This window comes from Podarcis bocagei, assembly GCF_964188305.1.
Source record: "Podarcis bocagei genome assembly, chromosome: 5".
Taxonomy (NCBI): Eukaryota; Metazoa; Chordata; class Lepidosauria; order Squamata; family Lacertidae; genus Podarcis; species Podarcis bocagei.
The window spans coordinates 95,730,587-95,834,891 of record NC_138129.1 but is presented as its reverse complement, the minus strand read 5'-3'; the positions used below and the strand labels follow the sequence as shown (position 1 = coordinate 95,834,891).

Here is a 104,305-nt window from a genome sequence, read left to right as displayed (position 1 = left end):
CAATGGTCAGAATTATTGCAAAAAGGCTTTAGCCAAAGGAAGTAATGAGCAACTGTTTTTAGTGCAGATATTTGGAGACCTTTGTAAAATAATTACAAAATATCCCTGCACATCTCTCCCCCCTCAATTATTGTTTAAGGCATGTTTCATTCTTATATCCCGAAAGGATTATATACCCGCAATGGATAATAAATCTGGGTGCATCACGTGAGCAGATGGAGACAAGCCTAGAGCAGAGATTCACAAAGAGGCACAATGACAGCCCCTTTTGAGGGTGAGTAATTCTGCTGCAACTCTGCATTGAGAGTGATTGAATGATCTGATCATTCCCAGTGGCTGATGCAGAGACTCAGCACAATTTCCCCGTTGTGCAGAATCTGATTGGAAAGAGTCAAGGCCAGACTAATAAATCTTACAGAGACACAGTGGGCAATCTCCTCTGTGGGTGGGGAATTGGGCTGACAGAAGCCTTTAATTATTTCATTCATGAACATCTTACAGCATGCAGTTCTTCTACAGCACACTAACCCTGCATCATGTGATAATTCCGGAAATGTATTGCATATTACATTTATATCTTGCCATTCCTCCAAGGAACTCCAAACAGTGTTCATACCTCTCTCCACCTTTCCATTTTAGCCTCGTAACAACCCTATATTGCTTCCATCGAGATACAGCAACTGGCCTAAAGTCAGCTTGTGAGCTTCATGGCTGAGTTCTCTTCAGTAGTGGCCCAGTATGCCACTGCGGCCCATAATCGCTTCGCTGCCCTCTTTCCTCTGAGGCTCTGCCCATTTTAACAGTGCTGCTTCATTCTTTCTGCTCAGTTATGCACTTTTTCACTTTGGAAAACATGCCGTTTTTCCTCACCCTTGAAGAGCCCAACGTCACACTGGTTCGTGCAAAAAAGAAAGAAAGAAATTGAAAACCAGCAGCTATGTTTTTCTAGAAATGGAATAGTAAAGTACAGTGGTACCTCGGGTTACAGATGCTTCAGGTTACATACGTTTCAGGTTACAGACGCCGCTAACCCAGAAATAGTGCTTCAGGTTAAGAACTTTGCTTCGGGATGAGAATAGAAATCGTGTGGCAGCAGTGAGAGGCCCCCATTAGCTAAAGTGGTGCTTCAGGTTAAGAACAGTTTCAGGTTAGGTACGGACCTCCAGAACAAATTAAGTACTTAACCCGAGGTACCACTGTACTCATTTGCATGATCACACACACACACACACACACACACACACACACACACACACCCTCTTCTGCTGCCTTCACAAATAACTTTCTGAGGCCACAGTCCATGCCTGTCCCTGAAAAGTCTTACTGCCCTTTCGATGGTGTTCTTAATTGTCTTTTATTTTTTCTCTCCTTGTCACATTCACAGCACAGGCAGGCCCATACACAATACGGTGCCCCATCACCCCTGTCTTGATCTCTTTACCCTAACATCCAGGTCCTCCTCAAAATCTGACTACCCCCCCTCTCTCTCACACACACACCCTTTTGTGGGCCAAATGCAACACATTCCCCCTGACTGAGTCCTGTGTTTTCCCCACAGCTGTCCTGCCATTTAACCCCCATCAATCTTTGTCCAGCTCTGCTACCCTACCCAAAAGACTGCTGCTCTTACTTTGGCCTGTCCCTCTTGGACCCTTTCACAATCGCCTGCCCTGCTCTATATTTGCATCCTGCCCCTTGCCCTGCCCTGCCCCACCCCCACACTGAACGGCTCTCACTTGCAGAAACCCAGAGAGGCATCTGCCCTTTTTGACCAAATATTAAAATGGATGTGCAAAGCAGAGAGGAAGGACCAGAAGGAACGCAGAAGGAAATGATGAGAGTGACTGAGTTGGCAATATGCAGATGTCTCCTGTACCTTTAGAAGAGAGCATTTTGGCAGGTACAGCTTGTCACGCAGGGATGAGAACAGCCATAGTTGCAGGAATGGCCTCTTTTGCCAAACTACTGAAAGTACAGGGTCCCTGCTCTCTTTTGCATCCTATTTCTGGTTTTTTAGGAAGGAGGGAAGGAAGGAAGGAAGGGGGGGAGAGAACACACAGCACAGAGAATCCTGGGATTCTCACATTTTGTCGATGGTGATCACCTTGTTGGATAAAACATGCAATGTATTTTCAGGTAGTAAGTAGAATTGTTGATTGGCAGGGTGTTGGCGGCTGACCTGACCTGCTCATGTGCCTTCAACAGCATATTGAAGGCAAAAAGCAGCAGATGACGATTGTCTTGGCAAGGAGATAAAAACCACGGTCTGTTAAATGAGAGAGTGACCTATTCAAATGTTGGCAACCCTGTTGACGGAAGTAGTAGATGAGGATCTTGTCCCTTTCATAGCTGGGTAGGAAATTTGGCAACTGCTGCTTGCCATGTCACACAGCTTAGGGAGGGAGAGGTTGGAAAAAACAAAACCTACATCTGCCAATTTTATCTCTTCTGTACAACCATGAATTATCAATAGGGGGGTGCTATTGGTCCAAGTCAGTAAGTGTTATGTACTGAGTTGAATAGAATCCAATATGCAGCAGTCTGATTGGTCCTAGAACAATAGGATTCAGAATGCAGAAGTCTGATTGGTCCTAGAACAATAGGATCCAGAATGCAGCAGTCTGATTGGTCCTAGAACAATAGGATCCAGAATGCAGCAGTCTGATTGGTCCTAGAACAATAGGATTCAGAATGCAGCAGTCTGATTGGTCCTAGAACAATAGGATTCAGAATGCAGCAGTCTGATTGGTCCTAGAACAATAGGATTCAGAATGCAGCAGACTGATTGCTCCACAGGAGCCACCCAATACAACTCCAGGTGGAAGTGAATCCGCAACCTGATTGGCCTACAGGAGAATCCCAGAATTAGCCAATCACGTGGGGCCCATTGTGTAAATAATGTATATAAAGCAGACATTTTGGGGGAACTTCCATTCCTCACTACTAAGAGCTGAATAAAGAGCATGAAATCCACACTTGACTCCAAGTATATTTCAGTAAGATAACCCAACTCCTCACCCCCTCTACCCCCAGGCTCTTAAGCCTTTGCCAAGAGCTCGCCACACAAACATTTCTTTAGGAGACGGTTAAAAGCATGGAAACATGTAACCTGCTAAATTCTTGTATGTTGGGTGGTTGGAAGCACATAGGGGAGCTGGTGAAAAAAAAAGTTTCATACCGGTGACATGATTGTCATGTCAAAGTATTGTTTCTAAAATTTTGTGCTGGTGTAGTGGGGGGGGGGAGGAGTGGGCAAGAGAGACATAATGAATGGGCAAGTACCCCTTTTTGCCCCACCCCCACCCGGCTACTTTTCTTAGGAGGTGCTGTGTGTGTGTGTGTGTGTGTGTGTGTGTGTGTGATGTGAAAAAAATGGGGTTGGGGATTGTGTATGTGTGTGGATATAATTAAGAGCTAAATGGCTACTTAGAGCCATTTGCTCCCTGGGGCACTCTCCACCAGTCTCTCCCCTAGGGATAGAGAGGCTTATGGTACACAATTAGCACAGTGTAACCTGACCGCGGGTGGCATTGTGGGTTAAACCACAGAGCCTAGGACCTGCCGATCTGAAGGTTGGCAGTTCGAATCCCCGCGATGGGGTGAGCTCCCATTGCTCGGTTCCTGCTCCTGCCAACCTAGCAGTTCGAAAGCACGTCAAAGTGCAAGTAGATAAATAGGTACTGCTCTGGTGGGAAGGTAAACGGCGTTTCCGTGCACTGCTCTGGTTCGCCAGAAGCGGCTTAGTCATGCTGGCTGCATGTCATGCTGGCCACATGACCCGGAAGCTGTACGCCGGCTCCCTCGGCCAATAAAGCAAGATGAGCGCCACAACCCCAGAGTCGGTCATGACTGGACCTAACATTCAGGGGTCCCTTTACCTTTTTAACCTGACCCAAGTCCTCAGGATGAGGCAGGCTATGTAAAAAAAAAAAAAAATGAATAAGTTAATTCTATTGTTGAAATGCTTCTCAGAATAAGTTTTGACTTGCATTTACTTCCAGGAAGTTTAAATGTGTACTTTCTGTTCTAACTTGCAGTGAGCAATTTCCCCTCCTCTTCCTTGCATTTAAAAAAAACTATTTTAATTATGTCAACATATTTTCCCCATAACCTTCCTTCCTCTCGCAAAGCATATTCCCCTCAGTTCTTTTCTTTGTGCTACATCTTTTTAAACCCCCTTCTTCTTGCAGCTCACATCTGAGCCTTTTTTTCCGGTGTGTCTGCATCCCCCTCGAAGTATGTGGTGCCCAGAACCAGACGTCGTGACTTCAGAATGAGGGTTTTCCAATTACTGTTCTCTTACAACTAGGCTGCGCTTCTAATCACATGTATCGGGGAGTAAGCCCCATTAAATTAAATTGCCTTACTTCTGAGTAGATCTGTCCTGCGTTAGAAATTATGATAGGAGACTGCTGCCTATTTGGGGGGTGGGGCACACCCTGAGAAGATCTGGACACTTGTCAACTAGGAAATGAGCAAATAACAAAAGGCAACCTTCTTTTTTATTATTTTCCCCATCTCCCTACCCCCAGACCATCAGACACCTGCCAAATGACAGTTTGCATTCAGTATTAACCCAGCTTGGCTCTCAGCCAGCAACCTAAAAGGTCCAGGAACTAGATCTCATTACCAAACCTCTCTGATCTATCCAGTCTATCCCCCATTAACTCGGCCCCCCCTCCAAATATTGAGCTGCTTCCCCCCCCCCTTTTCTTGTCACCAAAGGCGGAGGACTGCAGATCCACACATTCCAGTCAGTGCAGGAAACCACTGGTGTTTCCTGCAGTAATAATAATAATAATAATAATAATAATAATAATAATAATAATAATAATAATTCATCTGGCTGAGTTTCCCCAGCCACTCTGGGCAGCTCCCAATCAAGTGTTAGAAACAGTACAGCATTAAATATTAAAAACTTCCCTAAACAGGGCTGCCTTCAGATGTCTTTTAAAGATAGGATAGCTGCTTATTTCCTTCACATCTGAAGGGAGGGCGTTCCACAGGTAGGGTGCCACTACCGAGAAGGCCCTCTGCCTGGTTCCCTGTAACTTGGCTTCTTGCAGTGAGGGAACTGCCAGAAGGCCCTCGGTGCTGGATCTCAGTGTCTGGGCAGAACGATGGGGGTGGAGATGCTTCTTCAGGTATACAGGACAGAGGCAGAAAACTTGCAAAGTTTGTTCCCCACATGTGTGGATATTTATCTATATAAACAGTTGAATCTGCGCATCTTGGTGCTTCACTTGGTTCAGAATTGCCCCAGTTGATTTCCCAGAAAGTATATGCGCACATGTGTGGCATCTGCGTTGGTTATGTGCACAGCTGCCTTGAGTGCGTTGATGTTGCTCTCACTGTAATTTACAATTAGCATATTAACTTCTAACTAAACCACCATCTGAATAATTTTCACAATAATTTTAAATCAAGCAAAAATTATTGGATTTAGCCGAGATGGCAAAGTTGAGGTGTTCAATCAGAGAAAAATCATTGGTAATACAGTATTTACTAAAGATTGGAAACGCCTTATAGACTTTTTGCTTAAAAAAGAAAATGAACTTAGAATATCTGGGTTTGAGAATTGAAGAAAATACTGGTTTTATAGAAAGTGGAATTATTGGGTGTTATTTTGGAGTGGATGTTTTGAATAATTTTGTATATATAACTGACAAACGAAGAACCAGAAGTTTGGGGGGGCATTTTGCTTTCTTCTCTGCTCCCCCCCTTTCTTCCTTTCGGTTTGTGTTTTTATTTACCTTTATATTAGTTTCTTTTATCTTTTATAATATTTGATATTATCCTCTCCTTTCAAACTTTAATAAAATTTATTGGGGAAAAGTAAAGCGCAATCGCAAGACGATTTACATGCAGGATAACTAAGAACAATTAAAAACGCAAAACCAGTACATTTAAAACATGACTTAAAACCCTAAAAACTGGATGTTTGTGGGGGGAAAACCATTTATCCAGCTGGGAAAGCCTGTCAGAAAGCAAAAACGTCTTGAGCTGTTTCCGGAAAGTACAGATAGTGTTTTTCGACAGGAATTCTATTCCACCGAAAAGGGGCAGCCACACCAAAAGCCCTGCTCTGAGATCTTTGGAACTTGAAGAAGATACTGTCCTTTCAGTCCACAGTGAATTACTGGGTGTATTTGTGATGAGGTGTCTCTCAAGTAACCTAGTCCTGAACTGTATCAGGACTTACCTTCTTTGGCGATCCCTTGTAGCCAAGTAAGATTGTCTTCTGTTAAGTTGTGGGTGAACATATCAGACGACACAGCGATTCTTCAAACAGCTCTTGTTTATTCACAGGCCAGAACAGAACTGAACTGAAGAGCTCAGTCAGCCTGCTTATATAGAGCTCCAGAACATTGTAACTGTTGCAACTTTCTAAAACTATCCAATCACTGAACGTCACTTTCGATCCTTCATTTGCATACAAACTATCCAATCACTGAATGTCACTTTCGATCCTTCATTTGCATAACTATCTACAGTATCCCCTGCTGGCCCAGGGTGAGAACTTCAGTACATAACATCTTCCATGAACACGGTCTTAAAAGTGAGTCCGTAAGTGACTGTGGAGGCCAGTTCTGGATCCACACGTCCTTCAACAGTGGGGACATAGGTTTCCGGGCAGGAGTTGATCATGCCGATCTGAAGGTCAGCAGTTTGAATCCTCGCAACGGGGTGAGATCCTATTGTTTGGTCCCAGCTCCTGCCTACCTAGCAGTTCAAAAGCACATCAAGTGCAAGTAGATAAATAGGTACCACACCGGTGGGAAGGTAAACAGCGTTTCCGTGTGCTGCTCTGGTTTGCCAGAAGCGGCTTAGTCATGCTGGCCACATGACCCGGAAGCTATCTGTGGACAAATGCCGGCTCCCTTGGCCTATAGAGCAAGATGAGCATGCAACCCCAGAGTCGTCCGTGACTGGACCTAATGGTCAGGGGTCCCTTTATCTTTACCTTTATTCTCCAACTGGAGCACTCGCAGGCCAATGCTTTCCAATTATCTGTGCTTATACTGCATAGATTGGCTTTGAGGGTGTCTTTAAACTGGCATTTCGCTTTCCATTCTAAAGTTGGGAGTAGAGTAGTTTCTTAGTACTATGTCCAGTAGCAAACTGGCAGCCAGTGCCAATGCTGCAAGCAAGGTGTTAAATGCTGGTGGTAGTTCTCCCCCACCCCTCCACCCCAAGCAACCCACCATATTTTTTGCTCTATAAGACGCACCAGACCACAAGACGCACCTAGTTTTTGGAGGAGGAAAACAAGAAAAAAAATATTCTGAATCTCAGAAGCCAGAACAGCAAGAGGGATCGCTGGGCAGTGAAAGCAGCGATCCCTCTTGCTGTTCTGGCTTCTGGGATAGCTGCGCAGCCTGCATTCGCTCCATAAGACGCACACGCATTTCCCCTTACTTTTTAGGAAGGAAAAAGAGAGTCTTATAGAGCAAAAAATACGGTATCTGCCACGTTTTGTACCAGCTGCAGCCTCTGGATCAACCCTAAGGGCAGCCCCACATAAGATGCATTGCAGTGATCCAACCGTGCAGTTCCCACTGTGTGAACCATTGCGGCCAAGCTATCCCGGTCCAGATTAAGAGAGGGGTGGCCCTACTTAGTGAAAAGGGGGATGAGCCAAGCGGTGAGCAGCAGCAGGGCAAAGCAGCTAAGTTGACTCATCCGGCAAGGTGGCTTGGATTAGTATTTTACTATCAGGCAGAGTATAGAGATTTAACCGAGTGCGGGAGATGCAGCTGGCGGGAAAGGCAGGAGAAAGAGTGTCCCGTAAGTGGCCTTTCTGTAATCCTGTTTGGTACGTTCTTTCCCAATCCTCTGGAACACCTGGTCTGCGTGGTAGGGGCTGGTCCAAGAGCGCTTTCAGATCCAGCCACATGCATACCTCTTCTCTTCAGTGCAGATGGTGGCAGCAGGACTGCTGCCTGTGACCAGTTGCTGCCATAGCTTTATCGGTAAAGGCTGTTCCTCCCCTTCCTCCAGCTGCAGGCTTTTCCTATGCCAGGCAGTATTAACAGTGCCACGTTTCAAGCTCAAGAGCTGACCAGAATGTTGTTTTCCCATTTATTTTCATCTCAAACAACTGTTTTCTCTTTATTTCCTGCCCTCTAGGGTGGCGCTGTGGTCTAAACCACAGAGCCTAGGACTTGCCGATCAGAAGGTGAGCAGTTCAAATCCCCGTGACGGAGTGAGCTCCCGTTGCTCGGTCCCTGCTCCTGCCAACCTAGCAGTTCCAAAGCACATCAAAGTGCAAGTAGATAAATAGGTACTGCTCCGGCGGGAAGGTAAACAGCGTTTCCATGCGCTGCTCTGGTTCGCTAGAAGTGGCTTAGTCATGCTAGCCACATGACCCGGAAGCTGTACGCTGGCTCCCTCAGCCAGTAAAGCGAGATGAGCGCCGCAACCCCAGAGTCGGCCACGACTGGACCTAATGGTCAGGGGTCCCTTTACCTTTACCTTTGCCATGCTTTGTTAATGTGTACAGAAAAGTGAGAAGTGGCTCTGATGCTGAACAGGCATCAGTATGTGCAGAAAGATGCTGGAGCATGTGCTTGTAAACATTACTGGGAAATGATATATAATGAAATGAAAAGAATGTTTAAACTAATGTTTGTTTAAAAAAAAAAGCCACCAGAAGCTTTTTTGGCGGAAATTATAGGGACAGAGGGGGATGTGGGTGGCGCTGTGGGTTAAACCACAGAGCCTTGGACTTGCCAATCAGAAGGTCGGCGGTTCAAATCCCCGCGATGGGGTGAGCTCCCGTTGTTCGGTCCCAGCTCCTGCCAACCTAGCAGTTCGAAAGCATGTCAAAGCGCAAGTAGATAAATAGGTATTGCTCCAGTGGGAAGGTAAACGGCGTGTCCATGTGCAGCTCTGGTTCGACAGTCATGCTGGCCACATGACCTAGAAAAACTGTCTGCGGACAAACGCTGGCCACATGACCTAGAAAAACTGTCTGCGGACAAACGGCCTATAGAGCGAGATGAGTATGCAACCCCAGAGTTGTCCGTGACTGGACCTAACGGTCAAGGGTACCTTTACCTTTTTTGATGGGCTGCTCATCTATGTCATGACAATCACTGCAGCCCCAGCTGGAATGCAGGGTGTATCTCTTCGCCCCCCCACCCCAAAATCTGCAAAGATGCTTCTGTGCACTTCCTCAAATTGTCATCGACCTAGGATTTTGCAGTTCCAGGTGATGGTGCCCTTTTTCTACCTTTATATGGCTGGGTTGGCTGTTTAAAAAATATGCTTTAATGTGATGTTTTAATTTTTTTAAGAAAGTGTCAGATGTGTGCCCTGCCAGCTAACACCCACCCACCCACCATGAAGCGTATTTTCCCATGTAACGTTTTGAGGGATCCTAATAATGGTGAGAATAAAAAAATATCCAGTGCTGGGCAGGGGGAGCTCGTAAAAGCAGGAAGGATGCTTGCTGCTGCTTAGAACAGCAGGAAGGATCAATACTATATTTAAAATAAAACAGGATGGAGTTCAAAGAAGTGGCCCCTCCCACCCAACACTCTCAAAGCTGTCCTTCATTTTAATACTTCTTACATTAAAGAACAGCAAGCTCTCAGGCTCAGCATCACTGCCATGCCCATTTTGCAACTTGGGGGCATATTATTATCATTATTATTTCTGTCATGGTCTTTGCTCCCAGCATATTAGTGCACAAACACTGACAGCCCCTTCTTTATTTTGCATGTTAGTATTTCAATTATTATCCATGCTGCAGGCTTGCATTGAATCAGGCTCGGATGACCACAAACCACAGTTCAGCGGTTCTGACTTCATTCCACCCACTAGTGGTGCTCTTCAGCGTGTAAAGCAGTGGCTTTCTAACATTCTGCCTTCAGGGAATATTTTTCTTTGTTGAGCTGTCTGCCAAGGAACCCTGGGACCTTTTGGGATTCAATCTCTCCTCTTCTGGATTCGGTCTTCACCTGATCAGGAGGCTGTAGACAGCTTATCCAGAATTACTGATCTTCTCATTAAGACAACATCAATAAGGGTAGTCAAATTCAGCAAGGACAACAAAGTCTTATGGTGCCTTAAAAGGTCAAGGTACCCCTGACCATTAGGTCCAGTCGCAGACAACTCTGGGGTTGTGCGCTCATCTCGCTCTGTAGGCCGAGGGAGCCGGCGTTTGTCCGCAGACAGCTTCCGGGTCATGTGGCCAGCATGACTAAGCCGCTTCTGGTGAAACCAGAGCAGTGCATGGAAACGCCGTTTACCTTCCCGCTGGAGCGTTATCTATTTATCTACTTGCACTTTGACGTGCTTTCGAACTGCTAGGTTGGCAGGAGCTGGGACCGAGCAACGGGAGCTCACACCGTCGCAGGGATTCGAACCTCCGATCTTCCGATCGGCAAGCCCTAGGCTCTGTGCTTTAGACCACAGTGCCACCCCACGGCCCTTAAACACACACACTGGGAAATACACACACACACACACACACACCGTATTTTTCGCTCTATAAGATCCACTTTCCCCCTCCTAGAAAGTAAGGGGAAATGTCTGCGCGTCTTATGGAGCGAATGCAGGCTGCGCAGCTATCCCTGAAGCCAGAACAGCAAGAGGGATTGCTGCACAGCAATCTCTCTTGCTGTTCTGGCTTCAGGGATAGCTGCGCGAAGCCTCTTCAACAACATTTGATTCAGAATAATTTTTTTCTTGTTTTCCTCCTCTAAAAACTAGGTGTGTCTTATGGTCGGGTGCGTCTTATAGAGCGATATATATACACATGCACACACACACACCTGTAACTTAATATAATTTTTAAAGCATCTGTTGAAGGGGACTGTACAGTGGTGCCTCGCAAGACGAAAAGAATCCGTTCTGTGATTCTCTTCGTCTAGCGGTTTTTTCGTCTTGCGAAGCAAGCCCATTGAAGGATTAGCGCTATTAGCGCTATTAGCGCTATTAGCGCTATTAGCGGCTATTAGCGGCTTTTAGCGGCTTTTAGCGGCTTATCTGCTGATCGGATCAGCTGATAAACGGCTTAGCGGCTTAGAAAAAAGGGAGGGGGAAGGGAAAAAAACCAGCAGGAACTCGCAAGACATTGTCGTCTTGCAAAGCAAGCCCATAGGAAATTCGTTTTGCGAAGCACCTCCAAAACAGAAAACTCTTTCGTCTAGCGAGTTTTCCGTCTTGCGAGGCATTCGTCTTGCGGGGCACCACTGTATTCCATAAAGCCTCGTGCCATAATAAAAGTGTTCGTCTTCAAGGTACCACAATATTCCATTGTTTTTGTTTCATACTGAAGCGTTGCTGAGACTCTTCTGAGGAACCTCAGGCCCCCATGACACCTTGAAAGCCACTACTAGGTCAACATCGAGATGTGCAGAGAGAACAGTGGTCTGTTTATTATGCAGTAATAAGCAGTAGTTTATGCAATAACGAATTTGGCAATCTTCAAGGTGCTGCAAGACTCTTTGCTGTTTTCAAATACGAAATGGCAGATTCCCCAGCTTTCTCAGATTGTCAGGATGCAGCTCTCCAAAGATTTGTTTGCAGGATTCTTCTATTTGCAGTCAGTAGAGCCTTTGGGGGCAAATAGCAGCTGGCGGGGAGGATTTTTGGCCAGGAACTGGCATAGGGACAGATCACCCTCTATCTACGACAGGAAGTGGTACAGTCCAGACATGGCATCACTTTGGTATGAACAAGGTCCTGCACCTTGTGACACAGTAGAATAGTGACACAGCAGAGGAAATATCAACCAGGATAGCTCATGTGACAGCTATTAAAGGGCCAGGAGCCCCTTTCCCTTCTCAGTAGGAAAGAATGTTCATGGGGAGCTGCAGTTCAGCTGAGGGGAATAGGAAGGAAACTAAGAGAAAGGACACAGTGGTTGGCAAAGCCATGGAGTCGCCAGGGCAGGCTGCAGCCAAGCTTCATTTAGCACTGGAGCGCCTGCTGTTTTATTAACCTGTGAGGGTTCCTGAGTCCTTAAAAACTTTGTGAGTGGAAGGAATGTTACAGGTGCTGCTGCCCCCAGTATGTTTCTGAGCACAATTCAAAGTGTTGGTGCTGACCTTTAAAGGCCTAAACGGCCTGAAGGAGCGTCTCCACCCCCATCATTCAGCCTGGACACTGAGGTGCAGCGCCGAGGGCCTTCTGGCGGTTCCCTCGCTGCGAGATGTGAGGTTACAGGGAGCCAGGCAGAGGGCCTTCTCGGTAGTGGCGCCCGCCCTGTGGAACACCCTCCCATCAGATGTCAAGGCAATAAACAACAATTTTACTTTTTAAAGACAGCTGAAGGCAGCCCTGTTTAGGGAAGTTTTTAATGTCTGATGTTGTCTTGTTTTTAATATTTGGTTGGAAGCCGCCCAGAGTGGCTGGGGAAACCCAGCCAGATGGGCGGGGTATTAATAATAATAATAATTGTAGTGGTTTGGAGTTACTCGTGCGTAAACTGTCCCCGTTTGGGAGCTTAACGGCCTGGGTTAAACCGTCTTGACTGCACAGCCCATTTCCGTGTGGCTGCCTCAGTCACTAGCAGAATCTGTCTGTGGGCGTTTCTTAAACCTTTTCCAGCATAAAAGCTGTTTGACACCCAGTCGTCTCCGCCTCTCATTGCGCGGGAGTCTTCTGCGCAGGGAGGGCGTGGGTAGTGGAGGACCAGTGCTCTCTTCACTGACGTCCAGGGAAGAATCCCGGAGCCCTTTCCCCTCTTCCCCCATTTGCTCTCTGGGATCCTTGGTGTTACGCTGATTTCCTTCCCCCTCTATTGAGCTGCGTCTCCCCCTGGTGCTGGTACCTTCTCCTGCAGAATCGGAGAGCCTCTCCTTCTCCTGTTGCTCCGATGTCTGTTTCCTGACAATATTATTATTATTATTAATAATAATAATAATAATAATAATAATTTATTTATTTATTTATTCATTCATTCATTCATTCATTCCTGCCTCTCTGTACTGGTAGCAGAGAGAGCTGTTACTTACAATCATAGAATCACAGAGTTGGAGGGGACCCCAGGGGTCATCCAGTCCAACCCCCTGAAATTCAGGAATCTTGGCTAAAGCATCCATGACAGATGGCCATCCAACCTCTGCTTAAAAACCTCCAAGTAGGAGAGTCCACCACCTCTCATGGGAGCTTGTTCCACTGGCGAACAGCTCTTACTGTCAGAACGCTTTCCCTGACATTTAGTCCGAATCTCCTTCCTTGTAACTTGAAGCCATGGGTTCAAGTCCTGCCCTCCGGAACAGGAGAAAACCAGCTTGTTCCAACTTCCATAGGACAGCCTTGAAGATATTTGAAGATGCCTGTCTTTCTTACTTTCCTATCAGGAGTGTTCATTCCCCAATAGTCTCTGTGGTTCAGTAGGTCAGTGTATCTGGTTGTTAACTGGAAGGTTGGTGGTTCATGCCCACTCAGGGACATGAACGAGGTTGGACGAGATGATACTTGGGTTCCCTTCCAACTTGACAATTCTGTGCTTCTAAGCCTTTCCCATTTAATGCTGACATGGCCGCACCTAATTCCCCGAGTCAACTTTTACTTGTTGCCTCCAGATGTTTTGGACTTCAGCTCTCAGCAGCAGCACACAAGATCTGGAGGGCAGCCTGCGGGCAAAGACCACCTTAAACCAGAGCCAACTGGGCCCTCCCTGTGTGAGGAACCTCTGGGTGAAGCCTAGTTCTGCTGTCTGCAGCAGGGAAGGAGGTGGGTCAAAGCAGACCTGCAGGAAGTCCTGCTCCCGCGTGGCGATTCCTATCCTGCAGCTTAATTACCTAAATGGACGCAGGCTGTTGAGAGACAGTTGCTATTCCCTAATAGAATTTGCCCTCAAGTGCAATTTAATTTTCTCTGAGGTTGTTTCCCACCATCACCCCCTCCTCCCCTGACCCACAGACAGAGTCACTTTCTCGGCTCCACATTGTACCTTCTCTGCTCAGAGATCTGGCACCCTTAGCCTCTTCCCCTTTCACTCCTGCTTTTTTCAGTTCCTCTTTCCTTTTCCATTTGGGAATCTCCTTTATGCGTTTATTTTACTTTCCATTCTTTCTCCCGTCGGAAGCAGGCCCTGCCCAGGGGATGAAGGGGAATTAGATGCCAGACAGTGGGGGCAGCTGGTTACAAATGGCTTTCATTGTTTTCAGGTCAGGCTAACTTCCTCTCCATGTCTTGAAATGAGAGACCCACCTTGCTTTTGCCTCTGGTAAGTACAGCCATTCTTATTTATGTGTAGATATTTACGGACAAAATCTGCCAAGAGGTTCCTGCGAGCACAAGCCCCCTTTAAAATGAATTGAAGTTGCTATTGAGTTCAGCAGAATCACGCAATCGCACTCTTACACAGCTCCTGTGCATTTTGAGGGGACTTGTGCTGCTGAAGTTTCTGGTGGATTGTGTCCCGCATTTCCATCAGCTTATAACTGCACATCTGGTATATTCCTCTCTTACGAAGAAAGACGGAGGCTGCATTAAGTTAGCGATATATAATTCCTGAATGCATTACGAGTGTGCAACCACTGTATTGCTTCCTGTTTTGCGGGAAAAAAATCCCCTAATATATTCTCACAAGAGCAGAATGAAAAAGGGCAAGGCTGCAGATCGGGTTTCCTTGATTTTGTTGATAACTGGGCATGGAATGCACAGTCTTGGGCAGTTTTGATTTTTCCTAACAGCCGGGATTTATCATTTTCTGTTTCTCTGCACCAGAACTGCACAACTTGCATACTGTATACTCTACTTGGTTTATTTGTTTCCCCTGTTTAAGAGAAAGAAAAAGGTCATCTCTTCAACTGAAGTGCTGGAATGATCCCACTGGCTACAAGGCCTTTGTACCAAGTTCTTCTAAATTCCCTCTTGGTGTTGATAATTGGTGTTCTTTTGGCAGATGTCATAAAGTCAGAGGAGATTTCAAGGGGTGTAGCTTGCATGAGAAGCCACACCTGCAGGGATTCTCCCTGACTTCAGTTCAGCTGTCAAAGATTGCCCAGACCTTTCCTCCACTGGGCCATCCTTGTGCCCCCAGATATTAGCCATTAAGGCAGAAGGGGCTTTCTCATTAGGACTGAAAAGGCCCTTTCTATGTCCAGTGTGGATTTGGCAAGTGAGACACAGTGCTTTTGATAATGACACAAAGTGAAAAATATTGTCAGATGTTGCTGCTTCTCCTGCCACAGGACTGCAGGAGTGGAAAAAGCATTGCCTACCAACCTTTCCTCTTCTGTGCAGCTGTCCTATAGCCAGTTCAGGACTTGCTCGCTCTGTTAGGTGTGGGAGATTCTCCCGCAACCCCAGTAGAATGTAGGTATGTGTTGGTTTGATTTCTCAGTGTGTACACATTGTTAGTTCCCATGCTTTGATTACAAGTTTTTAATTGTAATCCCAGATCCTTAGCACCCCAAGTTCTAAAAAGGTGACAGCTTCACTTTTTAACTCATTTTTTAAATAAATAAAAAAATACTTTCTAGTTACAAGAGAGGGGAAAATCAAGATTGGCACCATTAAATAAACTATGGGATTTATAGTTGGCCCCAACAGGGTTTATATATGCTTTTTGAAATTTACTGATTATTTTGAACATGGGTGTATATAAATGATACAAGACTGTGGCCAGATATGGGGGTGGGGATGAGCAATGATGAATAAATTAGACATTTGAACTTTAATTCCTGCTGGATCTCTAGGTAAAATAGACAAGAGTCTATTATGTCCCTGGCTCAGAATTTAGATTCTTCAGGAAGTAGTGCATGCAAATTGTGGTTGGGGAGATTCCTTTTATATCATGTAACCAGGGCTTTTTTTCCAGCTGGAACTCACCAGAACTCAGTACTGGCCCCTCAGGTGGGCGCCATTGTCATTATAACAAGAGAGGCGTTCACAGTGAGTTCCAGCACCTCTTTTTCTATAAAAACAGCGCTGTATGTAACTGATGCTTGCAAAAGATTCCAGCAGTTTTTAGAGTTCATGTGTGCATTCCATTGTGGCCCTCGGTCATGTGCCCCTACTCAAACCTCTGCAATTCCCATTATTGTCAATTCTTTTTTCCCCCTTCCTGAACAGCTAATATTTGTTTTTAGAAAGAAGCACAAATAACACAAAACAACATTGCTTACAAATACATCATTGTCTGCATGGTTTCTCCTTAGCCAAGAGCTCTGATTCCTTTTAGGAACTAGAGAACAGCTTTGCTTAATCAGACCCAGGGCCTGTTTAAGCCAGCATGCAGTTTCCAGACAGTTGTGCAGAAGAGGAAATTCCAGCAGGTGTAACGTATTGTGTTTACTTTTTCACCTGGCCACCCTATCAGCCAAATACCTCAGCTCACAAAAACAGGGCAACTGTTTTATTATTTTATTTTATTTTAGGCATCTGGTAAACTGCCTCTGGTTATGGAGGTTTCCTTTTTCACTAACATGGCAAATGGGAGACATGTAAAGTATTGCACTTGGGCAAAAAAAATGAGAGGCACAAATATAAGATGGGTGACACCTGGCTTGAGAGCAGTACATGTGAAAAGGATCTAGGAGTCTTGGTTGACCACAAACTTGACATGAGCCAACAGTGTGACACGGCAGCTAAAAAAGCCAATGCAATTCTGGGCTGCATCAATAGGAGTATAGCATCTAGATCAAGGGAAGTAATAGTGCCACTGTATTCTGCTCTGGTCAGACCTCACCTGGAGTACTGTGTCCAGTTCTGGGCACCACAGTTCAAGAAGGACACTGACAAACTGGAACGTGTCCAGAGGAGGGCAACCAAAATGGTCAAAGTCCTGGAAACAATGCCTTATGAGGAACGGCTAAGGGAGCTGGGCATGTTTAGCCTGGAGAAGAGGAGGTTAAGGGGTGATATGATAGCCATGTTCAAATATATAAAAGGATGTCATATAGAAGAGGGAGAAAGGTTGTTTTCTGCTGCTCCAGAGAAGCGGACACGGAGCAATGGATCCAAAGTACAAGAAAGAAGATTCCACCTAAACATTAGGAAGAACTTCCTGACAGTAGGAGCTGTTCGACAGTGGAATTTGCTGCCAAGGAGTGTGGTGGAGTCTCCTATTTTGGAGGTCTTTAAGCAGAGGCTTGACAACCATATGTCAGGAGTGCTCTGATGGTGTTTCCTGCTTGGCAGGGGGTTGGACTCGATGGCCCTTGTGGTCTCTTCCAACTCTATCATTCTATGATTCTATGAAATAGCCAGTGAGCGACGTACCATCATGGATTCCTGTTGTCTTACGTAGCTTCCATTAACATACATTGTGGAAGTGAGTTCTCCCAGTGTAACAATGGCATAGAACCTGATTTGTTCCTGGGGCAGCATCTGAGTAATTCTGTCTTGTCGTGCACTCCTTATTATGTCTGTGGTTTCCCCTTTCATTGTGATTCCTGTAGCCAAATTAGGGTTTGCTTTGCCTTCGTTCATGGTGAAAGCGTTGGCAGAAAATGAGAGACATTGTTGAAAGACCAATGTATTCGTATCCTCCTCTTTACCTCTGTGGCGGCAAAAAACCCCTCCAGTACAAGTGAGAGAAGTTCTAGATTCTCCCCTCAAAGTACATTTCCTACTTCTCAGCCTAAGAGTGATAACAGAAACGCAACATCAAGACAGGATGTTGGGACGGCCTTAATAAATGCGCATTTATTGCACACACACATGCAAACTAGACAGGGAGTCCCTTATTCTCTGGGATCAGCCCAGAAACAAAGTGATCAATGTGTATAGAGAATGCCTTTATTTTCAGTCTTTTCCCTCCATAATATAAGGGGGGCGGGGGCAGAGTGTGTGCCATGGTACACCTTACCTGCTTATTTGGGGAATCGCTTCCTGTGGGTCTAATACGTGCTCAAAACAGGGTTTCTGGAATCTCCTGGTAAATATGTTTTGTTCTTCTGTGGCACACGGATAGGCTGTCCTCCCAATCTCTCCACTTTCCTGCACCCTTTGCCTTTCCAACCTGTCCCCCTAATTATTCCATTCTGACGGAGAGCTGGTTCATCACTCTTCTTCCTCCCCAGCATCCTTTGATTTATCTTTCTGTCTGGAGCACAGCTCTCCCTCCCTCCCTCCCCCCCTCCCAAGGGAATTCAATTTTCATTCATTTTTCTGCCTTGCTAGATTGATATAGACCCTCTGCCCTGGTCCATATTACTCAGTGCTGCGATGCAGCAGCAGGGAGAGCAGCGCAGAAGCCATCTCCGAAGGGAGCTTTTTCCCCTACAAAAGAAAACAGCAGGAACATTCCCTGCAGATAGAACAGGGAAACTGCTGTGAAACCCTCTTCCCTTCCCATTTCTGCTCTGCTTACCCAACCTGTCACCTCCTTCACAAGGTAATTTTTTGGGTCCTGTTCATAGGGTGGTTTTGTTTAAAAAATGTAAAGTTTTAAAAAAAGAGACTTTGGCCTGGTAAAATAAAAAAATAAAGAATTCCAAGAACTACATTTCCCCAATGTCACTTTTAGGCCTAGGACACCACACACACACACACACACACACACACACACACACACACACACACACGGTCCTAGCAGCAAGATCTCACCTCAAGTTATGTGGGGTAAATAGGCAGAGAAGCTCAAAATGTAAAATGCATTACCTCTACATGGATTCCTTGGATTACTGTAGTTTAAACAAAACACTGAGGCAGGTCAAGAGTGATTATATATATTTACAAACCACTGTGCTGCTGTGAGATTTCGTTTGTCACTCATAAAGGCTACTCTGTCAGGCTAAAAACAGCTAATTATTCAACAGTTGAAAGTACATTTTCCATGTTAAGAGATTGCACAGACACTAGCTAAAAAGTTTAAACAGAGGTTGCTGTGGCTGCCCTGATACTTGGTCGTTCATTTGCTTCTTTTGAAGACTATATTATTATTTCAAACTGGAAATGAAAATTCTACATAATTGGATCTTCTTATAGGAATTGTAAATATACCATATTGCTTTGTTCTCTTCTGACCTGGGGTACTTGTATGTAAAGTTAGATATGCCTCTCTGCCTGGAAGCTTGAAAGCGCAGTTGCCATCCTTCACAAAGTGTCCATGGTTGTGAGCTCAGCTTGGAGGAAAACTTAGGAGCCTCGGACATAAGGGGAATCCCTTTTTAAACACAAAACAAAACTCAGAAGCCCAGAAAAAGAGGTAGCTTTCCTCTTCAGTTCATTGCTCCTCCTTGCAGCTAGCAGAATAAAATAAGCTGCATAAGCACGTATATGCAAATGTTCTTAATTCATATGATTTGTTTTGGCCATGGCCTTGGGTGTAGAATTTTGGTTTAACTTTTTGTTTTATTTTTAAGCAATTGCATATAATGGCTTGGCATATCCTCATAAGCCAACAATGGCTCTCTGGTGGCTGCCTGGTTCTCACAGCTGTTGCTTGCATTGCTTTTAGGTGATTGATTTGCAGCTCTGCTGCCAACATGCAGCTGCATTAGAAAGACCTCGTTGCAGGTAGCATGTGAGCGAGCGAGAAAGAGATAAATTAAAATTATATAATATGTCTTAATGCACTTAAGGGAGGGCTGAACGCTGCTTCTTGCCAAACAGGAGAGACACTGTGGTTTTGCTTCCCCCTGGAGAGGCGACTTCTAGATCTCTCCACGCCTGGAAAGGCTGCAGGTCGATTCCCAGTGGATCAGTGTTTCAATCTCTGGGTGCTCTGCTGGCATGCTTTAACCCTCAGGCTGACTTGAGCAAAGAGTCGTGAGCTCTGACGCTCTTGAGCTGGCTGGCTGATTGTCCTACCCACTGTTGCCTCAGTGAGTACAGTGGTACCTCGGGTTACAGACACTTCAGGTTACAGACTCCGCTAACCCAGAAATAGTACCTCGGGTTAAGAACTTTGCTTCAGGATGAGAACAGAAATTGTGCAGCGGCAGCGTAGCAGCAGTGGGAGGCCCCATTACCTAAAGTGGTACCTCAGGTTAAGAACAGTTTCAGGTTAAGAACGGACCTCCAGAACAAATTAAGTTCTTAACCCGAGGTACCACTGTACAGTACTTTCTTTTTCATTAGGAAGCCCTTGAATGAAAGACTTGGAGAGTGGATCTTCCTAATGTTTGACTGCTGCGTTAAGTCTCCGTTCCAAGCAGAGCTGTTCCACGCAGTGAGCTGAGGAGGTCATCTTTTTGAAAATAATAGTGGTAATTATTATTATTATTATTATTATTATTATTATTATTATTATTATTATTAATTTGTACCCCGCCCATCTGGCTGGGTTTCCCTAGCCAGTCTGGGCGGCTTCCAACAAAGATTAAAAATACAGTGGTACCTCAGGTTACATACGCTTCAGGTTACATACGCTTCAGGTTACATACGCTTCAGGTTACAGACTCCGCTAACCCAGAAATAGTGCTTCAGGTTAAGAACTTTGCTTCAGGATGAGAACAGAAATTGTGCTCCAGCGGCGCGGCGGCAGCAGGAGGCCCCATTAGCTAAAGTGGTGCTTCAGGTTAAGAACAGTTTCAGGTTAAGAATGGACCTCCAGAACGAATTAAGTACTTAATCCGAGGTACCACTGTACATTAAAAGGTCACACATTAAAAACTTCCCTGAACAGGGCTGCCTTCAGATGTCTTCTAAATGTCAGGTAGTTGTTTATCTCTTTGACATCTGGTGGGAGGGCGTTCCACAGGGCGGGCGCCACTACCGAGAAGGCCCTTTGCCTGGTTCCCTGTAGCTTTGCTTCTTGCAATGAGGGAACTGCCAGAAGGCCCTTGGAGCTGGACCTTGGCATCTGGGCAGAACAATGGGGGTGGAGATGCTCCTTCAGGTATACTGGGCCGAGGCCATTTAGGGCTTTAAAGGTCAACACCAACACTTTGAATTGTGCTCGGAAAGAGCAAAGGTCCCCACCCTAGTAAGAAGGAGGCCCACAGCATAAAGGTGAATAAAGCACCTTCCCATGGTAGAGAAATCAAAATCAATTTCAGAATAATTTGAACAGAGAGAGATAATGGCAAAGGAGCTATACAAACCTGTGTGACTCCACACCTAAACAATTCTGCATGCAATTTGATATATGATAGGAAAGATTGATTCCTGCACATCTCAGTTTTTAATGGCAGTACTGCTGCATTGTGCAGATGTATTCAAAACAACGCCTGTCTTGTGGCCTTCAGTTACGTTTCCCTGCCCATAAGCCCAGCTGCAAAAGACAGGGAAAGAGAGCTTTTATTCTTAATCCAAACAATGCATTGCCATCTAGAAACATGCATGGATGTAAATGTACAGGATACAAATAAGCACACCGTTTATCATAATAGTTGGCAGATGCTAATGCCCATAATCATCCGGACCATTAACCTTTGTAGCCCTAACAGAGGGCAAATTACTAACCAGGAAATGCACTGAGATGGTCAGGGACATGTTGTAATCAGATTAGATAATTTCAGGGTCTGCAGCCACACTGGGATTTACTAGGAGCAGATCTGAAGCCTTGTTCTTTCCTTGAAAACCGTGGATCTCTGAATCTTCAGGAAACTCTACTGCACGGGGTCTAATACTACTGTGGTTTGACATTTATTTTCAACTATACTGAATGCAGCCATTTGGGTGGTTACCCGTGCCGGGCAAGTAAGGTTTGCTGTATGGATGTGCAGGCGTAGAAAACAACTTTAAAAGGCTTTTACAAGGATTAGACAAATTCAGGAAGGTTCAATCTATCAGGAACTGCTAGCCGTGATACCTAAGTGGAACACCAAACAAGGTGGACATCACAATTGTGCCTTCCTTTCAAGATTCATAGGGAATCTGGAATATTCTGTTGGAGATGGAATGCTGAATTAGATGGACTTTGGTCTGATGCTGAAAGACCAATTCTCATGTTCTGTGCAGAATATAAGAACTGTAGAATATAAAGAATATTCAGGTTGTTATATTAATAATAATACTGATGATGATGCCCCACTTCTTTCCCTGATGGGATTCAATACTCAATTGGAAGCCACCCAGAGTGGCTGGGGAAACTCAGCCAGATGGGTGGGGTATAAATAATAAATTATTTATTATATTATATTATATTATATTATATTATATTATATTATATTATATTATATTATATTATATTATATTATATTATATTATATTATATTATATTATATTATATTATATTATTATATTGGGGCTCAGTAACCCATCTGCAATGGGCCATAGCTTGCAGCTGCTTTTTAATGTTCTTGGGACCTTAAAGCTGCTCCTCTAACACCACTTACTGTAGTTATAAAAAGATAAAGGTAAAGGGACCCCTGACTGTAGATAGGTAGCCGTGTTGGTCTGTCATAGTCAAAGTAAAAAAAAAATTTTCTTCCAGTAGCACCTTAAAGACCAACTAAGTTAGTTCTTGGTATGAGCTTTCGTGTGCATGCACACTTCTTCAGATACACAGACCCCTGACTGTTAGGTCCAGTCACAGATGACTCTGGGGTTGCAGCGCTCATCTTGCTTTACTGGCTGAGGGAGACGGCGTTTGTCCACAGACAGCTTCCAGGTCATGTGGCCAGCATAACAAAGCCGCTTTCTGGTGAACCAGAGCAGCGCACGGAAACGCCGTTTACCTTCCCACCAGAGTGGTACCTATTTATCTACTTGCACTTTGACATGCTTATGAACTGCTAGGTGGGCAGGAGCTGGGACAGAGCAACGGGAGCTCACCCCGTCGTGGGGATTCGAACCACCTTCTGATTGGCAAGCCCTAGGCTCTGTGGTTTAACCCACAGCGCCACCCACGTTCCTTTACTGTAGCTATAATTAGGCTTAATTTCTCAAGTGCAAGGGTTCTGAATAGAAGTGAAGCTTTCTGCTCTGGAAGTTCTTAATACAGTGGTACCTCAGGTTACATACGCTTCAGGTTACATACACTTCAGGTTACAGACTCCACTAACCCAGAAATAGTACCTCAGGTTAAGAACTTTGCTTCAGGATGAGAACAGAAATCGTGTTCTGGTGGCCCAGCAGCAGCAGGAGGCCCCATTAGCTAAAGTGGTGCTTCAGGTTAAGAACAGTGTCAGGTTAAGAACGGACCTCCGGAACGAATTAAGTACTTAACCCGAGGTACCACTGTACTTATTATATGCTGCCTTTACTTTGCACAGACGTGTGTGTGTGTATCTGCATGCGTGCATACATAAGTGTGTGAATGAGTGGGAGAGAACACTGTGTGACTATGCCTGGCAAGTGTGTATGTGTGCTGTATTTGTGGTGTATGTGCACATGTGGTGAGTGTATGTAGGGCCTCTACGTGCAAGGTACATACGCATTAGCCATGCACGCTGCTGGCTTGGAGTCCTCAGATAGGTGGCTGAGCAGCAGTGCAGTCCTCAGGCTGAAAAGGGTTAGCCACTCATAATCTGTCCCTTCATTCTCCCGCATTGTTGATACAAATCTCCTACTGTGTCAAGCTTTACTGAAGGCAAGATTTATGAGCATTCCCCTTATCCACTAACTGCTTTCCCCTGACCTACCAAACCAGCTACTGTGTCAAGGAAAGAAATGGAATAAGTAAGCTTGATTGCTTTTGCTTGGAAGGGGGGGCGGGTACCTGTGTTTGGTACTAGTAATATTTCCCCATTCCCCCCTCCCATGTTTACAGATGAGTTGTTTTATTACAATGATCTATCTAGCAGCATTCCAGGAATAGAAATCAGACAAGCTGGCCTACAATTTTTAAGGTACCCCAAATGGCAGTAAGCCATTTACTTGCCCACAGGTCTCCAGTATCCTGAAGCAGCTGGATAATTAGAAAGTTGGGTGATTGTGTAAGAGTGTGTGCACATGGCATAAAGGTAAAGGGACCCCTGACCATTAGGTCCACTCATGGCCGACTCTGGGGTTGCAGCACTCATCTCGCATTATTGGCCAAGGGAACCGGCGTACAGCTTCCAGGTCATGTGGCCAGTATGACTAAGCCGCTTCTGGCGAACCAGAGCAGCGCACGGAAACGCCGTTTACCTTCCCGCCAGAGTGGTACCTATTTATCTACTTGCACTTTGACGTGCTTTCGAAATGCTAGGTTGGCAAGAGCAGGGACCGAGCAACGGGAGCTCACCCCGTCGCGGGGATTCGAACCGCCGACCTTCTGATCTGCAAGTCCTAGGCTCTGTGGTTTAACCCACAGCGCCACCCACGTCCCTTCTGCACATGGCATAGAGTTATATTAATAGAGGAGCTACATTCAAATAACTGACTTGGCTAATGATTTTCCAAAGGAATACATAATTATTAGGAAGCTGCCTTATCCTGAGTTGGGTCATTGGTCCACCCAGCTTAGGGCCAGCTACTAACAACTGGCATCCTTCTGTCTCAAGAGACAATGGAGTGTGCCTCTGGGAGTAAAGTCAAACTGCTGGAGAATCACAGCACCTGCTGTGGCTGCAAAGACCAGTAACTTGTAACTGCTGCCTCCAGCGTTGTTTTTGCTAAGTTGTTGTTGTTGTTGTTGTTTAGTCGTTTAGTCATGTCTGACTCTTTGTGACCCCATGGACCAGAGCACGCCAGGCACTCCTGTCTTCCACTGCCTCCCGCAGTTTGGACAAACTCATGTTCGTAGCTTCGAGAACACTGTCCAACCATCTCGTCCTCTGTCGTCCCCTTCTCCTTGTGCCCTCCATCTTTCCCAACATCAGGGTCTTTTCCAGGTAGTCTTCTCTTCTCATGAGGTGGCCAAAGTATTGGAGCCTCAGCTTCAGGATCTGTCCTTCCAGTGAGCACTCAGGGCTGATTTCCTTCAGAATGGAGAGGTTTGATCTTTTTGCAGTCCATGGGACTCTCAAGAGTCTCCTCCAGCACCATAATTCAAAAGCATCCATTCTCCGGCAATCAGCCTTCTTCATGGTCCAGCTCTCACTTCCATACATCACTACTGGGAAAGCCATAGCTTTTACTATACGGACTTTGTTGGCAAGGTGATGTCTCTGCTTTTTAAGATGCTATCTAGTTTTGTTAGGTTAGTAGCACCCAAGTGACCTCACCTGTGCTGCCCAGACAACAAGACCCCCCTCTCAGCTTCGCTTGTGTGGTCCAACAGAAAGCAGAGCAATGTATTTGGCTCCAACTTGGCCGGAGGAGTTGCAAAATGGAGCCATATAAGAGGACTCTCCAATATTTTAGATTTAGAAAGAGGTCTCTCCCAGCCCTACCTGGAAGTATTGAGAATTGATCCTGGAACCTTTTGCACGCAAAACAGATGCTCTACCACCAAACTATGGCCCTTAGCTGCTCACAGTGTAACAATTCAAGTCCCTCCAGAATCAGCCTGAATGTGTTGTGCCTTGAGCACCAAAGCAATAAGTAAATAATTCGGCATCTTTTTTATCAGTGCAACATTTATGTACCTCTAACACAACACCATATTGCCAAATAGCATATCATAGCCATTTTCTACACAATTCCCCCCCCCGCAGGCTCTCTTCCCCTTTTTATCTTCTCCGTCAGCAATTGTTGTGTTAACAGGAAGTCCTGCCTGTATTTTATTTCTAGGACATTTCCCCATAAATAGTATTCTAAGAGGGGAGTCGGTCCTTTTGTGCACAGCCCCTCCACCCAGCCTCTTGTTAGACTTAAGAACGAAATGATGCAAATTTCTGTCTCAAGGAAAAAACCTTATAAATGTAAATACAGTACTGTACTGGATTTTTAAAAAAAAATGTTTCAGGGAGGTGCAAAGCAGAGTGCTGTCCATGGTGAGATGGTGCTGAAAGCCTATGAAATTGTAGGGTTCTCGCACAGTTTCTAATGTGCATGTTAACTTATTGCCCAGCAATGAAATTTCCCCTTGTGTTCTTGTGAGCAATTTATCACCTTACTCTAAAATTACTGGGTCAATTCCAGCCACAGTAAAGTATTTTAGGACAATGGTTTAAATGGAGAGTTTTCATCATTTGCTTATCTCAGTATTTCTCAAACTTTGTGAATTAAAATAGGAGGTGTGCTTCACTTACGTTTTAAGGGTTACTTTTATGGTATGTGAGAGTTACCACTCCCTAAGGAGTTCACCCCCTCTGATTCTGCATTAGTCATTGATCTGATTGGAAGGTCAGCCCAGAGCACTGACTCACGCAGAGACACCACAGACATCCTCCTCTAAGAGCAGAATTCTGTTTTGCTCCATTAGGGATGTGTGAATAATTAGATCACACCTAATGCAACAATCCATTCTCTGTGATGCTGATTAGAAGAAGGCTAGAGTATTGAATCATGCAAAGCACACAGGCAGCCTGCTCTGTGACTGGTTACTTTGAGCTCACAAGATCCTTTAATAATTTAATTTCGTTCACACTGTCTAAATAGGGGTTTCCCTGCACATGGTTTAGAAATAACGGGGGTAGCTCTCTCACTGAAGTTACCACATTTGCTCAAAACTAATGCGCACCGTTTTTTGCTAAATTACTTTGTGAAAATTAAGGTGTGCACTAGATTTGATGGCACATTTACATTCACCAGCAAATACTTTTTTGGTTTCAAGGTTCTGAAAATTGAGATTCAAATTAGACTTGGGTAAATATGGTAATAAGATAAGACTTTGAATTTTTTCCAATATAGCAAAGCAGATCATTGATGACAACAGGCCCTAAGGGGTAAAATGGATGGGGAGTCCATCAAAATATTACAGGTTACATAGCAGATTGTTATCAAAGGGGAAATAAAATTCAGATAAATAAAAGCATTACAAATAATATCATTTTCATACATAAGGGGGAGCCATAAGGGCAGAACTAGGCTTCTGCCAGACTGATTATGTAGGTTAAATAGAACATTTTGAAGAAAATGTTGTATCATTGTCAAGAAATAAGATATAGCATAAATAAGACCACTTTATGTAATAAAAGAAGGTAGGAGTGGGGTTATGTAAAACAGTCTATGACATATCTGCATAAAGAGGGCATTCCAGTCATGCTCTTTGCCTGAAATATATCTAGTGAAAGCAAAAGAATTTTGTATACAATGAACTGTATTTCTCCTTTAAGGTAAGTGTCAATGAGAACATCATTGTTCACCTAAATTTCCATTAATCTGATTCATTAATCTGTGGGCAATTACAATGTGTGTCGCTATAAAGGAGAGGATTAATAAACCCTTGAAGAATATGGGTTTGTCTGCATCATCAAAAAATAGATAATAAAGCCATAGGAGGTTTAAGTGTCCGATTTTGCCCCTTAATTCTATTTCATAAAATGTTTTGTTCCAGAAGTACTGAATTATTAGGCAAACCCACCAAATGTGGGTGAATGTCCTTAGCAATCCACCCCCCTCCATCAAGTTGTATTGTTACTTTGAGTAAGTCTACTCAGCGTGTGACTCAGTTACGCACCATCTATCAGCAATCTTAAAGGAGTTATACCACTAGACTCCACTATTTCCTTTCTTGGGGTGTGGGGCAAACACGTAAGTTATTTTTGTTACTGTCCAGCTCTTGATCTCGTAGCAAACTCCAGCCATTGCAATAAGCTTGTTCCCTGGATAACTTAGAGTCATGCCCTGTTTACAAAGGGAATAAAAGGGACACATCTTTTTAAAAGATAATATTTTTCATTAAATCACAGCACAGCATTTTGAATGGCCTTCTTTCAATAAAACTTAGCAAGACATTTGGTAGGCTCTTTACAATTAAATAACGTATTCCCCGCCCCTCCTCCCCCCCTCCTCCACCTTCCCATTTCCTATGCTTATGTTACTGGAGCCTTTGATGGGGTGGGGCGGAATGTACCACTATCAGGGGAGGGGAGGAGAGAGATTGAGAATCTAAAATGCACATTAAAAATTGTTTGTTTGTTTGCTTGCTTGCTTGTTATTTGGGTGCCTCTGAAACTCTCATCTCTTATTTTTTTTTGCCTCTGGAAAACATTGCAGCAGAAAGTTTAACTTTCTCCTCTTTAGAGTTAAAAAAACTAAGTTTTTTTTCTTTTTAAGAAAATGTTTTTAAATCACAGCTGTAGATCTTTCACTCCCTGTGGTGGTTTGGCTTTTCACAATCACAAATAAGATTTGCTAGACTTTCAGTTCTGTTTGGTGAATTATTTTACATATTCCCTGCCTTCTCAAGGCTCTGCAAATGCCTCTTCACTATCATGGCAGATCTTAGCACTGTTCCACTTGTCTACAGCACCTAAACTTTGGAACTGCCTGCCTCCTGACATCAGACAAGTTCCCTCACTGTATTCTTTTCAGAAGCTGCTTAGAATACTTTTTCTTAGGCAAGCCTATCCAGGCAAGAAGAGGTTACTTGTCTGGAATCTCTGTTAAGCTACTGTTGATTTTAGTTATCTTTTGAGTGCTTTTATATACCTGTTTTTATCAATAATTTTAATGGGGGCATGTGATATATATATATATATATATATATATATATATATATATATATATATGAGAGATTATGATATATATATATATATATATATATATATATATATATATATGCTTTCGTAGATTTTCACGGGTACAGGAATGCAGGTTTTGGTGTCTTCGGGTGTCTTCCCGTGTAAGAGTTGGGGTGTCTAGGCGACGTTTCGACGAGGTCTCACTCGTCATCTTCGACCTCGTCGAAACGTCGCCTAGACACCCCAACTCTTACACGGGAAGACACCCGAAGACACCAAAATGAAGATGACGAGTGAGACCTCGTCGAAACGTCGCCTAGACACCCCAACTCTTACACGGGAAGACACCCGAAGACACCAAAACCTGCATATATATATATATATATATATATATATATATATCACGTGTGTGTGTGTGTGTGTGTGTGTCACATGCCCCCATTAAAATTCATATATATATCCCACTTAAGAGGTTGTCTTACAACCAAGCAGTACATAATTTTGTTTAATAAAGAAATCTAATGCCTGAAAAGAACAGAACAAACGCAGAAATTGTCATTTGAGACCATAAATGCAATCAACTCACACATGCACCGCCAAAAACCCCTCAGAAGAAACTATGTTTTCCAGTTCTGTGTTTGAGCTTCTGGTTTTTATTTTATTTTTAAAGAAAAGTTGAAGCACTGGGACTCTTGAAATTCACAGCATGCTGTTCTTTTCACCAGAACTCTTCTCTCAAATTGTTCACTGATCCTAATCTGAAAACTGAATGTGTTTGATCAGCTTCTGTTTTAATTACAGCTCTGTTTATAGTTATTGTTTATATTCTGCCTGGTGGCTGTCAAGGAGGTTTTCATAATGGGAAATTCAGGGTGCCATCTTCTGCCCATAGGAGTGAGTCTACTGGAAAACAGCAAGACATGCTTTTGAAAAACCCATGCATAGAAGTGGGCTGTAAATAAAGAATTAGAATGGTCATCAAAACCATTGCAAAGTAAGAAAATGATAATATCCTTAAAACAGTAGCAAAGCCTCAGACTTCTTTATTCCCTCAATTTGAAAGTAAGCCCCATCAAACTATTTGGAATTTACTTCTGAGAAAACGATCATTTAAGTTTGGAAGGGGCTGCCATTCTCCTGTAGGGAAAAATACAATTTTAGCTGCGCATCCATGCATCCCGTCATACAGGGAAGAAAAGCAGTTATGTGCTCACCTGAACTTATTCAAGTTCCCTGCTCGGTTCTTTTTCAACGCCTTCAATATATCCCTCTTTGTTCCGATATTGTGCAGTAAGCCCTTCTCAACAGATCTGGCATCTAGATTCCGGCTGCTACCGCTTGATCCGCGCTCCTCTTAACGTTCGCGCATTGCCGTGGATTCACACGTGACAGGAGCGCGCAGCGCCGGGTGACTTTTCACGTGTGAAAGGGAGGTCGCGGAACAAAACCGCGGGCGGGGCTTTCTCAATCCCCTGACTCATTCTTTACTCAGCGCGTGGAGCCAGGCCTTGGGCTGATTAACATCCTATATGCTTTTAAATATGTTGCGGGGCGGGATATGGTTTGTTTTGTTCCTCCTTGTAGTTTTTATTATGTATCTTGTGTATTTTACATTGTGTTTTTATGCTGGGAAGCCCCCGAGATCTTTGGATGAAGGTCAGTAAACAAATTTAATAAAGAAGAAGAAAGAATAGCAACAATAGTAATTTTGTGTTGTGAACCGCCTGGAGATCTTAGAGTGAAAGGCGGTATATCATTATTATTATTTTTATAATTTAAAAAATGATGATGATGCCGCAGCTGGGCTCTAAGGTGCAATAGCAGCAGCCTGCAAACCTAAGAAGCCGCTTGCCTTTGGATGAGGACTTGGAGCTCAGGGGCGGAGATGTCCCCCAGGCGCGCCTTGCCAAGGGCGATGATGGAGAGGTGCGCCCGGGACGCGTCCGCCCAGCCGCGCTCCGCTCCCTGAACTTGCTGCTCCGTCGCCTTCTTCCCCCGCCCCGGGTCTTTTTGAAAGGAGGCGCGCAGGGATTGGCTGGAGGGGGCGTGGCTTCCCTGCGGAAAGTGACGTCACGCCCTCTCCCTGCAGTGTGAATGAATCAAAGCTGCCTCTCCTGGACCAGCGCTCCTACGACGAGGAGCACCACTGCAGCAAGCACTTTTCACCCAGGATACAGTCAAGCTGGGATAGCAGGAGAAGCCAAGGGGATTTGAAGGGTCAGCCTCAGCCCTCCTACAGCGCCTAGAAGGATCGGCCCCGATCATACTCCGTGGGTTTTTTTTTTGTTTTTGTTATTGATCAAGATTTTTTAATTTTTATTTTATTAAATCTATAGACATATATTCTCCTGGGGGGTTTTTCCGTCCCCATTTTTCCCCCCTCTGCTCGACACGTTTGAAATAAAATGATGCAAAGCTCAGCACTCACTACAGAAGGTTCTGTCAAGGGGCTTCCAGAAATCCTCGGTGTGCCAATGCAACGTAAGGAATTTTCTCTCTCTCTCTCTCTCTCTCCCTCTCTCGCTCCCTCTCCCACATTGATTTAATAATAAAGAAAACTGGCAGTCTTAGGAGCTCGAATGGTGCAGGGAGGATTATTATAATAACTGCGCTGCCCAGATATGAAGAAGAAGACTAGGAGAGTGCGCGTGTGTGTTTATGTAGCGCTGCGCTAGCGATATTTCAAGGTTGTAAACAGGTGGGCTGGTTACTTTTCCTGTTTAAATAGCTGCATGGAGGTGCATAGGAGTCTCTTTGCTTCACGGATAATCTTAGCGTTCAAAGCACCTCGGAAGCTTAAAGAGGTTAGTGGTCAGTGGGAAGGCAGAAAGAAGAATGGCAGGTAGAGGAATCAGGGAAGACATAACAGCGGCTCGCAAGAAGTTTGCCTGAAGCCTGACGCCTCCAATCCCTCCTTTTCCTCTTCCAAGGGGCAAATAACGGGGGCCACCCCTCCCTCGTGGGGCCTCCATCCGAAGGGTATGCATGAGCGAGGGGGGGCATTTGTTGCTTTTAAATAAAGTGATTGTCGCCCAGTTCCCCATCCCGACGCGCTTCCTTCCCAAACAGTTTTGTTTTGACTAGGCTGCGTCGAAGGGCAATTGACCCCCCCCCCCGCTGCTTACTCCAACGTTGTGGCTTTCTTGAGAGTAAGAGTAGCGGATACACGAACCGCTGCGAACTCATTGCCCTGGTTATTTGTGCGTTGCTTTCCCAAATGACATCCTTTTTGTGTGCGCGCGTGTATATTTGTAGCCCCGGGAAGATGCGTGTACCGAGGGGAGTGTGGGGATTATCTGGTGTCTATTCTTAGACGTGCAGCATGTCTTTCGCGGTGTGCCTCTGCAGATAGATCAGGAGTGTCTGTTTACGGAAAGAGGTAGGTAGACCCAAGTATGTGCATATAAACGGGTACGAATAGGTGAGGGAGGTCTGGAGAAGTCAATCATGTATATATTTCCCCGTGCAAAACGTATTTTCCCCAACTTTATCTCTTAATACGTATGCTGGTGAACGGTATTGTGTATATAGCGCAGCACCTGTCTGGTCGTATCCTTCCTTGTGAACCTGCCTCGATCTGCCTGGCAGCCCAGTCTCAAACTATATTCAGAGGTGAGAGCCCCTGATTTAAAATGAGACCAGCGTCTAGGTAAGCAGCAGGCATGGATCCGCTTGCCAGTTCTTCCCCTGAGTTCAGCGGGTCCAGTATACCTGAAGGAGCGTCTCCACCCCCATCAGTCTGCCCGGACGCTGAGGTCCAGCGCCGAGGGCCTTCTGGCGGTTCCCTCACTGCGAGAAGCAAAGCTACAGGGAACCAGGCAGAGGGCCTTCTCGGTAGTGGCGCCCGCCCTGTGGAACGCCCTTCCAGCAGATGTCAAAGCGATAAACAACTACCTGACATTCAGGAGACATCTTAAGGCAGCCCTGTTCAGGGAAGTTTTTAACTTGTGACATTTTATTGTATTTTTGGTTTTTATGGAAGCCGCCCAGAGTGGCTGGGGAGGCCCAGCCAGATGGGCGGGGTATAAATAATAAATTATTATTATTATTATTATTACTAAGTGCATATTTCTTTCTAAGTCATGATTAGGATTTCAGCCTCCGAGTGCAATCCTAAAAACCCCTCGCTCACTTATAAGCGAATAACTTATAAGTTATCTTAAGTGAGTATGTTACTCACTTATAAATAACTAAATACCTCGGGGCCGATTTCTGGGTTGACAGACATGGAATCAGTCTGTTTATAAAACATGTGGCTACTCCGTTCATCTATGAAGCAACAAAATGCACAGTTTGTGGGTTTGTAATGTGTGCGTATATATTACATATGTGTATATTAAGTTGCCAAGCGGGAAGCCTGCTGAGGAGCACACGTTTTGTGTGTGCAAATGGCAAGGGTGATGTGTACCTTTTAAATGGGGCCGCCTCTAGAGAAGTCTCCGGACGCAATTCAAGGCTACGAACCTCATTACGCTTCCTTGAATTCCTCCGGCCTCCGTGGGCTCTGCAAATAAATCAATGCGTGTCAGAACGGGGTTTGTGCGTGTGAGAGAAATTGGGGCACTGTGCGCCCCAGAGTTAACAGCTGTTAAGCCCAGTTCATTTCAGTGGAGCTTCTAATAAGTCTTGTGTTTTACTCTCTCTTTGAAAACTGCGGGACTTAAGAGCGTGGATCGTGTCCGCGCTCCTGTGTTGCCCATAACGAGGCTGAAAAGGTCCTCTCTCTCCCCTCCCTGGGTCTATATGACATTGCTGGCCAAGGAAACATTCAGCTTGGTTCCGGTCATATGAGCCCTTGTAGCCGCAGAGCGGCGGCTGTTTTGCCAGTATGGGCCTCCTGTGTCGCCTTCGCAGGATGCACAGACGCGTTATGGATAGATGCATGCACGCGTGCGTATGAACTGGTCACCCTCCTGTCTCTCTACGTTTGTGTGCACGTGTGAAGTCCCGAGAGAGAGGGTGCTGAAACAGATGTGCTCACGCGCCCTTTCCCCCCCTGAACGCACAAACACGGGACCTGCCGCCGGCGTGTGGCGGAGGGCTGCGCGTCTCTCTGTGTGCAGCCAGCAGGTGGTCGCGCATCTCCCGCTTGCTGTGCGCCCTCGCCTGCCCTTCCCGACTGCTGCGCGCGTGGCACAAGCGCGCTACGCCGTGTTCTTCGCTGTTCCTTTCTCTTGCCCGCCGCCGGGCTCCCCGCTGCCTCTTGCTGCTATCCTTTGACTGCCTTGGCTGCTTTGGGCCGGTAAATCTACCTGGCTGCCTCGGAGGCTTTCAAAAGGGAGATCTTTAGTTTCAGAATTGAGCGCAGGGCAAGCAGCCCTCGACTTAGAGAAGGCTGACGCCGTATGTTTTGGCATCGCCCCGAAGCCAGTATGGACTATGGAGAACCGAAGCCTGTTCATGCATACTCGGAAGTAAGGAAGCGTTCCATGGGCCTTAGTGTTCCCCCGCCCCACGAAAATAATAATAACCCCCAGGGACTTCAATGCCGCCGCCATCCCCAAATCCGGTGAAACTGGAGGGCTGCGTTCTGCGTCCGGCACAATCCTATTCAAATCGACAGTCTTAAGTGTAGCCTTAAGCTGGGGGCACTTACCTGTCTGCGTAATGGACCCATCCTGAGAGAGTACACTCATTTACATGAGGCCAAGAGAGTCTTTTTTTTAAAAGCCGAACGTTAATTTCCTAACAATTTCTGTCGGTAGGAACATTCCGTGGCTTCGATCCAGAAAACCTATTAACTAAGACGCGGGCATCGTGCTCTAAGCGGCGGGGATCCACGTGAGGCCCTGATCCGCATACCAGCCCAGCTAAGGCGGAGCAGGCTCCAGCCCACACACTTACTTGGGATCAAACCCCGTTGAACGCAGAGGGCCTTGCTTCCGCCTAAACTCACACGCAGAGATTGGGCTGCTTTTGATTTCCCTCTACGATGGCTTGATCTGCAATAATTCACGGCTCAACTTGCTTGCGGATAGTAGCCACGCGCGCAAACAATATAAGGCATTCCCCTTGCAAAGCGGGTTCTTGCTAGGCACAGCTTAAGGAACTGGCTTCCTAAAGGAACCAGAAAGCTAAGCAATTCCTTTAAGGCGGGCTTTGGGAGGAGTACAGCCGATACGCCCAAACCACGAGCCTTTCCAGTACAGACCCGACTGGAAAAAGCGGCTAGGATCCCTCTACCGCTCCAGGACCACAATCCTCAACTCCGCTACTTGAGAGTAAAACCCACTGAACACAATAGCTTGCGAGTAAACGTGCATGCGCAGCCCAGTACCCATGCCTGATTGAATACTCGGTTCCGCTGAGTGAAATGCGTAGAAAAATCCTAATGCGCATTTGGATACGCATCTTTGCTGAACTTGGCCTGCAACCCAGTTTGGAAAACTGGGGAGCTGGATGAACTCCCGACCTGTCGTGTCAACTTAACACCCCTCGGAATGGAGCTTGCCCTTCCTCCAATATGGGGGGCGGGCTACGGCGCAGCTACACGGGAATCCAACTTTAGATTTCCACCTAGAGAAGCCTACACCTTTAAAAAATGCGAATTGGGGATGCGACAGCGCGTGGATGCAAACACTTGAATCCTATACTTTGCTATGTGGCTCTTCACCTTTGGCAAACTGGACTGTACCTCTTGCGGGAAAGAGCCTTAAATTTGCTCTTTCGTCTGCGCCCCATTTATCCTCTTCGAGGACTTTCTCGCCCGCCGGTGGGCCATCGAGAATTATCTTTCGGTTAGGCTCCCGTCCCGTTTTTATTTCTTTCCGGAGCTGCTGCTCCTATTTTTCTGAAAACCAAATTAAGGAAGGAAGGAAGGGCGGAAGGAAGGAAGGAAAGACGGGCTGACTGCATGCGGAAACATAGATCAGGAACTTGCTGCAAACCGTGTGCCCCAAATTTATAGCCTGGGTCACTGCTAGAGTATTTCTAATGGAGAGTCAATTGGTTTAATTCAATTAGGCCTAGAATATAACTCAGAAAGTCCGTTAAATTCCAATTATCTAACCGCTGGAGTGCGCGCGCGCGTGCGTCTGCATTCCCCCATTTCCCCCTGCCTTTTTTTCCATGTGTACACAAACGTCAAAGTATTCATTTACATATTTATATCTCCCTGTTTTATCTCTCTCTGTCAACATTGGAATACGCAGAGGATTGCCCGCTCCTGGGCGGAGCTGGATGTTGTGTGCATTCAGTATTTTAGGTCGGCCCGCAAAAAAAAACTATCCCGCCTCTAAATGCATTAAAAATAAAAGCACTATCTCTGCGCGCACGGACGCAAAGGCCACAACCCGCGCAGAGCAAGGTGCTCTTAAGCCCATGGAAATCGGTGGAGATGATGCTATCTCTTTGCCGACTAGGCCTTCTCAGGTTCCCAGTTTGTTTGTTTATTCCTATAAATGTTTGGGCTGAAATCTCTATTCCATCTCGAAGTGCCCATGTCCTTCCTAATCCTTCCGATTTTTCTCTCGGGACTCTTTTCCCCACGGGTTTTCTTCCTTTCCTTGATCCCATACATCCGATCGTGCGAATGCGTTCTTGCTTCCCTCCCTTCCTTTGCAAAGTCCCACCTGCCCAAACGCCTGCCGAGGAACTCTGGTCCCGGGACCCGAGTACACCTTCTTCCCTCTCTCTTTCCCTTTTGATTCGACGAAGGAGGTCTCCTGATCCCGCCTGACTGGGGCGCGCTTTTTTAATGGAGGGGTTTTTTCAAAGACATCTTTTAATTTTTGTTGGAGCAGGTGGGGGATTCCACCTAGGCGTTTCTGGAAAGAAGCAAAGGGCACCGCAAACGCTCGGAAGCTCTTTTCCTAATAGAGATGCGCAGGCATTTAACCTGTTAAGGACGGCTGACTGCCGCCACCCGCCGCCACGTCTCCTTTTTCTGACTGCTCCCGTTTTGCGAGGCTCTGAGCACCCAGATGCCACTCAAATAAAGCATACTCCATTCTTTCCTCAGTATTGGGTGTGCCCTCCACAGTCTCCTGTTTTTAAGAACAATTCTTCGCTCGGAGAATCTGTGGCAAAATGGCACTGCGCCATTACCTTCACTAATGGTTTGCGTCGTCCTCTTTCCCTGCGCACCCCAATTTTGGCTCATTTACCGTATTTCCATAAAATGCAGGTGTTTCAACCCCACCCCTAGCAAACAGGCTAACGCGAAGGAAGCGAACGGATTTCCCTGGAAACCCAAGTTCCCAGGATAGACGGTGGTTCGAAGTCGAAGTGTGTTGTCAATTTCAAGTCAGTTGAGGAGAGAGAGGTGTTTTCTTTTTGTTTTGTTTTAAGGCAACTCTTTTCTCTGAACGGTTGACTAACCCATCACCTTTTCCGCAGTGATCCAGTCTGGAATTCACAGCCTCATTAAAGTGGATGGGTTGTACCCGGATTAATAGGACGCAAATCGAATTAAATCCACGTTAGTTCGGATAACGTGGTGGTTTCGGATTCAAGCTATAAAATGCGCCTTCTTTTCCTTTTAGATGTCTTCCTTCCCTCCCACCCCGACTCCCAATTCAGATTTCCCCAGCCAGAAAATCGAATCTGGATTTGAGTGAAATTTGAGATAAGCTGAGAGGGTTCGGTTCCCCGTGCTTTGGTTTCCCCTCTCCAATGGTTCTGCGCGTTCTGGTTGTTCTTACTAGTGGAAAACGAGGGAGGGTGGTGGGGGCCAAGAGCAGGAAAGAGTCAAGGTAGAATAGGTACGAAGAAGGTGCGGGTCTTGCTCCGATTCTCGGCTGTGACTTGATCCGATTTCTTTGTCGAGTGAATTCATTCTCTCTCCTGGGGACCGTAAGGAGAGAGACGAAGTCACCTCTTATCATGGGGATATATCCCTGGCCTCCTCTCTGATATCTTTTCTCGGCCTTCTCCAATTCACTCAAGGCGGGGAAGCGTCGTTCTCTGTCAACGTCCCTACCTCGCTTGCACCACGACGTCCGGAGACTTCGGTTTCCTGACCGGACTGGAGCCGCCTTTCCTTTGGGAGGGGGCGGGCGGAGAGGGCGAACTGGGCAGCCCGACCCCCCCCCCCCATCCCTCGAGACTGACTGGGCTGTGATGGGGAATATCTATGTTGTTGCGTCCAGCAGCAAATCCTCTTTTCCCCACCGTGTCGAAATGTAACTTGAGTATGGAACCTCGGCGCGGAGGGGAGCCCAGATCTGGACCCAAAGGGGGGTTGGTTGCAAGGTGTCTGTGTGTTCCTTTCCCTTCCTTGGATTTGAGGAGACAGGAACTCGCCCTCGCCGCCGGTTGCCGAGCGAAAGGCGACGCTTTGGGCTAAGAACGAAAAGACAGGTTTTCTAAATTCGGAGTGGCAAGCCCCGATTTCTCTCGCCTCCTTTGTCCGAACCGCTGATGTTTTCCATATCAAGGAGTTTTCTCTTCCCGAAATGGGGTTAGAATTTTACGCAGCCTGCCTGTGCACATAGGCACGAGAATTGTGCGACAGTGATTATATATTATAATGCATTTTATGAATGTGGTTTTGTATAAAACCGTTTTTAGCATGCCCTGCGCGTCACCATTCGTATACCACGTAGTGCAAACAGTTTTCTGATCCCTAAACACCTAAAAGTAATTGAAAGGAGCAAGTAAATAACCAAAAATGGGGGGGGGGGGAGAGACAGATAAACAGGAAGGGAGAGGGGAGGGGTAAAAGTGCGGAGGGAGAGGCGGAGGATAGAAAATTAAAAGAGGATTTTGCGTGGGCTATAGAAATACAAGCTTCTGGATAATATGTAAATAATTTGAATCTTAAGCTCGGATGGTAATGCGCATTTTCTGCGGCGCTTATATTATTTTCTGTGACGCTTGCGCAGGAGAAAGGGCAGGTGCGCTGCGTCTTTCGCAGGTGTGGGAAGCGTGCTTAACCGCAGATTAGGCAGATGAAATGGTTAAGTGGCCCGTGTGGGGAAGTGTCCTGAGGTTCCTTGTTTTCAACTGTCTATACCCAGAGGGGCACGGAGACTGTGGTCGAGAGGTGGGGGGCTGAATGTTTGCGCCCCATCGATTTGCTGTCGTGATGGGACCAAGCCCTGGCAAGCGGCGGCCTCTGGAGATGCAGATTTTCTCGCGGTCTTGTTTGCGCGCCAGAGCGCCGTCGCCTTTCCCGACGCTCGGCTTTAATCTCTTTGCGCGCTTTCCAGAGATCTGTCGCGGATTCCCCCTTTCCGCGCGCGCGTAGCTGGGGACAGACAAATAACCCTTTCTTCCCCTTTACCCTAACTTCCGCTGCCTTCTGTGTGAACATCAGCCGCTCCTGTTGGAGTCTGTCAGGAAATAAGTCAAACAGGACTTCAGACCATAAACAAAATACAAACACTCGATTTTGCATTTAAGGGCATTTTGTTATTTTACATCTAGGGACATTTTTAATTCCGTTTAACTGCACCTCTTCTACACTGATGAGCGAAGAAAAAACAAATTACTGACACCGACTTAAAGGGTCTGGGTGTCTCTGTTCTGCCGTGATTTTTGATGCCCCCCTCACTCCTTGTCCGGCGGGTGGGGGGGGGGGAGAACAAAGCATTCCTGCATTTTTCAAATCTCCAGAAAATCAGCAGCCTCTTGCATTTTCGAACCACTAATTTAAAGACACAAAAATGACGGTTTCCTCACTTTTCTTTACTCGCTTTTTTTAAACAGTTGCTGTTTTTTTGTGTGTGTTTTCTACAGCTCCAACAAAAACACAGCCATCATTCTTCCGCCCACTCCCTCCAGTTGAGACAAATAGAAAACCATCTATAAAGAGGAAAACAACAACTTTCATTGCATTCTGTTGCTTAAAGCAAATCTCTGCTTGGCTGCTTGCCTTGTTGAAGTGGGGGAGGGGGTGCTGGCAGGATCCTAGGAAAGCAAAAGGCACCGGGGACCCCTTTTTTGTTTTTTTGGGTACCTACCTCCTTCGTCATTTTGGAAGCTCAGTGGAGAGAGAGGACGAAGAGACCCTCCAGTTTTGATCTCTCCTTCGGAATCTGCGTGGCTCCCACCCCCGTTTCCTTTCCCGTGGTGGGATCCCCTAGGGAGGGTGGGCTCTCCTAATTCCATTATATCAACTGGAGGAAAACTCGTTCTCCAGCGCCCTCCCTCTCTCCCTTCCCGTGCAATGTACTGCGCCGCAGGCAGCAGCCTCGCGTCTCCCTTCGCGGGTCTGTCTTCCCTTTCTAAGTACTGCGTCTTGTATAAGTGGATCTTGCCACCGGTGGGCGAGCATCCCAGGCGCAGACCGGATTTCAAGCCGTTTGTTCCCAACCTTTCCCTGGAAAAACTGCGAGGTCAATAACGACAGCCTCCTCCTCCCGTTGTTCCTGGGCGATGATGTGAGTCCCAGCATTGGGCCAGGTGGCTGCTGCGACAACGTGGTCTCAGGAAAAGGATCCTCAGTGGATCGCCAGAACAAGGTCCCTAACCTGAGGCCTTGGACGCAAAATAACTAGGACGCTTTTGTTAGCCACAACTCCAAGAAACTTAGTTTTTGCGGAACTCCAAAGCCGGCGTGGAACTGCATTAAACGGAATTAATTCGCATCACCTCCGCTCGCTTAGCGTTGCACCTGGCTGTTGGGGACTGAGACGAGATTTAGCCTCCCCCATCCCCTGGCCCAGCCGTCCCCAGGGTTGCTATGTATACCCAGAGCATTTTCGCTTTATTTTGTGATATTTCCCCATTAAATTTATTCTTGTTTCGGCAAAGAGAATGAGTGGGGAAAGTTGCACAGCGCCAGCTTTTGAGAAAATTAAGAAAGATTGCGCTCCCCTCCGCGCATCGTAGATGTGAAAATAATAACCTATGATTTGTGGTTTAGGAGAGAGATTGCTGATGGTGGTCTTAATGTAGACACCCAGGGCAGGGTCATCACACCAGGTGCGCAGGTTTTGAAGGCTGCATTGTGTGGTTGGTGTTCTTAAAAAGAAAAGAAAAAACGGTGTGTGTCCATAGGCCATGGAAAGCAGAGACTCTCTCGAACCACTTTCAGCTCTCGTAGAAATTATCTTTTGTCTCTGGTGGTTTCCTATCAAATGCGCCTCTAACCTCGAAAGGTTCTGGAACCCGAATCCGTGTAAAAGGCAGCATTTTGTGATGTTTTTGGCAGAGCACAGCGCAGCTCTGTTCGTGCCTGCTCAGAAGCAAGCCTCACTGAGTTGAATGGGGCTTACTCCCAGGCAAACAGGCATAGCGTTGCAGCCTTTAACTCCCACTGCGAAGGGTAAAATCTTCGGGAAACTCCTGATCCGCTTTTCCCATGCGCTGAATTTCTATGGCAATATCGCATAGCAGAAGTGAAAATAATGCAACGTTGCTATTGTTGTTTTCCGTTGTTTTAAAAGGGCAGAAATTTAGAGCATGTCTTTTTCAGATCACTGAAGAGATCCTTTTCTATACATCTCTTGAGCCCTACTCTGGGCTTCTCTGAATTCGTGTGCTCTAGCCCGATATTCAGTGCGCGATCCAGCCGAAGTTAATGGGAGTCCCACCGATTTTAACGAGAGAGAAACCACCCTTTCTTAACTTCCGGGTTGAAATAAACGAAATTCACGGTTTAATGGCTTGATCATGTATACTAATTGTTGCTATTTATTGTTATTTTTGTCACATAACCACTTTACTACAATTTGCTTCAAAACGATGAAAAACAGCGTTGACACACGTTATTTAAAGCCCTTGCAAAATTTGCTGAAATGAGCACTTTGTATGTAGGTTTGTGCTGCAATTTTTGCTTGCCTCCTTTTCCTTTACCCCTTGCTTTTAAAACATCGGGTGTGTGTGTATGTGTTTTTAAAAAATGACAGTACAGTTCTAACCCCTTGTTATCTTGCTCTCCGCCTTTGAAACACGCAGGATTCAAATCCATTATCAGACGCCCATCTCCTCTCTATTCCAGAAAAGCCTGGCCTGGTTCAAATAACCAAAATATGCAGGAGTAAAATGAAAATAAACAAATAAATAGATAGATACTGACGAAAGGCACATTATCCAGCCGTTGGTATGGGGATTTGTCCCTTTGTTCCCAGTACAGAGAGTAGGAGGTACACTAGGCGAGAAAAGATAATTTAAACTTTAAATTTTTCTATGCTTTAAAGTTTAAGTGAATCATAGCTTCCAGTGACACAGCCATTTAATGTACAATGATTTTTTTTTTAAAAAATGGTGTATCTGGAAAGACTTACACATTTGCCTTTAGGAGAAACCAGTCCAGTACAAGGGAACAGCTTAGCAATTTTTTTTGTGTGTGTGTGTGTGTGTGTGTGTGTGTGTGTGTGTGTGTGTGTGTGTGTGAGAATCAAAATTCTGAGTATATATAGTATTCACTTTTGAATTCTGGAGAATGAATTTGCTTCATTACCTCTAAATGTGAATATGAAGGGCAGCATTTATATGTGCCTTCGAGAGGTAATAAATAACAATATACATTTTGCTAAGTTACTGAGCTTTCAGTATTGCAGCAATTTTACAGAAGGCAACTAAGGTTAAGAGGCAGTGAATTAATCACCCAGTGGGTCTATGGTGGAGATTAAATTTGGACTGGGATCCCTCTTAGCTTAGAACTCCAGGTACTGAATCACATTCTTTAACACTGCAGTTTTGAAAAATAGCGCACTTCTATCTTAGTGGACCACAACTATAGAGGAAAATCAACTTGAAATTGTTTGACTGTTGTGACATTTCTCTCCAAGCAATATTGGGATTATTATAGCTGAGCATAGGGTGGGAGGGATGTGGGTAGTGTCTCCCCAACATAGGACTCCCATCTCTTTTGCAAAAGTACAATTACTAGGCTCTCTTGAAGAGCAGCAATATGCAGTGAAAATATCAAGAATGTTGGACAAATGCGTCTTTTTGGGACCCTAGGGCCAAGAAACAGGGTAGTCATTCTGTTTATTGTGGATGTGGGGACATGCGTGCCAAGGACAAACTTTTAGGATTAAGCCATGGAACTGTTTCCTTTATTTACCTGGTTTTGCCAAAGCGTTGCCTGTTGTGTTTAATATCTTAAAGGCTTTTCATGGTTGGCTCTGTTCTTGGACTATGTTCTGAAACATTGCTTTTATGCACACGTGTGTCTTCTTCAGAGGTGCATTGTTGTAACTTTTGAAGGGTTACCTGCATGCCTGTTTCTCTACTGAGACTTCCATAATTCGGAGCTGATTTGTTGTGGCTGCAGACTGTGTTTGTGGTGGGACATGCGTTGCGGGAGCATAGCTTTCCACAGGGCTATTCCAGGTTCCTTCCCTAAATGTTCAGCTTCAATTAAACAAAGCTATGGACTTAGCATTCTATCCCAGGGCTCACCAATGCAGTGCTCTCCAGGTGGTGCTAGAATCTAGCTCCCCTCTGTCTCATCCAACCTAGTCAATGCTTGGGGGTGATGGGCGTTTACATCCTCTGGAGCAACCTCTGGAGGTCATCAGTTTGGCTCTCCCTATTCTAGGTCCTACTGCCATTTTAAGACAATAAAATGTTCCCATGTTCTGACAAATGAGCACAAAGCTCTAATGAAACAGAAATGCTGTGCATTAAAAATGATTAAATTAAATGTACATTTTAAAAATAAAATAAAATTATGGGATAACTTTTAAAATGCAACGCATATTACCTTACATTTTAAAATATTTTAAATATAAGAAAGAATTAGGAAACCCTGGTAGCTAACAATAAAAAAGCAATCCATATTCACCTATGTTGCGTGTAGGTTTTCTTGGGCTTTGGCTTAAGGTTCCTCTCCTGCCCTACATCACCGAAATGGGAACTAGATCTTTGGATAAAAGGCAAGATAAAATAAAATGCACACATAACAAATGTAAATTTAAGGAACCATGGGCAATCAGAATACATGGGTCTGAAAATGCATACCTCTCAGGGATACAGACTGCTTTTTTTGCAAAGGAAGGAAACAAAACAAAAAACCCCACCTCCCTAAAATACTTGATTTTCATTGTGTTGAAGTGGCGCCAGCTGTTTTTTTTTATTCAAAGTACTTTAAATCACACCATGTTCTAGTAACTTTACACCAAATTAAACTGCTCAATGGGACCTTTAATCACTTTTGTTGCTGTAAAAAATATATATACTTAGATTTAGTTTCAGGGCTAGCCCATTTTGGTGTGGTGAAAAATCCCAACGGCATCTTTCCTGCTTCCACTAATTAGCGTGAGGCACAATCCATAGGGGATGCTCTCCTGTGCTGGTCTGATTGAAATGAACAGCATCTGGGAAAACTGTTGCCTTACGGCACGATCCTAAATGCTTTCACCAACATGATCTTGGCCAGCCTTGGCCAACCTGGTGCCCTCCAGATGTTTTGAACTACAACTTCCTTTAACTCCACTGATGGCAGCTGTAGTCCAAGACCTGCAGGGCACCACGTTGGTGATGGCTGATCCTGGCAAACACCAAAACACTTCACTGAGGCTTGTGGAACTTCCCAGGGAATTGTGTATCAGAGGCTGATTGCCGTCTTTGCTACTCTTGATGGCCAGGGGGTAGTGTTTTGGGTTCCCATGAGGGCAGGGAAGAGGTTTCATTATGTGCATTGGGTGGTGGTGGTGATGTGTGTGTGTGTAAAGAGTTATTGCAAGGTTTGGAAGCCTGTTAGAACTCCATTTTATACAAACACCTCCTCAAAATAGTAAGGAGCGAAGTATAGTAGGAAATATTTCTCACATTGGTAGTTCAGGCTATCTTTTGTTACTTTCTTCTAACATAAATAACTAATATAACGATATATTTAACTGCTGCAATGTGACCTGAAATATAGGGAAAGGAAGGGAACGGTGACACCCATTGCTCCACCCTAAGACACCCGTGTTAATGGCGCCCCAAATCTACTGTCTGCTGTAGGCTCACCTCCGTTCAGTTCTATTTAGTCATGCAAGCATCTTCTGCGCATGTAACACCTTCTGTGCATAGTGTTTTCAAGGAAATAAAACATGCACCAGAAAACACTTTTTGTGTATAGCTAAATAAAGGCTAAATAAAGCCTGTCCTTTATAAGCGTAGTGTGAGGTCCCTCTTTCAGACTTGTAGAGTTAGGAGGATCAGTCTTGCTTGGAAAGGTATCGATGAAATTTTAATAATAATAATAATAATAATACTAAATTTTATTTATATCCCGCCCTCAGCAGCCGAAGCCGGGCTCAGGGCGGCTAACAACAATAAAACAGTACAAAAGTACAGCACAAACAACACTCTAAAATCATTCATTATAAAAGCATGGAACAATGACTTTTGAGGTCCCTTCCAACCCTTTAATTCTATGTTTCTGTGATTAGGGACAGTTCACAAAAGGATGCAGAGAAACCTGTGGGTTTCCTGCATTTTGCCACTATTGGGATATATTAGTTACCACTAATATTGCATTTAGCACTTTTAATCCAGGAGCAAGAGAGGCAATCTAATAAATGAAGCACCGCTGACTGACACTTACAAATGGCAAGCATTTCACCAATGTTCCCATGATTATTCCCTTTGACTATGGTGAGGCAGCTAAACCATCTTATTAGTGGCTTGTGAATCGGGAGTCCTGGAAATTCTGATAGAACCCCAAATGCCTCCTATGATTTGCTGGCATAATTCAGAATCGTGCTGCCTTGCTTTGCCAATACAATCAGCAAAATAAAGAGTGCTAGAACCAGCTTTCTTGAATGCCTGTCTATCTTTAGGACCAATTCAATTTATAACTGGATATTCCTGAGGTTTAGACATGTTAATCTGTGGCAGTGAAATCAACAAAGAGTATTGCGGCGCCATAAAGATTAGCAGAAATTGTGGCATACAATTTCATGTCCCAGAGCTTGTTTCATAAGATTTATCAATTTGCGGGATATACATGGCCACATGTGTGAACACTGAGATGAAGAGACCATGAAATAGAAAAGATACAGCAGGCCTCTGATATTTATATGTGGATTTATGTGTGTGTGTTTGTGTGTATTTATACATAGTAAGATCAGTGAGCATCTATAACAATAGTCACTGGGCAGAACTCATTCTTTCTATATTACCTGTAGTGGAAGAAAAAAGCCCTGCTCTTGAGTAAAACCCAAATGCAGTGCTTTTTTATGGGAGTACGCAGGGGTACGCATACCCTAAATATTGTGTAAATCTTTGTACTTTTCAATTTACTGTATTTATTTTCCCCTATTTGAACTATAAAAAGGTAATTTTCTTTAGTCAAAATGAGAGTACCCCTAAACATTTTTAAAGGAGAAAAAAAGGGCACTGCCTAAAAGATGAATAGAACCAAATTTGCTGCTATTGTTGTTTCTGCCCCAGAATGAGACGGTCAAAAATCCATTCTTTGTGGTTGCTGGGCAACCACCGCCTCCCCCGGAAGCAGACGCGGCGTCGCGCTTCCGGTGCGGGCAGCGCCGTGCCCTCACCAAAGATGGCGGCGCCCTTGTCCCTGCTGCTGGAGTGCGGAGGTGGAGCAGAGCTCTTGTTCGGCGGGATCAGGAAGCAGCGGGTGACTCTGCCCAGCCAGCAAGGACCTTGGGATGTCCGAAAGTTGCTGGTGTGGATGAAAGAGAACCTGCTGAAAGAGAGGCCGGAACTGTTCGTGCAGGGAGAGTCTGTGCGGCCGGGAATCTTGGTGCTGATCAATGGGGCAGATTGGGAGTTGATGGGCGAGCTGGACTACCTGCTCCAAGACCAGGATAACGTCGTTTTCATCTCCACCTTGCATGGTGGATAGACTGCTGGGAGTATGGAAAAGAACATTTGTGCTGGTGGGCAGAGGGCATAAACATGCCTTGCTCTCCTGGCTGTCACCCCAGATCAGAGTCAGTTTCTCATTAGCTTCTTCTCTTTAATGAAGACGCTTGGCTCCTCCCACCCAGTGGTTCAGCTCTCGCCTCTTTTGCCCCAGAAGGAGATCGAAATCTTTTCTGCAGCTGGTCACCCTCTTCCCTGCTCCAAGAGGTTCATGCCATGGGACAAGTGGCTGGAAAGGAGCCGCTTTGCACGTGGAACGGCTGAGCTTACCGTGGCTGTTGCCCTTGTTTGCTTTCTTCTCCTTGGCGGCAGCAGGGAAATGCCTGTGATCAAAGAGGGGATCTCCCTTTCCTTCCAATCCAAGCCTTGGATCAGGTTGCAGCCATTAACAGTCATTAAGGGATATGGGGCGCATGCAAGGAAGATGGCAGATGCAAGACTCCCTCAGCCTATCTGCTCTTGATTTGCCATGCATGGATTTCAGTTCTGTGACTCAGTTTTGAAAAGTACCCAGCTAGAACCAGCTCACAAATGGTTACTTTGAATTTTGATGACTGTGAAGTATACTTTTGCCTGCCTTTTTTAAAGAAGAAGAAACTTGATGACCCTCAGAGTCCGTTCCAGCTCTACAGTTCTATGATGCTCTATTTTTTAATCTTCTGGTGGCACTGCCTGATCCTGTTCTGCCACAGCTACTGTGTATGCATGCGATTGGTTTCCCTTTTCAAATTGTCTGCTCTGCACTGCTCTGTCGCAAAGTGTTTTGCAATGTGTTGCAGAAGACGGAGTGCTTCATTTGAAGCTGGGTGTTCCGGACTCAGGTTCTGCCTCAGTCATGTACTTACTTCACTGGGTGGCCTTGAGCAAGTTGCTCTCTATGTTAACTTCAGTTCCACATGTGTAAAGTGAGATTTGAAATGATCGACTCTGCAGGATGGTTTTGACAATAAACAATAAAAGTTGTGAAAACAAAAACAACACAAAATTCATTCTTTGTCAATGGTCAATTGTAATTAATTTAATGCATGTTTTGAACATGCAACTTTGGTTATGTATTTAACTATTTGCAAAAATCAGATAGGCTATGTTGTTTGTACCTATTTGAATCTGTGAAGGACATACATAATATCAAATAGGTTATGGCTTTCAGAATGAAAGCTGAGTGGGTGGTTGCTAATTTCCAAATTGTGCAAAGGTGGAAGAATGACACAACTTTAATTGAAGGCGTGGAAGATGCTAATAATGGATAAAGTATTGCACCAATGGAAGGTAGCATTTTAACCCCAGATTTAATTATTATTGGAAAAAGGATTCCTGTTTCTAACTGAGCAGCTTGGAACAATAATAGACCACCCAGACTCTCATCCACGAGGATTTACTGAATTGAATATTGCCGTTGTCACTTGACCTTTGGTTTATGTACCTGAATAAATCACTAATTTTACTTCAAGTATTATGTTACTTTATAGATCTGCAAGGGGTGCTATTTAGGTGAAAATTTTTATGAAATCCCAAAGAGCTAAAAAGAACAACAAATTCTAAAAAGCTAAGGCAAGGTATTATCTTTTATATATAACCTGAAACAGATTCACCCTGCTCAGTGAAAAATGAATGCAGTTTGAACAGTCTAGAAAAACCTCCTATAAGAGTCTCAGAACTTGCTGTTTCTGGAGGAGAAATAAGTTATGAGAATGTCTTTCCAGCTGTCCTTGTTGCATGAACTTGACCACATGTCATAAAGAGAATGTTTCTCACAAAACATAATATGTAAAGAAAAGTAGGGGAGAGATGTAACCCTCAGACAGGGAATCTGGGGTGAAAGTCACTTAGGGATTTGTAAGGAATCCCTCATCCTTTGGATCACTAACCTATAATAAAATTCATCTAAATTTGGCACCAAGAAAGCCACAATTCTGCACTTCAGACAAAAGAATGGCACTAACAAGCAGCATGCAGACACCTGATTTGTGGCTTTGTAACTGAGTTGTTGCAAGAAGGAATTGTGTTGGAGGGGAGCAGGGGGAAAGGCAGAGAAATAAGGAATGGGAGGTAAAAATGATGGATGATGGATGGTATGGATGTGCTTATAGCTGAGAGCCTGGAGGAAGTTTCACATTTCAAAGCAGGGGCCAGAATCTCTGGCCCTGAGAACTGGGGCCATTTCTAGAGGCAGCTTGTATGTTTTCAAGCACAATCTCTTTAGTCCTCATTAGCAACGTAAACCAATCCAGAGTCCAGGACACTCACATTTACCCCAGCTGCCTTCATCCTCTAAATTTAAATTTGAGGGCAGACAGCTGTGTTTTGTTTTTGTTATCCTTTAGAATACCATTTTACATGGACGGTGTTCCATAGTGTACTATAAGGTAATAATTATTATTAATAATATAATTCCATAAACATTTGGGAAAGTTTGAAAGTGAGATTAGATCCTGCAGAATCCATGGCCAATGTCAGATTCTGTCCCAGACCTCAGAAGATCTGTACATGGAAAAATCATAGAAGATAAACAACTCTGTCATGGGGGTGAGGGTGAGTGGGTCAAGCCCAGCACCTTAAATCATAGCCCCGCAGAAAGCTCCAGATTAGGACACCACAGCAGATTGTGTTGACATAGGATGCTCTTGACAACTGGTCCTGTTTAGCAGGCATGTTCCACAATGCAACGCAGGAAAGTCTCCTGAAAATCCATGGGTACCTGATATGATCCATGCTACGCCTTCTTTGTGGAACCAGAGCAGTTAAGATGCGATTGATCAGCAGGTTGTATTACCATCACAGCTTCTCTGCATGCTACTTCAAAGGCAAAGGCAATGTCATGAGGCGGAGGGAAGGAGGCTGCCTTGTGAATTATGGCATCATTATTATGCAAATAAACAGCACTTCTTTGGGAATTGATAGGATTTTGCGCAGGATCATTATAAAATGAAGGTGACTGCATGGGAAACACAATGCGGAAGGTGGCAGTTCTTCTATAAATTTTGAGCTGATTTGGTTTGGTTTTAGGAAGAGTTTTTGCTTGTTGTGGTCCAGGCCCATAGTCACAAGGGGGCAAGCCATGGGCCTTTCCTCCTCTCCTGTGAATTTTCAGCATTTTTGTATTTTGCCCTTTTTCTTGTAGAAATAGAAGGGGAAATGTGCAGATAATATTGCTCACTTAGAAAAAACCCAGCTCCCATATGCCACTGTTTTTGTTCACATGAACAAAGTTACTGGACTGTCAGGTTTCGGGACACTGGGCCCTTAACAGTTATTACCATCTTATTTAAATGAAATGAATTAAAAATGAACATAGACAAATGTTCAGATCTGGGTTTTCGTTGTTGTGCATCAACTTGATGTACACGTTACCTTGGCCATTGGCCCTTCTCTCCATCTCTCCCTGGCTATGGGCTTTGTACCCCTTTAGAAGAACTGGCAAATAACTGCTGCAGTATCCAGCCCATTGTGTCATAATAAGGATTTCAACCAAGCCCTTAAACACATGACAACTGTGTTGGAGGAGTCACTTTTCCGACAGTAAATCTCATTCCCAAAAGCCAGGCATTCTGTTTCCAAGAGTAATCAGCTGAATGACTCTGGGGTGTTTGCAAGCCCTCACTGTTTGTCTCCAGCATGTGGTTTTCTGTGTTTAGAGGTTGTATAGAGCTCTCCTTGCTGATAACTGATGATAGAGCTGCTCTGCTGTTTTTTAGGATCAGTCGTGTGACGCTAAACTCTCTCTCTCCTCTTGCTATGTCTCCTATCAGTTTTCCCAGGTTAGTAGAGTTGTTCTTAATTCCTTCTGCTTAATACTTCCTTTCCAGAACATCAAGAAATGATGTTTAAGGATGCAAAGTTAAGTAAATAAAAAGCAAATTGATTTTCGAGGATTATCTGAACTTGAAAAAGGGTGAGAAAAATCATAATCAATCTGATTTAAACCCAACAACCCTTTAATTGCTTCCACCCTTTGATCTCCTAGCCAGGGGTAACATTTTTAGGGTTGAATTATGAACCTCTCCATTATGGAAGCACTGACAGAATCTTAACTAGAGTGGCATGGGTGGAACTGTGATGATCAATGGAGGATAGAATTGTACCATCCAACTCTACTTGAGATTCAGTTGGAGTCAGTTTGGGCATTGCATCAATGATGACTGGGAGTTGCTTAATAATCACAATCACAATCACAATCTTTTCTACATTCAGATATACTCACAGCACTGTTGCAATATGCAAGTTTGGCAGTGGTGATGACGGTGATGTCCAGCCTTAGGCTGGCGAGTTGCCAATTTTGCATGTGATGGATGGCATTCTCCCCCCCCCCCAAAAAAAGGACAACCTGCATGCCTTGTGTGATCTCCTGGATCCTGAATTGCTGCTGGATTTTCAGGTGTTGGCAGTGCCCAGGGCTGCTTCTCTTTGATAAAGATTTGGTTGTAAGTCACCTATGCGTTTGTAATATCTCATGTTGACTGTTGCAAGGTGAGCTGTTGCCAGATGGAGGTACTGCCCTTCAAGATGGCTCAGGAACTTCAGCTATTGCAGAATTCCATGTCTCTTGCAAGAGTGGCCACACAGGGCATTTCACCCACAATCTTGCTCAGCTCTGTGTATTAGCTTCCAGGCCCAGCTCAAAGTGCTGGTGGTGATCTTTAAAATTGGCTTGGTCTGTGGCCTCTCTATGTTTTAGAGGTGCCACTTCCTGGAGAATCCCTCAGATCTGCTGGGGAAGCTCTTTTTCTAGAGAGAAGTGAAGCCTCTAAAGTGGTGTAGTGGTTCAGAGCGGTGGACTTGTAATCTGGTGAACCAGGTTCGCTTCCCCGCTCCTCCACCTGCAGCTGCTGGGTGACCTTGGGCCAGTCAAACTTCTCTGAAGTCTCTCAGCCCCACTCACCTCACAGAGTGTTTGTTGTGGGGGAGGAAGGGAAAGGAGAATGTTAGCCGCTTTGAGACCCCTTCGGGTAGTGATAAAGCGGGATATCAAATCCAGACTCCTCCTCCTCCTCCTCTTCTTCTTCTGCAATACCTTGCCGGCAGAGGCATTTTCGCCGTCATTCCAGTGATTAAATAAAAAAATGGCTTTGTAAGCAAGGCTTCTGTGGCTTTCAGTGTGAAGCTGGCTTCTCCCTCTACCACTGGGATTCTGTTGACCTTTCTATGGATGTTTTAGTACAGATTGTTTGACTTGCTGATTTGTGATTTAAATTGCGTTTTAAAAATTGTTTCATTACTGTGATTTATTGTTGTTTTACTCGTATCGTACATTGCCTCAAGTGCCAAACTGTAGGCAGAGAATGCACACTTTCTATCTATCTATGGCCCACTATACAATACCGTTGTACAGATTTCTCTGGTAATGTATAGAAAGGACTCTGAATGCTCAAAGCACTATATAAATGTTTAGGTAAAGGTAAAGGGACCCCTAACCATTAGGTCCAGTCGGGGACAACTCTGGAGTTGCGGCGCTCATCTTGCTTTATTGGCCGAGGGAGCTTCTGGGTCATGTGGCCAGAAGGACTAAGCCACTTCTGGTGAACCAGAGCTGCACACAGAAACGCCGTTTACCTTCCTGTCGGAGCAGTACCTATTTATTTACTTGCACTTTGACGTGCTTTCGAACTGCTAGGTGGGCAGGAGCTGGGACTGAGCAACAGGAGCTCACCCCGTCGCGGGGATTCGAACCGCCGACCTTCTGATCGACAAGTCCTAGGCTCTGTGGTTTAACCCACAGGCCACCCATGTCCCTTCCGTGTTTAGTTGCTATTAAAATAGGCCTCTACAATAAATCAAGTTACTTTTAAAATTCTGTTGATTAAATTCTGAAGCTCTATTTTTATTTTATTTGTACATCTTTAATTTCAAGCACAGTAAGTCACAATAGACTGATTATGCCATCAGTATGCTTCATTGTGTGTTCTGTACACGGCAACTTCCTGCAACTGATTAGGATCAAATTCTGCAACTGTGTTACGGGAGATGCTTCCCCTTGCTTAAGTCAGCACTTTAGGGCATCATTGAAGTTCTGCCCACTTGATTGACATCACTGTTTCCATGGCAACTAATGCACTTCAAGGAGAAAACAGAGCATGGTTTTATTTTCTTTTTTTAAAAGGGGGACTAAAATCAGTAGCATAAACAAAATCCGCAGTGTTGGGGATGCTATAAAGTTTTCATTGCCACTTATTGGGGAAAGCTGCATAACTCACTGACATTTCGGGAGCCTACGCAGTCTCAACTAGCTCAGGGCAATAAAAAATTTATAGGGCCCAAGTCTGCATTAATTATGGCTTGCACACAACACTTCCCATTGAAATGCATGGGCGGGCTGAGTAAATAAGGAAGTTTCGCATCAGGACCAGTGCAATCCATCTCTCTAGGGAAAGGAGAAGAGTTGAAATGTATGCTGGGCAGTTAAAGAGGTGGACATCTAGTGGGGAGTGCATGTATATAATGTTTATAGAAGCTTCTGGAAATCAGCCAGACAGAAATCAGTCTGCCTCTTTGACAGTCTTCTTCTTCTTTGGTGATCACTCGTAGCTGAGTAAGATTGTCTTCCATGAACACGGTCTTAACAGTGAGTCCGTAAGTGACTGTGGAGGCCAAGTCTGGATCCACACGTCCTTCCACAGTGGGGACATACGTTTCCAGGCGGGAGTTGATCACAGTGAGGGTTTGCCAAGTGTGCCTTCCTCTTAGCTTGTTTCTCCCTTTCGTCCTGAGTTCGAGCGTCTTCAAAGTCCTCAACACCTTTGGTAAAGGCTGTTCTCCAACTGGAGCGCTCGCAGGCCAGTGTTTCCCAGTTGTCGGTGTTTATACCACATTTTTTTAGGTTTGCCTTGAGAAAGCCTTTGAACCTCTTTTGTTGACCACCAGCATTACGCTTTCCATTTTTAAGTAGTTGCTTTGGAAGACGATCATCAGGCATCCGAACAACATGACCAGTCCAATGAAGTTGTGGAGCTTCTCAGCTTGCCTTAATGTCCTGAGCACACATGCTTGCAGTTGGCCTGGTGTATAGATTCTGAAGAACAGAGGTCCACATGCAGAAACAGTTGAATCTGACTTCAGTGCTGGCAATGAGCCAACAGCCTCCATTGCTCTTGAGAGCAGTGCCTTAGTTTAGGGGCCGGGGTGCACAAAGGTCTGTAGTCCAACAGAGTGGAACAGCTGAAGAACTAATGCTGTTCCCCTCAGCCCCCCCCCCCCGGGATCAGTCTCCTGAGGCAGATGCTTCACTCTGCCAAATGCTAGAGCTGCCCCTATTTCCAAGGCAAGGGATACAAGCATGAGTGTTGCCTCAGTAATAGTCTCCCATGAATATGTCCCCTGATGTGTGGGGTATGAGAGGAAGAGGGGCTCGGTAGGCAATGTCACCAACTGAAGAGGCTTGTTTTAAAAGAGTTGCTTTTGGTGATGCTACAAGATTGCTATTGTTACCAGGTGGGACAACTCTGTGGGATACGGGTGGCGCCGTGGGTTAAACCACAGAGCCTAGGACTTGCCGATCAGAAGGTCGGTGGTTCGAATCCCCGCGACGGGGTGAGCTCCCGTTGCTCGGTCCCTGCTCCTGCCCACCTAGCAGTTCAAAAGCGCGCAGTGCAAGTAGATAAATAGGTACCACTCCGGTGGCAAGGTAAACTGTGTTTCCGTGTGCTGCTCTGGTTCCCCAGAAGCGGCTTAGTCATGCTGGCCACATGACCCGGAAGCTGTACGCCGGCTCCCTCGGCCCATAAAGCAAGATGAACACCGCAACCCCAGAGTCGGTCACAACTGGACCTAATGGTCCCTTTACCTTTACCTGCACCAACTCTATGGGGCTGAGGCCTCTCCCGGTGTGACAGTTGTCACACGTGTGATGTGTGTAATGTCACACACAATGTGTGCAGGATTTCAGCCCCCCCCATCAATGTTGGGTACATCTCAGCGCCTGTGATTATCATTTTCTCAGAGGCCAGAAAAGCCTAGAGCAGCCTTTCTCAATCTGTGGGTCCCCAGATGTTGAACTACGATTCCCATCACCCCTAGCTAGCAAGGCCAGAGCTCAGAGATGATTGGAGTTGTAGTCCAACAACATCTGGGGACCCACAAGTTGAGAACCGCTGGCCTAGAGCCTAGACCCTAGCTTTTAGATGCTGTGCTGAACTGACTGGGAATTCTGGCACCCTTCCCCACCCTCCTTTCAGATTATCTCCTCACTCAAACAGTTGTGGGGCTCAATGAAAATGATGTTTGAACAGGTTGTTAAAAGAGAGGACATTGTCTTGTGTCGTCTTCTGAATCATGCAAGGACCCTTCTTCCAGCACTTAGCTTCTCTGAAAGACACTGACTTAGGGTTAAAGGAGTAGGTCCATTAGCTGGTAACCTAATCAGATCTGTGGCTGCTGAAAGCAAGCTCAGCTACACATGAGAGAGAGATTGAGAGGATGGAAGAGACTACCTAAGTGCTCATAAGTTGGACAAAGGAGGGAGATAACAAGGTTCATATTAGTTAAGCGAGGAAAAATGTTCCCTTGATGTAAATAAATGGCAACAGACTCCCAAATCTCAGCTTGATGCACAGCTGTTGCTGCTTCTGGGCCAGATTATCAGGTGCAGTTTGTTACAGTTTGAAAAGGCGATTAATATTTGCTAGTGCAAGGTTACGCAGCTTTTGAGTTTTCTCTGAATGTGTTGTTTCACTGCCTTTGGGATGCTGATGAAGAATTCTGAGAACAAGGCACATACTAAAGTTGATTCAGTAAGCCTTACTTATGTTGCATTTCATAATTTTATTCTGTGGGGCTTGTGTTATGTACTGAGTTGAATAGGATCCAAACTGCAGCAGTCTGATTGGTCCTAGAACAATAGGATTCAGAATGCAGCAGTCTGATTGGTCCTAGAACAATGCAGCAGTATGATTGGTTGGCAGGAACCACCCAATCCTGCTCCAGATAGAAGTGAATCCACAACCTGATTGGCTTACAGTAGAATTCCGGAATTAGCCAATCATGTGCAGCCCATTGTGTAAATAATGTATATAAAGCAGATACTGTGAGGGGACTTTCATTCATTCCTCCTCACCACTATGAGCTGAATAAAGAGCATGAAATCACTTTGCGACTCAGTATATTTCAGCTTGTTTTGTACGTATGCAGTTCAGTGAAATAGTACTCCTACAATGAGATAGGTGGTTCAGGGAATTAAGGAGAGCATAAGCGTTTTGAGTTAGATTGATGCAGAAATAGAGCTGCCTTTGGTGGTACCCATGTTTCATGAGTGGTTGGAGGCAGGGTTCTGACATGTGTTTTGATGCACAGTTAAGCACCTATTTGTGAGCAGTGGAGAAGGTGGGCAGGAATGGGGAGGGAGAGTTATCTATCCAGATTCATAACTGAGCTTAACACTGTTTCACACATACATGCTTCTCAGGCAATGACTATAGCAAGGGATGAACTGCATGTGAAATGGCCACTACAGGCAGAACTTTCATATCACCTTGGAATCAGAAAAACAGTTGGCTGGATTAAACTAACCTGGTAGGCTAGTAGGAGCCAGCACAAGGGCTCGTTTTTATGCATTTAGCACCATCATATTTTTGGTCAGGGTGTCTTCTAGAAGCCATAGGGGAGAGCTATGTAATGGATACCAACTACATATTTTTGGTCATAAAGGTCAAGGTACCCCTGACCGTTAGGTCCAGTCGCGGACGACTCTGGGGTTGCACGCTCATCTCGCTTTACTGGCCGAGGGAGCTGGCGTTTGTCTGCAGACAGCTTCCGGGTCATGTGGCCAGCATGACTAAGCCGCTTCTGGTGAAACCAGAACAGAACACGGAAATGCCATTTACCTTCCTGCCGGAGCGGTACCTATTTATCTACTTGCACTTTGACGTGCTTTTGAACTGCTAGGTGGACAGGAGCTGGGACCGAACAACGGGAGCTCACCCCGTTGCGGGGATTCGAACCACCGACCTTCTGATTTGCAAGCCCTAGGCTCTGTGGTTTAGACTACAGCGCCACCCGCGTCATGTTAATTTGGGTAAATGAGTAGGGCCCCCCGCAAAGGGCTGAACACATGGCCCCACATACAGTGGTACCTCGGGTTACAGACGCTTCAGGTTACAGACTCCTCAGGTTGCAGACTCTGCTAACCCAGATATAGTACCTTTGGTTAAGAACTTTGCTTCAGGATGAAACAGAAATCGTCCAACGGTGGCAGCAGGAGGTCCCATTAGCTAAAGTGGTACTTCAGATTAAGAACACTTTTAGGTTAGGAACGGACCTCCAGAACTAATTAGGTTCTTAACCCGAGGTACCACTGTACCATAAACCATCCACTCGCCACCAACATGCAACAGAAACAGGCTGGTGGTTCCTGCCATATGGTCCACACCATTGCAGTTTAAGCAATACTGAAGTGCTAATTGGGGATCCCATTTTCCCTGTGTCAAATTATTGCAGTTTGCGTTGCTGGGGTAGGTGTGTGTGTGGTGATATTCTTCCAAAATAAGAGTTTCCACAAGGAAAGCATTCAGATCTCCCTACTCTCCATTGCTTATCAGATGTTTATTTCATGTGCTGAACCTGAAAGGTCCCAACAGTCTTAAGAAACAATTCTAAAATGTGTTTGGAGCACCAAGCAAGTTCTCTGCCCAGGCAGTTTCTGTTTCTCTGAAGGACAATGAAACACTTTGAAGTTTCAGGAGCAAAGTACTCAGGATGTTCTGATATTAATGATGTGCAAAGTGCCCGATTAAGACATTTTCCAAATCCCTAGTCAATTCCGAGAATCCTGGAGAGTCATTAATCTCTCTCATATTTAGCACTCTAACATTTTAAGGTATTGCTTCCTATTTTTTTCACAATACTGGTCAAGAGTCAGATTGAAAAGAGCCAAACACATAAAAGCTTCTAAGGCTATTCCTGGGGCCTTAAAAAAGCCCCACTTTAAAAAAAATATTTGTAATATAAGAGGCTTATGAAATAATTATAGGCCTGTAAGGTGTGCCAAAGCCATATGAAAAATTTCCCCTAATTTTATTGAAATTCCTTCATCTCCTCTTTCCTAAATATGTTTCATCTAAGCCAGGAATGGCCAAACTTGGCGCTCCGCTCCAGATGTTTTGGGACTACAACTCCCATCATCCCTAGCTAACAGGACCAATGCTCAGGGATGATGGGAATTGTAGTCCCAAAACATCTGGAGGGCCAAGTTTGGCCATGCCTGATCTAAGCAGAGCCTTCCAAATTCTCCTTATATTGTATTTTACCATTTTTAAAAAGCCCTTCTCAAATTACCTACAGATGTTTCATGCAATAGTTTCACATACCCTCCAACATTTCTCTGATGAAACTAGGTGTCAGAGACCAGGCTGAGGAGTACAACTCTGTTGAGGAATGGCCTGCTCATGGCTATGATCCTGAAACTCCACAGGAGCAGTGGAGTAGTGTTGATTTGGAACAATGGTTTGCTGAGGGGCACAGATCGGAGGACAATAGCTCGGCATAACTGGGAGGTGAACAGCAAGAAGAACGGGAAGAGAGTGAGCTAACCGACTCTCACTGGAAGATGTGCAGCCTCTCAGTCCCAAGGCTAGGAGATTAGATACTTAACAAAAGGTTCCGTGGTTGAGAATTTTTACTATTTATACCCCTTTTATACATCTTACTGGGTTGCCCCAGCCACTCTGGGCAGCTTCTAACATATATAAAAACATAATAAAACATTAAACATTAAGAAAACTTCCCTATACAGTGGTACCTCGGGTTACATACGCTTCAGATTACATACGCTTCAGGTTACAGACTCGGCTAACCCAGAAATAGTGCTTCAGGTTAAGAACTTTGCTTCAGGATGAGAACAGAAATCATGCTCTGGCAGTGCGGCAGCAGCAGGAGGCCCCATTAGCTAAAGTGGTGCTTCAGGTTAAGAACAGTTTCAGGTTAAGAACGGCCCTCCGGAACGACTTAAGTACTTAACGCGAGGTACCACTGTACAGGATTGCCTTCAGACAGCTGGGGGATCAGATAACTCTGACATTTCTCCAATGGAAATAGGGACATCCTAAGGAAAAGCGGGACATTCTGGGATCAAATGAGAAACTGGGATGGCTTCTCTAAATCAAGGACATCCCTGCAAAATAGGGACACTTGGAGGGTCTGGTTTCAGGGCCAAGGGCTCAAGGTACTATCACACTAAATGTGCATTATGTGGGGCTGCCTTGAATTTGGTCTGGAAGCATCAGCTATTACAGAATACTGCTGCACAGTTACTTTGTGGGGCGTCCCATCACCACTGTTAAAAGCATTGTGCTAGTTGCTAATCTTAGTGATGTATGGAAGTGAGAGCTGGACCATAAAGAAGGCTGATCGCAGAAGAATTTATGCATTTGAATTATGGTGCTGGAGGAGACTCTTGAGGGTCCCGTGGACTGCAAGAAGATCAAACCTCTCCATTCTGAAGGAAATCAGCCCTGAGTGCTCACTGGAAGGACAGATCCTGAAGCTGAGGCTCCAGTACTTTGGCCACCTCATGAGAAGAGAAGACTCCCTGGAAAAGACCCTGATGTTGGGAAAGATGGAGGGCACAAGGAGAAGAGGACGACAGAGGACGAGATGGTTGGACAGTGTTCTCGAAGCTACGAACATGACATGAGTTTGACCAAACTGCGGAAGGCAGTGGAAGACAGGAGTGGCTGGCGTGCTCTGGTCCAGGGGGTGACGAAGAGTCGGACACGACTAAACGACTAAACAACAAAGTTGCTAATCTGCTACTGAACTACATTCAAGGTACGGAAAGCCCTCTATTGTTCTGCAGGAGGGTATCTGAAAAGCCACCTCTTCTCCACATCCCAACTCGGTTACTTTGACCTGTGAATGAAAATCCGTCGATTGTGCCACATGCCACTTTAGATAAAGCATGCTGTGATTTGAGCATATGCTTCCAGTATTGTGGTACCAGTTCATTAGCAACACGGGTGGCGCTGTGGGTTAAACCACAGAGCCTAGGACTTGCTGATCAGAAGGTCGGCTGTTCGAATCCCTGCGACGGGGTGAGCTCCCGTTGCTCGGTCCCTGCTCCTGCCCACCTAGCAGTTCGAAAGCACATCAAAGTGCAAGTAGATAAATAGGTACCACTCTGGCGGGAAGGTAAACGGCGTTTCCATGCACTGCTCTGGTTCGCCAGAAGTGGCTTAGTCATGCTGGCCACATGACCTGGAAGCTGTATGCCAGCTCCCTCGGCCTATAGAGCGAGATGAGCGCCGCAACCCGAGTCAGTCACGACTGGACCTAATGGTCAGGGGTCCCTTTACCTTTACCTTTACCAGTTCATTTGCTGAAAACTTATTTTCTCCCAAACCTTCTCAAATTAGGCCGTAAACCTAACCCCCAGAGCAAGCCCCAACAAATTTAATAGGATTTACTCCTGAGAAGACACAATTAGGATCGCACTGCCAGTCTATTTTACTTCTGCAGTTTTACATTCCAGTTCAATTTTTATATTTCAGTACTGTTTTACGGTATATTCCACTTCTGTACACTGTACGTTTTCTGAATGTAGAGCAGTTTTCGAACCCTTAAGAAACACAAATAATAAACAAAAAAGAAGGGAGGGTTAATTCCTGTTGCCTTTTTGTACAAGACTAGTTCAAAAGCTTATTACATCTCTACTGTGGATCCACCAACATGATTCAATGGGGGGGGGCACGTGCTGAGATTCCCGTATTGGAGGGGGTTGGACGAGATTACCCTTGGGATCCCTCTTCAATTCTATGATTCTATGACTCTAAGTCGCCTCCTTTTCCTGTACATTCTGTGATCTTGGCAAGTCCTGGAGGTGTGTCTGGGGTGGGCGAGTGGGAAGGTGCATGAGGACAAACGAGGGAAATGAATTTGTAGCTAGTCAATTAAGCGGCAACGCTAATCCAATTACGTATTGTGCTGCATGTCTACTGAGAGGCAAATGCAGAGGAAACATATTTATTTTAATAAGATGGGTGTTAGCTCAGAGGTGAATTGGAGACATTTGTTGCTTTAAAGCGCTAGTCTCTAATCTGGTCACTATGCAGAATTCCATTAACATGATTCCTGTTATGTTAAATAATTTAGTTAAAATAAATTAGATAAATGAAAGCTGTTTGCCAGGCCTAGGATAGCAGTGGAAGAGTTGGCCTGGCAGCCATTCACACAAAAGACAATTCTATTTAAGAAGACAAAGCGGGCGTATAGATTTTTTATTGACTCCTGCTTATTTTAGTCTTTCACCGTTCAAGCTAGGGAGGCATTTTGCCACATTTTGGTGGGCTTCCATTTTGTGCTATGTGGGGCAACCAGGTGGGATGGATTAGGACAGCAACAATCAATACCCCTTGGGCAGGGCCATTCCATCTAATGTGATTGACTGTTTTAGTTTTAAATTTCGTTATTGTGAGCTATTGTAAGAGTAAAGCAGAATCTCAGCATTGCAATAAACAAACAAATAGTGATGGAGAGGGGCTCAGTTATTGTTTTGGAGGTCAGTGGGGAGGACGCTGAAGACTCGGCTACATTAGTAAAGGAAAAGCGTTTTATAACAAAGTGACACCAGATGGCGCTGTGGAGTCCCATCGTTCGCCAACGTGATTTCCCATTATGAAGTTTACAACAAGTTTTCCTGAAATGCATTTTTGATGGGTCTAGATCCAGCCTGAGATCTAACGCAAAGCAGCAGTCTTGCCAAACGGCAGAGGCAAAGCTTTTCCTGAACTCACCGCTCCAGTCTGCTGCTGCCTGAAATATTCCATGCTATTAACACTCTTTTGTCAAGTCAAATACTTTGAGTAAAGGTAAAGGTAAAGGGACCATTAGGTCCAGTCGCGGGCGACTCTGGGGCTGCAGCGCTCATCTCGCTTTATTGGCCGAGGGAGCCGGCATTCAGCTTCCGGGTCATGTGGCCAGCATGACTAAGCTGCTTCTGGTGAACCAGAGCAGCGCATGGAAACACCATTTACCTTCCCGCCGGAGCGGTCCCTATTTATCTACTTGTACTTTGATGTGCTTTTGAACTGCTAGGTTGGCAGGAGCAGAAACCGAGCAACAGGAGCTCACTCCGTCGCGGGGATTCGAACCGCCGACCTTCTGATTGGCAAGCCCTAAGCTCTGTGGTTTAACCCACAGCGCCAATTCCCATGGTGCCTGACCATTGGCCATGCTGGCTGGAACTGGTGGGAACTGGAGTGCCACAGGCTCTGGAGGCTACCACACTGACTACCCCTGACTTAAGGAATCTCACAGAGATAGTCCTGTTTTTAGAAATCTGATAGTAAAACCCTCCTCAGCCCCCCATAGGTGGTGTTGGGGCTGCCTTCCTAGTTGACTTTGAATAGGCTTGCATCAGCAGTCTTTATCGGTAGTCAAACAACTAAGAAGGACAGTGTATGACTATGTACTACATCCCATTTAAAAAATGGCAACAATCTAATTAAAATGTTCTTGTGCAACTTGGTGGCTGACTCATTCAATGAACGCTCCCTTTTGGCATTAGTTATCCCTGGACGAGGGCACAGCACTAACCCCAACCTTCTCCACAACAATGTTTTTCTGCATATTGGATTTACTTAGCACAGCTTCCCAGCCACATTGCTGGGACGCCTGGCTGGGGTTGCTATATTGCAGTGGCTTGGTTAAGAACAGCATGATCTCCACTGAGTCATCTGAAACCCACTGGTTTCGCTCCTTTCTAAAAAAATATAAATAAATTGGCCTTGCCAGAGTCATCAGACAGCTTCGGAGCCGTTCAGCTGGTGGCTTGCTGAAAAGGACCATTCTGTTTGATCAAAGATTTGCAGCGGCAGCCTAGTTGAACTTGGGTAGGACATGGTCAGAAGCACTCTTTTTATTTTTCACTTAAGTGCTGCCTCTGGGAAAAGGCTGCAGCTGAGCGCATGGTATTGTGCATGGCTTTGCATGCGGGAAGATCTCTTGGCATCGCCTGATAGGACAACTGAGGTGCTGCCAGTCAGACAGGTAAAGGTAAAGGGACCCCTGACCATTAGGTCCAGTCGTGACCGACTCTGGGTTTGCAGTGCTCATCTCGCTTTATTGGCCGAGGGAGCCGGCGTACAGCTTCCAGGTCATGTGGCCAGCAGGACTAAGCCGCTTCTGGCGAACCAGAGCAGCGCATGGAAACGCCGTTTACCTTCCCGCCAGAGCAATACCTATTTATCTACTTGCACTTTGACGTGCTTTCGAACTGCTAGGTTGGCAGGAGCAGGGACCGAGCAACAGGAGCTCAACCTGTTGCGGGGATTCGAACCGCCGACCTTCTGATCGGCAAGCCCTAGGCTCTGTGGTTTAACCCACAGCACCACCCGCGTCCCGCCAGCCAGACAATACTGAGCTAAATCCACCACTGGTCCAACTTGGTCTAGGCAGCTTCCTATGCTTATCTAATCATTTGAACCTGAAAACAGAACAAAGCGTTTGGTGGAGGAGACAGGAGGAACAGCAGGGCAATCTAGAAGTGAATTGCATTCATCTGTGGATTCTGGAACTGAATGTGCTCTGTTAATCATGATGAGTTTAAATAGCATTTTCCACAGGTCTTTTAAAAAAGCCTCAGTTCTTGATGGTTGGTGCCTTTGTGTTTAGTGTTTAGAGTAGGAGACAGTTGCTCTGAAAAGCTGAAGGTAGTTTGATACAGGTATACGATGGGGGAAATATACCATTTACCTTAAAAAGCATTGTAAACTGTTAAAACTACAGTGGTGCCTCGCAAGACGAAAAGAATCCGTTCTGAGAGTCTCTTCGTCTAGCGGTTTTTTCGTCTTGCGAAGCAAGCCCATTGACGGATTAGCGCTATTAGCGGCTTTTAGCGGCTTATCGGCTTAGCGGATAAGCGGCTTAGAAAAAGGGGGGGGGAGGAAAAAACCCCGCAGGAACTCGCAAGACATTTTCGTCTTGCGAAGCAAGCCCATAGGAAATTTGTTTTGCGAAGCATCTCCAAAACGGAAAACTCTTTCGTCTAGCGAGTTTTCCGTCTTGCGAGGCATTCGTCTTGCGGGGCACCACTGTATTGGAATAGCACTTGTAGTTCAATGCTGAATTTTGGTTATAATGGAGATTTAAGAGATGTGGATTAATAGACAAGATGCAGGAGGAAAAGGTTAATATGAGGACCCACAAAGGAATGTCCAGGAGATTCTTCGGAATTCTCTTTTTATGTTGGTTGTTTGATAATTGTTTGTAAATTTCAAAATACAGAAAAACTAAATAATTTTTTTAAAAAATAGATACAGGTATACAATATAGTGTACCCATTGTTTCCTTTGTCCCATGGTCATCTCTGGAGAAAGCTGTCTTGTGAGTTTTTGATGGACTACAGACCCTTGCGTGCTCTTTGACTCCAGAGACAGTGGTTGGTTATGTCTGTACAGCAGGGGCAGCCATGGGTCTATCATTCCACCTTCGGTTCTCTTCAAAACCAACGCCTGTCTCCAGCAATAGAAGGCTGCTCAATAAATAAGCCAATCAGCTTGGCTGTTTCATTTGGATTCCAATACAAAAGGTTCCATCGCTCTTGCTCCTGAGAAGTCTTTCCCGGCCATCCAGAGGATTTGTAGCAGCATCAAACGACAACAAATCCTTGATATTTACTGTGAGCCAGTCTCCTGCCACTCCATCGCTACCCAAGAGGATAGCAAAACAGGAAAGCTCTGATGCATAAACATCTCTTGCAATATTACACTAAACCTGCTCTGCCGTTTGACTCCTCAGAAATCAATCTTCTTTCAGGCATGTATATCAGAATTTATGCACATTGCTTTTACTGGGTAATCTCCCTTGGCAGATTTTTACAACACATTCCATTATTTTGAACTATAGGCGGATAGAAATAGAGACGAACACACAGATATGCACATCAGTATTACCTGTTCTGCCTGCAGACAGACAGTTTATATATAGGCAGAAGCCCTCTTTAGTTGTTGGGCTTAAACTGGGGAGGGGAATGGCAATCCTATCTAGATCTACTTATAACAACTTATTTGGACATATATATTAAATTACAGTGGTGCCTCGCAAGACGAAATTAATTCGTTCCGCAAGTTTTTTCTTCTTGCGAGTTTTTTGTCTTGCAAAGCACGGTTTCCCATAGGAATGCATTGAAAATCAATCAATGCGTTCCTATGGAGATCGTTCGGGGACAGAAGGGAAGCGCCGCGCGCCTTCCCCTCTGTCCCCGGACCTGTTTTAAAGCAAGGGAAGGGGCAGCGGGGAGAATCGCTTCTCCCCGTTGCCGCCCCTTGGTTCAAAAGGGGTCCGGGGAGAGAGGGGAAGGCATGCGCGCCTTCCCCTCTGTCTCCTCTTTTGAAGCAAGGGGCGGAGGGGAGAAGATCGCTTCTCCCCGTTGCAGCCCCTTGGTTCAAAAGGGGTCTGGGGACAGAGGGGAAGGCGCGCGGCGCTTCCCCTCTGTCCCCGGACGGTCTCCATAGGAACGGAGATTGCGGGGCTGGCAATGGGGAGAAGCGATCTTCTCCCCACCGCCCCTTGCTTCAAAAGAGGTCCGGGGACAGCGGGGAAGACGCGCTGCTCTTCCCCGCTATCCCCAGAGCTTGCGGGGCAAGCTTCGTTTTGCGAAGCAAGCCCATAGGGAAATGCGTCTTGCGAAGTGGCTAAGAAAACGAAAAACTCCTTCGTCTAGCGAGTTTTTCGTCTTCCGAGGCGTTCGTCTTGTGGGGTACCACTGTATACAGGCCTTTCCACCCGGTGCCAGCCAGCCCATGAGGCTCAGTGAGACGGTCAACCTTGAGCGGCAAGCTGGGGACAGCTGGGGGGCGGGCAGCAAATCTGGGCCCCCCAAAGGATCTTGCCCCTCGCCACCTCCAGCACTTGTCACCCATTGCCACGGCGCCCCCACCCAGCTGCTCCTCTCTATTTGATTCAATTGGTGTATATATGGGACAAAGCTGTTAAATGGGTGCAATATTTGGATGCCCCTATTCAGACGATGATGATTTGTTTACAGGTATAATAACCAATAATTTAATTGTTTACAAGTATAATAACCAATGATATGAACCTCAAAATACAAACATTTTTTAAATGAACAGATATACACAATAAAGCAATCCTATTATATAAGAACCCATAATTAAAATATGCCAAATATGCCATAAAACAACAGCAGCAGGAGACTTGGGCTAAGAGATCCAGGGCGTGCCTGTTTTAATATTCACCACAATTCCTGCAAGTCACAGGGATGGGTTTTCACAATTAATTCTGTGTCACAGTTCTGCGCAAGAGCTGATCTCGGCTACTAGCTCCTACAAGCTGTGTGGCAGCTGTCCTGAGCCGGTTTGAGGCTAGTTCATGTAGCGAACCAAGAGAAATGGCCAAATTGGTACGGGTGGTAAGTCCAGACAGAGAAATGGTGTGCGAACAGCAAAGGAATATGAGATATCCTTTTGTTAGGAGCGCTGTTTGTTATACATGTTGAACCAGCAGTTCCAATGTACCCACTTCAGTTGTTCAAGCAACAGATTAGGTTGCTGCCATTATCCCTCTAGGTCAGAAATGGTCATGCCTTGAAGTCTTTTCTTGCTCTGCAGTGTTTTTGGGTAGGTTTTTTTTTTGGCTGATGTTCTTTCTTCCTCCGCCAGAGATCCCCCAGTGTGCCGGCTGCAACCAGCACATCCTGGATAAATTCATCTTGAAAGTCCTCGACCGCCACTGGCACGGTTCTTGCCTCAAGTGTGCAGATTGCCAAATGCAGCTGGCAGACCGCTGCTTCTCCAGAGCCGGGAGCGTCTATTGCAAAGAAGACTTCTTCAAGTAGGTGCAGAGAACTTTCCACTTTCGCCTTGGGGAGTTTGCTAGCCCTCTAAGTAGCAGCAGGATATGCAGTCTCACTTCCTTTCAAAGGAGATGTTTGCTGATACTTGAACATACAATTTTCGCTTGGAATAATTGAGAGATCACATAGTGACTGAAAGGGCAAGAAGGCAAACCATGATGATGAAAATGCAGACTCACCATACAGGGTTGCTGTAGATATTACTGTTATGAAATTCTTTATGAAAGTGCTATATGAAATCTTGGTACAGTATTTTTAATATCATATTCTCATTCTGTGGCAATGGTATTTATTTTATGCAGATATATAGATATATATCCTGCTTGCTTCACAGAAAGGTCCAGTTTTGCTCCCTTGACGTAATTATTGCCAATGTACAGTGGTGCCCCGCAAGACGAATGCCTCGCAAGACGGAAAACTCGCTAGACGAAAGAGTTTTCCGTTTTGGAGGTGCTTCGCAAAACGAATCTCCTATGGGCTTGCTTCACAAGACGACAATGTCTTGCGAGTTCCTGCTGGTTTTTTTTCCTCCCCCCCTTTTTCTAAGCCTCTAAGCCGCTTATCAGCTGATCCGATCAGCAGATAAGCCGCTAAAAGCAGCTAAAAGCCGCTAATAGCGCTAATCCGCTAATCCTTCAATGGGCTTGCTTCGCAAGATGAAAAAAACTGCTAGACGAAGAGAATCACAGAACGGATTCTTTTCGTCTTGCGAGGCACCACTGTAATTGTTTTTCTGTCCAACACACCTACTTCCTTACAGTCAGATGGTGGCAGCAAGAGCAATATGTATTTTCCGTCAACATTTTCTTCTTGGGAGGAATGAAATAGCTATTGAGAACTTACTTCTGAGCAGACATGTTTAGCCCTATGCAAATAACTTATGCTGGGACACTTCTCCCTGCTCTCCCAGTTCTAATGTTCTTTACCCTAGGTAAAGGTAAAGGGACCCCTGACCATTAGGTCCAGTTGTGGCCGACTCTGGGGTTGCGGCGCTCACCTTGCTTTACTGGCCGAGGGAGCCAGTGTACAGCTTCCGGGTCATATGCGTTGCAGCCCCTGAGTCGTCCGCAACTGGACCTAATGGTCAGGGGTCCCTTTACCTTTACCTATTTACCTATTCAATTTGTATACTGCCCTTCATCCGAAGATTTCAGGGTAGTTCACAGCATCAAAATACTCAATAAAAACACTCTCTTGTTGAGAGCTTCCTCTGTGTCTCCCCAAAGCTTTGAAGGGTCAAGGAAGCATTTCCAAGAGCAACAACAGGGAGCATATTACTACAGTCAAATAAATGAATAAATACAAATTCCCTCTGGGGTTTCGTCATCAGCTTTGTGCATCTCGTATTTTGGGCCCCAGCTATAGAGCATGATGGTGCACTGCCATGGCTTCCTCCAGTTGTTGTGTTTTCTCCCTCAATCCCTTCAGCAGCTTCTGTTTCCATTCCAATAACTCATCCTAGGGTTGATGAGAAGGCAGATAATAACTATTCTGGGCCCAGCCAAGAGGGAGCTACAGTGCCTATAGATTCCTCCCCGGTTATAGCGAAGAATGATTCTGGAGGAGCTACAGAGATTGACCTTGTCTTCTGCTGCTAGTTGGTTGGGCTGGCAAGCTCATCTCAGCCACTTAGTCGTCGAGGGGAAAGAAAACTGTACTACTCTTCTTCTCTGGCGATCACTCGTAGCTGAGTAAGATTGTCTGCCAGGAACACGGTCTTAACAGTGAGTCTGTAAGGAACTGTGGAGGCCAATTCTGCATCCACACATCCTTCCACAGTGGGGACATTGGTTTCTGGGCGGGAGTTGGTCATGGTGTGGATTTGCCAAGCGTGTCTTCCTCTTAGCACATTTCTTCCTTGTGTCCTGAGTTCGAGCGTCTTCAAAGTCCACAACACCTTTGGTAAAGGCTGTTCTCCAACTGGAGCGCTCGCAGGCCAGTGTTTCCCAGTTGTCAGTGTTTATACTTCATTTTTTTAGATTTGCCTTGAGAGAGTCTTTAAACCTCTTTTGCTGACCACCAGCATTATGCTTTCCATGTTAAGTTCAGAATACAGTGGACCCTCTAGAACTTAATTCGTTCCGGGGGTCTGTACGTATCCCGAAAAGTCCGCATCTAGAGGCGCCGCTTCTGCGCACATGCGTGGCAAAAACCAGAAGTATACACTTCCGGTTTTGCCGTGTTCGCAACCCGAAAGTTACGTTACCCGAATGTAACGTAATCCAAAGGTCCACTGTAGAGTAGTTGCTTTGGAAGATGATAATCAGGCATCCGCACAACATGACCAGTCCAACGAAGTTGATGTTGAAGAATCATCGTTTCAACACTGGTGATCTTTGCTTCTTCCAGTACACTGGCATTAGTTTGCCTATCTTTGCAAGTGATGGATAATTTTTTTGGGAGACACTGTTGATGGAATATTTTGAGGAGTTGGTGTTAAGTTGTGGGTGAACATATCAGATGACACAGTGATTCTTCAAACAGCTCTTGTTTATTCACAGGCCAGAACAGAACTGAACTGAAGGGTTCAGTCAGCCTGCTTATATAGAGCTCCAGTACAATGTAACTGTAACAATTTCCTAAAACTATTCAATCACTGAACGTCACTTTCAATCCCTTATTTGCATAACTATCTACAGTATCCCCCTGCTGGCCCAGGGTGAGAACTTCAGTACATAACACCTGGAGATGGCGTTTATAAGTGGTCCATGTTTCACAAGCATACAGCAAGAAAATTATACACTTCTAGGCCATCTACCTGGGTGTGAAGTCTTTGTTTTTGGGTTCAGGACAGGTGTTCGTGAAGGCCTGCTTGAGCGTCATGCTGCTCATCACTTTGGCTGGCCAGTGATAGACCTCTTTGCAAATTTAGTCACTGCACTGTAGCATCAGGAAGGGAACTTAGAGGTAATAATAATAATAATTTTTAATTTTATTTTTTTTTAATAAGATTTTTATTGGTTTTGCAAATTTTTAAAAAACAAACAAACACTTAAGAAAACAAACAAACACGTATGATTTCGTAACATATTTTCATAAACCTCTTTTCTGGGACTTCCCCATACCCCCCCTTTCTGCATCCCAATGTCCATAATCTTATAGCAACTCCCAGTTGTTACTTTCCAACCTCAGTCATCTTAGTCCTCTCTATATTCTAACCTTATGTCACTGTATCCCTTTGTTCCTAAAAACCAAAACACTCTAACATTCATTGAGTTTATAATAGTCCTTAAGGTAACTTTTAAATTTTCTCCATTCTTCTTCCGCTGTCTCTTTTCCTTGGTCACGGATTCTGCCTGTCATCTCGGCCAGTGTCATATAGTCCATCACTTTCATCTGCCATTCTTCCAGAGTGGGTAGATCTTGTGTCTTCCAATGCTTTGCGATGAGTATTCTTGCTGCTGTTGTAGCGTACATGAAAAAAGCTCTATCCTTCTTTGACACCAATTGGCCGACAATGCCCAGGAGAAAGGCCTCTGGTTTTTTAGGAAAGGTACATTTAAGTACCTTTTTTATTTCATTATAGATCATTTCCCAGAAAGCCTTTATCTTCGGGCATGTCCACCAAAGGTGGTAGAAGGTACCTTCAGTCTCTTTGCATTTCCAACATTTGTTATCGGGCAGATGATAAATTTTTGCCAGCTTGACTGGGGTCATGTACCACCTGTATACCATTTTCATAATGTTTTCCTTTAAGGCATTATATGCCGTAAATTTGATACCGGTGTTCCATAACCATTCCCAGTCATCTGACATGATGTTATGACCAACATCCTGTGCCCACTTAATCATGGCTGATTTGACTGTTTCCTCCTGTGTATTCCATTTCAGCAACAAGTTATACATTCTAGATAAATTCTTAGTACTAGGTTCTAACAATTCAGTTTCTAGTTTAGATTTTTCCATCTGGAAGCCAATTTTCCTGTCCTGTTTGAAAAATTCCACTATTTGATGGTATTGAAACCAATTTTGTACCTTATGCTTCAGTTTCTCATAACTTTGCAATTTCAACTTATCTCCATCCTGTTCCAAAATTTCCCAATACTTCGGCCATCCGACCTCCATATTGAGTTTCTTCACTGCCTTGGCCTCCACTGGTGAGACCCATCTAGGGGTTTTGTTTTCCAACAGATCTTTATATCTTCTCCAAACATTAAACAATGCTTTTCTAACAATGTGATTCTTAAAGACACTATTAACTTTGTCATACCATAGATATGCATGCCAACCAAAAGCATTGTTAAAACCTTCCAGATCTAAGATGTCTGTATTTTCGAGGAGCATCCATTCTTTCAGCCAGCAAAATGCTGCTGCCTCATAGTACAATTTCAAGTCCGGCAGGGCAAAACCCCCTCTTTCTTTAGCATCTGTCAATATTTTAAATTTAATTCTGGGCTTTTTGCCCTGCCAGACAAATTTCGAGATATCTTTCTGCCACCTCTTAAAACATTCCATCTTATCCAGGATCTGCAAGGTCTGGAACAAAAATAACATTCTAGGCAATACATTCATTTTGATCACAGCAATTCGGCCTAACATTGACAATTTCAAATTTGACCATATTTCTAGATCTTTTTTAATTTCCGACCAACATTTTTCGTAGTTGTCTTTGTACAAATTCACATTTTTAGATGTCAAATTATTGTCAAAATTATTGACATTTGACAATAATTTTTAATTTTTACCCCGCCCTCCCCAGCCAAGGCCGGGCTCAGGGCGGCTAACAAGCAATAATAAAAACAAGTTGAATGAATACAACTTAAAAACAAGATTAAAATACAACATTAAAATATTAAAATGCAGCCTCATCACAGGAGGAGAAAGGAAAAAGAAAGTGGGGGAGGGAATCAAATTGGCTCCAAGCCAAAGGCCAGACGGAACAACTCTGTCTTACAGGCCCTGCGGAAAGAAATCAGATCTTGCAGGGCCCTGGTCTCATGAGGCAGAGAGTTCCACCAGGTCGGGGCCAGTGCTGAAAAGGCCCTGGCTCTGGTTGAAGCTAATCTAACTTCCTTAGGGCCCGGGACCACTAGGGTGTTGCTGTTTATGGACCTTGAGGCTCTCCGTGGGGCATACAGGGAGAGGCGGTCCCGTAGGTACGAGGGTCTTAGACACTAAGTAGCAGTGCTTCAGTAGTTAAAGGAGCGTCAAAGGAATAACGCAAACGCCTTTCCTGGACAGATTCATGCAGTGGCTTAACCTAAGACACCCTCCAGCATATAACAATCCCTCCAAGCTGTTTTGCATTAGAAATAAATCCCTTTTAACTTTAATATTTCTCCTAATCAAAACCTGATCAGCTCCTTGCAGCTACTTTGCTTCAGTTGTGGGAGTGGGGAACCTAGGGATGGCATGGACTGGACTGATGGAACGAGGGCATGGCACCTCTGGGATCAGTTCCAGGTACAGTATCTCAGGCTGCAGCCCTGTGCAAAGCTACCTGAGAGTAAGCCTCATTTAAAACAGATGGACTTTATTCTGAGTAAGCATGCACAGGATTGTAGCCTCAGTGACCCAGTTAGTTTGGTAGACAGCTGGTGCCCTGTCTGCCTGCTGTGGGGACTGACGGCAGGGGCAGGGTGTGGGGAGGACACAGAATAGTCATGGCAATACACATTGCACTGGACCCATTTCTGTGGGCAAAAGAGCATGCGGACTTTTGAATTACATTGCGAAAAGGAGGAAAACAGGTAATTCTCAGTTATGTGTAAGGAGATGCATGCATATTCTGTTGTTTAAGAAACAGAAAATTGCTTAATGATGAAATGTTTAATTCTTCAAACACATCTAACATGGCTTCCAGGAAGGATTGAGGTAAAAACTGGCAGATTTTAAGAGCTATTCTAGCTGGTTCTTCACACACAGTGTGAACTCAGCACCATAGCTTGCCTTATACATTGACAAATGCTGGAGGAGCCTTGTCCCTTCTGTTATGTATTGAGTGACGGTCCATATGGGAAGGTCTTGCACTTATTTAGGCAGGTGGTCTATCTACCCCCATATTGGCTGACAATTGGGCAGAGGGGTCCTTTTGAGTCTTGCTGTCCGAGGTCTTTTATTTGGAGATCTGAGAGACTGAACCATGGAACCTCTTCTGGTTTTTTTATATAAGCAGCTCGTATTCCTTGATTTACCTAAAAGAAAACAAAATTGAAGGTTTGCTTTTGTTTTTAATGCAATCATTTAAAAGAGAACTATACCATACCTCCTCTGGGAATTGTGTTGTCGATGGCATTGGTGCTAGCCAGTAGGTGCCCCCCACAGCTGGGATTGTCCTATTAAACTAAAAGACACCGAAAAACTGCAGAACTGGGTTTTTCCCCCTAGCACCTATTCCAGAGAAAAAGATGCATTGAATTACTGTGGTGCATTGTGAAGCTGCCTCTGCTACTCTTAAAAAATCTGACTTCACATTTAATGTCAGTACAGAAGTTCTTAAATTTTGTTGTGCTAAGGATACATATCCTGGATTTCTTCTTTCTTGAGGCCCACCAGAGATTTATTCTTACTGATATGGCCAACCTATGAGAGGCTTGAAAGGCTTCCAGACTAAAACTCACCTTCTATATTTGCCCCCCAAAGATATATGCACACACAGCCAGGAGGTTCTTTGATGTTTACAGCTACTTGCATGCGGAAGAGGCAAGTTGTTTTTAATTTTACATTTTAACTGAAAAGTGGCTTGCTCTTTGGCATGTGGTGGAAACCTTAGAAAAAGATCAATTTTTCCAACTGTTTTCTATATTAGTTTCAACTGTGATCTCATGAACCCCAAGGGGACACCAGAGCCTCTGGGGCTGAGCATTAAAACAGCTCAGTTTGGGGTTTGGATAATTACTACCAGTCATCATTAATAAATAACCTTGCTATAGCTTAGAATTAATTATCACCAGTTCAAGTGAGGGGAGAGTCTTTGTCCTGTCCAACAGGCAATGGCTTTTCCCACCTTTTTCTCAATTTGATCCTTTTACATGGTTTCGTATGTTCTGCCATATTTTATGCATGCGACTTGCCATTCTTTTTATTGATTATAGTTTAGTAATTCTTTATTGCAATTGTTAAGTGAAAACTGTTTAATTATTATTTGCTGATTTTTAATTTTACTCTTTACCCAGCTAGATGGGCAGGGTATAAGTAATCTATTATTATTATTATTATTATTATTATTATTATTATTATTATTATTATTGATTTTTGTATGGCTTTGTTTGATGCAAGTTGTTTATTTTAAAGTTATGTTTTTATTATGACTTTTTGTGTATTGGATCAGATTGTTATTGGGTATGTGGTCTTTGGCTGCCCATTTTGTTGTTTCTTCAGCTTGTAAATCACCTTGTTTTTAATAACATAGAAAAGCGGCGTACAAATTAAAAATGAAATGTGTGTAGGTAGATCTAAATTCTGGACTCCTTCACCAACTGAAGTTACTCTAATTAAAAAATGTATCACTTTCCCCCTCTCTCTGTCTCCCTCTTTTAAACCCCAGCTCATGTACAACCAACTCTGCAAGCCCTTTGGCTTCTAATATTGCATCTCTAAGTTGCCTTTTATTCACTTTCCCAGCCTTGTGGGAGCAACTTATCTGTAAATGACTCAGCTATGTGAGTGAGTCCTAATCATGTGGGCCGGGACTATGGAATCAGCACCCCAATTCCATAGTCTCCAATTGCCACGAAAATGCTGGGATCTTCACAAAACCCCTTAACCCTTGTGCATTTGGGTGAAGGGAAATCCCAGGACAGCTGGGGGAGGGGATGCCTGGATGTGTGTGTGTCTGTAAAGCTGATCCATCCAGAATTCACCAGAATTCTCCAGGATGCTGCAGTTGCTTTGTTGTTGTTGTTCAGTCGTGTCCGACTCTTCGTGACCCCATGGACCAGAGCACGCCAGGCACTCCTGTCTTCCACTGCCTCCCGCAGTTTGGTCAAACTCATGCTGGTAGCTTTGAGAACACTGTCCAACCATCTCGTCCTCTGTCGTCCCCTTCTCCTTGTGCCCTCCATCTTTCCCAACATCAGGGTCTTTCCCAGGGAGTCTTCTCTTCTCATGAGGTGGCCAAAGTCTTGGAGCCTCAGCTTCAGGATCTGTCCTTCCAGTGAGCACTCAGGGCTGATTTCCTTAAGAATGGAGAGGTTTGATCTTCTTGCAGTCCGTGGGACTCTCAAGAGTCTCCTCCAGCACCATAATTCAGAAGCATCAATTCTTCGGCGATCAGCCTTCTTGATGGTCCAGCTCTCACTTCCATACATCACTACTGGGAAAACCATAGCTTTAACTATATGGACCTTTGTCGGCAAGGTGATGTCTCTGCTTTTTAAGATGCTGTCTAGGTTTGTCATTGCTCTTCAGTACAAAAATAAAAAATGGTGTCTGAGCTGCAGAGCACAGATATGCACATGAGGTCATCTTGGAAGTGCGCTGAAAAAGGAGGAGGCTGTCAGGGCAGGAAGGAAGGATGTTGTGTTATAGTTTCCTGCTGTGGCAGGCAAAGGAAGTGATCTCACAGAGTTCTCTCTAGCAAATTTTACAGGAAAGCTCTGCGAGCCTCAGCCCCTTGGTGTGTCTGTCTGGCAAAGCATGAATTGTTGGTTTGACTGCGATAATGTGCCACAGATATGTCCTTATGCTATGTGCTTATAGAGGGGAGGAAATTCAAATTTGGGGGAAATGGAACGGGGTGGGGGAAAGGTAGATGTCATGGGAAAGAGACTCTGTATAAGACAAGCAGGTGATGTGTGGGAAAATACTGGATCATTTTTTAAATGGAGTAGAATCTCCAAGCATGTAATAAAGGGAATTTTGTCCTGCTCTAGAGCTCTCACAGGGTGAATGCTATTTGTGGGAATTTAACCTTCTTAGAGACCCAAATCCCTCTAATACACCCTTCCCCCCCCCACTGTGTTTTTAAGCCCAAATTGGACTATTGCTTTGTCTGATTTTAATCTCTCTTGCCCACATCAAGCACATCTGTTCTGTGCCAGAGGGCAGGAAGCCCCCCCCAAAAATGCCCATTCTTGATTGCCCTCCTGTTTCCTCCTGATCTTTCCCAAACACATTTGTTGTACGGCAGACTGAAGCAGTGAGATGTGCCTGAGAACCAGCAGAAAGTTTTAGCATGCCAATATTAAATACAGCATAGCTAGTGTTGGGTGAGCTTGTTTAAAAAACCTTGGTGGGGGGCATTAAACACACTGCATTATTTAAGAGGTGCTCCTAAATTGTTTAAGTGCACGCTTAACAATTTAAGCGTGTTTCCTGGCATGCATATCATGCTACCTTTGTCGGGACCAGTGGTAGGCTACAACGCCTTCTTTAAGTGTACCGTATTTTTCTGTGTATAAGACTAGGTTTTTAAATCAAAAAATAGGTTTAAAATTGGGGCTCATCTTATACATGGGTAGTGCTGAGGGGTGTTTTCTTAATTTGAAGTCCCCCCAAATAGGAGGTGTCTTATACATGGGGGCATCTTATACATGGAAAAATACGGTATATCTGGTGCCAAGCCCAGGCTTGTCCTGTGAAATAGTCTTTAGACCAGGGGTCAGCAACCTTTTTCAGCCGTGGGCCGGTCCACCGTCCCTCAGACCATGTGGTGGGCCAGACTATATTTTGAAAAAAATAAATGAATGAATTCCTATGCCCCACAAACAACCCAGGGATGCATTTTAAATAAAAGGACACATTCTACTCATGTAAAAACACGCTGATTCCCGGACCGTCCGCGGGCCGCATTTAGAAGGCGATTGGGCTGCATCCGGCCCCCGGGCCTTAGGTTGCCTACCCCTGCTTTAGACTGATGCTGACATATGGCAGACTAGTGGCACAGACTCCTCTGCAGAAAGTTGTTAGGAAAGCCCTGCTCCGCTCATGGAACTACAATTCCCAGAGTTGTTTTAACAATCTCTTCACAGGCAAACTCGAGGGATGGTAGTTCTTTGGGGGGGGGGAATAGGATTGCCTAGCAAACTCTCTGCACCCTTAACAAACTACAGCTCACAGAATTCTTTGGCGGAAACCATGGCCAAGGGGTATCATAAAAGGTAAAGGGACCCCTGACCATTAGGTCCAATTGTGGCCGACTCTGGGGTTGTGGTGCTCATCTCGCTTTATTGGCCGAGGGAGCCGGCGTACAGCTTCCGGGTCATGTGGCCAGCATGACTAAGCCACTTCTGGTGAAACCAGAGCAGCGCACGGAAACGGCGTTTACCTTCCCACCAGAGTGGTACCTATTTATCTACTTGCACTTTGACGTGCTTTTGAACTGCTAAGTTGGCAGGAGCAGGGACCGAGCAACGGGAGCTCACCCCGTCGCGGGGATTCGAACAGCTAACCTTCTAATCCGCAAGTCCTAGGCTCTGTGGTTTAACCCACAGCGCCACCCACGTTCCTAGTGGTATCATAAGGAGCTTCAAATGTGAGGTGTGTCTGTTGTTGTAGTCTTCCCATTTTGATTGTGGGTTTGTTTGCGGCTCTTGGGATGAAACCTGACGCTTCTGCCTGCCCTATCTTTTTTTTGCCATTAGCAGCTGAGGAACATGTAATAGGCCAGATGCTCAATTAACATGGATCATTTGAAGCCATAATGTAGAGAGTGGGGGGTTTTGTTTATGCAAGGGATTAGAGCAACAGGAAGAGGACAGCTAATGGTTCCCTGGTGATGGTGTTTGCTGCATCTATTTTTTTATTTTGTAAACCGTCTTTAGAGATTATGGGTAGCGTTCAGCTAAATTTTACTTGTAGTAAACCCATTTAAATTAATGAACATGATTCAGATAGGTCTTACTAATTTTAGCGGGCCTACTCTGAGTAGAACCTATGCTGTGTACACAATATATACATTTGAAGGGCGCGCACACACCCCGTCAAAGAATTCAGGGAGCTGAAAACAAGTGATTGCTTAGGAATACCCATTTCACCAAATAACTTGAAAAGTGGCCCTTTTCATGCATGATTTAGGGTGATTCACAATGATGGCAAACATGAAGAATCCCCTATTAGCATAGGAGCCAACTCCTAGGGGCCAAGGTTGTTTCGGCACCCCCAATAAATATTTGAGGGCCTCCCCCCAAGTCGATGGTGTGTATGCACTACATCTTGTGATTATGCAGGGCAGGGCTTAAAAGGTAAAGGGACCCCTGACCATTAGGTCCAGTTGTGGCCGACTCTGGGGTTGCAGCGCTCATCTCGCTTTATTGGCCAAGGGAGCCGGCGTACAGCTTCCAGGTCATGTGGCCAGCATGACTAAGACGCTTCTGGCGAACCAGAGCAGCGCATGGAAACACCGTTTACCTTCCCACTGGAGTGGTACCTATTTATCTACTTGCACTTTGACGTGCTTTTGAACTGCTAGGTGGGTAGGAGCAAGGACCGAGCAACGGGAGTTCACTCCGTCATGGGGATTTGAACTGCCGACCTTCTGATCAGCAAGTCCTAGGCTCTGTGGCTTACTCCCCCCCCCCTATTTTATTCATGTTGGCACACCTGCTTGTTAGCATTCATATCTCATTCTCTGGACACCCAAAAACCACATAATGTTTGGCTGGCTGGCTGTGCAAAACCTGTGCCGCTTTCAAAGCTCCCAGTGGCATGTCGTAAGATAATATTTTGCTCTGCGGACCTCCCTCCGGTGCTCCTTTGTTGGCATTAATGAGCTTTTTAATCCAACAGTTAATATCCCCCCTCATTTCGCCAGTTGTTTGGATCTCTCTGGAGTGGGGAAATGGCTGCTTGATCTGCCCTGCAGAAATGAGTGTTTTTGCTTTTAGTTAAAACCTCTTTAATGGCATTACATAAGCAGGTTTTAAAGGAAGAAACGGCTCTCGTGTGGGCATCACTCAGCAGGATAAGCCTTGGAGCCAATTCTACTGTAATATCCCCCCCCCCCATGGAAGAACCCCCTTGAAGGCATAGACATGAAATACAGAGTCCACGCAGAATTTACTGGGAAGACAGAAGGTAGCCGAGTCTCTAGTCTGAGGATCTTCCTTGCAAATGAGTTTGTATTCTTCTGTCTTGGACTCCAGGGAGCCACCACAGAAAAGGCCTGTTCTCATGTTGACACCTTCCGGACCTCTGAATTGGAGATTGAACAGTAAAGAGGGAGTTTTCCCAGGGAAACAGAAAACTGCTTGGACCTGTAGTTTCTAGGCACAGCACAAGTGGAAGTGTAGATGAGCCCTTAAGAGCAAACTCAATTGGTCAGGTGCCTTTCAGTATAGAAGTGAATCGGGAGCACATAATAGGAGGAGGAGGAGGAGGAGGAGGAGGAGGAGGAGAATGTCTTTCCCTCAGACTAGAGTGGGACAAAAATAGAAAAAGCTAAAAATGTAGAAAAGATAGTCATTAGAAGGTCATTAAAAATACTAATGAAAGGACGCAGGTGGTGCTGTGGGTTAAACCACAGAGCCTAGGACTTTCCGATCAGAAGGTCTGTGGTTCGAATCCCCGCCACGGGGTGAGCTCCCGTTGCTTGGTCCCTGCTCCTGCCAACCTAGCAGTTCAAAAGCACATCAAAGTGCAAGTAGATAAATAGGTACCGCTCTGGTGGGAAGGTAAGCAGCGTTTCCGTGCGCTGCTCTGGTTCGCCAGAAGATTAGTCCTGCTGGCCACATGACTTGGAAGCTGTACGCTGGCTCCCTCGGCCAATAAAGCAAGATGAGCGCCGCAACCCCAGAGTTGGTCACGGCTGGACCTAATGGTCAGGGGTCCCTTTACCTTTAAAAACACTAATAGAATTAAAACAATATTTTAAAAATCTATTAAAAATACAGATAATAACAATTTTTAAAAGTTAGTGCTTTCTGTATAGGGAGACTCATTAGATGTTTCAAGTTGGCAACATATTTAAGAGGTTTTTAGAAGTCTCCAGGATGGCCCTGTGAGCTTCTGCATCCTCTGGAATGTTCAGGACACCCTGATAAGATAATACAAGAGTAAATGACATCATTTTCTGGGCAGGGAACTTCTGCGCTCACCTAACATATTCCTGTCTGTGCTGCTACCGTACATTGTGGGGTGGGGAGCTACACTGCCACCCAATCACAATTACCTGGATTCATTCAACTTTTTTTCTATGAGCAGCAGAACCACGAGCAGGTCTCCAAAAGGGGTACAGAAAAGAAAGGAAAGCAAGGTACCATAAAATGGGGAGGAGAAGTGCAGTGGTGAAGCAAGGGGGGGGGGCAAACTGGAGTAGGACAATCGAAGGGGGGGTGAGGAGAGGGAATGTGCCATTCTCTTCTCAGGTACAGTTGCTGGGAACATGACCCATTGTATAGCATCCTACCCAATAACTCAGATTATCCTATTATTATTATTATTATTATTATTATTATTATTATTATTATTTACCACCCTTCATCTGAAGATCCCAGGTCCATTCACATCAGAAAGATGCAAAATATATAGTAAAACAAGAACAAGCCAACGCCCCCCCCAACACATTTAAAAAGCCATAGCTGAAGAGAAATGTTTTCTGAGTCTTGTTTCTCACCCATCCTTAGATCCTTTTGCTGTTTTATTGTCTGTGAGTTTCAACTTCCTGGGTTCTTTTAATGCTATTTTTAGCATGGTAACATACCTGTTATTTACATAGATATTTTAAATAATTTGGACTGTTGTTATATTTACTTTGATTTTTTTGCTGATTCTATCTGGTTGACATCTCCATTGGAAGGGGAAAGCAGGAGTGATATCTTAGAATTATTATTATAATTATTATATCTTAGAATAATAATAATAACAATAACAACAACAACAACAACAGACCCATGTGATAAAGGACGCCCTTGATCTTTTGTAAGATCCTGGAATCAAATGAAATCATATGAAGGCATTCACAAGGAAATAGTGAATCTTGCCTAGTCCTGTTAAATTACAATTCCTATTTGTTTATGGCACACATTTTACTTTATTTTGCTGTTTGTTTTGAGAAGACAATAAGCAACCATTTAAAAAGGATGGTCTCAAAGTAGCACCCAACCTGGTGCTCGCCAAATGTTTTAGACTACAACTCCCATCAGCCCAGCCATCACAGGGGTTGTAGTCTAAAACATCTGGAGAGCATCAGGTTGGGGAAGGCTAAGGGCACTTCCTGGCTCCCTCTTCTTCCAGTCAGGCCGCTGTCACCTTCAGCCATGAGTCATATGGATGGGATGAATCACAGAAGACGACTGAGAGATTTAGATGCAAGATGAAGAGGTAAAGCGTGGAGCCACGGTCCTAAAACATGGGTTTCAGCTAGGAAAGCAGGAGGGAGGCAAGCACCTGGGTTGTGTGCTTCCTCCTTGCTGTTGAACAGAAAGGATGCCTTTGATATCAAGAAAAACCACATTGCATTTGGTGTCATGCGTGATAAGCCCAATAGCTTAAATATTAGGTTGTGGTGGGTGAACGGTAGTTGTATTGATATTTATTGCCGGCATTTACAAATATAAAGCTGCCATTGCACAGAGGTAGATAATTGGGCCATTATATAGCCTAACATGGGATGCGGGTGGTGCTGTGGGTTAAACCACAAAGCCTAGGGCTTGCTGATCAGAAGGTTGGCGGTTCGAATCCCCGCGGCGGGGTGAGCTCCCGTTGCTCGGTCCCTGCTCCTGCCAACCTAGCAGTTCAAAAGCACATCAAAGTGCAAGTAGATAAATAGGTACCACTCCGGCAGGAAGGTAAACAGCGTTTCCGTGCGCTGCTCTGGTTTCGCCAGAAGCGGCTTAGTCATGCTGGCCACATGACCTGGAAGCTGTACGCCGGCTCCCTTGGCCAATAAAGTGAGATGAGCGCCACAACCCCAGTTGGCCACGACTGGACCTAATGGTCAGGGGTCCCTTTACCTTTACCTTTATAGCCTAACATGACTATATAATCTCAGGTAGGGGTTCTCCCCCCAAAAAAGGTTTTGCCTCCATTGCGAATAAAATGCTGGAGAGTTACAGTCATAGAAATTGACTGTAAAATAAAATAAATTCTACAAACACATGTTTATAAAGCATTCCTGCACCTTATTTATAAGATACAGTCTAATTAAAATTAGAATAGTCAGATGCATTTCAACTTTTAGTCTTCATCAGTGGCCTCCCTTTTGAGCATTTTATCCTTAACTCCATGGTCATTTTCTCTTCAGGAGAACATATCTTTCCCCCCTCATGCTTGTCAGCCTAGCCTACCTCACAGGGTAGTTAAGAGGGTAAAATGGGAAGAGGACGAACCGTTTCATAGAATCATAGAGCTGGAAGAGACCACAAGGGCCATCGAGTCCAACCCCCTGCCAAGCAGGAAACACCATCAGAGCACTCCTGAGATATGGTTGTCAAGCCTCTGCTTAAAGACCTCCAAAGTAGGAGACTCCACCACACTCCTTGGCAGCAAATTCCACTGTCAAACAGCTCTTACTGTCAGGAAGTTCTTCCTAATGTTTAGGTGGAATCTTCTTTCTTGTAGTTTGGATCCATTGCTCCGTTTCCGCTTCTCTGGAGCAGCAGAAAACAACCTTTCTCCCTCCTCTATGTGACATCCTTTTATATATTTGAACATGGCTATCATATCACCCCTTAACCTCCTCTTCTCCAGGCTAAACATGCCCAGCTCCCTTAGCTGTTCCTCCTAAGGCATCGTTTCCAGGCCTTTGACCATTTTGGTTGCCCTCCTCTGGACACGTTCCAGTTTGTCAGTGTCCTTCTTGAATTGTGGTGCCCAGAACTGGACACAGTACTCCAGGTGAGGTCTGACCAGAGCAGAATACAGTGGCACTATTACTTCCCTTGATCTAGATGCTATACTCCTATTGATGAGGCCCAGAATTGCATTGGCTTTTTTAGCTGCCGCGTCACACTGTTGGCTCATGTCAAGTTTGTGGTCAACCAAGACTCCTAGATCCTTTTCACATGTACTGCTCTCAAGCCAGGTGTCACCCATCTTGTATTTGTGCCTCTCATTTTTTTTGCCCAAGTGCAACACTTTACATTTCTCCCTGTTAAAATTCATCTTGTTTGTTTTGGCCCAGTTTTCTAATCTGTCAAGGTCGTTTTGAAGTGTGATCCTGTCCTCTGGGGTGTTAGCCACCCCTCCCAGTTTGGTGTCATCTGCAAATTTGATCAGGATGCCCTTGAGTCCATCATCCAAGTCGTTGATAAAGATGTTGAATAAGTTTGTACCACCTTGAGCTCCTTGGAGGAAAGGTGAGATATAAATGTAAAAACAGCGTGAGCAACACCACAATGCCAGAGAAAAACAAACAAAACAAAGAGCCTCCAAACCATGTTCAAAAGGTTTTGCTATCAAAATGAAACAGTGGTTGTGTTAGGGCTGCCTTTAGCCATTTCAGCAACTCTGAAAAGCATTTAAAAATTGTGCCTCCCCGTTCTTTCCGCAACGCCAGCAGCCTTTTCACACTGGTCCAAAAAGCCCTGTGGCTTCTCCGTCCCCCGTGGGGCAACTGAAGCTGATGCCATGGAGCTCATGTCTGCCATGAATTCCTTCCGGTGCTTCAAACTGTTAAGTTGCACGCAGCTTTTGGAAGTTGCTTGTCTGACACCCCCGGCCTCTGGAACAGAATGTACTTTCAGTGCACTAACTGGAGCTCTTACCAGCACTGCCAAGACTCTTCCTGAAGTTCTTTGCAGAGCAGGTTGGTGAGTGCCAAGTCTTCACGTCAAGACTGTTGCTTTCAGTTTTATTTAGTCATCTTTTGGACTTTGGGTAGGTTGAGACTCCAAAGATCAGATCCACTGCTGCAAGCCAGATATGTTTCAAGCATCGATAGTGCTTCTCTGGATAATACATAAATGCTAATAATGTCATGGGGTGGAGGACATTTCATAGAACTGGAAGGGAGCCTGAGGATCATCTCATTTGTTCCAGTGTTGAACAGCTCTTACTGTCCGAAGCTTCTTCCTGATGTTTAGTCGGAATCAGGGGTGCCAATATGAATAAAATATTGGGGGGGGGGGGAGGTAATCCCTGCCTCACATAATTGTTCACATGACACAGCACTTGCACACCATTTGAATGACAGCACCACGAGGGACATGGGTGGCGCTGTGGGTTAAACCACAGAGCCTAGGGCTTGCCGATGTGAAGGTTGGCGGTTCGAATCCCCGCGACGGGGTGAGCTCCCATTGCTCTGTCCCTGCTCCTGCCAACCTAGCAGTTCGAAAGCACGTCAAAGTGAAAGTAGATAAATAGGTACCACTCCTGCGGGAAGGTAAATGGCGTTTCCATGCGCTGCATTGGTTCGCCAGAAGCGGCTTAGTCATGCTGGCCACATGACCCGGAAGCTGTACGCCGGCTCGCTCGGCCAATAAAGCGAGATGAGCACCACAACCCCAGAGTCGTCCGCGACTGGACCTAATGATCAGGGGTCCCTTTAACTTTACCCATCAACTGGGGCTGGGGGGGGGCTGGTGAAAAGTCAGTGCAGGGATTTGAGGAGGAATGTTGGACTGCAATTCTTGAAAATGTATGCTGTTTTAAAACTGGTTCGCCTCAAAAAGTGGGTTACTTGACTCAGACTTTAAATAACTGAAGGGCTTGCTTTGCATCCACAATGTACTTGTTTCAATGCTCACTTGAAACGTTTTAGGTTGTACACCAAACATTTAATGTGCGAAGAGGCCCTTTGACTGACATCACAATCCTGCCATATCCCTGCAAACCCCATGGCTGCCAAATGCAGCAATATTAGCGCTGAAGCTAGCAATTCTCTTTAGGTGAGAACCTGGCTGCTCTTCTATTACTCACAGAGACATCCAACTGGGGGAGGAATGGAATGAATTCCCCATGTTAATGTGTTTATGCCGCCACGTATCCTTTTATTAATTTGCCTTTTAAAAACTGATTGATCTGATGTCCAGCAATTGCTGTTGCTGCCCTCGGTAACAAATTGCGTGTTTACTTAGCCACATTTCCAGACTGCTGATAGTCTCTGACAGGTGCCATTAAAGAACATGTTTTTTACGAGAGCGGAACATTTTTCATGCAACGTGAATAGAGGCAAAAAGATGTATTAAAGTGTAATCATGGTGCTTGGAAGGTTCTGGCAGGAGACTGGCCACCATGTAGGGAGGACTGCATTTAATCCTGTGTTCTGAGCAGGGCGTATGACTCTGAGGGGAGCAGGGGCGGAATTTTTGAGGGGTTCCCCATTCACTATACCATGTGCCAGAGGTTTTCAACCTTTCTGAGTCCAAGGCTCCCTTGACCAACTATATTCTTTCTGTGGCCCCTGTGGGGCTCAGGGGCCCAGTTATGTCACCCCTTGCCTGCAGAGCTGGCAGCCTCTCACCCTTTCTTGAACATCCTCCTTTGTAGAGAGCCAGTGTGGTGTAGTAGTTAAGAGCAGTGGACTCGTAATCTGGTAAACTGGGTTCGCTTCCCCACTCCTCCACATGAAGCTGCTGGGTGACTTTGAGCTAGTCACGCTTCTCTGAAGTCTCTCAGCCTCACTCACCTCACAGGGTGTTTGTGGTGGGGCAGGAAGGGAAAGGAGAATGTTAGCTGCTTTGAGATTCCTTAGGGTAGCGATAAAGCAGGATATCAAATCCAAACTTCTTCTTCTTCTTCTTGGGTGTTCCCTCAGCCTCCTCTCCTCTCCCTTCTCCTTGGGAGTCCTCCGGGCAGCTGTTGCTTGCCCCCCCGGTCTCTGAGCTGCCCTTCCACCCCCAAAAGAGGTTCCCCCTCACATTGCCCCACAGGGGCCTGGGGAGCTTGTGGCCAGGGCTGCTGCAACAAACAGCTGTGCAAGCCTTTGGGAGGCAGAGACGCAAGAGGGCATCAGAGGAGGGAGGAAAGGAAAGAAGGACAGAGGCCAGTGTTGCCCGTGGCACCCCTGACCATCACTGAAGGCACTCCAGGGTGCCATGGCACACTGGTTGAAAACCTCTGCCATGTGCTGACGCCATTCTCCTCCCCGCCTCTAGCTGCGAAAACCCCCAAAGAGAGAAAATGTGCATGCAATCCATTAAAAAGCATATTGATTTGATGTCAGAAAGAGTGTGTTGAGATATGCCTCTAGAATTTGAAGACAATTTTATAAAGTTCGCTTGCAAACATGCCTTGAGTCCTTCTGCATCTGGGATCCATAAACAAACACAAAGAAATCTAAGGAATATATTTATACACAATGACAAACCACATTCAGATTACTGTAGATGTTACATTACTGTAGGAAATCTGGGTGGCGCTCAACGTCGGGCACTATTACAATTGCCCATCAGTGTAAACATTTTTGTTTGCCAGGCAGAACAATCTCCTCTCTCCTCCCCCCCTTGCTGTTTTGGGGGATCTCTTGACTCTTCCAAGCAGATTTTGGGGGAGGCATTGGGCATAGAGGGGGGAGGAGAGGCTCACAGTGTGCTACTGGGAGTCCTTGCACTGGCTTCTGCCAGCACGCAAGGTTAGTTGAATCCGGCCTTGGATAACTTATTCTTCTGAGCAGCAAAATCAGCAATGAGATTATCAGGAGACATTTCTCTCTAAGATCTTATTCTGTAGGGAGAACAGATAACGATCACAGCCTTGACTGCTGCATTGCTTACCATAATTTACTTTTCATAAGATATGATTTAGAGAATTCTCTTTCTCCTTCACCGTTTGAAATAGGCAGAGTTAGTTAAAGATTATCATCAGCTATGATACATTTTGGAAACACCTCTACCAGGTTCTTACTCTAAGTGATCTTCAAACGACTTTATGCAATAATCCCAGGTCCATTACATCCTTCTGCAGTATCCAAGAAGAAAATGAAATATTTCAGATCAGGGAAGAGAGATTTGAAGATCTTTTAGGTAAGCTCTCACTAAAGCTAGTGCATTCATTTTCGAGTGTAGCATTATTTTGGGAAGAGTGATAAAGTCTTGTCAGGAATTGAATTAAACCCACAATTTCTGGGGAAACCCAGGAGCTCTTGTTCAGTTCCACTTGAGAGATTGTAGTATGTTCGAGCCATTCATTTGTCTCTGCCAGTTAGCTTGCCATCACCTGGGAAAACTGATTTGTGTTTCCATGCTGTTCCTCTTTCATCTGTTAGGATTTTGTTGACACAGTCAAATCTTTGAAGGACTTGATGCCCAGATTGCTGCCATGAAATGTACCGGTATTTCAAATATTTGAAATGTATTTCAAATATTTGGTAAAAACAAAGAGTTTGCCTCCTATTTAAACTGCCACCTTCTCATTGACACTGCCACTCATTGACAATTTTCATGTTGAAATCTTCAAAATTCCCTGTCACAGGACAAGAGGAACCTGTGCGGCTGGTTCTCCAAAGGACCATCTTGTTTGCGACAGATTTTTCAAAGTGAACTTTTGGATGATTTTGAATCAGTGATCAATGTTGCCTTCCCTCTTCTGGCAGTGTCAAGTTAGAACTGATCCTCCTCTCCTGGCAGCTGGGGGAGTAGAGGGCCAGAGGAGTATCCTGGCACCATCTTGGATGGAAGGGGGTTGTTCATAGTTCGAGAAAACAAGGGCTTGTTGGCCCCTGAGAAATGGCCCTTGTGACCTAACCGACCTGGAAGTGGCTTCCATGGAACTGAAAGCTGTTAAATATACAGGGTGGAGCCTTGGCCTTCACGAGCCAAGCTGTCACTTGTGTTGCAGCAGATAGGCCCTATTGATACCAGAAAGATGCCACTACTGCCCCTTATGCTCGCAAAGTAGGCAATACTCAAGTGAAAAGATTGGAAAACTTTCAGATGTGATTGATGGAAGTCAAAAAAATTGTATACTATATAAAAGTATGTTTAGTAATTGTTGAAAATGATATGTTAAAAAACTAATTATACACACACACACACACACACACACACACACACACAGTGTAGGCAATACTCAGGAGCAGTGCGCTTATGGATGATCCACCCTAGGATGGCTTTGTACATTATGTTAGTTGTGAAGCACTCCGTTAATATTGTTATGAGTTTGTGGGTACCAGACTCTTGATCCCTGGACCCAGCAGATGTTAAAAGTTAAATAAGGCAGGCAGTTTCCTCTTGAGGTGAGCCATTTAGAGGACAAAACGAAGGTGATGAGCCATGAAGAAAGCCAAAGAGAGAGGACTCAGAGTTAGAAGGCAAAGGCAGAGTTTGTAGTAGATATTTTTAGAGCAAGCAGGAGAGAGGGGCAGAGCACGATGTCGGATGTTTGTCTGGATCCAGAGCTGTGCCTATGGGAAAAGCAAAACCCTCTCGGAGTGTTAACGCTGTGAACCCCTCCATCATGGGGTTAGGTTGTACAGTGGTACCTCTAGTTACAAACTTAATTTGTTCCGGAGGCACCGTTCTTATCCTGAGGCACGCTTTCACTAACAGGGCCTCCCGCTGTGCACATGCCTCCAGTGTGAAATTTCTGTTCACATCCTGGGGCAAAGATCGCAGCCAGGAGCAGCTACTTATGGGTTAGCGGAGCTCATAACCTGAAGCGTTTGTAACCAGAAGCGTTTGTAACCAGAGGTACCACTGTTGTTATTTAGTCGTTTAGTCGTGTCCGACTCTTCGTGACCCCATGGACCAGAGCATGCCAGGCACTCCTGTCTTCTACTGCCTCCCACAGTTTGGTCAAACGCATGCTGGTAGCTTCAAGAACACTGTCCAACCATCTCATCCTCTGTCGTCCCCTTCTCCTTGTGCCCTCCATCTTTCCCAATGTCAGGGTCTTTTCCAGAGGTCTTCTCTTCTCATGAGGTGGCCAAAGTATCGGAGCCTCAGCTTCACGATCTGTCCTTCCAGTGAGCACTCAATATATGTGTGCCACTGTATATATGTGTAAATGAACCATATATCAGAAAGACACCGCAGTCACACCCTGGGTGAGCACGCCTAGAACCCCTGGAATCTCGCACCGCTCAGAGATTGGGGTGGCATGCAACAACAGTTCTCTTCCACCGCCATTCCATGCTGTATACCTGCTTCTGCATTCCTGATTTGTTAGAACCAACAAAGGTCCCCGATTAAAAGAAGAAATACAATGGGTGGAATTCAAATGGGTTGCGCTCCTTCAGTCATTCCAATTGCACAAGCATTTCAGCTGATCAACCAGAATGATCCCCCGTCTCCTTTATTCTCCCTCCATGCTGTTCCTTCTTTATTTTGGGGGATGCATTTTCCTTTTTGGGACAATGTATAAGTGTCCAGGCCCCCGCTGTCTGCAGCTTACAGAAGTTGACAAAATGCAGCAGTGCCAATGCTGATGATGCTCTCTTGAGTATGAGGCCCCTCCATGCAGAAAACCCTGGGGCAGGGGTCTGCAACCCGCGGCTCCGGAGCCGCATGTGGCTCTTTTACACTTTTGGCACGGCTCCGGCGCGGATACTAGCGAGGGGAGGAGGCGCATTGTGTGCCCCGACACTCCCCACTGTGTCGGGCGCTGTACTGGCTGTGACGTCGCATGGGGGCGGTGCGTGCATTAGTCACACACCATCCCGACGTCACCTTCCCGGCCACCCGCCCGCCCGCTACATTGTAAGGGGCATGTACGCTGGTCACTGCATTGAAAGGGGGCATGTACGCTGGTCACTGTTTTGAAGGGGAGTGAAGAACACACACACACACACAAAAAGGTAACTTGTTAATTTAATGTTTATTTCTATGAGGAGGAATAATTCTGAGGGGTCAAACAAAGAAATAATAAAAAGTGACAAAAAAGTTATTTTTATAATGACGAGTTTTGCGGCTCCCAGGTTTTTTTTCTTCGGAAACGGGTCCAAGTGGCTCTTTTTGTCTTAAAAGTTGCAGACCCCTGCCCTGGGGCAATTGCCTCCAGTGCCCCTCTCTTGCAAAGCCCCTGGTTCTAAGGATTGGGTGTACGACTGGGGTGGAAGGAACTGATGTCCTATTTCCGGTTATAAAATCAAGACCAGCATGCTGGCTATAAGGCCGGTGGTGGAAGCTGTTTAAAGAAAAGGCAAAGATGGGAATAGAGGGCAGCAAGGTCAGAAGGAGAAGTAGTATGAATACAAAGAGAGCCCAAATGTCAACGAATGAGGCCTGATCTAAACACCCCAGGCCAATTGTTTTTCATTGTATTGCGAGGACATCCATTCATGCTGCAAAACAATACAATATTATTTTCAGCCAAAAAGGTGGTTATCATGGAGAAGGCCTGGAGATTTATTTACCTCTACTCTCCCATCTTTATGTTGTTATTGTTGTAGGACAGTAGCCTGCGGGTGTGCATAAATTGCAAAAGATAGCGAGTGAATGTTTTTTTGCTTTTGCTACTAACCAGAACTCACGTGTCGACGCTTAGAAAAACCGAGAGGTGAATTTCTGCAAGTAGCTTTTATGCTCTTTCCTGCATTTGCAGATTGATTAGCTGCAGTTTAGGTTTGGGAAGGTAGGCCATAAAATCAAGTGGCTGCATGGCTGAACTGTGATGCTATGACTCTGCTTTTCCGGCACTTAAAATAAATGTGGCTCCTTAATGTTGCCTTAATGTGACTTTATGGGTATATGCTGTCCCAGAATATAGGAGCACAGTCTCTTTCTCTCTCTCTCTGCGATGCAGAGGACACTGGAAACTGAATGCAAGCTACAAATCAGGCAGATGGGAACACCTGCATTTCTCGGGATGCTCTAACACAGTGTTTACCAAGCTTGGGTCTCCAGCTGTTTTTGGACTACAACTCCCATCATCCCTAGCTAGCAAGACCGGTGGCCAGGGGTGATGGGAATTGTAGTCCAAAAACAGCTGGAGACCCAAGGTTGGGAAACACTGCTCTAACAGAGAAGGGGACTTTAAGGGTTGAACTGTACATTATGTTTTCTGCGGGTGTAGACCTGAGATGTTTTAAGTATACATCTGAAAATAACCAAAAGGAGAAGAAACCCAATAAGCAAAACCCAAAAGGAACCGTGGGAGCCTTTTTGCAGTCACCTGCTGGCAGGGCCATCTGAAGCATATCTGGAGCCGTGGTGCAAAGAAGAAGAAGAGTTTGGATTTGATATCCCGTTTTATCACTACCCTAAGGAGTCTCAAAGCGGCTAACATTCTCCTTTCCCTTCCTCCCCACAACAAACACTCTGTGAGGTGAGTGAGGCTGAGAGACTTCAGAGAAGTGTGACTGGCCCAAGGTCACCCAGCAGCTGCATGTGGAGGAGCGGAGACGCGAACCCAGTTCCCCAGATTATGAGTCTACCGCTCTTAACCACTACACCACACTGGCTTTCAAAGCTATCTCCGGCGCGCCCCCCCCCCTGCTTCCCAGAGTTTTTTAGGGAGGACAGTGCTGACGACGGGGCTGGAGGAGGGCAGCGGCTGGAGGGCGGCTCCTCTGGTGGGGAAGAGGCAGAGGCTGGACGTGGCACTTCCTGGCTCTGCTGGCCACTTCGTGCCACGGTGGCCATGGCAGACGGAGGCTCCAGGCGCAGTGCTGCTTTGGCGCAGGCAGCATGGCGGAGGCGGGCGAGGGTGGCGAGCTGATGATGGGAGGCGCTGCGTCCAGCCTCTGCCTCCTCCCTGGCACCCTCTAGAACTTGGCACCCTGGCGCCCAGCGCCACTAGCCTCTATGGGTAAGATGCCCCTGCTTGCCGGTTGGAGTACAAATCGGCTGGTGGTAAACATTTCAATGCACCGAATGTGTTGCTGTTACTTGCTAGAGCAGTTTGTGCAGCCTCAACTTTCTTGCAACTTTGTGGGAAGAGACCCCACAATTCACATCCTTGAATTCCAAGGGCATAAACATCTACTGCACAGGATTGGGACTCTGCCGATTATGTTCACATTGTCATGCTGGCATGCTGTGGCTGCACTCCCTCCCAAGACTGTTATCTGTCTTGGGCACTGATTCATAGCACAGCTTTTAACACTCCCTTATAGACTATTAGGGCCCAACTCACATGCAGGGGGACAATATCTCACCCAGGATGCGTTTCCTTCCCCCCTTTCCCCTACGCAGCAGGTGTGCTGTGCTCAGTATTATTGGCGCATGCGAGACCCCATCATTCTAAATTAATTCTGTATTCATCATCCCAGCTATAATTTATTTATTTAGCCGTAATTAATTTAGACTTAATGTGGATGAAATATATACTGTCCTCGCGGGGGCAACTGCACGGCCCACATAGGCTTTAGTTAAAAGGACCATTAAGATCAACCCTTCCTGCGATCCATTAGGCCAGTCTCTCTCCAGTGAAGAAGATTAAGCCCTGCTGTGTGAAATGTCATGCATAATTGGGTCGATTGCTGCTTTAAACTCTGCCCCTTCGTCCACATCCCTTTCTCTTCATTTTGAGTACTTCTCTTCTTCAGAAGATCTCCTGGCCTCCCTTGCTCAGAACAGTGACTCACTCCATCCTGGTTTTCTGCCGCAGGCAGAGCTGTGTACATCCAACCCTTAAAATAAAAATTGGTGCCCAGGTAATCCATACTCTGTATGACCAAGAAAAGCTGCATGCATTGTGCCAATCTGAATTGCCTTTTTTACCTAATTTATTCTAGTTTTGCTGGTCCTTGGAAGGGGCAAATACCTATACAGGGCTCTGAAACCCTGCCTTCCACTTCTCAAAAGTGGATATAGGAATGGCTCTGGCTTCTGACAGTTCAGCAGGCATTACCCATACACTCTAGGCCAGTTCTCAAGAGCATAGCTGTCAACTTACAGATTTGAAAATAAGGGACCAGCAGCCTCAAAAATAAGGGATCAGCAGCCAAAATAAGGGATTTTCCAGGCACAGGTATGTTCAACTTCTGAGCCCCTCCGAGCCAAAAGCAGAAAGCCCAGCCAGCAGCCAAACGAAGCCTCAAGCAGTGGTTCCCACAGCGCAGCAACGGGGATGCAGCAAGGAAAACCACCGTCACCTCTCCGCTGGGAAGCGCTGAGCAAAGGCGAGTCCCCAGGCAATGAGGCCGATTTGATCGGCACAAGGCATGCAAGCTCCACCCCCCAGTTGTTCTTAGACTCCTTGTTGGGTGAGCAACGCAGCCAAGCAACACAGTTGGAGCCTCCCTCCTCCCTGGCCGGCAGGGAGGGAGGGAGAGGAGCTGCTTCCTTTGAAACCCAGGAAATTTAAGGGACATCATCAATAAGGGACAGCAGCGGGACACAGTGCTGGGATAAGGGACTTTCCCGCCAAATAAGGGACAGTTGACAGCTATGCTCAAGAGTCTTATGAGCAAAAAATTGTGTTCAGCTGAAATCTTTGCCTAATGCTACTTTCTGTGTTTTTTCCTGCACCAAGTACAGTATATATATTGCTCTGGTTATAGGCGTAGTCTTTTTTTGTTCTCCTCTGCAGGCGTTTTGGTACAAAATGTACAGCGTGCCAGCAGGGGATTCCACCCACGCAGGTGGTCAGGAAAGCCCAGGACTTCGTCTATCACCTGCACTGCTTTGCCTGCATCATCTGCAATCGCCAACTGGCCACAGGTGATGAGTTCTACCTCATGGAAGACGGACGCCTGGTGTGCAAGGAAGACTATGAGACGGCCAAGCAGAACGGTAGGGATTCAGCAAACATGCCAGGCGTTCCTCTGTGGCAAGATACAGTTGCTTCTGGACAAACAGACAAGAGAACTTGTGTGAATTAGGAAAAAAATTGGTTCTTTTTCTTTCAGGTTAACATCAGTGGTGGCCAGGGAAGGGGGCAGGTGCAGGAAGGGCAAAGGATATTTCTAGGTTGGCAAGGTATGAAAGAAAATTATGTTAACGACAGGAGTCCAGCAGTGGGGGGCAAGCTCCTTATTTTTTGGGGGGGGGAGGGGCACTTGTTTTTCTTTTCTCCTCTGGCACCACCTAGTGTTAGCATTAAGTACCATATTGTTCGCCGTATAGGACGCACTTTTCCCCTTCCAAAAATGAAGGGGAAATGTGTGTGCATCCTATGGGGCCCCTCTCCTCTCCAGGCTTCAGGAAGCTATCCGCAAGCCTTGGGAGCCCACGGGAGTTTCCGCCGGTCTTCCAAGGCTTGCAGAGAGCTGTCTGCATCCCGAAGCCCGGGGCGCGCTGAGTAGCGCACCCCTTGGCTTCGGGCAGATATCCGCAAACCTGGGGAGACCGGCGCGACTTCCCGCCGGGCTCCCTAGGCTTGCGGATAGCAGCCTGTTCTGGGGGCTGGGGTTGGGGTAAGCTCGGGCTTTCCCCACCCCAGCCCCGCGCCTGGGGGAAAAATATTTTTTTTTCTTTATCCCCCCAAAAAACTAGGTGCGCCCTATGGGCCGGTGCACCCTATGGGGCGAAAAATACGGTACACGTGAGCAGGAAAGGTAGCAAACCTGTTTATGGGAAATGACAATTGGAATTTGTTTGCAAGGCAGGAACTGAACCCTCTGGGAACCTGGGATCCAATCCTGGCACATGGATACACATACAGGACATCAGTTCTGGCTAGTCTCATTTGTAAGTGTGCCGTGAATGGAAGTGAAACCAAATGCCGGTACCACTCTAGGGTGTACATCTGCAGATCCCTGTACTGTGGGGTGGCTTGCCTGAGCTGGGGAATGGAGAGTCGTGCCATGACCGGTGAGCTCTCCTGCTCTTCTCCAATCGTGTCACCCCTCCTGCTGCCTTGGGCCACTTGATGTTGTTGCCCAAACGTTGCAGGCTGGCTCCTTCTGCTGTGCAAGGTCTGGAGCAAAGCGCTGCTGTGTTCCAGCTCAAAACTCCACACTCCAGACACAAAGCCTGGTCTTGTTTCTTGGGGAGATTTCTATGTCTCAGGAAAGGAGGAATGCCTTGGATGAACAGTGCTAAGAGACAGCAAGGACATGGCCAGGTGGCAGCTAAGCCTGGAAGCCGAACTTTGCAGTTTGTAGCTTTCCCATTTGAATGATGTACCTGCTTCCCTTGGATTTCAAGGGCTGTCCTACTGAAACCATGTCTTCTTCATATTCTCGAGATTTAATGTACCTCACCAAATCTCCTTCTGAAGTTCTGTGCACACAAAACTTCTTTTTCCTTATCGCACAAAGAGTTGCAATAGATGGGCATATTACCAAGCGAACACACATCCTACTGGAATGGACAGTATTACCTGAAAAAACACAGGTGCAGGGAACTGGGAAAAGGCAGCCAGAACCTGCCCATTTCACTAGGCATGAACAACGGCCTGGCTCTGTCCTGCCACCCTAGGATCTCCACCTCTTTTCCAGCACATTGTTTTCTCTCTTGCTGTTAGCCTCCCCAGCCTGAATCTCTTTGCATAACATCATCTTTGGCACATCCTCAGCTTTGGCAAAATGGCTGTGCCAGGGTACATGGAAGCATGGAGCAGGGGCAGGTCTTGAGCATCTAATTGTTCAGTTCCTCCCGCAAGCTCCCGGAACTGGGCCAAATATTTGATTCCCCCCCCCCATGTATCTCCAAAAAGAATCTTATATTCCCAGGGGATTGATGAGCAACAGAGGGATGCATGCCATCTATTTACTGTTTAAGATGCTCTGCATGAAGGAACATCAAGAGCCAAAAGCAACCCCCCCCCCCGGCTCAGCTCTGCTTGAGGCAACAGAGTTGTATCTTACACAGCAGCTTAATCTGGCCCTTAACCCAAAGAGTCTCCCATTTTTCATCCCGAGGTCTAAAATGCCAATATTTACTGTAGGTGAAAAACCCAGAATTGGGGGTGGGTTGAGGCAAGCGAGACAGAAAGAGGCTATAGATCACCAAACACTAATGAATCCACAGAGACTGCCAAACAGTGCCTGACTGAAATTAAAACTGAACTGGTCTTTAATGGATTTCATGTTGACAAGCCCTGACTTCTCATTAATTAAGGACTCTATTTTGACCTAATCAATTTAGCTAGGGTGATGCAATGCCTATTTGTGCTAAGGGGATTGGTTTGGGGGGCAGGGCTAAGAGATCAGAGATTGAATATTGCTCAATTTCTATTATTGACTCAGCGTTATCGATGGCTACAGTGTCATAAAGTTTTGCAGCCCAATGGGCTGCAAAGTAAGAGAGGAGGAATTCCAAGGCGTGGACCAAACAGGATGGCTAAACTGTCTATATATGAAGGAAGGGGAGACTTGTGTTTCTATAGCAATACGTTTTGTTATCAGAGTATGTAGGACATTCTGTGGAGCATTTTTGGCTTTGGCAGTTATGCTTCTTCCAGAACATGCACTCTGTCCTTCAAGAAAAGAAAAAAGCTACTGTTAGAATGGCTGCTATATTGCGAGAGTTCAGGAAAAAAAACAGGCACTTTTTACCCATTTCAGCCTGGCAACTTCAACCAGAGAGTATCCTCACACTAGCATTTTTATTGCTGATCTGATGATAGAGGCTGTTGCTGCTCTCCTTGAAATTCATAGGCAATTATCTGAGACTAAATCAGATTTGGGAGTCTGTTTATACATTTGTTTTAACTTCAGAAAATTGCACGTGCTACTGCTTGCAGAACCAACTGACAGTGAGATCCATGATTTCCAGTTGAAGTGTTACTTAATTATAGAATTAAAAGCATGAGACAGATGATAACAAACAAGGTCTGGGTTCTCTTATTTGTGTGCTTTTGCAAGCTGTGCAATCAAATGGCTCTAAATTGCCATTCAATAGCGTCAACCTACTGTTAAAAGGACAGTGCAGACTGGTTTTACCTTGTTCTCATTCCTGAGACAGCTTCCACTTTCAAAACTCACGGCACACATATACCTATATTCTGCCTAAGCTTCCGTTTCATGCTCTGTGTGCCAAAATAAAAGGAAACTGTTCTGTTACAGACGATTCAGAAGCTGGAGCTAAGAGGCCTCGAACCACCATCACAGCCAAACAGTTGGAAACATTAAAAAATGCCTATAAAAACTCCCCCAAACCAGCGAGGCATGTGCGGGAGCAGCTGTCTTCTGAAACTGGATTGGACATGCGGGTTGTACAGGTGAGCCAAATGGCACAGTGCAGATGCTGTCCTCAACTAAGTAATTGATTGATCTACAGCATTAATTACTTGCCATTAATTACTTGCCAGGTGGCATTAGCTGAGCTCATGCAGGAGAAATTTGTGTGTGCAAGAAGGAGGCAGCGGAAGTCCCTTTACCTGTGGGTTAAAATTCCACAATCCTGCACTTCATGGGGTTGATAAAGCATATCTGGAGGCTGCTATGGACCTCAGATGCAGAAACAGAATGAAAGGAATGTATAGAATTTGAGGGCTTTTATAAAGATCTGTTGAGGAAGAAGGAGTATCAGCTTTTACTAACACTCTCCTCTTTTTCACCTGGTCACGTTCAGAGAAGGCGCAGAAAGCAGCACCAGTTCAAACATTTGCAGAGGTAGCTTTGGGTGTGACATTAATTGCAAGGCCAGTGAATCCTCCGATGGTTTGACACAACAATAAACCCTCTTAGATCTTTAGGGATGTCAAAAGCAGCTCCAAGGCTTTCCTAGAGTGTGCTCCCCTGTTAACTCTCACTCATCCTCCAATGGAAAGATTTTCATACTAACCGTATCAACTGAGCGTGTGTAAGGCTTGTATTGTCACAGAGCTCCTCTTCAGTGCCTCTGTTTGTGCCACACTGCACTGTGGATCGTCTGGTTTGGCAGGAATGTTATTTATCTATGAAATTTCTTTTATGCCCTTCAAGGATCACAACACAAAAGCACAAAAGTACAGAGTAATACACAGAAACAATAACCCCAGACATGAATCTGCCTTGGGAATTTTTTTGGGGGGGAGTTGCTACAATGTCATTAATAATGGCAATAATTTACATTGGGGAACTATTTTATCTTTTTACTCTTTTTTTTGCAAACCACCTGGAGGTTTTATTACAAAAGAAAAACAACTGTATATAAACTTGTGAAATAAATATTATCCCAATGCAGATATTATTTTTGGAATGCAGAAATTGAAGCTGAGAAAGTCACATAATTGAGGCTGTAACAGAGGGAAGAAAACAAATGCATGGCGACTTACAGCTATGCTGCAAGAAGCTAGGCTCCTCTCCCTCCAGCAGCCATTGCACCTGACTGCAGCATAATGGAGAGATCAGCTAACTCTTCTGAACTTTTCCACCTATTGGTCGCCACACCAGACGACCATGGAACTAAGAACTTGTGTCTGAGTTTGTTTGCTTCTTCCTCCCTCTTACACCATTTTCATTTTGTTCGTCCTCTCCATCTTTCTGTAGTTAGTATGCAACTCTGGGAGCTTTTTCTTTGGCTTTAGGGTAGAAGTGCTACAAATAACAAAATAAATCAACGTATCTAAGGCAGAATTAGGGCTTGAATTCAGATGCAGGAGATCAAATTGCTGCTCTCTGTCCACTGAACCACACTAGAGTTCTCTGCTTGGGTGGACTCTCAAGCCACCACCAATGCTTGTCTTTCCCCTCCTTTATCTTCTACGGCTCCAGGTCTGGTTTCAAAACAGAAGAGCCAAAGAGAAACGTCTGAAGAAAGATGCTGGGCGTCACCGCTGGGGCCAGTTCTACAAGAGCGTTAAGAGGAATCGAGGAGGCAGCAAACATGAAAAGGAGAGCTCTGCAGAGGACTGTGGGGTTAGTGATAGTGAGCTGAGCTTCAGAGGTAGGCATGGGGGAGAGCAGAGACTGGGGGAAGGCTTAGGGCTATCGTCCACAGGACAACACAAACTTGCTCTACAAGGCAGATTGAGCTACAGGCTCATATGCTTGTGCTTGAAGTTGCCCTTGCTCAGGGATGGAGAACTTTTTTCAGACTGAGGGCAACCTTCTGCGTGCTGGTGGTGGGCAGGGCAAGAGAAAAAAGCAAGCCATAGGGCAGCGGTTCTCAAGCTGTGGGTCCCCAGATGTTGTTGGACTACAACTCCCATCATCCCCGAGCTCTGGCCTTGCTAGCTAGGGGTGATGGGAGTTGTAGTTCAACAACATCTGGGGACCCACAGGTTGAGAAAGGCTGCCATAGGGTTTCTCTACATATAAACGCTTCCATCCGTTTACGTAAGAGGCATTATTGATTTCAAGGACAGTATATACCCAGACAAAATTGCCTGGAGGGAAGCACAGAGCAGAGCCAACGCGAGTCCTGGAGGACTGCAGTCAGACACCAGTCCTGAGGTTCCCCACACTTGTTTTAGTCTATGTTAGCTACAAAAGCAGTGGCATGAAGGAGGCTTGGGATTTCCCCTCTTCGATGTAGAATCTCCCATAGAGAAGCATTGCACACCGGCCACCCAAAGGAATGGGTTGCGTGGGAGGTATGCCTATCTAGGCATATGCCCCAGTCCAAATGCAACATTCTACATGCAGCGGAGAGGGCAGCAAACCCAACCTTTGCTTTCATGCCCTCACTGTGTGCAAGCTGCCCAATTCAAATGACAAATTGAACTTCTGAATTGTTTGTTATAATGAAGTTCTCCGATGGAAGTTGAATTTGCTGTTTGTTTTTGTGACAATTCCCTCACCCCCCACCCAAAACAACCAGTTTGCTATATGCATAGTCTTTGACTGACTGGAGAATGGCTGGGTATTTCCAATTTTGGTGAGTAAACTTGGAGCCTCTGGTATCACCACTGGATTTTTTGTATCAAACAGATATAAAGTCCAGTACCCAGAGAGAATTATTAGTGGGAGTTGCAAGGCAGAGAAGGCCCTACATGTGGCAGTGGGACCTGCAAAATGGCGCCGTGTGGTGTGCTCCTGTTCAGGATTGAATGGGCAGCATGTGACTCTCCCACCCCAAACATTTCTGTGCTGATAATCCCATGAAATAACACTTCTCATTGGCTTTTCACAGGGATTCTTCTCAATTTAAAAACACCTGTGTTCTTAACAGGATTCAAAATCATTAGCCAAAACAGCTTGGGAACAAAACATGCTTCCCTCTCTTAGGAATGCATGAACAATTGCTCAGAAGGCAACTGTTTGGAAAGCTAATTTACAGCCTCCTCATAAGCTAAATTCCATAGGCATTTCGATTGTACAGATTGTAAATTTATTATACATTTGAGTTTTCTTGTATGCTGCTTAAGTGTCCTCCCCCTAAAATTAAGCTGTTTAGAAATGGACTTAAATAAATAAAATAAGTTATTGAGTTGCTCCAGTCCACAGTTTAAAATCCTGCCAAGCAGCAGTTGGGTGGTATAGTGGAGGACTGAATCAGTGCTTCACTGCAAAACTACAGTCTTGAAATGGCTCTGCCCATTCAACCCCAAACTATTGGATCAGTGAAGAAACTGCCTGCACAGTCCATTTAGAAACCTACTTTTGCACTTGTAGGGCCCTGAGCTAGGCCGAGGGAATGTTGAGAATTGCAGCCTGAATTACCTGCTTCAAACGTGTTTAAGGTATTTAAGGCTAAAGATGATTTTTTAGAATATAAAAAATAACCATCAACAAGAAGAAATGTAACCAATAATAAAAAGAGGAAAAAAGAAGAGCCAGGCCAACGCACCAAGTAACACATATTTTTACCCTCTTATTATAAAAGCGTTTCCATACTGCCATTATCATAAAATCCAAGGGTGGTATACAACAATAATTCATAAAAGCACCATTCAAACCATACAGTTAGTAATTAAAGAGGCAGGCTAATCCTAATGATAAATAAGTAGCAGCTGCAAAGGTCTGTTGGCATTAAAAGGGCTTGAAAGTCAACAAGGAGGCTTGCTGTTTCATCTCTACTGGGAAAGTGTTCCACAGCATGAGACTGACTAAATGCCTCAGGTCTCTTAAACGTAACAAGCAGCGCTTTTCCAGATGATCTCAGTGATTGAGCCAGGATATAAGAGTCCTGAAGATATCAGGGACCCAAGTTGCTTTGTGCATTGCCATGAGAATCTGGAACCTTGCCCGGTAGCATTTGAAGACTGAAATCTTATACTGTTACCTGGGAGTAAACCCCAATGAATTGAATGGGACTTATTTCTTGGTACACACAAATTGAACTTTGCTGTATAAAATCTGGCAGAGTAAAGAGATATTCACAGATGTGCAACTCCATATAAACTTGATTACCTTTTACTAAAGCCAGATCCAATTTAATTAAACCTTCTCCCTGTTTTAAGGTTTGGAATTTTTCCTTCCTTTTAAATGTGTAGAAAGGTGTCTCTGTGTGCGCACGGAATGGCCTTCAGCTGGCATTAATGGGACTTCACCTTCCTCTTCCTCCCCGCAAATCTACTCCAGAGGGTTGGGGACCCTTTGGAACAGATCTGGAAGTGTGCATTTCCCATAAGTCTGCTTGTGAAACGTTAGATACCACTGAAAGTTTTGTGTGGTGTTCTGTGTGCATTTTTTATGTGGTGCTGTGCACCCTCATTAAAACAGTGATGCCACAAGATGGGTCTTTTCAGTTGTGGCTGATGAAAAGGTAGAAACTTAGAAACAAGCACCAGCTGAAAAACTAAGCCCCTGTAAGTCCCACTGATGACAATGTCGGTGTGTGTGTTTAGCCTAGGCTTAACTCTGCCACTGAAACAAACTGGACTTAAGCACTTTATGTTTGGCTGACTAATGCCCTTAAATACACAAAGATATGTGCTGAATCAGCAAGTGACCAGAAATAAGTTGACGAGAGATGAACCAAGTAGTCAAATAATAATGAGATGTGAGAAAGAAATGGTGGTTTAAAAATAAGTCAAAATAGTAAATGTATTTTTTAAAAAACAACAACAACCATTTCCCACACAGGTACAATAGGGCTTTTTTGTTACAGTTTGGCTTTTGATGCCAGTATAGACCTTTCAATGACACTGATGAATTTTGCAATGTAAATATCTCTGAGAATTTCAGAACTACTGTTTGTCAGAGCATTTAAAACATGTCAGTCTTTCATCACCTGCACTGCTTTGGTTAGTCTTTTCCAGAAGTGGGCACTGGAGCATGTATGAAGCTTCTCAGTCTTTGGATTGGCAGAACTTCATAACTGCCACAAGAAGAAGAAAGGGAAATCAGTTAATGTAGGTCTACAGCCAGTTGGAATGGGGTTGATCCTGTTTCAGCGATGGAAAAGATACTTAAGCCATGATGCGGCAGAAGTGTGCTTGAATAAGCCCTAAAAATAAGGTCACAAAAGTTACTAGCCTGTGGCAACATTTACTAGTCTGCTAGGTGCTGAAGAGGAGACAGTTTTGCCCTGCCGGTGGGTTTCTATGCTGTCCCATGGAAAGTCCCTCCCCTGCCAGGCTAGTAACTTTTTTACAATTCTCTGTCGCCTACAGCTACCAGACAGGTGGTTAGATACAAGGCTAGCTTAAATCCATGGGCATCAATGGACTTAAGAACAGTTGGCAGTCTTGGATGGGACTGGAATTGGATAGATTACCAGTATTCTTCTTTCTTCCTTTCATGGCAAATGTATGCAGTGACCCTTATTATTACTGCTGCACTTAAAATGCTGTTTTCCTTGCTTTGTTTACAGAAGACCAAATCCTCTCGGAGCTTGGCCACAACAACAGAATTTATAACAATGCTGGTGAGGTGGCTAGTGGACAGCTAATGAACGGTACTTTCTCAATGGATGGGACTGGACAATCATATCAGGACTTGAGGGATGGAAGCCCCTACGGAATCCCACAGTCTCCCGCTTCCATATCATCCCTTCCATCACACACTCCGTTGCTAAATGGCCTGGATTACACAATGGACAATAATTTAGGAATAATGGCACATGGAGGGCAGGGGGTGAGTCAGACACTCAGAGCTATGGCTGGAGGCCCAACCTCTGATATTTCTACTGGAAGCAGCGTTGGTTATCCAGACTTTCCAACAAGCCCTGCCTCTTGGCTTGATGAAATGGATCACCCTCCTTTTTAAAATTTTGCGATCCCTTCAATTTTGCCATACCCCCACTTGCTCTCTGGGGCCTGAAAGCATACTAAAAAAAGAAACAAACACCCACTGAGGGACGGCAATCAGACTTCAAGGATCACAGGCGTGCCATTCCGAGAACATTTCCATTATTTTAGAATGGGAATCCACTATTTGTTTCCTGTAGAGCTGAAAGAAAACATGGTATTAAGATATATATTTGCTTTCTGTCTGAAAGAGTGGGACATAGGAGGCACTGCTCCTGAACAGAGCACATTGGTGTGTATAGTATTTGTATGACTTTAGGGGTGCCAGCTGTAGTAAATAAGAGTTTCTTGACTCTTTCCATAGAGCTCTGCTGTTGAGTGCAACACTAGCACATGTTGAAATGACTAAACATTTTGGCCTTTGGCGGCTCCACATCAGCTCACATGTGGCACGGCCACTGTCCTCATTTGCTCACCTCTAGCCAACCAATGGAAATGCAATATTGCTAAATCCAGACTTGACTGCTGAAGGGATGGAAAGTTATTGGGAGATTGCAATTCCCCCCTTCCCCGCCCCTTCTGTATCTTCTTCCTCCCCCAGTCCTGCAGCTTCACATTTACTTGGCTGTTTCGGTATATCTTTGCCTTATGCAGGATAAATGGTGGGGCAGCCACAGGTGGTTTTACTTCCTACCTACATTGCAGCCTTTAAGCATTTGCAGTTTGCAGCATCACAGGGGATGTTGCTGCCTTGTCCTCTCTTTTCCCAGCCTCTGTACCAACTGGCAAGGCACAGTACCCAAAACAAGGCAGATACAATTTTATCTCCTACATTTCAAACCCTTCCCAGCCACCAAGCCAGGCCTGTCCTGTTTTCGGCTAGGGGAGAGTAGGTACCATTGTGATCAATTGGACAACGTGCTGCAGAGGAGCTGAGAGGAAAAACTGATTTTGCATAGGCTAGAAAAACCTACACCACAGGTGGGTCACGGGGAGATTACAGCAGTTATTTTCTTGACTTGCTGGGATCACTGGTTATAATCACTGCAAGAGCAGTACCTTTTACCTTGGGACACTTCCCCTTTCATGAAAAGAACAACAACAAAATATCTCTCCACAATGCACAATTTTACTGGACTTGTAGTCTGCATCAACTATGTGAGCATGCAAGGGCCTTTAACTCCACTACTCCAAGGCTGCAATCTGCATACAAGTCAAGCACAAGGCATATTTCGTCTGATCAGAAATGAAAAAAGGAGTCTTAGTTTATAGGAAATTGGATTACAAAGAATTTGACAATGCCTATAATCTAGTGCAAAGTCCTATGCTGTCTCATTATTTCAGTACATGTTATAATATGGCACCATGCTAAATGACACATTTTTATTGCCATTGCTATGCTGCTACCGGTTTTCGAGGAGACATACCTTTAGATTTAAAGCTGTTCAGAATTCACCCGCCAAAGAAAGCTTCATACCAGAGGTAGGAAACCTGTGGCCCTCCACCTATGGTGTTTATCAGCCCCAGACAGAAGAGTCAGTGGCTAGGAATGGGAGCTGTCCAACAACCATCTCTGGAGTCCATAGGATTCCCCATCCCTGCTTTCCAGGGTGGGAAGAAAAGACCGAGAAAGAAAAATAACATGACAATCATATGGTGGAAGACATTAGCCAGAAACCAGATGTGTCAAGAGGGTTTCATAGACTATCTGAGATCAGGGTTGTTTAACTTTCCACTGAAGCAGTTCTGTGAACAATTTGAACTTTCTTAGAGACTCATACACATTCCAAGCCTGCCTCACATAATACTATAATCTTATAACCCTTATTTGAGAATCACAGAAAGCTTCTCTTAACAGTGTCTTCTATAAATTGGTTACTGTTTGCAGACATAGCTCAGGGAAGAACTACAGTGGTGCCTCACAAGACGAAAAGAATCCGTTCTGTGATTCTCTTCGTCTAGCGGTTTTTTCGTCTTGCGAAGCAAGCCCATTGACGGATTAGCGGATTAGCGCTATTAGCGGCTTACCGGATCAGCTGATAAGCGGTTTAGCGGCTTAGAAAAAGGGGGGGAAGGAAAAAAAACCCGCAGGAACTCGCAAGACATTTTCGTCTTGCGAAGCAAGCCCATAGGAGATTCGTTTTGCGAAGCACCTCCAAAACGGAAAACTCTTTCGTTTAGCGAGTTTTCCGTCTTGCGAGGCATTCGTCTTGCGGGGCACCACTGTATGTCTTTCCTTGCATTTCCAGACAATAACTTGCTATATTCACTGAGTAAAAGGAGCAAGGTCACATGAGTGTAACGAGAAGCTGAGAACTGGCCCATGCATAGGTGTTCAATATGTGATTACTTTTTTGTGAATGAGCAGTCAGGTAGATCAGTTTTAACACCTCAAGCACAACGATTGCCAATGAGGTTACACACACAAGTGTACCAGTCTTACACGTGGAAACTCTCAATATTCTGTCCCTGAACCAATAGGGCGGTAGCCAAATATGTCATACCCTGAGTAGACCCACTGAAATATTAGGAATGACTACAACCCATAGAGTTGTAGAGTTGGAAGAGACCACAAGTGTCATCTAGTCCAACCCCATGAAATGTTGGATTCTTTTTGGCCAACGTGAGACTCAAACCCACAACTCTGGAGATTATGAGTCTCATGCTCTACTGACTGAGCTATCACACAGTCAAAGCCTAAAAAGAAGCTTTCACTTGCTCTGGTGGGGTTTGGGGGCCTATTTTGAAATCACACAAGAATGGGACAAGCCACAGTAAAATGCTAAAGGAACATAGCAGCTTCTCGACCCAAATACATGCTGCCTTTCACTGTGTGGAAGTATGTACATTTCTCCCT

At 45.3% G+C, this 104,305-nt stretch overlaps 1 protein-coding gene and 1 pseudogene across 2 annotated transcripts; both read left to right on the top strand.

The window, feature by feature from the left end:
• Positions 1–30,700: 30,700 nt before the first annotated feature.
• Positions 30,701–102,615, top strand: LHX4 (LIM homeobox 4; the record flags this gene model as incomplete). Its single annotated transcript, XM_081194490.1, has 6 exons — positions 30,701–30,776; positions 65,612–65,783; positions 92,035–92,237; positions 95,456–95,610; positions 97,088–97,259; positions 101,073–102,615. 6 exons carry the CDS (start codon positions 30,701–30,703, stop codon positions 101,465–101,467), a joined length of 1,173 nt encoding a protein of 390 aa, XP_081050616.1. The 3' UTR covers positions 101,468–102,615.
• Positions 45,652–47,460, top strand: LOC308587471 (ubiquitin-related modifier 1 pseudogene; annotated as a pseudogene). Its single transcript has one exon. The product of its transcript is annotated as a ubiquitin-related modifier 1 pseudogene (transcript).
• Positions 102,616–104,305: the final 1,690 nt, after the last annotated feature.